Here is a 144,179-nt window from a genome sequence, read left to right as displayed (position 1 = left end):
CGAAAGGTTTGTCCAAACATTCAAGAAGGCTATCAAGGCAATGTGTAATGAAGATATACCCCTACAACACAAGGTGGACAACTTCTTGTTTGCCTACCGGAATGCGACACATGCGGTTACCAACCAAACTCTAGCCATGATGTTCTTCAATCGAAGACTATGATGTCGCTTGGATTTGGTTAAGCCAAACGTCCGAAGAGATGTGGAGAACAGGCAGTTTCAGAATATGAATGAAAGGCCGACCAGGAGTTTTAAGATAGGTCAACCAGTTTTGGCCCGGGACTACCGCACTGAGAAATGGCAGCCAGGAACGATTTGTACACGACAAGGACCTCTCATGTATACCGTGGACGTTGGGGAGAGCATTGTAAGACGCCATGCTGACCAGATTCTAGAGTCACTGGAAAACGTCAATTCCACACCACAATCTGATACACCTGGTAATGAAATCGACGTTCCAATTACAGCTACCGCAGAACCGGTAATATTGGAAGCAGATGAACCAAACAACGACATTGATCCCGACTCAACATTGCCAGAAGAACCTGATACCCCAAAGAGGCGTTATCCAGACAGAATCAGGAAGCCTCCTCAAAGACTGAACTTATAATTGCTTAAACTTAACCAATGTATCTTGCAACAGTAATTGTGATTGTAATTAGTTATCATTTAGTTGTTAAATGAATGTTATGTACTGTTTATCTAAAAGGGGAGGAATTGTTGTGTATGTACCTTTAAGAGAATAACTGGTCTCAGACTGCAGTACCGGCAGTGACCACCCCTGTATAAAAGGCGCTAGTGAGCCTCTGTTGTTTTAGTTTCACTATTGACTTCCACCAGTAAAGATGTGTTTTGTTTAACTCCTGCTGTCCGTGTCTCAATCATTCACGGACATAATAGTCACCTTGCAACCATGTCTCTGTAATGGCTATCAGATCATACCCATTTATTAATGTTGGTGGGATCAATTCATCTGTCTTGTTACGAATGTTGCGGGCATTCAGATAAAGAGTCTTCACTTTTGTCTTTTTAACATTTTTCCCCACTCTGGCTCTATTTGCTGGTACATTCTTATGTTTATACGTTCTGTCCCTTCCTGTCACACTCTGGTTATCATTACCCCTATCACTACCCTGCACTATTGCCTTGTCCTTTCTCTTTAACTTTCTAAATTTCCCCTCACCTGAACCCACCCCCCACTATTTAGTTTAATGCCCTATCTACAGCCCTAGTTATTCAATTTGCCAGGACACTGGTCCCAGTATGGTTCAAGTGAAGCCCGTCCCAATGGAACAGCTCCCTCTTTCCCCAGTACTGGTGCCAGTGCCCCATGAATTGAAACCCATTTCTACCCACACCAATCTTCGAGCTACGCATTCAACTCTCTGATCTTATTGACCCTATGCCAATTTGCTCATGGCTCAGGTAGTAATCCAAAGATTATTATTACCTTTGTGGTTCTGCTTTTTAATTTAGCCGCTAGCTGCTCATACTCCCTCAGCAGAACCTCTTTCTTAGTCTTACTTATGTCGTTGGTGCCTACATGGGCTACGACAACTGGATCCTCCCCTTCCCACTCCAAGTTTCTCTCCAGCCCGGAGGAGATGCACTGGGCAGGCAACACAGCCTTCCGGACTTATGCTTTTGGCTGCAGTGAACAGTATCTATCCCTCTAACTATACTGTCCCCTATCACTACTACATTCCTTTTTACTTCCCCAACTTGAATGGCCCCCTGTACCACGGTGCCGTGGTCAGTTTGCTCATCCTCCCTGCAGTCCCTGCTCTCATCCACACAGGCTGCAAGAACCTCATACCTGTTGGACAAGTGCAAGGGCTGAGGCTCCTCCAATGCTACCTTCTGGATCCCCATACCTGCCTCACTCGTAGTCACACCCTGCTGTCCCTGACCACAGCCCAAATTTGAAGTATTTAACCTAAGGGGTGTGACTGTCTCCTGGATCAAAGTGTCCAGGTAACTCTCCCCCTCCCTGATGCATCGCAGTGTCAGAAGCTCGGACTCCAGCTCATCAACTCTGAGCCGAAGTTCCTCGAGCTGCAGACACTCACTGCAAATGTGGTCGCTGTGGATCACACTGGGATCTGTAACGTCCGTGTGTAATTGAGACACGGACTGCAGAAGTAGGTTATAACAGGTGTTTACTGAATGGAGACAAAACTGGAACTACTATACAAAGTTACTCCACGGGCTTATATACAGGGGTGGTCACTACTGGTACTGCAGTATACAGGGGCTGCAGAATATAGTTCCTTCTTCAAGGTACATACACTACAATTCCTCCCCTTTTAGCTAAACAGTACATAACATTCGATTAATAATTAAATAACATATTTACAATTACAGTTGCTATATACATTAGCTGAAGTTAATCAATTATAAATTCAGTCTTTGAGGAGGCTTCCTGATTCTGTCCGGATAACGCCTCTTTGGGGTATCAGGTTCTTCTGGCAAAGTTGATTCGGGATCAACGTCGTTGTTTGGTTCGTCTGCTTCCAATATCACCGATTCTGAGGTAGATGCAATTGGTACTTCGGTTTCATCACCAGGTGTATAGGATCGTGGTGTAGATTTGACGTTTTCCAGTGACTCTAGAATCTGGTCAGCATGGCGTCTTACAATGCTCTCTCCAACGTCCACGGTATACATTAGAGGTCCTTGCCGTGTGCAGATCGTTCCTGGCTGCCATTTCTCTGTGCGGTAGTCCCGGGCCAAAACTGGTTGACCTATCTTCAAACTCCTGGTTGGCCTTTCATTCATTTTCTGAAACTGCCTGTTCTCCACATCTCTTCTGATGTTTGGCTTAACCAAATCCAAGCGGCATCTTAGTCTTCGATTGAAGAACATCATGGCTGGAGTTTGGTTGGTAACCACATGTGTCGCATTCCGGTAGGCAAACAAGAAGTTATCCATCTTGTGTTGTAGGGGTATGTCTTCATTACACATTGCCTTGATAGCCTTCTTGAATATTTGAACGAACCTCTCAGCCAATCCATTGGTGGCTAGATGATATGGGGCGGATGTGTAATGCTTAACACCATTGTTCTTTAAGAACCTCCGGAACTCTTCAGACACAAACTGTGGTCCATTGTCGGAGCAAATCTGTTCAGGCAGCCCATTTCTGGCGAATATGGTTCGTAAGACTGTGATAGTTTTTTCTGTGGTGGTTGAGGACATTTTTATTACCTCTGGCCACTTTGAATGTGCATCCACCGCAATTAAAAACATTGAGTCCATAAATGGACCAGCAAAATCAATGTGTACCCTTTGCCATGGAGATGAGGGCCACTCCCATGGATGTAGAGGGGCTTGTGGTGGGGCGTTTTGGACCTTCTGGCATCCTGTACAGCTCTTGGTCATCTCTTCGATTTCTCTATCGATTCCTGGCCACCACACAAACGCTCTGGCTAAGTTCTTCATTTTTACCCCTCCCAGATGACCCTCATGAAGCTCATTGAGCACTCTATCCTTCAATTTGGGTGGAATTACTACTCTGGATCCACACATCAAGGTTCCTCGGCACACTGACAGCTGTTCTCTTCTCGGCGAGAATGCTGGCAACAGTGGTTCGCCATGTGCTGGCCATCCCTTCACCGTTAAATCATAGACCCTGGAGAGTGTCGGGTCATTTCGTGTTTCCTTTTCTATGTTTGCATTCGTCACAGGTAGACATTCGACTATGGTCAAGTGGAATATCTCCACAGGATCCACTGCAGGTGCTTCTTCCACCGTCGGCAACGGTAGGCGTGACAATCCATCAGCATTCCCATGCTGTTTAGTTCCTTTGTACTCGATGTCATATTGGTGTGCCCCTAGGAAAAGGGACCACCTCTGTAGCCGTTGTGCTGTCATTATCGGGACGCCCTTCTTAGGGTTGAAAATGGAGACAAGAGGTTGATGATCAGTTAGTAGAGTAAATTTCTGTCCGTGCAGGTAGTGATTGAACTTCTTCACCCCCCACACTAGGCTGAGGGCCTCTCTGTCAATCTGGGCGTAGTTACGCTCGGCTGCAGTTAACGAGCGTGACGCAAAAGCTATCGGCCGCTCTGAACCATCAAGGGATTTATGTGACAGTACCGCTCCAACCCCGTAGGGAGACGCATCACACGCCAGTCTTATCGGTAGTGATGGGTTGTAGTGAGCCAATACTTCTCTTGAAGTGATCAGGCCTTTACACTTATGAAAGACCCGCTTACATTCAACGCTCCATTTCCATGCTACTCCAGTTTGTAGCAGGGCATTCAGTGGGTGCAGAATTGTGGACAAATTCGTCAAAAACTTATGGAAGTAATTCACCAATCCGAGGAATGACCTCAGTTGCGACACATTTTCAGGCACTGGAGCCTTAACTACCGCTTCAATTTTGTCAGGGGACTTATGTAATCCCTCTTCATCAATCACGTGGCCACAATACGATATTTGTTTCTTAAAAAACTCGCACTTGGGGCGATTGGCTCGTAGCCCATGTTCTCTTAGTCTAGTGAGCACCTGCTCTAGGTTGGCAAGGTGTTCACTGTCATTTTCACCCGTCACTATGATGTCGTCCAAGTAACACTGAGTCCCCGGAATCCCTTGCAGGATTTGTTCCATCGCTCTTTGCCATATAGCCGGAGCTGATGCAACTCCGAATACCAGTCGATTATACTGGTAAAGACCTTTGTGAGTGTTTATCGTGAGTTATTTCCTAGAGGATTCCTCAACCTCCATCTGCAAATATGCTTGCGCTAGTTCAATTTTTGTAAAACGTTTCCCTCCAGATAGTGAGGCGAAAATATCTTCTATCCTCGGAAGAGGATACTGTACTGTGTGAAGGACTGGGTTCACAGTCACCTTGAAGTCCCCACAGATGCGAACCTTCCTTGGCTCCTCAGACTTATTGTTTAACGTTTTCTTCATGACAGGAATGATGGGTGTCGCCTACTCGCTCCAGTCTACCTTAGTTAACACGCCTGCATTCTCCAGATTCTCCAGCTCTGCCTCGACGGCTGGGCGAATTGCATACGGTATCGGTCTTGCTTTGAAAAACTTGGGAATTGCATTCTCTTCTATTTTTATCGAGGCGGTTGCGCCTTTTAGAGTTCCCAGTTCTTGTTGAAATATCTCTTTAGCGTTAGCCAAAATTTTTGACAATCGTCCAGGTGTGACGTCGTCATCCTTTTTACCAGCCACCGTCAGTGCCTGAATGGAGTGCCAGTCTAAACTTATCTTTCTGACCCATTCACGTCTCAATAACGGTGGTCGACCATCTTGCAGTATGTACAGATACAATTTCTGTATTTCCTTGCCATTGTATTTTCCCTCTGGGGTATACTTTCTACCCCGTATATGTCTTCAAGACAATGGAGGTGTCTTTCAAGGGTATGTGTAAGAATAGCTGCTCGTAGTCTCGTCGATTCATGACGGTCAGGGCTGATCCTGTATCCAATTCCATTTTGACTTGGGACCCTGCTATCGTGAGGGTGACCCAAATGGTTCAGTGATCCTCTTTTGTGATTACGTTGTGTAGTTTGAGACAGCTTAGTCTCTTGTTCCCAGATTCACTATCGCTCTTCTGGTCTTCGGAACTACTGTCCGTCATCTTTTGTACTTTCCTGTACTTTTCCTTTGTAGTCTTTTTGGTGTCTTTAGTCTTCTTCCCAGACCTGCAAACTCGTGCAATGTGTCCCATCTTTCCGCATTGCCTGCATGTTTTGTCCTTGGACCAGCAGTCCTTCTGGTCATGGGTTGTTCTGCCGCAGCAATAACATTTTTCAAATCCCCGTGTCATTTCATGGGTGCCGTATTCCTGTGGCTTTTGCTGTATTTCCACAGCTCCCCTTGCTGCTGCTTCGTACGATACTGCCACGCTGAAAGCCTTATCTAGCGTCAGCTCTTTCTCTGAGAGTAACCTCTTCTGGGTTCCTTCACTCAGGAGTCCACAGACAAATTTGTCCCGTAGGGTATCTGCCAGTCCTGCTCCGAACTGGCAGTGCTTTGATAGCTTGCGTAGTTCCGTAAGGTAATCAGCATTGCTCTCATCTTTATGCTGATTTCTCTTGTGGAATTTAAATCTTTCTGCTATCAGCAGCGGTGTAGGATTTAGGTGTTCCTGAAGGATATCAACAATTTCGTTAAAACTCTTCGCCATCGGTTTGACTGGAGTGACCAGGTTCCGCAATAGGCCGTACGTTCTTGCGCCCATTAGGTTTAGTAGTACCGATGCCTTTTTCTCATCGGCTACTTCATTTGCCTTGCAATATACCTCGACTCTTTCCACATACGTGGTCCAGCTTTCTATTGCATTATCGAAGGCAGTGATATTGCCAGTCTTCGGCATCTTGGAGATCTAAGATGGCACCTCCCGCGCTTTGCCTTCTTCCCCGCTGGATTAAGATGGTGCCTCCTGCGCTTTCTCTCTTTTCCGCTGTTGCTAGCGCTGTTGCTGGCGTTTTTAAGCCTTGATGGCGACGCCCTAAGGTCTTCGCGCACTTCCCCCCCCGCGCTGCTGCCAACGCCGCTCTCCGTGGTCCCCGTGGCAAACTGCAGCTCCTCGCGGCTTTCTGCGCTTCTAATTTCTTTTATTTTAATTACTGTTCCCATCGTCAGAGCAGACCCTATGGGACACTTTCCTCCCTCTTCTCGGGTCTGTACGCTGCCCGGCTTCGTAGCACCGGCCGCGCCCTGTGTGCTCCACCCTCTCTCTCCCTCTCCTCTTCCTGACAACGCTGCTCGGCCCCGTTGAAAAGCCACCCGATCAAGCTCTAGCCCGCCGCAGCCCAGGAAGGATCAGTGTACTACCTGCCAATAGCCCGATTAGCTGGAACACCATAGACTGGATAACCAAGCCCAGCTCTCGACAGCCTCTCCTGCAAATCTTCGAATTCGATGAATCAGAGGCGGTTGCCCACGGTCGACGCCCATTTCTTCTGTTTGGCTTTTTTTTTCTTTTTGGATTTCTTCCTTCTGGCCTCGACCTCTAACAACTTCGCTGCAGGGATGGATCCCCGTGAGGTGGTGCAGAACTGTAGGTAAGTTCGGATCTGTTCGTCGCCAGTGTAACGTCCGTGTGTAATTGAGACACGGACTGCAGAAGTTGGTTATAACAGGTGTTTACTGAATGGAGACAAAACTGGAACTACTATACAAAGTTACTACACAGGCTTATATACAGGGGTGGTCACTACTGGTACTGCAGTATACAGGGGCTGCAGAATATAGTTCCTTCTTCAAGGTACATACACTACAGGATCCACCAGCTCCCACATGCTACAGCTGTAACACATCACCTGCCCTGCCATCTCTCTGGTATTTTATTTAGCTAATTACGTTTTTTAAGTTTTGAAATATCACTCAATTATCTACGTATAGCTTTTAATCTATAATCACGGCTCTTAATTTAAACCAATGCCTTAGTTTAGAGACAGAGAAAACAAGAGAAAAAGAGAAATACTCACCAACCAATCCCTTACCTGCTTTCCTGTGATGTCACACTTTGATTCCCCCCCCCCCCCCGGCCCTCTACAGGTCCGTTCGCTCCCGCTCCCAGCTAGCCGCTCTTATGTCCGCCACTCCTCCCCTGGTCCCGCCCTTGCCGCTGGGCAGTAATTAACACTTAGCACGCCATTAAAAGGGTACTTAGACTGAAATGGACAAGCCCTAACTTTCGGTGGCGAGTTTCATTCGTATCTACTGTTCATGTACAGGAGGTTCATGCCGTTCAATACATTTGAATGGTGAGTCAGACAGCGAGATGCCATTTTCTGTTTTTAATTCAGCATTCAAGCATCCGCAGTATTTTGCTTCTGTAATAACTAACTGAAACTGAATTCAGCAGGGTCATATTATACATAGGGTCAGGTGAAACCTTCTAATGCCACGTTTGCTCCTATTTTGGTGCTTTTATTGATGTTTACCAGATATTTTCACACTACTGTTATAGGTTGGTGGTCTTTCCATCTGGGTAAAATGTACTACAAAATAACTACACATCATGATCACCAGCCAGTTTTATTTTCACATGTCAGACCGTCCCAACCATTCCCAATACAAGATTGCTGTGTGAGGTGATGACGTGCGTGTGGTGTGTGTGACTGACTCACAATTTAAAACCTTTCTAATGTGTAAAATTTGCCCAATGTTGACAGCTCTGTTAAAAATAGAGAAGGAGATGTGTGCGTGTATGTGCATGGGGGTGGGGGGGCGGGGAGTTGTGTATGGGTGGTTGTGTGAGGATGTGCATGTATGTGCATGGGGATGTGTGTGGGGATGTGTGTGGGGATGTGGGTGAGAGAGAGCATCTAGAAGAGGAGGAGTAAAATGGGAGATAGTAAAGTCTATACATGCTATTTTTTATATAAAGAAACTAAGATAAAGAGCCAAGGCCCATGGCTGAAAAGAAAAGGAAAGAAGATGCAATTATCCAGATAAATGAAGAATTAGTAGCTGTGACTCTAAATTTGGGTTTTAAAATTCTATGGATCAGCTGTTTTCAATATATAAAATTCCCAAAGTTTGGCATGATAACAAATACTAATTCATAGTGAAACTATAGAAACAAAGTAACATTCCTTCTCACCTTGTAGTTTAATGGCATTAATATTCAGGTGGCGCTTATTATTTGAGGCTAATGAAAAGAGAGATTGAAAAAGAAAGGGAGGAAATATAAAGAATAAATAAAATGAAAGAGAAGAAAACAAAGCAAATCTGGAAGGGCAGATGAAAAAATAGTACAACAGTAAAAGAATCAAACTGAGATTGTCAAACTTCCAGGAGCAGTAATTGATATGTTGTTTAAAACACACATCTGTGGTGTTCCTGCTGCAGTGATCAAAGTGGTTAGTTGAATTCCCATATCATGGACAAAATTGAATAAGCATTTTGAATACTAACAAATGTAAACTTTGATAGGGTTTGTATAGGAATGAAGATGCAATTTGTAATGAATGGTGTGTTGCATGCTAACCATCCAACATCACCAACAGATATTACATGAATTTATTAAAACTCAAAATATTTAATGTTTTCCCAACAGAGAATATTGTCAATTTTTCAAAAGATAGAAGTTTGGATATTACTGTGAGTGCTGTTATTGTATGAATGCACTCGTAACAAATTCCTTTCTCTGCTATTTTAACAGAGCCACTAACCTATTCATTTTAAATTGATTGATGCCTCTGTTAAAATAACAGATAGAGGAATTTGATATGAGTGTGTCAGGCGTTCATATGATAACATTGCTTACAGTAATCTCTAGCCTATGCAGTGTACATAAAGTTTATTAAACCTTTATACATCACCCTTAAAAGTGGATGTACAACAAATGCATTTATCAAGATCTCATATAAAAGAGCTAGTTAAATGGGAATGTGGGTGTGCGATCAATAATGTAGTTTGTGTCAAATCATTTCCAACAACTCTTGTAAAACATTACTTTCATTGGATGCCAAAATATGATGTAGTTTCCTATAAAGATAAGCCTTTACATCCTATATTTTGGGCTAAGATTACTATTAAAACTAAAAAAGGAATACTTTGTGCAGTTAAAAAGATCACTGTTTCTGGTGCATTGTGATTGGCTGCGAGTTTTTGTTCCCTTTCAGTTGGGAATGTTGCATGTCATTGGAAGATTAAAGGAATGGAAAGTGGAGAAGATAATAAATGCTTTAACAGTGATAAATTGCAACATTACAACAGTGACTACACTCCAAAAAAAGTACTTAATTGGCTGTAAAGCGCTTTGAGACGTCCGGTGGTCATGAAAGGCGCTATATAAATGTAAGTCTTTCTTTCTTCTTCTATCTTTAAATTGAAGAAACAAATCTACATGGTTCTATCTTTACATCGAACTGGAATGCTGAAATGTCACCTTAGTTCCATGATTCAGTGTTTCAAAATGTTGGCACAGAATTTCTGCAGCACACTCCCAGTATAATAGCAGTGTATTAAGAGGACGCAGTAAATCAGACAGGACTCTGAAACCTCGGCCCTAGCCTATGCCATGAGTTTTGTTGAGGTGGAACCTTTATCCACTCCAAATACGGCCCATGCTATTGGAGGGGGAGAGGTCCGCGGGAGGGGATTCCCACAGCTACAGCCTCCCTGCTACCGAGCAACCTGAACACGTGGAGGAACCTTGCATTTAGATCAACTCGGGGTGGAAGTGCGTTCATCGGAGTTTCATAGCCAGAGTCCTGGCCTTCAAGATCCCAGAAATTGTCCCTTGGGCTTTTCCAGATCAGCTCCCTTTTTACATAGTTATATAGTATTACATAGTATTTACAGCACAGAAACAGACCATTCGGCCCAAGAGGTCCATGCCAGTGTTTATGCTCCACACGAGCCTCCTCCCACCCATCTTCATCTAACCCCATCAAGCATAACCTTTTATTCCTTTCTCCCTCATGTGTTTATCTAGCTTCCCCTTAAATGTATTTATGCTAGTCGCTTCAGCTACTCTTTATGGTTACGGGTTCCACATTCTTACCACTCACCAGTTAAGAAGTTTCTCCTGACTTCCTTATTGGATTTATTAGTGACTATCTTACATTTAAGACCCATAGTTCTGGTATCGCCAGCAAATGGAAACATCTTCTCTATGTAATATAATAATAATAATAATAATAATCAACTTTATTGTCATTGTTAGTGCACAAGTGCAGTACAACGAAATGTAGGCTTGCGGCTCCCGAGAGTGTACATTTAGATTAAGACATTTAAACATTCAACATTCATTTGGCTTGTAATACATTAACATATAAACATAACCATAATAAAGTGCATTGGCAGATGTGCAGGCTTTAGAGTTTATTTGTGGAGTTCAGTAGGATTACAGCCCTGGGAAAGAAGCTGTTCCTAAATCTGGTCGCTCGGGTGCGAATGCATCTGTAGCGTCTCCCAGATGGCAGGAGGGCGAACAGACTGTGGCTGGGGTGGGTACGGTCTTTGATGATGGTCCATGACCTCCGTGAACAGCGTTTCTGGTATATGTGCTCTATGGTCAGTAGCCGGGTGCCGGTAATGCGTTGGGCAGTTTTGACTACCCGCTGCAGGGCTTTCCGGTCATAGTAGCTACAGCTGCCATACCATACTGTGATACAGTTCGTCAGGATGCTCTCTATTGTGCAGCGGTAAAAGTTAGAGAGGATCAGGGGTGACAGGTTACATCCCTTCAGCCTCCTTAGGAAATATAGGCGCTGCTGGGCCTTCTTCACCAGAGAGGAGGTATTGAGGGACCAGGAGAGGTCTTCTGTAATGTGGACTCCGAGGAACTTAAAGCTGTCCACCCTTTCTACCACAGCCCCATTGATGTGGATGGGGGTGTGACTTCCGCCTTTAGACTTCCTGAAGTCCACAATGATTTCTTTGGTTTTCTTGATGCTAAGGGCCAGGTTGTTATCGGCGCACCACTTCACGAGATGCTGGACCTCCTCCCTACCTTATCAAACCCTTTCATAATCTTAAAGACCTCTATCAGGTCACCCCTCAGTCTTCTCTTTTCTAGAGAAAAGAGCCCCAGCCATTTCAATCTTTCCTGATAGCTATAACCTCCCAGTACTGGTATAAGAACATAAGAACATAAGAAATAGGAGCAGGAGTAGGCCAATCGGCCCCTCGAACCTGCTCCGCCATTCAATAAGATCATGGCTGATCTGATCTTAACCGCCAATCCACTATCACAGAACCATCTCCTGAATCTAACAGAATTAGACACCCGAAATAGGAGCAGGATCAGGCTACACGGCCCCTGGGCCCGCTCCGCTACCCACAGGGCCATGACCGATCTGAACCTAGGCTCATGTCCAAATTCCTGCCCGCTCCCCATAACCCTTAATTCCCTTTACTTCTAGGAAACTGTCTATTTCTGTTTTAAATTTATGTAATGATGTAGCTTCTACAGCTTTTTGGGGCAGCATATTCCATGGACCTACCACCCTCTGAGTGAAGTAGTTCCTCCTCATCTCAGTTTTGAAAGAGCAGCCCCTTATTCTAAGACTATGCCCCCTAGTTCTAGTTTCACCCATCATCGGGAACATCCTCCCCGCATCCACCCGATCCAACCCCTTCACAATCTTATATGTTTCAATAAGATCGCCTCTCATTCTTCTGAACTCCAATGAGTAGAGTCCCAATCTACTCAACCTCTCCTCATATGTCCATCCCCTCATCCCCGGGATTAACCGAGTGAACCTTCTTTGTACTGACTCGAGAGCAAGTATGTCCTTTCTTAAGTATGGACACCAAAACTGTACGCAGTATTCCAGGTGTGGTCTCACCAATACCTTGTACAACTGAAGCAATACCTCCCTATTTTTATATTCTATCCCCCTAGCAATGAAAGCCAACATTCCATTGGCCTTCTTAATCACTTGCTGCACCTGCATACTAACCTTTTGAGTTTCGTGCACCAGGACCCCCAGATCCCTTTGTGCTTCAGTACTTTCCAGTTTCTTGCCATTAAGATAATAACTTGCTCTACGATTTTTCCTGCCAAAGTGCATAACCTCACACTTTGCAGTATTGTATTCCATCTGCCAAATCTCTGCCCACTTACTTAGCCTGTCTATGTCCCCTTGCAGGTTTTTTATGTCCTCCTCACTCACTACTTTCCCTCCCATCTTAGTGTCATCTGCAAACTTTGATATGTTACACTCGGTCCCCTCCTCCAAATCGTTAATATAGATTGTAAAGAGTTGGGGACCCAGCACTGACCCCTGCGGAACACCACTAGTTACTGATTGCCAGTCTGAGAATGAACCATTTATCCCAACTCTCTGCCTTCTGTTAGATAGCCAATCCTCTATCCATGCCAGAATATTACCCCCAATCCCGTGATTTTTTATCTTAAGCAATAATCTTTTGTGTGGCACCTTGTCAAATGCCTTTTGGAAGTCTAAATACACTACGTCCACTGGTTCCCCTTTATCCACCCTATATGTTACTTCCTCAAAGAACTCCAGCAAATTTGTCAAACATGACTTCCCCTTCATAAAACCATGCTGACTTTGTCCTATTAAATTATGATTATCCAAATGTCCTGTTACTGTCTCCTTAATAATGGACTCCAAAATTTTACCTACCACAGATGTTAGGCTAATCGGTCTATAGTTTCCAGCCTTCTGTCTACTGCCCTTTTTAAATAAGGGTGTTACATTAGCAGTTTTCCAGTCTGCCGGGACCTTTGCCGAGTCCAGGGAGTTTGGGAAAATTATTACCAATGCATCCACAATCCCTACCGCCACTTCCCCCAAGACCCTAGGATGTAAGCCATCAGGTCCAGGTGATTTATCCGCCTTGAGTCCCATTATTTTACCGAGTACCACTTCCTTAGTGATTTTGATCATGTTTAGCCCCTCCCCCCCTATAGCCCCCTGTTTGTCCAGTGTTGGGATATTCTTAGTGTCCTCTACTGTAAAGACTGATACAAAATATTCATTCAGTGTTTTTGCCATCTCCATATTTCCCATCATTAATTTCCCAGTCTCATCCTCTAAGGGACCAACATTTACTTTAGCCACCCTTTTTCTTTTTATATAACTATAAAAACTCTTACTATCTGTTTTTATATTTTTTGCTAATTTACTTTCATAATCTATCTTCCCTTTCTTAATCAATCTTTTTGTTACTTTTTGCTGTCTTTTAAAGTTTTCCCAATCCTCTATCCTCCCACTAGATTTGGCTACCTTATATGCCCTTGTTTTTAGTCGAATACTATCCTTAATTTCTTTACTTAGCCACGGATGGCTGTCTTTTCTTTTACACCCTTTTCTTCTCAGTGGAATATATATTTTTTGGAAGTTGTAAAATAACTCCTTAAATGTACACCACTGATCATGTATCGTCTTACCCTTTAATCTATTTTCCCAATCCACTCTACTCAATTCCGCTCTCATACCTTCATAGTCTCCTTTATTCAAGCTTAGCACGCTTGTTTGAGATCCAACCTTCTCACCCTCTAATTGAATATGGAATTCAACCATGTTATGGTCACTCATTCCAAGGGGATCCTTTACTAGGATATCATCCTAGTACAGTAAACTCTTTCTTATCCGGCACCTGTGGGACCAGGCCGGTGCCGGTTGATGAAAAATTCTGGATAACAGAGAGGTATACCTACCATGGTGCTGCTTTTCCACTCACAATCACCACTGACTAACTCAGCAACCGCAGGAGACTCAGACTCGGCAAAACGAGTGCTGGATGGATTCGGCAAGATATCGGTTATTGAGGTGTTGTTTTGTATTGAGATCTATCCATTTTGCCAGTTATTAAATTATTCTGGATGATAAAGTGCCATTTAAACAAGAGTTTACTGTAAATCATTTTTGCACCTTCTCCAGTGCCTCTATTTCTTTTTTATATCATAGAATGATACAACACAGAAGAAGGTAAATTGGCCCATCATGTCTGTGCTGGCTCTTTGCTAAACCTATCCAATTAATCCCACTCCCCTGCTCTTTCCCCAGTGCCCTGTAATTTTTTTCCCTTCAAGTATTTATCCTATTCTCTCTTGAATCTGCTTCCACCACCCTTTCCGGCAGTGCATTCTGTAACGTCCATGTGTAATTGAGACACGGACTGCAGGAGTTGGTTATAACAGGTGTTTACTGAATGGAGGCAAAACTGGAACTACTATGCAAGGTTACTACACAGGCTTATATACAGGGGTGGTCACTACTGGTACTGCAGTATACAGGGGCTGCAGGATATAGTTCCTTCTTCAGGTTACATACACTACAATTCCTCCCCTTTTAGCTAAACAGTACATAACATTCAATTAATAATTAAGTAACATATTTACAATTACAGTTGCTATATACATTAGCTGAAGTTAAGCAAATATAAATTCAGTCTTTGAGGAGGCTTCCTGATTCTGTCCGGATAACGCCTCTTTGGGGTATCAGGTTCTTCTGGCAAAGTTGATTCGGAATCAACGTCGTTGTTTGGTTCGTCTGCTTCCAATATCACCGATTCTGAGGTAGATGCAATTGGTACTTCGGTTTCATCACCAGGTGTATCGGATCGTGGTGTGGAGTTGACGTTTTCCAGTTGTAGTGTATGTACCCGTCTACCTTTAAGAGAACTATTTTAGGTGTGGTACTACTTTGTTTGGCTTCTGTATACGGTAATACCGATGGTGACCACACCAGTATATAAGTGTTGTGCCAGGAGTTATTGGGCAGATTCGCCCTGACCTTCGAATAGTAAAGTCCTGTTTTAAGTTACTCTTGGAGTCTGTGTATTAATTAACTAAACAACCCACAGACTTTACAGTGGCGACGAGTCCGATCGTACCCTGCGGCAACAATAATTCCGAAGCAGTTAACGAGCGTCGAGAAGAGGCAACCGCCCTCGTCATTCTGCTGGGAGAAAACTCGAGTCTGCAGAGCTGGAAAGGAGGAAGAATTCAGAAACAAAGACTTCCATCAGCAACAGGCACTGACTGTCCCTTCTGCCACGGTGAGGAGTGAGCCGATCAGCACGAGAAGCAAGGCGGCCACGGTGACTGTGAGTAAGGGAAAAGTAAAAAGAATAACCGGAGGATAAGGGCGGTGCACTCGACCACGGTCGAGGGGGAAAGGAGCCGGACAGAAGTCGGGCCCAGAGGCGCTGAGACTGGGGCAGCGTGGAGCAAGGAAGCCGCGGTACAGACAGGCTGGGGGACGCAACGGCATCGTGAGACAGCTAGACCGCGACCGGTGAAAAAGGCCGGGCAGCGACCAAAGCCACGAAGCGCTGCGACCGGGAGCGTAGGCGCGGGAAGATATAAAAACTCAGCCGCAGCCGGGGAGGGAAGCACCGGACTGCGAGACGGCTGGGAGAGGCGTTTGGGAGCCGAGCGAGCGGGAGAGGCAGAGCCGACCAAGGGAGACTGCGCGAGAGCCAGTCCAGCGGCTGAAACTGTTCTCCGTCAACGGGGTGTACCCAGCGCCGGTAGAGCCGAGTGAGCGGGAGAGGCAGAGCCGACCAAGGGAGACTGTGCGAGAGCCAGTCCAGCGGCTGAAACTGTTCTCCGTCAACGGGGTGTACCCAGCGCCGGTAGAGCCGAGAGAGCGGGAGAGAGACCGAGCCCGAGCAAGGGGAACTGAGCGAGAGCCAGCCCAGCGGCTGAACCTGTTCGCCGTCAACGGGGTGTACCCAGCGCCGGTTGCCTTGCCGAGAAAAGGGAAAGCACTGAAGCTGACGCGCAGGCTGTGAATCTGAAAGCCAGCGGCCGTCGCCTGTGGGGGAAAGTGTACCCCTCCCACTAGGGAAGAAACGCGGGAAGCCGCCATTAGGCGGGGAAGAAGACAGAAGCGGGAAACCGCCATTGAAGTGGGCGGGGAGAGAAGATAAGCGCGGGAAACCACCATTTCCGCGGGAAAACCGCCATCTTAGAAAAAAAAAATAAGTTAAAGAAATAATTCGGGGTGTTATCAGAAAGAGAGGAAGATGCCTAAGCGTGGTAACATCAACAATTTTAATGCCAAGGTAGAAGACTGGGCCACGTACGTGGAACGCATCGAGATCTATTGTGAGGCCAATAAAATAGAAGAAGATGACAAAGCTATAACCTTGCTAAACTCGATGGGCGCGAAGGCATACGGGCTCTTGAAGCATCTACTATCACCAGCTAAACCGGCGGATCAGACTTTCGATGATATTGTGGCTGTTCTGAAGGATCACTTGAACCCCACACCGTTGATGTTGGCGGAACGATTCAAATTCTATGCGAGAACGCAACGGAAAGACGAAAGCAACACAGAATACTTGGTCGAACTGCGTAGACTAGCGAAATACTGCCAGTTTGGAGGGAATCTGACAGAGGCATTGCGAGACAAGTTCGTGTGCGGGTTGGCAAAGGAAGGAACGCAAAAGCGACTACTCGAAGAGAACGACCTTACACTTGACAGGGCTGTCCTTATTGCAGCATCGCACGAAGCCGCAGCGAAGGGAACTGCGGAAATGCAGCTAAAGACAGCAGCACTAAGTGTGGATCAAATTACCTCGACAACAACAAAATGCTATCGTTGTGGGAAGACAACACACGACCAGAACCAATGCTGGTTTAAGAACCAGGAATGTAGGAAATGTGGCAAACTGGGTCACATAGCTAAGGTATGCCGGTCAGGGAAGAAGACCAACAACCAAAGGACCAACAATCAAAGGAAGCCATCACAGGAAAAGTACAACAAGGTACACAAGGTGGCTGAGAAGAGTTCAGACGAACAGAATTCAGACTCAGACCCAAACGGCCAGGAGCTGGGTAGTCTGAGAATTCACAATGTGAGTAAGGAAGCTGACCTACAAACTATCTGGGTCATGCTAAAAATAGCTGGAATCCAAGTGAAAATGGAGTTGGACACTGGATCAGCTCTATCAGTCATAAATCGAAGGGATTACCACCGGCTATTCTCACATATACCCTTAAGAGATACCAAGTGCGTATTGCAGACATACACGGGGCATAAAGTATACCCCATGGGAAAGATAAGAGTCAAAGTGAGAGATAGGGGTAAAGAACACCCAAGAATGAACTTATACGTACTACATGAGGGAGGACCACCACTTCTAGGACGGGAGTGGATCAAGAAAATAGACATGGAATGGCACTACCTAAAAGCCATAACGAGTGAGGACTCGGTGCAGACAATCAGCTCAGATTCTGAAACGGATGACGATAAGACCAACCCAAATATGAAAGACAAGGTTGAAATGGACTTGCCGACGAAGGTTGGAAAAACGAAGGCATGCATAAAGGCTTATGCTCCAGAGAAGAACAAAGTTTCAGAGCAGAACTCCACCGAACAACGACAACCTAGTTTGACAGAAAATTCTGAGCCTGTTCAAGTTACGGACATATCCATGACGGAAGAACACCGAGCTCGGACTCAAACTTATTTCAAATTACGACAACAATTAGAACAATTGAGTTACCGTCTCGTACAAGAGATGAAAACAATGAAAAAGTTCTATGACACCGAATGGGAGAATCTGGAAAGACAACAGGAGCAGCTAGCTCAAGCAGAGAGCGACCATAGAGCCATCGTGACCAATTACCGATCACATCAAGAGGAATCTTCAGGAAGCCAGGATTTTATTCCAGTTCTTCTCTACGACTCCTTACAAGCAGAGTGTGAGAAGTTGAAAGAACAGTATGAACAGGCCCAGGCTACAATTCTGGAAGGGGTTAACTCGGCAACCTCCGAAAAGCTAGTTTCAGTGGAAGCATATGAGCAACTGAAGGTTGAACATGAGCAAGAAGTCCAAAGGCTGCAGGAAATTCTTGATGAGCTCAAGGCCAAGACAGACTCATCGGTAGAAGTTCCATCCATAGATGAGAAATTAGAGGTGAAAGACATGGCAGAACATGAAAGACAAGATGTACAAGAACTCATAAAAATATTAAAGGAAACCCAAGACAAATATGGGGCGGCAATGACCGAGATTCAACAACTTGAAGAACAGATTCAACTGGGAATCCGTTCAGTGGAAGAAAAGGGAACTGTAAGAAACACAGAGACTGTAAGAATGGCCTCTGAACATGAGCTAGAGAGCATCAAGGCGCAACTTCTCCGAGCGCTGGAAGCCAAAGTACAAGAGGAAAAGAAGGTGAAAGCATTGGAGGAAAAGGTGGATGAAATGGAGAAGACTCTGACCCACAGTGTTCCTGTGGAAGAGTTAATGGTCAGCCAACTCCTTCATATGCTGAAGGACAAGACTCTACAATGGGAACAATCTGAACACGAGCTTCAATCTTCAAAGGGAAGGAGTTCGGAGCTCTCAAAAGTTATGGAAATAGCTGAGGTTGCAACACAGATTTTACAGGGATGCCAAAAGTACGCTGAATCACGTCAATGTGAACAGCAGAATGTTGAAACAGCTGCTCCAGTAGAAGGATTGAATAGCCTGATCAATCAATCCCCGAGGGAAGGGGAAGTATTGAAATCACAAACGAGGTCATTAGTGAAGGATTTGCAGGAAACCCAGGAAGAGCGGGATGAATATGAACGCATGAAGAAGTCTCTTCAGGAAAGATGTCTAGGGAGGGAACAACAGTCGGCTAACGTCCAGTTGGGTACGGAAGAAGTAGCAGGCCCTCTCGCTAGACAAGCTCAGGACGACACCGAATATTACCATGACCTGTTGAGTGACACGGAATATTACGATGACTTGGTCTGCCCAGCTTGTGATGAAAACTCCCAAAGTGCAGAAATCAGGATGAAGCACTTAAAGTCTAAGGAACATAGGGAGATGGTGGCGCTACAGCTGGCAGTGGATAAGGGAGCCCCGAGAGTCTCCAAGAAGCAGAAAAGAAAAAGACGAAGCAGAAGACGATAACCATCTAAATCATTATCACTTCTATCAGATCATGCACATGGGCCCCACGAAGGGGGCCAAATCAGTTGGAAAGTAGGAAAAATTACCAAGGCAGTCCAGCTGTTTGTAAAAGTCAGCACTGCTGGTTCAGCAGGACGGAAGTTCAAGCTGTTAAGCCAAGGGAAAGACTATTGGATGAGTCACGCTAGAAATGTGAACCGGCTACACCACAGAGATGTTGTTCGGACCGAGTCAAGACCAGAGACTGAATCTGTGAACTGTTCCCGCAGAGACTGAATCTGTGAACTGTTTCCCGCAGAGACTATATCTGTGAATTGTTTTACATGAAATTGATTATATGTTATGTTTAATGGGGAATAAGTATGTTGTAAGCTAAAAAGGGAGGATTGTAGTGTATGTACCCGTCTACCTTTAAGAGAACTATTGTATGTAACCGTTCACCTTTAAGAGAACTATTTTAGGTGTGGCACTACTTTGTTTGGCTTCTGTATACGGTAATACCGACGGTGACCACACCAGTATATAAGTGTTGTGCCAGGAGTTATTGGGCAGATTCGCCCTGACCTTCGAATAGTAAAGTCCTGTTTTAAGTTACTCTTGGAGTCTGTGTATTAATTAACCAAACAACCCACAGACTTTACACCAGTGACTCTAGAATCTGGTCAGCATGGTGTCTTACAATGCTCTCTCCAACGTCCACGGTATACATTAGAGGTCTTTGCCGTGTGCAGATCGTTCCTGGCTGCCATTTCTCTGTGCGGTAGTCCCGGGCCAAAACTGGTTGACCTATCTTCAAACTCCTGGTTGGCCTTTCATTCATATTCTGAAACTGCCTGTTCTCCACATCTCTTCTGATGTTTGGCTTAACCAAATCCAAGCGGCATCTTAGTCTTCGATTGAAGAACATCATGGCTGGAGTTTGGTTGGTACCGCATGTGTCGCATTCCGGTAGGCAAACAAAAAGTTATCCACCTTGTGTCTTCATTACACATTGCCTTGATAGCGTTCTTGAATGTTTGAACGAACCTCTCAGCCAATCCATTGGTGGCTGGATGATATGGGGCGGATGTGTAATGCATAACACCATTGTTCTTTAAGAACCTCCGGAACTCTTCAGACACAAACTGTGGTCCATTGTCGGAGCAAATCTGTTCAGGCAGCCCATTTCTGGCGAATATGGTTCGTAAGACTGTGATAGTTTTTTCTGTGGTGGTTGAGGACATTTTTATTACCTCTGGCCACTTTGAATGTGAATCCACCGCAATTAAAAACATCGAGTCCACAAATGGACCAGCAAAATCAATGTGCACCCTTTGCCATGGAGATGAGGGCCACTCCCATGGATGTAGAGGGGCTTATGGTGGGGCGTTTTGGACCTTCTGGCATCCTGTACAGCTCTTGGTCATCTCTTCGATTTCTCTATCAATTCCCGGCCACCACACAAACGCTCTGGCTAAGTTCTTCATTTTTACCCCTCCCAGGTGACCCTCATGAAGCTCATTGAGCACTCTATCCTTCAATTTGGGTGGAATTACTACTCTGGATCCACACATCAAGGTTCCTCGGCACACTGACAGCTGTTCTCTTCTTGGCGAGAATGCTGGCAACAGTGGTTCGCCATGTGCTGGCCATCCCTTCACTGTTAAATCATAGACCCTGGAGAGTGTCGGGTCATTTCGTGTTTCCTTTTCTATGTTTGCATTCGTCACAGGTAGACATTCGACTATGGTCGAGTGGAATATCTCCACAGGATCCACTGCAGGTGCTTCTTCCACCATCGGCAACGGTAGGCGCGACAATCCATCAGCATTCCCATGCTGTTTAGTTCCTTTGTACTCAATGTCATATTGGTGTGCCCCTAGGAAAAGGGACCACCTCTGTAGCCGTTGTGCTGTCATTATCGGGACGCCCTTCTGAGGGTTGAAAATGGAGACAAGAGGTTGATGATCAGTTAGTAGAGTAAATTTCTGTCCGTGCAGGTAGTGATTGAACTTCTTCACCCCCCACACCAGGCTGAGGGCCTTTCTGTCAATCTGGGCGTAGTTACGCTCGGCTGAAGTTAACGAGCGTGACACAAAAGCTATCGGCCTCTCTGAACCATCAAGGGATTTATGTGACAGTACCGCTCCAATGCCGTAGGGAGATGCATCACACACCAGTCTTATCGGTAGTGATGGGTTGTAGTGAGCCAATACTTCTCTTGAAGTGATCAGGCCTTTACACTTCTGAAAGGCCCGCTTACATTCATCGCTCCATTTCCATGCTACTCCAGTTTGTAGTAGGGCGTTCAGTGGGTGCAGAATTGTGGACAAATTCGGCAAAAACTTATGGTAGTAATTCACCAATCCGAGGAATGACCTCAGTTGCGACACATTTTCAGGCGCTGGAGCCTTAACTACCGCTTCAATTTTGTCAGGGGACTTATGTAACCCCTCTTCATCAATCACGTGGCCACAATACGATATCTGTTTCTTAAAAAACTCGCACTTGGGGCGATTGGCTCGTAGCCCATGTTCTCTTAGTCTAGTGAGCACCTGCTCTAGGTTGGCAAGGTGTTCACTGTCATTTTAACCTGTCACTAGGATGTCGTCCAAGTAACACTGAGTCCCCAGAATCCCTTGCAGGACTTGTTCCATCGCTCTTTGCCATATCGCCGGAGCTGATGTTACTCCGAATACCAATCGATTATACTGGTAAAGAACTTTGTGAGTGTTTACCGTGAGATATTTCCTAGCGGATTCTTCAACCTCCATCTGCAAATATGCTTGTGCTAGGTCAATTTTTGTAAAACGCTTCCCTCCAGATAGTGAGGCGAAAATATCTTCTATCCTCGGAAGAGGATACTGTACTGTGTGAAGGACTGGGTTCACAGTCACCTTGAAGTCCCCACGGATGCGAACCTTCCTTGGCTCCTCAGACTCATTGTTTAACGTTTTCTTCATGACAGGAACGATGGGTGTCACCCACTCGCTCCAGTCTACCTTAGATAACATGCCTGCATTCTCCAGATTCTCCAGCTCTGCCTCAACGGCTGGGCGAATTGCATACGGTACCGGTCTTGCTTTGAAAAACTTGGGAATTGCATTCTCTTCTATTTTTATCAAGGCGGTTACGCCTTTAAGAGTTCCCAGTCCCTGTTGAAATACCTCTTTAGCGTTAGCTAAGATTTTTGACAATCGTCCAGGTGTGACGTCGTCATCCTTTTTACCAGCCACAGTCAGTGCCTGAATGGAGTGCCAGTCTAAACTTATCTTTCTGATCCATTCACATCCCAATAATGGTGGTCCACCATCATGCAGTATGTACAGATACAATTTCTGTATTTCCTTGCCGTTGTATTCGACAGGTACCCTTATTTTCCCTCTGGGGTATACTTTCTGCCCCGTATATGTCTTCAAGACAATGGATGTGTCTTTCAAGGGTATGTGTGAGAATAGCCGCTCGTAGTCTCATCGATTCATGACGGTCAGGGCTGATCCTGTATCCAATTCCATTTTGACTTGGGACCCTGCTATCGTGAGGGTGACCCAAATGGTTCGGTGATCCTCTTTTGCGATTACGTTGTGTAGTTTGAGACAGCTTAGTCTCTTGTTCCCGGATTCACTATCATTCTTCTGGTCTTCGGAACTACTGTCCGTCATCTTTTGTACTTTCCTGTACTGTTCCTTAGTAGCCTTTTTGTTGTCGTTAGTCTTCTTCCCGGACCTGCAAACTCGTGCAATGTGTCCCATCTTTCCGCATTGCCTGCATGTTTTGTCCTTGGACCAGCAGTCCTTCTGGTCATGGGTTGTTCTGCCGCAGCGATAACATTTTTCAAATCCCCGTGTCATTTCATGGGTGCCGTATTCCTGTGGCTTTTGCTGTATTTCCGCAGCTCCCCTTGCTGCTGCTTCATACGATACTGCCACGCTGAAAGCCTTATCTAGCGTCAGCTCTTTCTCTGAGAGTAACCTCTTCTGGGTTCCTTCACTCAGGAGTCCACAGACAAATTTGTCCCGTAGGGTATCTGCCAGTCCTGCTCCGAACTGGCAGTGCTTCGATAGCCCGCGTAGTTCCATAAGGTAATCAGCATTGCTCTCATCTTTATGCTGATTTCTCTTGTGGAATTTAAATCTTTCTGCTATCAGCAGCGGTGTAGGATTTAGGTGTTCCTGTAGGATATCAACAATTTTGTTAAAACTCTTCGCCATCGGTTTGACTGGAGTGATCAGGTTCCGCAATAGGCCGTACGTTCTTGCGCCCATTAAGTTTAGTAGTACCGATGCCTTTTTCTCATCGGCTACTTCATTTGCCTTGCAATATACTTCGACTCTTTCCACATACGTGGTCCAGTCTTCTATTGCCTTATCGAAGGCAGTGATATTGCCAGTCTTCGGCATCTTGGAGATCTAAGATGGTGCCTCCCGCGCTTTGCCTTCTTCCCCGATTGAACAAAATGATGCCTCCCGCACTTTGCCTTCTTCCCCGCTGGATTAAGATGGCGCCTCCCGCGCTTTCTGTCTTTTCCGCTGCTGCTAGTGCTGTTGCTGGTGTTTTTATGCCTTGATGGCGACACCCTATGGTCTTCGCGCACTTTCCCCCCGCGCTGCTGCCAACGCCCCTCTCCGCGGTCCCCGTGGCAAACTGCAGCTCCTCGCGGCTTTCTGCGCTTCTAATTTCTTTTATTTTAATTACTGTTCCCGTCGTCAGAGCAGACCCTATGGGACACTTTCCTCCCTCTTCTCGGGTCTGTATGCTGCCCGGCTTCGTAGCACCGGCCGCGCCCTGTGTGCTCCACCCTCTCTCTCTCTCTCCTCTTCCCGACAACGCTGCTCGGCCCCGTTGAAAAGCCACCCGATCGAGCTCTAGCCCGCCGCAGCCCAGGAAGGATCAGTGTACTACCTGCCACCAGCCCGATTAGCTGGAACACCATAGACTGGATAACCAAGCCCAGCTCTCGACAGCCTCCCCTGCAAATCTTCGAATTCGATGAATCAGAGGGCGGTTGCCCACGGTCGACGCCCGTTTCTTCTGTTTGTTTGTTTTTCTTTTTGGATTTCTTCCTTCTGGCCTCGACCTTTAACAACTTCGCTGCAGGGATGGATCCCCGTGAGGTGGTGCAGAACTGTAGGTAAGTTCGGATCTGTTCGTCGCCAGTGTAACGTCCGTGTGTAATTGAGACACGGACTGCAGGAGTTGGTTATAACAGGTGTTTACTGAATGGAGGCAAAACTGGAACTACTATGCAAGGTTACTACACAGGCTTATATACAGGGGTGGTCACTACTGGTACTGCAGTATACAGGGGCTGTAGGATATAGATCCTTCTTCAGGTTACATACACTACACATTCCAGATCACGACAACTCGCTGTTTAAAAAAGTGTTTCCTCATGTCGCCCCTGGTTCTTTTGCCAATCTGTGTCCTCTGGTTACTGACCCTTCTGCCACTGTAAACAGTTTTTCTTATTTACTCTATCAAAACCATTCATGATTTTGAATACCTCTATCAAATCTCCTCTTAACCTTCTCTGCCCTAAGGAGAACAACCCCAGCTTCTCCAGTCTCTCCACATAACTGAAGTTTCTCTTCCTAGTACCAGTCTACTAAATCTCTTCTGCACTCTCTCCAATGCATTGACATCCTTCCTAAAGTGTGGTGCCCAGAACTGAACACAATACTCCAGATGAAGGCCAATCGGTGTTTTATAAAGGTTTAGCATAACCAACTAGCTTTTGTACTCCATTCCTCTATTATTAAAGCCAAGGATCCCATATGCTTTTTAACAGTCTTCATCTTGACCTGCCACCTTCAAAGATTTGTATACATACTCCACCAGGTGTTTCTGCACCCGCTTTAATATTGTACCATTTAGTTTATATTGCCTCTCCTCATTCTTCCTACAAAAATGTATCACTGCATTAAATTTCATCTGCCATTTGTCTGCCCATTTCACCAATCTGCCTATATCCTCCTGTCTATATGGAGGCCAGCAGGACAGACCCACCAGAGGTGACGGCACAGTGGTATACAGTCGGGAGGGAGTGGCCCTGGGAGTCCTCTACATTGACTCCAGACCCCATGAAGTCTCATGGCTTCAGGTCAAGCATGGGTAAGGAAAACTCCTGCTGATTACCATCTACTGCCCTCCCTCAGCTGATAAATCAGTACTCCTCCATGTTGAACAACACTTGGGAGAAGCACTGAGAGTAGCAAGGGCACAGAATGTACACTGGTTGGGGGACTTCAATGTCCATCACCAAGAGTGGCTCGGTAGCACCATTACTAACGGAGTCCTAAAGGGCATAGCTGCCAGACTGGGCCTGCGGCAGTGGTGAGAGAACCAACATGAGAGGAAAAACTTACTTGACCTCGTCCTCACCAATCTACCTGTTGCAGATGCATCTGTCCATGATAGCATTGGTAGCAGTGACCACCGCACAGTCCTTGTGGAGACAAAGTCCTGTCTTCACACTGAGGACACCCTCCATCATGTTGTGTGGCACTACCATCGTGCTAAATGGGATAGATTCAGAACAGATCTAGCAGCTCAAAACTGGGCATCCATGAGATGCTGTGGGCCATCAGCAGCAGCAGAATTGTATTCCACCACAATCTGTAACCCCATAGCCCGGCATATCCCTCACTCTACCATTACCATCAAGCCAGCGGACCAACCCTGGTTCAATGAGGAGTGTAGAAGAGCATGCCAGGAGCAGCGCCAGGCAGACCTAAAAATGAGGTGCCAACCTGGGGAAGCTGCAACACAGGACTATATGCATGCTAAACAGCAGAAGCAGCATGCTATAGACAGAGGTTAGCGATCCCACAATCAACAGATCAGATCAAAGCCCTGCTGCCCTGCCACATCCAGTCGTGAATGGTGGTAGACAATTAAACAACTAACGGGAGGAGAAGGCTCCATAAATATCCCCATCCTCAATGATGGCGGAGCCCAAAACACGAGTGCAAAAGAAAAGGCTGAAGCATTTGCAACCATCTTCAGCCAGAAGTGCCAAGTGGATGATCCATATCAGCCTCCTCCTGAGGTCCCCATCATCACAAAAGCCAGTCTTCAGCCAATTCGATTCACTCCACATGATATCAAGAAATGACCGAGGGCACTGGATACAGCAAAGACTGTGGGCCCCGACAACATCCCGGCTGTCGTGCTGAAGACTTGTGCTCCAGAATTAGCCGCGCCTCTAGCCAAGCTGTTCTAGTACAACACTGGCATCTACCCGACAATGTGGAAAACTGCCCAGGTATATCCTGTTCACAAAAAGCAGGACACATCCAATCCGGCCAATTACCGCCCCATCAGTCTACTCTCAATCATCAGCAAAGTGATGGAAGGTGTCGTCGACAGTGCTATCAAGCGACACTTACTCACCAATAACCTGCTCACCGATGCTCAGTATGGGTTCCGCCAAGACCAGTCTGCTCCCGACCTCATTACAGCCTTGGTCCAAACATGGACAAAAGAGTTGAAGTCCAGAAGTAAGGTGAGAGTAACTGCCCTTGACATCAAGGCAGCATTTGACCAAGTGTGGCATTAAGGAGCCCAAGTAAAATTGAATGGGAATCGGGGGGAAAACTCTCCACTGGCTGGAGTCATACCTAGCACAAAGGAAGATGGTTGTGGTTGTTAGAAGTCAATCATCTCAGCCCAAGGACATCGCTGCAGGAGTTCCTCAGGGCAGTGTCCTAGGCCCAACCATCTTCAGCTGCTTCATCAATGACCTTCCCTCCAACATAAGGTCAGAAGTGGAGATGGTCGCTGATGATTGCACAGTGTTCAGTTCCATTCGCAACTCCTCAGATAATGAAGCAGTCCATGCCCGCATGTAGCAAAATTTGGATGACATTCAGGCTTGGGCTTATAAGTGGCAAGTAACATTCGCGCCACACAAGTGCCAAGCAATGACTGTCTTCAACAAGCAAGAGGCTAACCACCGCCGCTTGACATTTAACGGCATCACCATTGCCGAATCCCCCACCATCAACATTCTGTGGGTCACCGTTGACCAGAAACTTAAGTGGACCAGCCACATAAATACTGTGGCTACAAGAGCAGCTCAGAGGCTGGGTATTGTGCAGTGAGTGTCTCACCTCCTAACTCCCCAAAGTCTTTCCACCATCTACAAGGCACAAGTCAGGAATGTGATGGAATACTCTCCACTTGCCTGGATGAGTGCAGCTCCAACAACACTCAAGAAGCTCGACACCATCCAGGACAAAACAGCCCACTTGATTGGCACCCCATCCACCACCTTAAACATTCACTCCCTCCACCACCGGCGCATCATGGCTGCAGTGTGTACCATCTACAAGATGCACTGCAGCAACTCGCCAAGGCTTTTTCGGCAGCAGCTCCCAAACCTGCGACCTCTACCACCTAGAAGGACAAGGGCAGCAGGCACATGGGAACACCACCACCTGCAAGTTCCCCTTCAAGTTATACACCGTCCTGATTGGAAATTTATCGTCATTCCTTCATCATTGCTGGGTTAAAATCCTGGAACTCCCTCCCGAACAGCACTGTGGGAGTACTTTCACCACACAGACTGCAGCGGTTCAAGAAGGTGGCTCACCACCACCTTTTCGAGGGCAATTAGGGATGGGCAATAAATGCTGGCCTTGCCAGCGATGCCTATATCCCATAAATGAATTTTTACAAAGTGGTAAAAGCCCAATTCAAAGAACAACAGGGAGTTTTCTTGGTGTCCTGGCCAACATTAATCCCACAACCAACGAGACTAAGGAACAGATTAATATTTCATTCATCTCAGTTGCTGTTTGTGGGACCTTGCTTTGTACAAAATGGCTGTCACATTTGCCTAATTAAACAATGGTGACTTCAAAAGTAATTTGTTGGATGTGATGTGCTTTGAACCATCCTGAGGGTAGCATAAAGTGCTATATAAATCCAATTTCTTTCCTTCTTTCTCTTCTTACTTATCATGTACTCTACCCTATTATGGACTTTACCTATCAGCCAGCAGTTTAGTATGATTTATATTTCCATCCATGAAGCTAACCAAAGCTCGCTTGTAATTTCGTCACCCATGATGTATTGGCTCTGTCTCGCTTGTAGAAATATAAATCATATTACATGGCTGGCCACAAGATATCCCTTATGTTTACTGAAAGCACATTGAGATTTCCTGCACATGAAGAGTGCTATAAAATTGCAAGTTCTTATTGAAATGCATCAGTACGGGAGTGACTGCCTGAAACACCTTCAACTGCACATTTTAAACAATTCTCCAGTTTCAATGAATGTTGGAAGTTGGGTGTACAAGAACGAGTCTGGGTGAACAGTCTGGTCAGTACTTTAATCAAACGCTAGAGCTTTCATTCCACAACTGAATGTTGCCAACAGAAATATACTGAACATTGCAAGCAGCAGAATTCACTATAAATTATGGCAATCACTAATGCAAACCTCAGACTCTGTCCAACCCAATCCTGACCCACACTTCTGTTTGTGTTCTTTTACTATAAAACAATCATTAGTGTCAATTTGGCCGGCAATATCACCTAAAACAAGATTCCTTTCCTATTCTCTGTTCTGAACATATACATAATAGTGTTGCATTCTCTTGCAGAATGAGAGATTTTCTTTGATGCAGTGTGAAACTTTATTATTATATATATGTATATATGGCCCTGAATTACCGACAGGCTTCACAATCTGCGGTGGGCAGGAGTCAGAATATTGGATGCTGGACCTTGCACATGGCACCTCCTGGATGGTGTCAAGCTTCATGAGTGTTGTTGCAGCTGCACCCATCCAGGGAGGTGGAGGATATTCCATCACACTGCTGACTTGTAGGTGGTACAATGAAAAAAATTGCATATAATATAGTGCCTTTCATGACCTCAGGATGTCACAGCACTTTACAGCCAGCACTTTACAGCCAATGAAGGACTTTTAAAATGTAGTCACTGTTGTAATGTGGGAGGCACGGCAGCCAATTCGCACACAGCAAGCTCCCACAAACAGCAATGAGATAATGACCAGATAATCTATTGTAGTAATGTTGGTCGAGGGATTAATATTGGCTAGGACACCAGGGAGAGCTCCAGTGCTCTTCTTGAATAGTGCCATGGAATCTTTTACATCCACCTGAGAGGGCAGACAGGGCCTCAGTTTAACATCTCATCCGAAAGACAGCACCACCGACAATGCAGCACTCCCTCAGTACTGTACCGAAGGGCTGGATTTTCTCAATGGGGAGCTTTTGGAGGCGGGACTTCCACTAGTCGGGTTTTAGGCCCGCCTCCATCGACGTCCGGCCAACCCATGCTATTTTCCCTTGATTGACCTTGTTAAACCTGCCCAGCGGGCTTAGCAGGCCAATTAAGGGAAAGCCGGTTACAGGTGACATCAGCGAGTGACATTTCATCTGTCAAGAGCTTTTGACAGATGAAATGCCAACGTTTGACATCTCTGTGAAGCTGTCAAACACTGGCAATCTGTCATCTAAGTTGAGCCCTTCCACTCAGGCTCACTTGGTCTCTCCTGAGCAGAAAGCAGAAGGCTGCAGCTTTTGACAGTTCAGCAGACATTCTGCTTTCTGTGCCGGTGAGATTTCTGACTCCCGAGACCTGAAGGGAGGAAGCCTGCAGGAAGAAGTAAAGGTAAGTAAAACTTATTAAAACACTTTACACTCACCTCACACACTTACCTCTCCACACTTGCACCTATCACTCACCTGCACACTGGACCTCTCGGCCCCTCTGGCCCCCGCAGACCGACAGCCTGCCTCGCTGACCCTGGCGTGGTTCGGACCCATTAGGAAGCCCACACTTCAGGGCTCAAAATAGGGATTAGGCTAAAATTTGCCTGTTAACTACCTGTTAACAGGCAGTTAATTGGCACTAATCCCCTTCCCGCCTCGGGGAGGCGGCTCCCAGCGCAGGTCGGGTACCCGCTGCCTGGGCAGATGGCACGGGGGCGGGATGGGTACCTGCCCCCAAATTCTGCCATTTTTCAGGCAGTCCCGCCTCCTTACCCGCCTCCCCAAGGCTGGCAAAATTGCCCCCCATGTATCAGCTTAGAGTTTGCGCTCAAGTCTCTGGAATTGGACTTGAACCCACACCCTTCTGACTCAGAGAGGAGAGTGCTACCGCTGAGCCAAGACTGACACATTTAAAGGCTTTGAGGAGTCAGGAGGTAGCCACTCATCACCTTATTCCACACCTTGAGCAAAACCAATACAAAATATGTAATTACGTCTATGAAGGGTAAACTCAAAGTTCTGTTTTTATATGATGGGTGACAAAATTTGATCCATTGTTGGTGTGTTTTTTGCAATGTTGCCTGATTACTCTTTGAGGGATAATTCAAACCTCGAGAGATTGTACTTTGGGCAGGATATAGCATCGTTTACATTTCTTTTATATGGTGCAACAGATTTAAAAGGTATAAAATAAGGGCACTGCACCTCCTCTATAAAAACACCCCCAAATCACAGAAATAATGTATTTGCAAGTAGTCTAACAGGGAAGTTAGCATCAATCTATTACTTGCTTTTAACATGGGGCCCTGTGTTATTATGTGTCACTGATTCATGTCCACTATTTACTGGATGGAGGGTATCCAGATTAATTGCTTTTGTAGTCAACATAGATAAGACTTTCATCCCAAAAGTCTGAATGTAATTCAAACCTAACCAACTTCAATGCCCAGACCAGTATCTAGTCTAGAATAAAAAATACAAAAATGCCATGAAGTACCAACTCTGGTATGTGTACCATCACATTTCTATCACACACATATCAAATGGAAGTTGTACACCATTGAACAGGAGACATTAATTACATAGAATTACATAGAATCTACAGCACAGAAACAGGCCATTTGGCCCAACTAATCTGTGCTGGTGTTTATACTCTGCAGGACACTCCTCCCATTCCATCTACCTCATCTCAGCCTTTCAGCATATCTTTCTATTCCCTTTTCTCTCATGTACTTGTCTAGTTTCCTTCTGAAAGCATCTAAGCTATTTGCCACAACCACATCCTGTGGTCGTTGTAGTGTATGTGCCTTTAAGTCAGAACTACTTTTATAGCTCCTGTATACAGTAGTACCAGCAGTGACCACACCTGTATATAGGCTTTGCGCATGCCTCTGTACCCCCAGTCTTGAGACTACCCTCCTCCAGTAAAGACCTGTTTATTGTTAATGTACAGCATCCGTGTGATTATTTAATAACAGCATATCCACTGAACCACGGATCCAACAGTGGCGACGAGTGTCGATTCGAATCTACCTGCAACATAAAAAAAAAAATAGTCAAGGCCAGGAACACGGGTGTCGACCACGAGCAACCGCCCAGCAGTCAGGCAGAGATTGAACTTCGCAGGGGAGGCTGTGGAGAGACGGGCTTGGTTCCCCAGCCACGACAAGCAGCAAGAGACCGACGACAGGTCCAGCACAGACCCTTCCCGAGCAGCGGCGGCTGGAGCCGACCGACGGCGGAGAGAAAGCCGAGCAGCGTCGACGGGGTAAGACAGAGGGTGAAGAGCGCAGGGCGCAGCCGGGGGTTGAACACCGAGCAGCATCGAGAAAAAGAAAACAAACCGGAGAGAGAGAGGGTAGAGAAACAGCCGGGTTCTAGACTGAGCGGCGTCGAAAAATATAAAAAGAAGAACGCGCAGAGCACAGCCAGGGCTCACGGGCTGAACAGGTTCCGCGGGGCGAAGAAAGGGGAGCACGGGAGATGCCATTGAACCGCGGAGAAGAAGAAAGAGCGCGGGAGACGCCATTTTTAGAAGCCGCAGCAGAGAAGAAGGGCGAGCGCGGGAAGGAAGGAAAGCGTGGGAGACGCCATTTTGTGCCAGCGGAGAAGAAGGGGAAGCGCAGGAGGCGCCATTTTTGACAGTTAACTCACACCCAAGGATGCCGAAGAGTGGCAGTATCTCTATGTTCGACAATGAAGTCGAAGATTGGGCAACATATGTGGAACGTATTGAGGTGTACTGCAGGGCGAATGAAGTGCCAGATGCTAATAAAGCACTGGTTCTGTTAAATTCCATGGGTGCAAAAACTTATGGGTTACTGCGAAATCTAATAACCCCAGAGAAGCCGGTAAACAAGAATTTTGAAAGCATAGTAGAAATCCTACAGGACCACTTAAACCCCACACCGCTGCTGATAGCAGAACGATTTAAGTTCCATAAAAGGAACCAACACAAAGACGAAAGCAATGCTGAGTACCTAACGGAACTGCGCAAGCTATCAAAACACTGCCAGTTTGGAGCGGGACTAGCAGATACGTTAAGGGACAAGTTTGTGTGTGGGCTACAAAGTGAAGGAACCCAGAAACGGCTGATATCAGAAAAGGACCTTACGCTGGACAAAGCTTTTAGTATGGCAGTATCACACGAAGCAGCCGCAAGGGGCGCTGCAGAGATACAACGGAGACCGCAAGAATATGGCACCAATGAAATGTCCTATGGAACAGGGAAGTGCTATTGCTGCGGCAGAAAGATTGTTGGTTCAAGGACCAAGTGTGCAGACAGTGTGGGAAAGCAGGACACATAGCAAGAGTCTTCAGGTCTGGGAAGAAAACCAACAGTAAGAAATCTCCACAGGAGAAGTACAAAAAGGTACACCAGGTGATGGACAGTGGTTCAGATGAACAGAAAAGTGACACAGACTCCGGAATCAAGGAGCTGGGTTGTCTAAAACTACATAAGGTAACAGAAATGGAGGATCACCAGACTATCTGGGTTACACTCAAGATAGACAGAGTCCAAGTGAAAATGGAATTGGACACAGGGTCAGCGCTAACAGTCATAAATCAAAGAGACTACAAGCAGCTATTTTCACACATACCCTTGAAAGCTACAGAGATTGTCTTGAAGACGTATACGGGGCAAAAAGTCTACCCCAAAAGGGAAAATAAGGGTGAAAGTGACATATAAAGGCCAGGAAATACCTAAAATGGATATATATGTATTGCCAGATGGAGGACCACCACTACTAGGACGTGAATGGATCCAGAAGATACAATTAGATTGGCATTCCATACAGGCACTGAAGGTTGAGGCCAAAAAGGATGACGACGTCACACCTGGACGACTGTCAAAAATGCTAACTGATGCAAAGGAAGTGTCCCAGGAGGGACTAGGAACACTAAAAGGAATAACAGCAACGATGAAAAGAGAGGAAAATGCAAGCCCAAAGTTTCTGAAGGCCAGACCAGTGTCTTATGCGATCAGACCAGCTGTTGAAGCAGAGCTGGAAGGGTTGAAACGTTCAGGAGTACTGTCCAAAGTGGACTGGAGCGAGTGGGCTACACCCATCATTCCTGTAATGAAGAGGTCATTGAGTAATACGCCTGGGGAACCAAAGAAGGTCCGCATCTGTGGGGATTTTAAGGTGACAGTGAACCCAGTCCTTCACACGGTACAATATCCGCTTCCACGAATTGAGGATATTTTCGCCTCGCTATCTGGAGGTAAACGCTTCACCAAAATTGATCTAGCCCAGGCGTACTTGCAAATGGAGGTAGAAGAAGCTTCGAAACAATACCTTGCGATCAACACTCATAAAGGTCTCTATCAATACAACCGGCTGGTGTTTGGAGTAGCCTCGGCTCCAGCTATCTGGCAAAGGGCGATGGATCAGGTCCTGCAAGGGATTCCAGGGACCCAGTGTTATTTGGACGACATCTTGGTCACGGGCGAAAATGACGGTGATCACCTCGCCAACTTGGAGAAGGTGCTCACCAGATTAAAGGAGTATGGGCTACGAGCTAATCGCCACAAGTGCGAGTTTTTCCAGAAAGAGATCTCGTATTGTGGCCACGCCATCGATGAAGAGGGGTTACATAAGTCCCCTGACAAGATTGAGGCAGTAGTCAAGGCTCCAGCACCGGAAAATGTGTCACAACTGAGGTCGTTCCTCGGGCTGGCAAACTACTACCACAAGTTCTTACCAAATTTGTCTACGGTATTACACCCACTGAACACCCTACTGCAAACAGGGGTACCATGGAAGTGGGATGACGAACGTAGACGAGCTTTCCAGAAGTTTAAAGAATTGATCACATCAAAAGAGGTGTTGGCCCATTTCAACCCAGCACTACCAATTCGTTTGGCATGTGATGCATCACCCTATGGTATTGGAGCGGTGCTGTCGCACAAATTCCCTGACGGGTTGGAGAGGCCTGTAGCCTTTGCGTCTCAGTCACTAACCTCAGCCGAGCGCAACTACGCCCAGATTGACAGGGAGGCCCTCAGCCTAGTATGGGGAGTAAAAAAATTCAACCACTATCTGCATGGGCAGAAGTTCACCTTGCTGACTGACCACCAATCACTTGTCTCCATCTTTAATCCTAAGAAGGGCGTGCCAGTGATGACTGCACAGCGGTTACAAAGATGGTCCCTGTTTCTAGGGGCGAATCAATATGAAATAGAATATAAAGACACGAAACAGCATGGGAACGCTGATGGGCTATCGCGCCTGCCACTGCCTACTGTGGAGGAAGCACCAGCAGTGGACCCTATCGAGATATTTTATTCGTCAATAATTGAACGATTGCCAGTAACGAACGCGGATATAGAGAAGGAGACCCGCAATGATCCGACGCTGTCTCGGGTATATGAATTGACGGTGAGGGGATGGCCAACTCATGGCGACTCACTGTTGCCAGCATTCTCATCCAGAAGGGAACAGCTGTCAGTATGCCAGGGGACAGTGATGTGTGGATCCAGAGTGGTGATTCCACCCAAGTTAAGGGAGAGAGTGCTAAATGAGCTACATGAAGGTCATCTGGGGGTAGTGAAAATGAAAAGCCTTGCTAGGGCTTATGTGTGGTGGCCGGGAATTGATCAACAAATCGAAGACCTAACTAAGAGCTGCTTAGGATGCCAGAAGGTCCAAAATGCACCACCACATGCCCCTCTACACCCATGGGAGTGGCCCTCCTCTCCATGGCAACGGGTGCATATTGATTTCGCTGGTCCATTCATGGACTCAAGGTTCTTAATAGCAGTGGATGCTCATTCAAAGTGGCCTGAGGTGATAAAAATGTCTTCAACCACTACAGAGAAAACGATTGCAGTCCTACGGACCATATTTGCCAGAAATGGTTTGCCAGAGCAGATTTGCTCTGATAATGGACCACAGTTTGTGTCCGACGAGTTCCAAAAATTTATGAGAAGGAATGGGGTAAGGCATTACACATCCGCCCCGTATCATCCAGCCACAAATGCATTGGCTGAGAGGTTCGTACAAACCTTTAAGAAGGCGATAAAGGCCATGTGCGACGATGAAATTCCACGACAGCGTAAGATGGACAATTTCTTATTAGCCTACCGAAACGCGACACATGCAGTTACCAACCAGACCCCGGCCATGATGTTCTTTAACCGAAGGTTGAGATCTCGTCTGGACTTGCTCAGACCAAATGTGCGAAGAAATGTTGAGGACAAACAATTCCAGCACATCAATGAGAAGCCGACAAGGAGCTTCAATGTAGAGCAACTAGTCTTGGCCCGTGACTATCGAACAGAGAAATGGCAACCCGGAACGATATGTACAAGGCAGGGGCCATTAATGTACACAGTGGATGTCGGGGAGAACATTGTGAGACGCCACGTCGATCAGATCTTAGCGTCACAGGAACACGTCAACCCCATGTCTCGAGTACCTGGGGATGAACCCGACATACCGGTAGCATCTACCTCAGAACCAGTAGCAGTGGAACCCGATGAACTGCCCAATGAAAAGGGGTCAGAATCGCCTCTGCACCAAGAACAAGAACCTCAGGAAAGGCGCTATCCCGAAAGGGTCAGGAAGCCGCCCCAAAGACTGAATCTATAAATGGACCTTTGTTGTTTAATGTACATGTTGAAATGTTAATTGTTATTTGAATATTAGGGGTACTACTAATCTAAAAGGGGAGGAATTGTAGTGTATGTGCCTTTAAGTCAGAACTACTTTTACAGCTCCTGTATACTGTAGTACCGGCAGTGACCACACCTGTATATAAGCTTTGCGCATGCCTCTGTACCCCCAGTCTTGAGACTACCCTCCTCCAGTAATGACCTGTTTATTGTTAATGTACAGCATCCGTGTGATTATTTAATAACAGCATATCCACTGAACCATGGATCCAACAGTCGTGAGTTCCACATTCTAACCACCCTCTCAGTAAAGAAATTTCTCTATGTAACTATCTTGTATTTATGGCCCCTAGTTTTGGATTCTCCCATGAGTGGAAGCATTCTCTCCACATCTACCCTTTTCAGCCCATTCATAATTTTAAAGACCTCTATCAGGTCTCCTCTAAGTCTTCTATTTTCTAAAGAAAAAAACTCCAACCTGTTCAATCTTTCCCAATAGCTGTAATCTCCCAGTACTGGTACCATGCTTGTAAATCTTTTTTGTACTTTCTCCAGTGCTTCTATGTAATGGCATGGAGATCAGAACTGTGCACAGTACTCTAAGTGTAGCCTGACCAGGGTCCTATACAATTTCACTACTTTTGAATTCTATACCCTTAGAAATAAATCCCAGTGCTTTGTTAGCATTTTAGTTGCTTTTCTGGCCTGCAATGCTGCTTTTAATGATTTGTTCACCTGTATCCCTAGATCCTTATTTTCTCAGGTGTAGGTGATGTTTCTGTTTTACCTCCCAAAGTGCATCACCTCACATTTATCTATGTTAAAGTTCATTTGCCACTTAACTGCCCAGTCTGCAAGTTTTCTAATGGCCCAGAAATTCGGGTCTCCACGGGTGAGTACGCACGGGGTACTCACCCGTAAGCCCAATGGAAGTGCCGGTTTCCTGCATGCACTGCGCATGCGCGGGAAACCGGCACTTCCGATCCCCTGAACGAAGGGGTTCAGAGGTCGAACGCGTGCACGGGAGAGGCTGCGCGTACACATCGGACTTCGTATTTTTTTACAGGTTTTCCCAAGAGGGTATGTCTCCAGAAGTTAGACATGTAAAAACCAGTCGCAAGGCCTGCTTTTTACAAGGTAAGTGGTGAATTAATTAAAACTAAAACTTTTTTCCACAGGTTAATTGTTTTTAAATACTTTAAAGCAAGGTAAGTTTATTTTTAGCCCTGTTAGAAAATGTAATTATTTTTTTCAAAAATTTAAATTATTGTTTAAAATAGTTATTTTTTAGGAAATATCTAGTTCCTATCCAAAAGACTGAGGTCCACTCAGGCGATCAAATAAACGAGGTTTAATGAAAACTAACAGAGTTTAACGGATAACTACAGGAGAACTTCAAATATAGGTCTAGTCAGTTCAGAGGCTCCACGAGGACTGCTTGGGCGGTCCCGTGGCTGATGTCATGACGTCATCAAGTTTTTCCCGCCGGTGGGGGGATCACATGATGAATGGCGTGACGTCATCGCGTTTACCCGCGCTGTTAAAGTGATCGCGCTCTGTACATGTAAACAGTGAAAACAAAGATACAGACTCAGGCTGTAGCTAACATATTATTAAATGGAATTATATACAATTGATCGGAGTCCCTTAGTGGCTCCACCACATGCGCCCCCCCAGAATTGTCTTTAATAGCGAAAGTAAAACGGCGAGGAGGCCTGACAAGCCTGTCAGATCGACTTCTGTAGCCTTGAAGTGGAAGCTGATGGACGGCGGGCGAGCTGGCGGACGGTTGCGTTTGATCTGGCACAGCGACTGTGGGCGGTCGGCCACGTTTCGGCGGTTGTGCAATCTCGACTGGGCGGTCAAGGTCCAAGTGAGCCGGCTTCAACCGGTCAACCGAAATGTGGTCCGGTTTACCACCGATATCGACCGAAAAAGATTTGTCTCCCGGCCCTATCATGCGGAAAGGACCAGTGTAAGGGGGTTTGAGCGGATCCCGATGCGCATCGTGGCGGATAAACACATAGTCAGCGTTCTTCGCTCCAGTGCCTACGTCACATCACGGCTTGCAGAGCTCCCACGTCCCAGCTGAGCTGAAGAACGCCGACTATGTGTTTATCCGCCATGACGCACATCAGGATCCGCTCAAACCCCCTTACACTGGTCCTTTCCGCGTGATAGAGCCGGGAGACAAATCTTTTTCGGTCGATATCGGTGGTAAACCGGACCATATTTCGGTTGACCAGTTGAAGCCGGCTCACTTGGACCTTGACCGCCCAGTCGAGATCACACAACCGCCAAAACGTGGCCGACCGCCCACAGTCGCCATGCCAGATCAAACGCAAATTTATAGTTTATTTTAAAAATGTGATTTTTTTAAAAATGTATTTGAAGATTTAGTGCTGTTTTGGGACCGTAGTATTTATAAGTCTTGACAGCTCTTCCTGTCAATCTTATGAATGGAGCATTCCCTGCTCTGATTGGCTCCCCATGGCCCACGTGATCCCAGGGGATGCATCAAACTAACTGCGCCCCTGGGGTATGCAAGCACTGCGCGCCGACAGCTGGACCAGGCCCCGGATCGGAATTCCACGGGGGCCCACAGCTCAACAGCCGGCGCGCAAGATAAGTGCAGATCGGGGGCTTGCACCCGCGGGAAGCCCCCGACCCGAATTTCTGGGCCAATGTCTTACTAAGAACATAAGAACATAAGAAATAGCAGCAGGAGTAGGCCAATCGGCCCCTCGAGCCTGCTCCGCCATTCAATAAGATCATGGCTGATCTGATCCTAACCGCCAATCCACTATCACAGAACCATCTCCTGAATCTAACAGAATTAGGCACACAAAATAGGAGCAGGATCAGGCTACACGGCCCCTGGGCCCGCTCCACTACCCACAGGGCCATGACCGATCCGAACCTAGACTCATGTCCAAATTCCTGCCCGCTCCCCGTAACCCTTAATTCCCTTTACTTCTAGGAAACTGTCTATTTCTGTTTTAAATTTATGTAATGATGTAGCTTCTACAGCTTTTTGGGGCAGCATATTCCATGGACCTACCACCCTCTGAGTGAAGTAGTTCCTCCTCATCTCAGTTTTGAAAGAGCAGCCCCTTATTCTAAGACTATGCCCCCTAGTTCTAGTTTCACCCATCATCGGGAACATCCTCCCCGCATCCACCCGATCCAACCCCTTCACAATCTTATATGTTTCAATAAGATCGCCTCTCATTCTTCTGAACTCCAATGAGTAGAGTCCCAATCTACTCAACCTCTCCTCATATGTCCATCCCCTCATCCCCGGGATTAACCGAGTGAACCTTCTTTGTACTGACTCGAGAGCAAGTATGTCCTTTCTTAAGTATGGACACCAAAACTGTATGCAGTATTCCAGGTGCGGTCTCGCCAATACCTTGTACAACTGAAGCAATACCTCCCTATTTTTATATTCTATCCCCCTAGCAATGAAAGCCAACATTCCAATGGCCTTCTTAATCACTTGCTGCACCTGCATACTAACCTTTTGAGTTTCGTGCACCAGGACCCCCAGATCCCTTTGTACTTCAGTACTTTCCAGTTTCTTGCCATTAAGATAATAACTTGCTCTATGATTTTTCCTGCCAAAGTGCATAACCTCACACTTTGCAGTATTGTATTCCATCTGCCAAATCTCTGCCCACTTACTTAGCCTGTCTATGTCCCCTTGCAGGTTTTTTATGTCCTCCTCACTCACTACTTTCCCTCCCATCTTAGTATCATCTGCAAACTTTGATATGTTACACTCGGTCCCCTCCTCCAAATCGTTAATGTAGATTGTAAAGAGTTGGGGACCCAGCACTGACCCCTGCGGAACACCACTAGTTACTGATTGCCAGTCCGAGAATGAACCATTTATCCCAACTCTCTGCCTTCTGTTAGATAGCTTCTGTTAGTCTTCTTGTATTATGTTGCATTCTTCCTCAGTGTTAGCTATACCCCTCAGTTTGGTATCATCTGCAAATTTTATATGGAGTTACTAATTCCTAAATCCAAATGATTGATGTAAATTATGAATAACAGTGAATCCAGCACTGATCCTTATGGAACACTGCTTTCTACCTTCCTCCAGTCCAAATAACTACCCTTTACTCCTACTCTCTGCTATCTAAATTTTTAGCCAATTTTCTATCTATTCAGCTATTTGCCTCCTGACTCCACATGCGCTAGCCTTTGTCACAAGCCTACCGTGTGGTACCTTATCTATATTTCACAGCTGCTGACTGAATAGGAAATGCTAGGTGAGTTGCTATCACGGCAGCTTGTGTTCTCCTGGACATTACTTCTTGTGTTGTGGTGGGAATGCTGACTTTGCTTTCCAGGCACAGGTGTCATACTTTGGCAGGGGGTCGATGGAGCCTCTGAAGAAACGGCATTAAACTGCAATTTTAGCCATTGATGCCTATTCTCCAAGGGTTTTGCCAATCTCCTGCCAGAGAACTCCAGCCTCAATTGCAGGTGCCATTGTCTACTGTAGATATAGTACAACTAAGCCACTTTTAACAGGAAACCATTTGGTCATTGCACCATTCAGTGTGGAACTGAGTCATGCAGGCTGTGGCGGGCATCCCAGTTTTAGTCACTGATCTGTGCTGAGTTAGCTGATCTTTGTATAAATGCAAGTTGTTGTTGTTGTTGTTATTGAGCAAGGGAAATGATTGAACATTTTGGTGGGGGGAGTGGGGGCAAAATAGGCTGGAGTTCCAACTAGGGCCTTCTATTCAGCCAGGCCTACTACAAAGTACACATTAGGCGAGGACAGGATCAGGATCAGCAGTGTTGCTCGTCATGGGCACTTAGAGCCATCTACACCCACACATCAGGAACATCCACTTGTGGGGAGTGGGCAGTACACTAGAAATCTGTATTAAAGAATTGCCGTATCGTATCTCAAAAGCACTTCATATACATATAGCGAAATATTTTGAAGTACAGATACTTAGGCAAATGTGATAGCCATTTTACACACAGCTCAAGGTTCCACAATTAGACGAATGACCAATGCTGATTGAGGAAGGCGTGTCAATCAGATTGCTAGAAGAACGTCTTGTTCTACTTCAAGTAGTACCATGGGATCATCAAGATTCAGGAAAGGAGATGGGGACCTCATCCAAAAGCAAGCAACTTCAATAATGCATCATTTCCTGAATGCCTCACTGGAGTGTCAGCTTAGGTTATGTGCTCAAGTCCCAGAGTGGGGCTTGAACCTACAATCTTCTGATTAAGAATGAGAGTGCAAAATCAGAGATTTATTTTTTTAAAAGGGAGAAGTCTTAGCCAACTCTTTTATTGTTTGGGGACGGAGAAGAGCTATACATCATTTCATCAGGGCAACTGCACATGTTTCAATGCAAGTTACATCACTGTGTTGTATACTTGTAAAAGTTATTAAAACTTTGGCAAACACTGTTTTACAATAACAGCGGACTTTCAAACTGGTCCACAAACACATTTAGCCAAAGTGAAGTCACAGCAATGACAGCCTATTCCCAGTAAGAGCTTTCGAATAGACGCTTTGCGCCTCTGGCTGGGTTAAAGACTAGAAAGCAGCTGAAGTAATTCTTTCTGTCCTACTTTTCTCAGTCTCACACCTGTTTCCTGTATTGCGCCAGTTTTGTTGCATCAGCTAATAAAAAATTCTAGGATTCTCATCAAAATTCTGTATTAAGTGAAACCTTTTCCATTATACACAACTGTTTTTAATACTTGCAGTCAAGTGTGAACTTGCCAGTTATACCGCAGTCCATCAATCAGGTTTCGGACATGCTCAGTAGGTCCCAGAATCTGTCAGCATCAGTACTGCCAATCAAATAGACACCTATGTCAAAATTTAATTAGATTTTATTCAGATTTAATTTATTTCATGTTTACACAGTGGAGAAGCCAATAATAACCTAACCCAAAAGCAAAAGGGTGTAAGTTATCCTTAAAATCTCCATTTCCTGTCAGTTTCAGAAATACTCTTACAATGTGCTCCTCGTTTTTTGCATTAACGTACTATGTAAAATATGTGAAACAGATTTGATCTGTAAAGAAGCTTAACCTTGGAGTAACCTGACCAGAAAACCGAATGCTGTTGCAGGTGTTTATTTAGTTTCATGCTCCCTTATGTTTTCTTTGAAAAGGATTGCTGAGTTGGTAATTAAAAGTGATAAAAACGAAAAGAGAAAAAAAAGCATTTTGCTAGTGTATCACTGTGAAAATATGGAATAAAACAATGCTGTAATCGGTGCGTTCACGCTTAAGGCTGCAATAAAGGATGCAGAGCTCACTCCAGCGCAGTGCTGAGGGAGTGCTGCACTATCGGAGGCGCCGTCTTTCGGATGAGACGTTAAACTGAGGTCCCGGCTGCCCTCTCAAGTGGACATAAAAGATCCCACGGCACTATTCAAAGAAGAACAGGGGTGTTCTCATGGTGTCCTGGCCAATATTTATACCTTATCCAACATCTAAAACACATCCGAAATAACAACAGAAAATGCTGGAAAAACTCAGCATTTTCTGTTGTTATTTCGGATTTCCAACATCTGCAGTATTTTGCTATCTAAAACAAATCATCTGGTCATTTATTTAATTGCTGTTTGTGGGACCTTGCTGTGTGCAAATTAGCTGCCGTGTTCCCTACATTACAACAGTGATTACATTTCAAAAGTGCTGTAGAGTGCTTTGAGACATCCTGATGCTGTGAAAGGCGCTATATAAATGCAAGTTTTTCTTTTAAAGTACAGGCAACAGGGTGCACTTCAATCTGAAGTCCAAACTAACTCAAAATTAAAGAGTAATAAATGTTACAGCACAAACAGGTCATTTGGCCTATCAAGTCTGCACCAATATTTTTCTCCATAATCTCAATTTCCATAACCTGTAATATTCTTCCTTTTCAAGGAATTGTCTGATCCTTATGGAGTTTACTTCAGCAATGGTTTGTGGCAGAGAATTCCACATTTTAGATATTTTCTGTGTAAAGAAATGTTTCTCACCTTCCCTTTAATTCTTTTTGTGACTACCTTCAATTGGGGCCCTTTAATTACTAGCTTACAAAATCAAAAGAGAAACAATTTATCACAATTTACCTTATCTTTACCCTTCATAATCCTAAAGACCACTGTCAGGTCATCCCTCAGTCGTCTCAGCTCTAGTGAGAATAAAACCAGGAGCCCTGAAATTCCGCTGCTCTTTGAGTGTAGAAATCACACAAGCTGCATGGGGAATGGTCGGTTTCATATGGCAACCAGTCACAGAGTGATAATTGCCATTCGAAAACCGGCAATAAACACATTGCCAGCACTTTTTTTAAAGAATTGTCTCTTTGGTTGGAATGGTCAGCACTCCCAAAGGCACAGCAAGATGCCCCGGGTCTCTTGCTGTTGCTGTGGTCTTGCGTACTGCACAGCAAAGGTTTGTATTGTATTGCTCAGGTTTGCCCCTTTGGACAATGTCAGCACTGTCCAGCAACAGTGGTAGAATACGTGTTTCAGCACTGACTTTCCACACTTGTTTGACTATCGCCTAGCTGAAATAGTCACTCCTCAAAAGAGGTTCACTCTACTCCCCAGTACTGCACTGACTATGACCCCTTGCACCCTTCCCTTTAGCAGCAAGACACATAAGTTTGTCGTGTTGTGAACAAGGTATGTTTCATTATCTGCCAATTCCAGCTTACATGAACAATCTAAAACATGTTCCTGGGATGAAATGACTCTCTAAATAGTCCCTCAGTGAGGTGAATCTTTCCCAGTCCCACTTGGTTCATGTTACGCAGGGTGTCATGGAAAACTGGACACTGAGTGACAGTCAGCACATGACTTGCTGGTACTTCTCCCGTCTCCGCTGTATGTGGAGCTGAAACAGCAGACCTCTTGCCTGTAGGCAGGCTGACCTCCAACTCTGTCCAGCTGGGTAGGCCTCTGCCCCTCCAGCACACTGCCTGATTTAGCATAGAATGGGCTCCCTATTCCAACCCTAATGTCCTTCTGTTTAATTAAATTGGCCTTAACTCCCTCATCTTCCAAATTATCCCCTAGTAATTGAGGTGCAAATGATGAAACTACAAGAACTTACAGACCAGTGGAATATTCTATCTGAGATACCATCCCCATGAATGCAGGTAATCCTGTCCTTTATATATGGATCACTCCGTAGTAAATAGAGTTGTGCCTGTGTCAGATGACATTTCATACCACAGAGGCCTTTTGTTTGTCACATGTTCACCATGATTGGGCACAAAAATAGGAAGTTCATTTTATTTGGACGAAAAATCATGCAGGGTCCTTTGACCTCTGATCCTAAGTTCCTGACTCCAAGTACAATAGAAGGCTGTTGATTGGAGGCATCATTTGCCAAACATCACTCGCTGGGAGTGTTAATTCACAGCATCTATCACCTAATCTCTTCCCCAAAAGTCTTTGTGATTGTTTAACTGAACTGAACTGAACTCTCCACTCATAGATTCTTTGAAGCACTGTGCAATGTTAATAATAACTTATTTGAACAATAAATAAACAAGGCATGCTTTTAACAGAACTTGCAGCTATTTACTGAGTGAGCCGAATCCAACTGCCGCCATGATAAAAGCTCTATGGAATTCAATATTTCTGTTAGATCAGTAGGTCATTAGAAAATGATGTAAAAAATACTGATTGATGTTTAAAAATGGCACTTGGCTGCATTAGCAGCAGGAGCAATAAAAATTCCTATTGCATGTTTCAAGTGGGTCTACTGGGGATTTTACAGTACTGTGGGAGCCAGTTGTAGCAACTTTATGCTGTAGTTTCAATATCAATTTATTAGATTCTATTCGAAGAAGAGCAGGGGTGTTTTCCTATAATGGAAACAGAAAATGCTGGAAATACTCAGCAGGTCAGGCAGCATCTGTGGAGAGAGAAACAGAGTTAATGTTTCAGGTCGATGAATGTCTGACGAAAGGTCATCGACCTGAAACATTAACTCTGTATTTCCAGCATTTTCTGCTTTTATTTCACATTTCCAGCATCCACAGAATTTTGCTTTGGTGGAAGGGGTGTTCTCCTGTTGTACCTGACCAACATTTATCCCTCAATCAACACCTAAAATAGATGATCTGATCATTTATCACATTGCTGTTTGTGGGAGCTTGCTGTGCTCAAATTAGCTCCCGCGTTTCCTCCATTACAACAGTGACTACACTTCGAAAGTACTTCATTGGCTGTAAAGCACTCTGGGATGTTCTGAGGTTGTGAAAGGCACTATATAAATGCAAGTTCTTTCTTTCTTATTGCCCCCTATTCAGGTTAATTCTGTGGCAGATTACCTATCCTCTTCCTTTCTTGTTTTATTTATCAGTAATCATTTTACCTCAACCACAATCAAAATGCTACTGTCTTAAAAGTTGTATGTAATTGCATTAGTGTTGCAACTTTTTGGTAAACTGAGCAGGAGTTTTTGTTAAGCTGGGAGAGTAACTTTTAACATTACACTGATAACACAGTGATATTACTGAGTTAAAATGAGCATTTGATCTGTCACGTAATAATTGTAGACTGGATCCTGCAACTTTAAAACAAACTGAAGTTCATCCCATAGTGCCAGTGCGATGTTCCATTTAGAGCATTCCTTTGTTGGAACATCACAATTATGAGGACAAACGATGTATGCTACCCTACACTTATATACCACCATTAAAGGTATCTGTGGGTCTATTGACAGTAACACTACATCGAGGAGAGTTTTGTGTGTATTTGTTAATCCACAGGGAGCTTACTTTAATAACAATGCTGCTTTCTGGTCATAACTATTCCTTTTTCATTGAGAAACCGAGGTGAAAGGCCAATGCCATAATGTAGTAAAAGTAGGAGGAAGTCAAGGTAAATCAAAAAAGTAATGGTTAGATGATACCAGGCTTGGGGTTTAAAGGCCTGTAGATTATAGAAGGAAAGATTGAGGGAGGTAAAGAGTTTGACAGTTTTGAGGTCTTGCAGGAAAAAAATGAGTCAGTGCAGATTTGTGTTGATTAGAAGTTTGAGCTACAATGTAATGAGGCAGAACTCTTCACCAGCAAAGGAATGAATCACGATGGAAAACAAAGTTACAGCCACAAATTGTATGACTTAAAAAAGACTTTACATGAAAAAGAGTCGCTTTTCACTGTTGTCCTGCACTTAGAGCAATTTGGAGGTCATTCTTTCTAAAGGATGAGGTGGACTGTTAATGGAACAGAAAGTATTGTTTCCAGACTCGAGTGCACATTGTATCCCAGATGTATAGTTGTCCAAAGTGATCTAGGTCCAGTGTGGAAACTACAGCTGCCAACAATCAGTATGCGTGATCACACGTACAGATATTCAGAGAGTTAATATTCAGATACTTAGGGGTAATTTTGTGAGGCAAGGCTCCAAGCACGGAGCCTCAGTAGGCAGGCGCACAGGTCAGAGATAGGGCTATAACACTATAGAAAGAAAGAACTTGCCCTTGTATAGCACCTTCTGCATCCTCGGGACATCCCAAAGCATGTTAGAACCAATAAGTCACTTTTGAAATGAAATTGCTGTTATTATATAGGCAACCATGACAGCCATATTTATGCAGAGCAAGATCCCACAAACAGCAAATGAGCCAAATGACCAGATAATCGGTTTGTGGTGGTATAGGTTGAGGGAGTAATGTTGGTCAGTACACTAAGAGAACACTAAGAGAACTCACCAGGAAGATGCCAGGTTTGATCACTCATTTGTGCTAAGTTAGTTAATACCAGCTATAGCAGCAGTGGGGATTTTACAATTAGAATCATTATAAGAGAGTCAATGGACACTGGGGAAGTAGCAGTAGATTGGAAATAGGCTAATTCAATACATTGGAAAAACAGATATAGGTAACTACAGATTCTTTAGTATTACTTGCATTCCATGTAAAATAATGCCATCGATTTTTCAGGAGTAAACTTGAGGATTATCTGCAGAACAACCTAGTAAACAGCAGTCAACACACTGTTAAATGGGGAAGATCCTACCTGACTAGGTTTCTTCATTTCTTTGAGGAAGTGACAATCCAAACGACAACCCTACAATGTTGTGAACTTAGACTTCCAAAAGGCATTTGATAAAATTCCACATAAACAATTACACATACTAATTCAGCTCAAAGCTATGAGGGATTCAGGGCAAAACTTGGGTATTGATAGGAAATTGGCTGAAGGGTAGAAAACAATGGGTACTGGTTAGAGAGGTAATGTCAGAATGGGGGGCAATGCTGAGCATGATGCCCTAGGGCTAATAGGGACCATTACTGTTTCTAATTTACATCAATGACTTGGGCCGGAATTTTCCTGGCGCTGAGAGAACGGGATCGGAAGCGGGTCAGCTGTGAAATTTGAAATGATTGACAGCGGGTCGAGACCCTGCTGTCAACCCGCCTCCAAGTTAGTCTCCCAGGTGTCGGGTCTGTCAGCGTTGAACATACCCAATATCATGTGGCAGGGGAGGCAACTTAAATCGATTGCAAAATACTGCAGATGCTGGAAATCCGAAATAACAACAGAAAATGCTGGAAAAACTCAGCAGGCCAGGCAACATCCATGGAAAGAAAATAGAGTCAACATTTTGGGTCAAAACCATTTGTCAAGACAGAAAAAGCACAGGAAATGAAACAAATTAAAAGGCCAGTTTGGGGGCTGGGAAATGGGGATGAGAGAACAAAAGAGAAGTGAAGAGACAAGAGGTATTCAAAACGAGACGAGATAGTGAGAGGACTAGTGGAGACAAAAGACAGCTCTAGATTAGGTGTGAAATGCGTTGGCAGAATGGGAGACAGCTGCCATGTGGGAGAGAAAAAAAGGGGAGGGAGGGCCAAAACAAAGGTATGGATAAAAAATATAAGTAAAAATGTAATGGGGGCCGAGGTTATGATCGGAAATTGTTGAACTCGATATTGAGTCCGGAAGGCTGTAAAGTGCCTAATCGGAAGATGAGGTGCTGTTCCTTGAGCTTACGCTGAGCTTCCGTGGAACAATGCAAGAGCCCGAGTACAGTGAGGTCTGAGTGGGAATGGGGCGGTGAATTAAAATGACAGGCGACCGAAAGCTCGGGGTCATCCTTACGGACTGAACGGAGGTGTTCCACAAAGCAACTTAAATCATTAGCTGGATTGTTAAGAGGCAATTAAGAATTATTTTAAGCTCACCTTTAGATTTTTAGAGTTTGCCAATGGCTTCCCCGCTGCTCGGGGATCATGTCAGGTAAGCAGGTCGGGTGTTGTGTCAGCAAGGGATGATTTACTAACTTAATAGCTGCAAATGGACTATAAAAGCTCCCATTTCATAGCTCTTCACTTTCCAAGGTTAGAAGCTGTTGCTTACTGCAATTGGAAGACAGATTGAGCTTTATGCAGTGAGCAAGTGTTTGGAGCAAACTCTCTATCCGGTGTCACCTCATTGGAACAACCTCTCTCACCATTGACAGATCGGTTCTGTCATCTCAACCTCACCTGTCATCTATTCCATCAGCATCGTTGCCCTTGAAAAATCTCATCTTTGTCCTCAGAATCCGACCACAATCAGCCCCAACACCAGCAGCACCAGGCACACCAGCAGCACTAACAACAACACCAACGTTCTCCGCAATCAACTGATGCTACACAGGACAGAGGGCATCAGCACCCGACCACATTTGCTTCACTTGACGCTGCACACCCTGGCTGCCACATGATGCACCAGGTTGGCACCACTCCACACCAACACCATAAAGCATCCCTACAATGCCCAAGCCATTCCTTTCACGCTCATCACCATTGCAGTGGGGGGGGGGGGGGTGCCCTTATTTCTCACCATTCATTGCAACTCACTAAGCCACTTCCAAAGGTGGACACAAATCTGTCCAAGAACGCAAAGTGTTGAAAATAAAGATTTCAATGTTTGACAGCACATTACCAGAAACTTCACATGCACATTGGCTACAACACCCAAGTGCCTACCCTTGTATTTTGTTAATTGGTTTGTTTGCACTAGGATGAGGGTGAATGTGAGGGGTGGCTAGTGAGATGGCGAAGTGATAATGTAGATAGAGAGGGATTGGGTGGACGTGCAAGGTAAGTTGGTGTGAGTAAGGATGTGCAGGAGTAGGGTAGGGAAGGCAGAGTGATGAGTGGCACAGCAGGATGAGGTTCAGTTTGGCTTTGCACTAACGTTTCGTGATCTACTGAGATAATTGAAAGGTTCGCGCCTCTGCAGCCTGGTCCTCCTGATGACATCCCTGCTTGTGTCCTCCTGTGCAATGTGCAACCAGGCTGCACTAGTGTCCTGGGGAGGTGTCTTCCACCCATTGGAAGGGAAGAGAACCTCGCTCCATGCTGTGACTCCCTCCATAAGCATATGGAGGGAGTCATGGGAGAGCCTGGGTGCAGCCGTGCACCTTTGTGCAGCGCTTGTCAGTGTTTGCAGCACCTCAATGCTGTAGAACACTGACAGCAGAACTGTCAAAATCAATTTGGACATGGTCCCTTTAAGGAAACCGGCTGATGACGCATCATCAAACGGCGTCATCAGACCCACTTCCTTTTAATTGGCCGGGAACCTTGCAGGGCGGGCTTAACAAGCCCTATTAATGCAAAATCACTTCAACAGAGTGGGCTAGGACCATGCTACCGACCCCGGCCGCCCCGGACCCGCCTCGGTAGGTGAAATCGCGGCCTTGGATTTTGAAACTCAATGTAAATCAGTTAAATTTGTAGATGATAGCAAACTAGGCGAGCCAATGGAATCAAAGGAGGCAGCTCAGAGACCACAAAATATGCTAAATCATATAGTTGAGCGGGCCAAACAATGGCAGACAAAATTGAATGCAGATGTACAAAGTATTGCACATAGGAAGGAAAAATGGGCAACATGCATACTTCATGAATGGTGTTGAAGTAGCCATGGATGAAGTGGAAAGAGACCTAGGACTCTTAGTAGAATCAACGCTCAACATGTCCAGCTATTGCAGAGCAGGCATCAACAAAGCCAATAGGAATGTTGAACTACCTAGCCTAAACAGTAACCTACAAGTTCAAGGAAGTGTGGATCAAACTTTATAATGCTCTGATCAGAATGCAGGGAACAGCCCCGAGGGCGATCCCTACTGCAGGGTCTCAGTTATGAGGGAAGATTGGAGAGACTTGAGCTCTAATTTTAAACTAACCTACCCAGCAAGTACAGTGCGGGTTCAGGTCGGATGCTCAACTTACGCCCTGTCCAATTTTACCCTCCTTGAAGGCAAAATCAGGCATGGTGTAAATTGGATGTCTAACCCAAACCAACCATATTCCCGCTGGGTGGGTTAGGTTAAATTTAGAGCTCAGGTCCACATACACCCAATAAGGAGGAGGAATGAGACAGAGGGTAATGCACAGAGTGAATCACAGAACACCATTGAGCAGGAGAAGGTGGGAGGCCATCAGGAGCAAACACCTATTTTCCCCAGAAAGGCCAGAAAGTATTGCACATAGGAAGGAAAAATGGGCAACATGGGCTGAGGAGCCCAAGGGCCATAGAGTCATGGGAGGAAAAATTCAGTTGTTTGTGCCTCCCGCTAGCGCCTTAAGAGGGCGCTAATGGGGCGCAAAGCAACTAGCGCCCGGGCGCGGCGATGTTTGCGCCACTCGCGAAATTAACTAGACATTTTGCGGCGGCGCTAAACACTACCGCCACGATCTCTTGCGCCGGCAGATCGTGACGTCAGTCGAGTGCGCAACACCCCGGTAACGCCCCAGACCGGATATTGAGTGGCGCCCCCTGCCTTACCGCCTGCCGCTAGCAACGACAGGCTTAGGGGAGCGTTTTGCAGTCAGGAAGGGACTGGGGGAGCGCTATTTAAAGGCGACCGCTTCCTGCCTTTTTTTGTTGGTGACATTTGTTGGCACCACGCATTCTGAGAGAGTGAAAGAGAGACTTCTGGAGAGATTCAACACTGTGTGAAGGAGTTTTGCATACTGAGCAGCACTTTGCAGGTTCATTTTGATTTGCCCTTCCTTGTATTTATTTAGAAGAGACTGTGGGGGCTGCACTCTGAGCTCTTTCCCTGGGTCTCTCCATTGTTCTTTCCAGCAGATTTGATGTACAGGTCTCTCCAGGCCGAGATTCAAGGCTGCAATGAGCAGGATGTGGATGGAGAGCAAAATCAACCCTCCACTTTAAGATAAAAACAGAAAATGCTGGAGAAACTCAGCAGGTCAAGCAGCATCTGTGAAGAGAGAAACAGAGTTAACGTTTCAGGTCGATGACCTTTCATCAGAACTCCCCTTTAAGGACTGGCTGGAGCCAGTGGCCTAGAAATTCAGTGTCGCCACGTTTGGGGCACTGCAGCCGGGCGGTCGCTAAATTTACTGCCCGGCGCAACTTAGTGCCACCTTCGCCGAAATTGAGTTGCATTGCCCCAAGAGGCTGCTGCTGCGCTAAAGCAGGCGATGCATGACTATCATAAGGCGCTAAGCCGGTGAGCCGAGGCGCTACCACCGAGGGCGGGCGCAGCGCAGATGCGGCGAGTTATCGATTGCAAGCAGACACGCTGGCGCCGGTCAGCTCTTAAAGGGGGAGGGTCGATTTGGTTTGCTGCCACGCCCTGCACACTGCAGCCCTGAATCTAGGCCTGGACAGACCTGCTTCAGCAACGCAATGCCGAGGACCATGGAGAAGGCCAGGGAGCGAGCGCAGCGCTTCAGCGAGGGTGCCCTGAAGGTTCTGGTTGGCGCAGTGGAGTGCAGGCGACCTGTCCTGTTCCCTGACAGTGGCAGGAGGCCGCTGCCCAGCGAATACAGGAAAGCTTGGAGGGAGGTGGCAAACAGAGTGACCTCCAGCAGCATGGTCCCCAGGACACCCACGCAATGCAGAAAGAAGTTCAACGACCTCACTCGGGTTGTCAGGGTGAGTACCCTTTCCAGTTTCCTCTTCATCCCTGCATGTGCACTTGACTTTCTGGCCAAAGGGTCCTGAAAGCCCCAATGCCCAGCCCTCATCCAACACCTATGGGACTCTCATGAAAATCACATGCACATTCACCACTTTTCACACTGTCAGGGCTATTCGACCATGGGAGGCAGTGCAGGCAAGATCAGGACTTGACACTGTCAGGGCTATTCGACCATGGGAGGCAGTGCAGGCAAGATCAGGGCTTGACACTGTCAGGGCTATTCCATCATGTGAGGCAGTGCAGGCAAGATCAGGGCTTGAAACTGTCAGGGCTATTTGACCATGGCAGGCAGTGCAGGCAAGATCAGGGCTTGACACTGTCAGGGCTATTCAACCATGGGAGGCAGTGCAGGCAAGATCAGGGCTTGACACTGTCAGGGCTATTCTACCATGGGAGGCAGTGCAGGCAAGCTCAGGGCTTGACACTGTCAGGGCTATTCCACCATGGGAGGCAGTGCAGGCAAGATCAGGGCTTCATGCTGTACTCAGAGCCCGTCCTTTCTCTTGCAGGGCAAGCTGGCCCACAATCGGAGGCAGCAGCGACAGACCGGGGGAGACCATCCTGAACATAAAGACCTCACCGACCTGGAGCAGCGAGTGGAGCGGATTATGGGAGGCCGGCTGATTGGCCCCGTCACCACTGGAGATGCCAACCCCGTTGTGGACAGCAATGGTAAGGTCATGACCTTTTTGACCTCTCTCTTTCCACTTGTGCCTCACACCAGCATCCTTTGCCACTCTCGAACCAATGCAGTGCATTGCAGCACTCATGACTCCCTCGCTGCCGCCCTGTCCTCACTCTAAAGCAACTCTTGTGCCTCCCTGCTTTCAGATGCTGATTCACCAGGTGAGGAGGTGGGCCCTCAAGCTGGCACTGTGAGTGATTCAAAAGGCGAGGAGGAGGAAGAGGAAGCCGGACCATCAGTGCCACCCTCAGCCGAGGCAGCCCATGGCCATGATGGGGACACGTCTTCCCTGGAGGGGAGCAGGGGGGAAGGGTCTGATGACGGTGAAGCTCCAGGGCCCAGCGGGCTGCAGCAACACGGGAGAGGTAGGGAAGCTCGGCGGCCTTCTCCCCAGAGGGTGAGTGCGGCCTCCAGTCCTGCTACAGTGAGCGCAGAGGAGGTGCGCCTCCTTGGTGAAATGGGCACCCAGGCTGAGCGCAGGCACATTGAGCTCATGGCTGCAGTGGCAAGGATGCCTGACTCCATAGAGTCACTGGCAAGGAGTGTGCAGGAATTCGGGGCAGCACAGGCCAGGAGCCAGCAGGATGTCACTGCATCACATGCGGTTTCCAGCCAAGTGCTTAGTCGTGCCGTGCATTCACTGGCTGGTCTGATGCAGACACAGATCAGGGCCACACGGGCACTAACTGCTGCCACCCTCACTGGTTTGGCCAGGAATTGCTGGGGCCCTCGCCGCGCCACAGCAGCCCAGCAGTCTGTGCTTCAGCAGATTGCTCCGCATGCTTCAGTGCTGGCCCGTGCGAGTGCCAGTGTCTCGGCCGACCAGGGAGTGCCTGTGCTCTGTCAGGTTGGCAGCATTCCTGCTGCCAACACGGTCACTCCTCCACTGCATCTGCCACCACCCGTAGGACAGACTGCTGCCACCCAAGCAGAGTTGGAGCAGTCAGCAGCCGGGCCCTCCAGGCCCAGAGCTTGTCCAGGCCGTCCCCCAAGGGCATCTGCCGACTCACTATGTGACCCTCAGCAGCCTTCCCCCAGCCTTGCTGTAGCCACTGGGTTCCCATTGAGGAGGAGCTGCAGGGCGGGAAGGGGCCATTCGCGCAAGTGAGGTGGATCACCCTCACAGGCCAAAAAGTAGGAGTTGTGGCAAAATATTGAGTTTTTTATGAAGGCCGAGAATGTTGTGTGAGTTTTTTATGAAGGCCGAGTGTAATGATCAATAACGTCATTCTGGAGTGGTACACTAGATGGAGCCGTAGAGCTGTATAGAGCTGTATATTTAGTTGTATGTGTTTAAGACTACACTACCCATGATGCACTAGGCTACCCAGAAGGCAGTAGTCAAGATGGCTGCCTGCACACAGAAGTACATATGCTGGATCTCTACAGATGCTGTACCTAGAGAACGTGTACTGAATAAATGACTAGCTAGAAGCTAGCTGTGTTCATAATAAGAATGTCTAGTTATTAATGAACATAACATGGTACCAGGATTGGTGAAGATCTGCTGAAAATTGTGAAAAGCGACATGGAGAATTTGAGGCCACCGGAGTTTTTGAATCTCATGGGAAATGTCGACTACAATTGGCGGACTTTCAAACAACAATTCGAACTCTACATTGCTGCCATCAGATTCGGTACGAAGCCAGATGCAAGAAAAATAGCGTTGCTGCTCACGGTTGCAGGCCCACAGGCAATAGAGGTATTTAATACATTTGTATTTAATCCAGAGGAGAACAGAGAAAATTTAGACGATGTGCTAAAGAAATTTGATACACATTGTTCTCCCAAAAAGAATGAAACCTATGAAAGATACATGTTCCATTCGAGGACACAGCGGCAAAATGAAACTTTTGATAGCTTTGTGACCGATCTGAAACTGAAAGCACAGACATGTAATTTCTCTGAGCTGAAAGCATCCATGATTCGTGACCAGATTGTGTTTGGTATTCATGATAAAAATGTCAGGGAACGTCTGTTGAGAGAAACCGAACTAACATTGGAAAATGCTGTGAATATATGCCAAGCCAGTGAGCTAGCTCAACAGCACGCGAAGACTTTCAGTGAAATCAATAATGATGCGATTGTAGTAAGTGCTGCTGTCGGTGCTGTGTTCTACAAGGGGAAGCAACATGGGCAGAACAGAAATGAAAAGCAATCGGAGGAAGGAATTTTTAATTGTAAACGCTGTGGTTACAAACACCAGTTAAAACAATGCCCAGCGTTTGGAAAAATGTGCACAAAATGTCATGGAAAGAATCACTTTGCCAAACAATGCTTTTCAAAAGTAAAAACAAAGAAAGGGCAACAAGTCCGAGTTAATGTGATTGAGGACACTGATTTAAGTGAGACATTTTTTGTACGAATGGTGTCATGTGACAATGTCAAAAATGATACAGAAAATGTGCAGCCCTCAGATATGGACAATGCTGAACATAAAATTAATGCAGTAAAAGAGGACAAATGGATGATCCCACTGCAGATAAATGGAGCATTAGTTACATTGAAACTAGACACTGGGGCAAAAGCAAATTTAATCAGTATGAGTGACATTAAAAACATGAAAGAAAAGCCCAAAATACAGAAAAAGTCAGTACTACTGAAGGACTATAATGGACAGAAAATAGATAGCTTAGGTGTATGCAGACTTAAAGTGACAGTCAAAGACAAAGTGCATCATCTCATGTTTTCTGTTGTGGCTGAAGGACTTGATTCACTACTAGGTGACAAAGCTTGTGAGGACTTAGAACTGGTCAAGAGAGTCTACCGTATAAACTGTGCCATAAACAGACCAGATGACTCAGTGGATTCTGTAGCAAATAATTACCAGGATGTGTTCAAAGGATTTGGAGTTCTACCATTCACATACAAGATCCAGCTAAAGGAGGATGCTCAGCCAGTGGTACATGCTCCACGAAGAGTTCCAGCACCCCTGCGTCACCGGCTCAAGAATGAACTGGACAGAATGACCACACTAGGAGTCATCAGGAAAGTCGAAGAGCCAACAGACTGGGTTAACTCCATGGTATGTGTAAAGAAAAAGAACAATGATCTAAGAATATGCATGGATCCAAAGGACTTAAATGCAAACATAAAACGTGAACACTACCAGATTCCCAAGCGAGAAGAAATCACCAGTGAAATGTCAGGTGCCAGATATTTTACAAAGCTCGATGCCTCACAAGGATTTTGGCAACTAAAACTGGATGAAGAGAGCACCAAATACTGTACCTTCAACACACCATTTGGCAGGTATTGTTTCCTCAGAATGCCTTTCGGGATAATATCTGCATCTGAAATCTTTCATAGAGCGATGGAACACATAATTGAAGGTCTGGAAGGAGTTCGGGTCTATGTTGATGACATCATCATCTGGGGCTCCACACTGAAAGAACACAATGAGCGACTGACTAAAGTGCTACAGAGCATATGCCGGAATGGACTGAAGCTCAACAAAGCCAAGTGTCAGTTTGGCATCCAGGAAGTCACTTTCCTAGGAGATATTCTATCTGGTAAAGGAATAGAGCCAGATATGGAAAAAGTAAACACCGTACTCAAAATGCCCCGACCCACTGAAAAAAAAGGAGTACTATGCATCATGGGGATGATAAACTTCATTGGAAAGTTCATTCCTAACTTGTCAGCCAAGACAACCTGTCTGCGAGACCTGCTACATAAAACAAATGAGTTCGCATGGACAGAAAGACATGAACAAGAGTGGATGAAACTCAAAACAGTGCTGACAGCCACACCTGTACTCACTTTCTTTGACCCAACAAAGAGAATCAAAGTGTCAACGGATGCATCAAAAGATGGCCTAGGCGCGGTCTTGCTACAAGCAGAGGGTGAAGATTGGAAGCCTGTTGCCTATGCCTCCAGGTCTATGACTGATACTGAGTGTCGATACGCCCAGATTGAAAAGGAATGTCTAGGCTTGGTAGTTGGATTAGAAAAGTTCCATGGCTACATATATGGACTTCCCACCTTCACAGTTGAGACAGACCACAGCCCACTGGTTGCCACCATAAAAAAAAATCTGAATGAGATGTCTCCAAGGATTCAACGACTCATGATGAAGCTGCAAAGATATGACTTTGAACTGATCTACACACCAGGCAAATACATAGTGTTAGCGGATGCACTATCCCGAGCACCCACAATGAGTCAAGTGAGCTCCACTGAAGAATACATGGATGTTCATGTGAGTATGGTCACTGCTGCGCTGCCCATGTCAGACACAAAATCAAAGCAAATAGCAGAAGAAACAGTAAAAGATACAGTATTACAAACAGTAATAGAGAACATTCATCATGGTTGGCCAAAAGGTTCCTGTCCAAAATACTTTCACATAAGGTCAGAATTGAGTGTCGCAAGTGGACTATTACTAAAACAGAACAGAATAGTCATTCCACAGGCTTTACGTCAAGACATGCTCAAAAGAATTCATGAGGGACACCTCGGAATTGAAAAATGCAAAAGGAGAGCAAGAGACACTGTTTATTGGCCTGGCATAAATAAAGACATTGAGAACATGATAGGCAAATGTGAGACATGTCAGAAACACCAAAACAAACAAACAAAGGAACCAATGATAGTAGCTGACTTACCAACAGCACCATGGCAGAAGGTTGGTATGGACCTCTTTCATTTGAATGGTAAAGAATATCTAATAGTGATTGACTACTATTCTAACTATCCTGAGATGGCGCTGCTCTCAAGCACCACAGCAAGCAGTGTCATAATGCATGTGAAATCCATCTTCACCAGACATGGAATTCCCAGGATTGCCATTAGCGACAATGGTCCGTGCTTCAACAGTAAGGAGTGGCAACAGTTTGCAGCACAGTATGACTTTCAGCACATCACATCCAGTCCTTTGTATGCTCAGTCAAATGGTAAGGCAGAGAAAGGTGTTCAAGTTCTCAAGCAGCTACTGAAGAAAGTGACAGAAAGCAAGTCTGATCCTTATCTCGCCCTGCTGAGCTACCGAGCCTCACCTTTAGACTGTGGTTCTTCACCTGCTGAACTACTAATGGGTCGCAAGTTGCACACCACGCTACCCTGCTGTGCAAAAGAACAGCAAAGTGAGGAACTGAGACGGAGACTTCAACTGTTAAAGCTGAAACAGAAATCATACTATGACAAGTCATCCAAAACTCTAAAACCATTGACAAGGGATAATGTTGTCAGGATTGAGGATCCAGATGCATGGAACAGGAAAGCTACAGTTCTTGAGGAAGTAGGACCAAGGTCATACACTGTTAGAACTGAGGAAGGACAGATTCTCAGGAGGAACCGCCGTTCCCTCCTGAAAACACAAGAAACTATCCAAGAGCAGATTGATGACAATGCCGCAACTGAATCTTGTCATTCACCACCAGAACAATCTCATGAAAACACATCAGACTTACCCGTGCTGAGAAGACCCACACATGTAGTAAAAAAGCCTGATAGACTTAATCTTTGAGTACAAAGAAAACTATATTGAAAATGTATTGACTGTTGTGAAAATGTTTATGTTTATAGAGCGCCAACAAAAGTGTTACTGATATCATCTTTATTGTTTTTCTTGAAAGTTGATTGATATTGATTTTGTTAACCTCAAAGAAAGGGGGATGTAATGATCAATAACATGTCATTCTGGACTGGTACACTAGATGGAGCCGTAGAGCTGTATAGAGCTGTATATTTAGTTGTATGTGTTTAAGACTACACTACCCACGATGCACTAGGCTACCCAGAAGGCAGTAGTCAAGATGGCTGCCTGCACACAGAAGTACATATGCTGGATCTCTACAGATGCTGTACCTAGAGAACGTGTACTGAATAAATGACTAGCTAGAAGCTAGCTGTGTTCATAATAAGAATGTCTAGTTATTAATGAACATAACACCGAGGATCATGGTCATTTTTGTTTAACTGCTTTTTGCATTTTCTGAAGGTTGTGAGAGCCAGTTATGTCTCTCACTGTTTTTTGGGTGGTTTCTCTGTTTTGGTTTGTCATGCGGGAAGGGCACAGAGTTTGTAAAATAAAAAAATTTCTTTATTCAGATTGTCCATGTTTGCACTTTGAACTATTTGTTGCCTTGACCGCCTCAGGGTTTGCGGAGCGGCTCCATTCATGTTCTTTCAATGGCACAAGCCATTCCCTGAGAGGGGGCCTAGAACCGACTTGCAATAAGCCGCCGACAGACGGCCCTTGCACTTTGTGCCTCCCTCCCGTCTGGGTGCTCCTCCTCCTCCTCCTCCTCCTCCTCTGGTGGTCCTCCAATGTCTGCTGGCAGTGGCTGAGTCCTGAGGATAGCCAGGTTGTGCAGCATGCAGCACACTACAATGAAATGGGAGACTCGCTCAGGCGAGTACTGTAGGGCTCCCCCAGAATGGTCCAGACAGCGGAACCATTGCTTCAGCACGCCGATTGTGTGCTCAGTGATGTTCCTGGTCGCTTGATGGCTGTCATTGTATCGTTCTTCAGCAGGGGTGCTGGGCACACGGAGCGGGGTCATCAGCCAGGTGCACAAAGGATAGCCCTTGTCCCCGAGAAGCCAGCCTCCTGGGTGAGCCGGGGCTTCGAAAATGTCTGCCACAGAAGTCTGGCGCAGGATGAAGGCATCGTGGCTGCTGCCTGGAAAGCGGGCATTGACAGCTAGTATGAGCTGCCTGTGATCACACACCAACTGGACGTTGAGCGAATGGTAGCCCTTCCAGTTGTGGTAATCCTTGGCATTCTGAAGAGGCACCCGCAAAGCCACATGTGTGCAGTCAATAGCGCCCTGGACCATGGGGAAGCCCGCTATTCTCGCAAATCCCATTGCGCGCTCTTGCTGCTTGTCCAGGGTCATGGGGAAGGAAATGTACTGATGTCTCCTTCTGAAGAGGGCATTCGTCACCTGGTGAATGCAGCAATGTACCGCGAACTGGGAGATATTGGCAATGTCCCCAGTAGCGGATTGGAAGGAGCCGGTGGCATAGAAGTTCAGAGCCACAGTCACCTTCACTGCCACCGACAGAGACGTCCTGCTCCTCAGGTGTGGCTGCAGATCTCTCTGAAGCAGGTGGCAGATCTCAGTGACCACCTCCCTTCTGAATCGCAGCCTCCGAATGCACTACTCCTCAGACATGTTGAGGTATGAGAACTGCTGGCGGTATACTCTGGGTGGGTAAGGCCTCCTGTTCCTATGCCTGTTGGCCCTTCTCCGTCTGGCCATGATTGGCACTCTCTCTCGGCGTCTCTGAGCCCTTTGAATGCAATGGAGAAACCCAACGTTTCCACCCACTGCAGCCCCCATTATATGTGGCGACTCAAGGCTATGGCACTGAAAGTTAAATCCAACTGCAAAGCTCTGGCCTGAAGCCAGAAGTACCTGTGCGAGCACTGAGTCAAAGCAGAAAGCTCTCTGCCTTTGTCTCTCTCCAAATCTCTCTCTCTCACACAGAAGGCGTGGAACAAAATGGCTGCCACAAAGAATGCAGGAAGAGTCCCCTTTAAATAGCGCCCCCCACGCCCCCCAGCGACTGGGAACTGTTCCACTCAACCAGTCGCTGGGGCGCCAGGCGCACAGAACGGCAGCGCCACTGAAGTACCGGTTCGGGGCGCACCAAGGGATTTGCACCATCAAATGACGTCAGGATCTGTGCGCGCAGCTGAGAGAGCGCTGCGGTTTTGCGCCGCCGCTAATTCTTGACTGAAGTTCGCGAGAGGCGCAGATCGTGCTGCGCCCGGGCGCTAGCCGCCTCGCACCCCGCTTCTTGGCCTCCTAAGTCGCTAGCGGCTGGCGCTATCAACTGAATTTCTAGGCCAGTGTGTCTGTGTTCCATTGCTGACTGGCATCACATGAGCTTCACCAGCGCTCTGAGGTAGCGCCTCGCTCCTCGGCCTTTGCACCTTAAGACAGTGTTATATCCAAGTGGTAGGTCCAATAACTGATATAAGTGAGACTTCAGGAATCCAAAACTTAACTTTTTAATTACACAGTTTAGGAGAGAACAGAGCTCTTACAGCTACAGGCATGCACTCTGTATTTCTTACTGCACGAGCAAACCAACATGGAGGATCTTATGATGTCATACCCACAAGTCCACATTACCTAAATACTTGTGTAGCAGGCCTTACCTTAAAACACTGGTAAATGACCCCTTAGCATTTGTCTCCATCTAGTGGATAACTTAAGCATTACATCCGAGATTACTATATCCCCCCCCTCTTAAGTTACAACAATTCTTAACAACATTCTTAAAAAGTCCATAAGGATACTCCTTTAACGATAGTCCATCCTGAACGAATCTAACAGGTCGTGATCAATCTCCTTGGTGGCTTGTGAGAACTTGTTGAACGTCTTACAGTCAAGTCCCTGCTTGGCTGTGGTAGAGCCACCTGCTGCTCCTGAGCAATACTCAGAGTATCTGACTCTGCTACGATGGTTTCCTCTTGATTAAGGGATCCAGGTATAACTGTCTCTGTTCATGGTGGTGGGACCACCAATGCATTTGGATAACTGGGGATCAACTTGTTCTCCAACCTTTCCTCTGGAACCTCCAGTTCGATCTCCCGTTGTCTGGTCAGTATCTGATCCACATGTTTGCGTACTACCTGACCAGTTCCCAACATCAAAACTCTGTCCTTTGGAGCTGCACGGATAGCTGTACCTGGTAGTGGAAGACGGCTCAAGGCATCTGCATTCCCATGGTATTTGCCCGCTTTGTAAACGATGACATACTCATACGCTCTCAACGTCACTGCCCATCTCTGGATTCGGGGTGACACCATCTGTGGTACTGCTTTCATCTCATTAAAAAGAGATAGAAGAGGTTTATGATCGGTGCATATGGTGGATTTCCAGCCATATATGTACTTATGAAACCTCTGTAATCCAAACATTACTGCTAATCCCTCTTTATCTAACTAGGAATAGTTTTTTTCCGCTGGGGTCAGAGTTCGAGACATAAACCCTATCGGTCTTTCTGTTCCATCTTCCATACAGTGTGAAAGAACTGCCCCCACCCCGTAAGGTGAAGCATCACAAGAGAGAATGATGTCTTCCTCTGCCTTGTAGTGAACCAGCCCATCCGAGGACAGCATCAGTTTCTTGGACTGTTCAAATGAAACCCTCTGTTCCTCTTCCCACTGCCACTGTGTCTCCTTGCGCAGTAGTTTGTGAAGAGGTACTAACACTGTTGACAAGTTTGACAAAAACCTGTTATGATAGTTTAGCAGTCCCAGGTAAGCTTTTAACTCAGTCACATTTGTAGGATCTGGGGCCGCCTGCAGTGCTTATACCTTCTCCTTGATTGGATGGAGCCCAGTGGCATCCACTCTGTGTCCCAGGAACACGGCCTCATTCCCCATGAAAGTACACTTACTCCTCTTGAGCCGTAACCCAGCCTTATCCAATCTTAGTAGTACCTCTCTCAGAGTGCTCAGATGCTCCTGGTCGGTTCTTCCCATCACCAGAATGTCATCCAGATAGATTGAAACATGTGGAATCCCTTGCAGTACACCCTCGATAGTTCTCTGGAAGATAGCTGGACTAGATGAGACACCAAATGGTAAGCGGTTATAGGTAAACAAACCCTTGTGTGTATTTATGGTTACATACTTCTTGGATTCCTCATCTAGTGTAATCTGCAAGTAAGCATGACTCATATCCAGCTTTGTGAATTTCTTCCCTCCAGCCAGGTTTGCAAAAAGATCCTCAGTTTTAGGAATAGGATACTGTTCTAGTTTAGACATCCTATTTACAGTCAATTTATAATCTCCACAGATTCTTACCGAATTGTCCGGTTTTAAAACAGGTACAATTAGAGCTGCCCATTCTGAACATTTCACGGGTTCCAGAATGTTCTCCCTCAAAAGATGATCAAGCTCAGCCTCTACCTTCGGTTTCATGGCATAAGGCACAGGTCGTTGTTTAAAAAATCTTGACAGTGCCCCCTTGTCGACATAAATCTTAGCTGGGGGGCCATTAAATGTTCCAAGTTCTTCCTTGAACACGCTCTCATGTTCAATCAAGACTTCTTGCAAAGACAACTGTTTGCCTCCTTCCAATTGATTTATTGCTCCCCAATCTAATTTAATTCTTTTATCCAGCCCCGACCTAACAAATTTGGTCCAGAACCCGATACTACAACTACAGGTAGCTGTTCCATGGTTTCACAGTTACAATAGCTGTACCCAATGTTGCCACTCATTCACCGGTATAGGTTTTAAGCTTCATAGAGCAAGACTTTAACTCTGGAACTTTTGCACGGTTCCACAATTTTGAGTACTCCTCCCTGTTCATTATGGTAACACCACATCCAGTATCCACCTCAAAGTTGACCTTAGAGTCATTTACTAACAGTTGCAAAGTGATAGGATCCACTTTTGGAATGTCCTCTACCATACTATGCAATATGAACATGTCGTCTTCTTTCTCAGCTTCTCCGCTGATGTGATGTGCTCCCTGATTTTTCCCTTCTCTTACCAGGTTTTGCTTTTCTCCCCCTTTAGGTTTGTATACCTCCAGGGTAGCTTTTGCCCTGCATGCACGTTTTATATGTCCTTTTTTCCCACACTTGTGGCACTTTTCCTCCAGAAACCTGCATTCCCTTGCCAGGTGATCTCCATTGCATCTATAACATGCCTTTAAATGTGCACGTTGTGGTGTATGACTCATATTAAACTTGTGCACCAGCGTCTGACCTGCAACTTGCTTCGTAGTAGACCAGTCGCAACCTTGTATTTCTTTTACATCTCGGTTCGCTGTCTCTATTAATTGAGCAAGTTCCAATGCTTTTTCATACGTAAGCCCAGTCTCGGACAATAATCTCCTCTGCATTCGAGCATCCATTATCCCGCAAACCAGCCTATCTCTCAGCATGTCTTTCAAGTTGTTCCCGTAATTGCAATCATGTGCCAGTTTTCTCAACACCGCTACATAATCCAACACAGTTTCTCCCGGTATCCTGTTCCGTGAATTAAATTTGAAATGCTGTACAATCTCACTCGGTCTGGGATTGAAATGTTCCTTTAGCAAGTCCACTAATTCAGTAAATGATTTATCTCCAGGCTTTGCAGGACTGCATAAGTTTCTCAATAAACTATACGTCAGATTTCCCACCGAAGTTAGCAAAATAGCTCCCCTTTTTCCAACATCGACAATATCATTTGCTACAAAGAAATGCTCCAATAACTCACAGTACTCTTCCCAAGTTTGATTTTGAACATCAAAAGCAGAAATCTCTCCAACTCGAGTAGTCATGATTCAGATGCAGTGTTCTTGTATTTTCCCTTCTTCAAGTTGAAACAGTTAATCCTCGTCGCCAAATGTTATATCCGAGTGGTAGGTCCAATAACTGATATAAGTGAGACTTCAGGAATCCAAAACTTAACTTTTTAATTACACAGTTTAGGAGAGAACAGAGCTCTTACAGCTACAGGCATGTACTCTGTATTTCTTACTGCATGAGCAAACCAACATGGAGGATCTTATGATGTCATACCCACAAGTCCACATTACCTAAATACTTGTGTAGCAGGCCTTACCTTAAAACACTGGTAAATGACCCCTTAGCATTTGTCTCCATCTAGTGGATAACTTAAGCATTACATCCGAGATTACTATTGACAGGTGTGAGGCACCTGATTTAGCGCTCCAATTGCCTCCAGGGGTGATAAAAGTCAAGTTTGCCGTCGGAGGCGATAATTAGCGCCAGGCGCTAAACTTTGCGCACGGCCAATAATGGCACCCCAAACGGGGCAATACTGAATTTTTCCCCCATAGACTCTAATTCAGATGCTGCTTGACCTGCTGAGTTTCTCCAGCATTTTCTGTTTTTATATTAAAGGGTAGGGTTAATTTTGCTCTCCATCCACATCCTGCTCATTGCAGCCTTGAATCTCGGCCTGGAGAGGCCTGTACATCAAATCTGCTGGAAAGAACAATGGAGAGACCCAGGGAAAGAGCTCAGAGTGCAGCTTCCACAGTCTCTTCTAAATAAATACAAGGAAGGGCAAATCAAAATGAACCTGCAAAGTGCTGCTCAGTATGCAAAACTCCTTCACACAGTGTTGAATCTCTCCAGAAATCTCTCTCTCACTCTCTCAGAATGTGTGCTGCCAACAAATGTCACCAACAAAAAAAGGCAGGAAGCGGTCGCCTTTTAAATAGTGCTCCCGCAGTCCCTTCCTGACTGCAAAACGCTCCCCTAAACCTGTCGTTGCTAGCGGCAGGCAGTAAGGAAGGGGGCGCCACTCAATATCCGGTCCGGGGCGCTACCGAGGCGTTACGCACTTGACTGATGTCACGATCTGCCAGCGCAAGAGATCGTGGTGGTAGTGTTTAGCACTGCCGCAAAATGTCTAGTTATTTTCACGAGTGGCGCAAACATCGCCGCGCCCGAGCGCTAGTTGCTTTGTGCCCCATTAGCGCCCTCTCAAGGTGCTAACAGGAGGCGCAAACAACTGAATTTTTCCCCCATAGAGTTATACAGCACAGAAAGAGGCCTTTCAGCCCATCATGTCCGTGCCTGCCATCAAGCCCAGTCTATTCTAATCCCATTTTCCAGCACTTGCTCCGTAGCCTTGTATGCTATGGCATTTCAAGTGCTCATCTAAATGCTTCTTGAATCTTGTGAGGGTTCCTGCCTGTACCAATGTTTCAGGCAGTGAGTTCCAGATTCCAACCACCCTCTGGGTGAAAAAGTTTTTCCTCGAATCCCTTCTGAACTTCCTGCCCCTTACCTTGAAACTATGGCCCCTGGTTATTGACCCCTCTACTAAGGGGAAAAGTTCCTTTCTATCTACAATATCTATGCCCCTCATAATTTTGTACACCTCAATCAGGTCCCCCCTCAGCCTTCTCTGCTCTAAGGAAAACAACCCCAGCCTATTCAGTCTCTCTTCATAGCTGAAGCGCTCCAGCCCAGGTAACACCCTGGTGGATCTCCTCTGCACCCTCTCCATTGCAATCACATCCTTCCTATAGTGTGGCGACCAGAACTGCACACAGTATTCCAGCTGTGGCCTAACTAGCGTTTTGTACAGCTCCATCATAACCTCCCTGCGCTTATATTCTATGCCTAAGCTAATGAAGGCAAGTATCCCATATGCCTTTTTAACCACCTTATCTACCTGTCCTGCTGCCTTCAGGGATCTATGTACATGCACACCAAGGTCCCTCTGATCCTCTGTCCTTCCTAGGGTCCTACCATTCATTGTGTATTCCCTTGCCTTGTTAGTCCTCCCAAAATGCATCACCTCACACTTTTCAGGGTTAAATTCAATTTGCCACTGTTCTGCCCATCTAACCAACCCATCTATATCGTCCTGCAGCCTGAGGCTTCCCTCCTCGCTATTTACCACTCCACCCATTTTCGTGTTGTCTGCGAACTTACTGATCATACCTTTTACATTCATATCTAAATAATTAATGTACACTACAAGCAGCAAAGGACCCAGCACTGATCCCTGTGGTACACCACTGGACACAGGCTTCCAGTTACAAAAACAACCTTCGACCATCACCCTCTGCCTCCTGTCACTAAGCCAATTTTGGATCCAATGTGCCAAATTGCCCTGGATCCCATGGGCTCTTACCTTCTTGACCAGTCTCCCATGTGGGACTTTGTCAAAAGCCTTACTGAAGTCCATGTAGACTACATCAACTGCACTACCCACATCCACACACCGAGTCACCCCCTCGAAAAATTCAATCAAATTGGTTAGACATGATCTCCCCCTGACAAAGCCATGCTGGCTAGCCTTGATTAATCCTTGCCTCTCCAAGTGGAGACTAATTCTGTCTCTCAGAATTTTTTCCAATAATTTCCCTACCACTGATGGTAGGCTCACTGGCCTATAATTCCCTGGTTTATCCCTACTACCCTTCTTGAATAATGGTACTACATTAGCTGTTCTCCAGTCCTCTGGCACCTCTCCTGTGGCCAGAAAGATTCTGAAAATTTGTGTCAGAGCCCCTGCAGTCTCCTCCCTTGCCTCACACAGCAGCCTGGGATACATCTCGTCTGGGCCTGGGGATTTATCCACTTTTAAGTCCGCTAAAACTGTTAGTACCTCCTCCCTCTCAATACTAATTTGTTCAAGTATATCACAATCCCCCTGCCTGATTTCTATGCCTACATCGTCCTTCTCCATAGTGAACACAGATGCAAAATATTCATTTAAAACCTCACCTACATCTTCCGGCTCTACACACAGATTGCCACTTTGGTCCCTAATGGGCCCTACTCTTTCTCTGGTTATCCTCTTGCCCTTAATATATTTATAAAACACCTTGGGATTTTCCTTTATTTTGCTCGCCAGTGTTTTTTCATGCCCCCTCTTCGCTCTCTAAATTTCTTTTTTAAGTACCCCCCTGCACTTTCTATACTCCTCTAGGGCTTCCACTGTTTTTAGTCCTTTGTATCTACCAAAAGCCTCCCTTTTTTTCCTAATCCATTCTCATATATCCCTTGACATCCAGGGTTCCCTGGGCTTGTTGGTCCCACCCTTGACCTTTACAGGAACATATTGGTGTCTCTATTTCCTTTCTAAAAGACTCCCACTGCTCTGATGTGGATTTTCCTACAAGTAGCTGATCCCAGTCCACTTTGGCCAGATCCTGCCTTATCATATTAAAATCAGCCTTCCCCCAATTTAGAATCTTTATTTCCGGTCCATCTTCCCCCAATTTAGAACCTTTATTTCCGGTCCATCTTCCCCCAATTTAGAACCTTTATTTCTGGTCCAACCAAGATCTCAGAGGCTCAGTTTTTAAAAGATAAAGGGGGAAAAATTGGGTTGCGCCCCCCTTTGGGGCACTAACATCGCCAGCGCGCTACATTTAGCACCCCGAAAAAGTTAGCGCCCCCCCCCGTGCCCCAAGTTCACTGGTAGCACCCCTAGAGGGAGGAGGGGTGCTGCTGGAAGCACATAGGCCCCCCTGACCCTGTTGGACATAGCGTCCGATGGTAAGTCAGGGGGTGCTCCCGAAGACCGCGGCCAGGGCGTGAGTGGGACGCTGCGCACGGCCATGACCTCATCGCCAGAGGCGCAGCACCGCGGTGCGCTAACGGTTGCCGCCACTGCTAACCTCCCGCTGAATTTCACGGGAGGCATTAGCGGCGCCACGCCCGGGCTCGAGTTGCTTTACACCCCTCTTAGGGTACTAACGGGAGGCGCAAATCAACCGAACTTTTCTCCCAAAAGATTTTTTAACATAGATCTCATGTGCAGGCAGTGGAAACAAGCTCTACTCATGTGCTGCAGATGGGGCATGAGTTGGAGGAGTACACAAACCACATTTGGAACATCCTGTCAGAAGTATGACAGGACGTGAAGAACATTGCCTTCCAGGCCAGTGGCTTTGCCCTTTCAATATTGATGGGTTGCGCTTCTGAACTGTAGATATCAATTCACCCACGTGCCATCTACAATGAGCTGTGGGCTGTCATTGGTGAATCAGGGTTTACATCTTCTGTACTCTCCTTCAATTTCGCTCAAACATTGAGCACTCCACAGCTGGGTTGGCTGACAAAGGGCTACTTATAGAATCATAGAATTTTACAGCATAGAAGGAGGCCATTCGGCCCATCGAGTCTGCGCCGGCTTGTTCGAACAGCAATGCAGTTAGTCCCACTCCCACCGCTCTTCCCTGCAATTTTTTTCTCTTTCAAGTATTTATCCAATTCCCTTTTGAAGGCTGCTGAATAACTTTATACTGCTGAGTAACTATTAAACTGGGTGAGCGGCATATCCTCGCACCTGCTTTCAGACTGTCTGCTCAGTTAGCACACCCGAGCTTCCAGAAAGTGCCGAGTAAAACAAAGTTAGACAAAAAAAGTCCATTTCATGGCTGTGTGCTAAGGAAATGCACCCTGTGCAATATTTTGCTGACGTCCATGGCTAAATTTGGGTTCACATTATACAACGGTTTAGTAATGTCCCAGCCTTAGCTGGCTGTTTTCCCCCTAGATGCTGATCTTTTAAATAAAACATAAACTGTGGTAGCATAATGTAAAATTGTAATTCTTTAGTGCCAGTGTTTAATTACAGCCTGTGTAAGCCAACATAAAGAATAATATACTAATTTTAACGAAATCAATAGCACAGGCCAAGTATTTCTGTCTGCATACCTAATGTCGAAGCAATCACTGGCACAATCCGCTGATTCTTTTAACAGCAACGCAATGACTATAAAAATCTGGAATTAATATGCTACAGTGCTGGCCAATTAATCACTGATACTTTACATGATACTCTCTACAATGAGATGGTATTGTCCTAAGTAATTTTCTTCAATATCAAATAATTGTGCAATTATCTTTCATTTCATAATATTTACATTTTTAAATATTGTAGCTGACTGGCCAGATACAGCCAAACCTGTTTAGTAATGCAAACATTGCATTGGGATCTTTTCACTCAAGACTATACAGTTGGTTTAGAAAAACGGTCTCTGTGTTTGCTTGTGCTCTTTCAAGACACATTTTCCTCATGCCATTATGAAAAAGGATCGGTTTGTAAACTCGTGAGAAGGAACAGTTCATAAACTCATGAAGAAATTTGTGCACCTTCGTAAACTTCTTTAAAACAGCATTATTATCACCTAATCACGATTTTCCTCTCATTGGTAAGGTTCTCCTAAATAAATAAAGTGGAGAGTAAAGGAAAATATTAAGGCTTGTTAACTGCTTATTATTGTCAAGAATGAGCTTGTTGAACCTTTTGTATGGAAGCAGTTGATGTTTTCCTCAACTTTTATATATGATTGCATGGAGTGCAGTGTAATGAAGTAATGATAAACCTGTGTAAAGATTGGCTAGTCTACAGTTAAAGTGCTATGTGCAGTTTTCGGCACCCCAGTATACTAAAGGACATTAAAGCCATAAAGAGTGTACAACAAGAAATTGCCAGGATGATGCCAGGGATAGGAAACTATAATTATGAAGCAAGATGAGATACAGGGATTACATCCACTGGGACAGAGAAGGCTAAGAGGATATTTAATTGAGTTTTTCAAAATTAGAAATATTTTTGATAGAGTGAAGGATTATTTCCTTTGTTTGGGAAGTCAGTGATGAGGGATAATCAATTTAAAATTGCCAGAAAGAGAGTGAGGGAAGAAGTTAGGAAACGTTTCTTTACAGAGGAAGCTTTGCCACAGGAATTGGTTGAGGCAGAGACCATTGCATTTTAAGGGAAAATTGGATAAATATCTGAAGCAAAGAGAAGATAAAGAACCATGGGGAGGGAAGGGGACAGTGGGATTACTTTTCTATTGCTCTGTCAAAGAACTGGCACAGACATAATGAGCCGAATGGCCTCCTAACAGGCTGTAAACATCTATAGTTCTAATTTAGGAAAAATTTGAGCAGGGAGGTCCAGTCAAATCTATTATTAAATTTAAACGGTACACCGGTCAAAGGAATATAGATTCCCCTGCGTGTAAAATTAAAGGAAAATACATTTACTAACTGCCTTCATAAATCAATGACAGTTTAGTTCAACAAGTTCTCCTTAATAATACACACAAAGGAAAATATATTCCTCAGCAGGCCATAGGTGGCTGGCTCTGGAGCAATGCAGGTGAGCACCCGTTGACATTTCCCACCTGGTCCCCTTATTCACACATAACACCACAGTCAGTCATGGGGCTGGATCTTCTTTTTCATGCCCCTACAGGGTGGGAGTGAGACTTACGCTCTCTACCCTGATCCTGCCATGACGTCCAGGGTTGGAGGGCTCATTAAGCATTCATGGGAAGCTCCCGGTCGGATTCTCGGGAGCAGGTAGAAGCCCGCTAGTGACTCTGAGTGAACTGCTAGCACCATAAAAGGTGGAAGTTGTGTTAAAGAGGCAGAATAGCCTGAATAATTGAACACGTCTCCCACTGAAGGCCCAGCCTAGACCCAGACCATCAGAAGATAAGCACTGGATGGTGAAGAGGCTGCTACAATGCCCCTTCCCATAACGGAGACATGGTTGCAAAGTGGCCAAGGTTGGGAACTAAATATTCCAGGATACATAACTTTTAGAAGGGATAGGCAAAATGGAAAAGGAGGAGGGGTAACTCTGATAATAAAGGATGGGATAAAGACAGTAGAAAGAAAGGATCTTAGTTCCAAAAATCAAGAAGTAGAATCAGTTTGGGTGGAGCTAAGAAACAGCAAGGGGCAGAAAACATTGGTGGGAGTTGTTTATAGGCCCCCAAACAGTAGTTGTAATGTAGGGCAGAGTATAAATCAGGAAATTAGATGTGCATGCAACAAGGGTAATAAAGTGATCATGGGGGACTTTAATCTACATATAGACTGGGCAAACCAAATTTGTAGTAATAGTTGTGGAGGACGAATTCATGGAATGTATGCAAGATAGTTTTCTAGATCAGTATGTTGATCAAGTATTGTGCAATGAGAAAGGATTAATTAATAATCTTGTAGTAAAGGGGCCTTTAGGGAAAAGTGACCATAATATGATAGAATTTTATATTGAGTTTGAAAGTGATTTAGTTAAATCCGAAACTAGGGTGTTGAATCTAAATAAAGCAAACTACGTAGGTATTAGGTAGACTGGGAAATTACATTAAAAGGTATGATGGTAGACAAGCAATGGCTAGCATTTAAAGAATTAATACATAATTTACAACAAATATACGTTCCTTTAAGGCACAAGAACCCCACAGGAAAAGTGGGCCAACCATGGCGAACAAGAGAAGTTAAAGATAGTATTAGATCAAAGGAAGAGGCTTATAATATTGCCAAAAAGAGTAGTAAGCCTGAGGATTGGGAGGATTTTAGAATTCAGCAAAGGAGGACCAAGAAATTGATAAAGAAAGGGAAAATAGAATATGAGAGTAAACTAGCGAGAGACATAAAAACAGACTGTAAAAGCTTCTATATGTATGTAAAAAGGAAAAGATTAGCGAAAGTAAATGTGGGTCCCTTACAGGTGGAGACAGGAGAAATTATAATGGGGAATAAGGAAATGGCAGAGAAATTAAACAAATACACTGGGCTGGATTTTACTCACCGAGACGCGTTGGGGGCGGAACTGCTGCCTTCCGGGTTCTAGCCAACCCCAAGTGACGCCTGATGAACAAATGCTATTTTGCCCTGATTGGCCTTGGTAAGCCCCCAATTAAGGGAAAGCCGGTGCCAAATGATGTCAGTTCATGACGCTTCATCTGTCAGTTTTCTTAAAGGCATATGCACCACACTTGTTTGACAGATGATTTGATAGTGTTTGACAGCATTGAGGTGCTGTCAAACACTGACAATCACTGTCCAAAGGTGAACCCTTGCATGCAGGCTCTCCAATTACTCTCTCCTTAGGATAAAACAGATGGCAGCTGCAGCTGTGATTGTAGAAGCCAGCTGTCACTTCTCCCGATGAGATGAGGCTACACAAACACTTCACAGCTTGTCACCTGCAGAAACATCTAATCACATTAAAAATTACTTTCACAACATGCCCTTACCTCTGAAACTAACCAGTGTCCCATTGCATTCTTCACACCACTTCTGCAGCTGTCATCCAAACACCAACATAACAACAGATCCACAGCACGGCGGGGTACCCCGACGTCGGGAAGCCCGCAACAGCAGTCGAAAATTGGAAAAAGCCTCTTAACTGCCTGTTAACTATCTGTTAACAGGCAGTTAAATGGCTATAATCCTCTTTCCACAGATAGGAGTCAGGTCCCTGTGCAAATCGGGGACCCGACTCCCGGGAAGATTGGTTGAAGGCGGGATGGGGGCAGGTTTGGGACACGCTCCCATTTTGGGGGATTTTCCCAGCAGTCCCGCCTCCAAACCCGCCTCCTCAGGGTTGGTAACATCCAGCCCTTTATGTCTGTCTTCACGGAAGAAGACGCAAAAAACTTCCCGGAAATAGTGGACAACCAAGGATCTAGCGAGAATGAGGAACTGAAAGATATTACTATTAGTAAAAAAAGAAGAACTGGAGAAATTAATGGGACTGAAAGCCAATAAATCCCCTGGACCTGATGGCCTACATCCTAGGGTTTTGAAAGAGTTGGCTATAGAGATAGTGGATGCATTGGTTGTCATTTTGCAAAATTCCATAGATTCTAAAACGGTTCCCATGGATTGGAAGGTAGCAAATGTAACCCCACTATTTAAGAAAGGAGGGAGAGAGAAAATGAGGAACTAAAGACCAGTTAGCCTGACATCAGTAGTAGGGAAAATGCTAGAATCTATTATTAAGGACATGGTAACAGGGCACTTAGAAAATAATAAAAGGATTGGGCAGAGTCAACACGGATTTCTGAAAGGGAAATCATGTTTGACAAATCTATTAGAGCTTTTGGAGGTTGTAACTAGCAGAATAGATAAGGGGGAACCAATGGATGTGGTGTATTTGGATTTTCAGAAGGCATTCGATAAGGTGCCACTCAAGAGGTTATTAAACAAAATTAGGGCTCATGGGATTGGGGGTAATATACTAGCATGGATTGAGGATTGGTTAATAGACCGAAAAGAGAGAGTAGGAATAAACCGGTCATTTTCTGGTTGGCAGGCTGTAGCAAGTGTGTTACCGCAAGGATCAGTGCTTGGGCCTCAGCTATTCACAATCTATATCAATGATTTGGATGAGGGGACCAAAAGTAATATATCCAAGTTTGCTGATGATAGAAAGCTGGGTGGGAATATAAATTGTGAGGACGATGCAAAGAGACTTCAAGGGGATATAGACAAGCTAAGTGAGTGGGCAAGAACATGGCAAATGGAATATAATGTGGAGAAATGTGAAGTTTTGGTAGGAAAAATAGAAAAGCCGGGTATTTTTGAAATGGTGAGAGATTGGGAAATGTTGGTGTTCAGAGGGATCTGGGTGTCCTTGTAAACAAATCACTGAAAGTTAACATGCAGGTAGAGCAAGCAATTAGGAAAGCAAATGGTATGTTGGCCTTTATTACAAGAGGATTTGAGTATAAGAGTAAAGACGTCTTACTGCAATTATATAGGGCCCTGGTGAGACCACACCTGGAGTATTGTGTACAGTTTTGGTCTCCTTACCTAAGGAAGGATATACTTTCCATAGAGGGAGTGCAACCAAGGTTCATCAGACTGGTTCTTGGGATGGGGGGATTGTCCTATGAGGAGAGATTGAGTAGACTAGGCCTATATTCTCTAGAGTTTAGAAGACTGAGAGTTGATCTCATTGAAACATACACAATTCTTATAGGGCTTGACAGGGTAGATGCAGGGAGGATGTTTCCCCTGGCTGGGGAGTCTAGGACCAGGGGTCACAGTCTTAGAATAAGGGCTTAGCCATTTAGGACTGAGATGAGGAGAAATTTCTTCACTCAGAGGGTGGTGAATCTTTGGAATTCTCTACCCCAGAGGGCTGTGGAGGCTCAGTCGTTGAGTATATTCAAGACAGAGATCAATAGATTTTTAAATATTATGGGAATCAAGGGATATGGGGATAGTTCAGGAAAGTGGAGATGAGGTAGAAGATCAGCCATGATCTTATTGAATGGCGGAGCAGGATCGAAGGGCCAAATGGCCTACTCCTGCTCCTATTTCTTATGTTCTTATGTTCCCATCCATCTGGGAAATGGGGCCTTACCACTGTTACCCCAGGAATTACCACAAGGCTTCACCTGGCAATGCCAGGGTGTGGTGGGATCAAGGGCAGACAGGAGGGAAATGAGCTGGGAACCTGGGCTTTACCCCTCCCCCAACAGCATTTGTGTGCAGCGGGTGGGAAGTGGAGTTCTCGCCCTAATCCTTTCCACCTCTTCACTTCTCTCTCCCCTTTTAGAAGCTTTATTAAAACCTACCTTTCCAACCAAGCTTTTGACCACCCCTCCTAATCTGTCTCCTTTGAGGGAGTGCTGCACTGTCAGAGGTGCTGCCTTTCGGATGAGATGCTAAACCAATGAGGCATCTGCTCGCTCAGGTGGACATAAAAGATCCCATGGCACAAGTTCGAAGAAGAGCAGGGGAGTTATCCAAAATTTATCCAATATTTATCTCTCAATCAATATCACTAAAACTGACTATCTGGTCATTATCACATTGCTGTTTGTGGGAGCTTGCAGTGTGCAAATTTGCTGCCACGTTTCCTACATTGCAACTGTGACTGCACTTCAGAAGTACTTTATTGGCTGTAAAGTGCTTTGGGACATCCTGAGGTTGTGAAAGGCGCTTTATAAATGCAAGTCTTTCTTTTCATATCTCAGCTCTGCACTCAACAACAGGTTTGATAGGCAGCTGCTGCTTCCAGCAATGCTGCTTGGCTCCTTCAGTCACGACATACAGTATTATAGATTCCCAGGAACCCTCCAGCAGATATTTCTAAAGGTTGGCTTTTCAGAGGTGCACCTTTCTCATGGATTGTTATCTGTTGCTCTATAATGAGGAGCAGAAGGAAGATAGCCTATCTTGGAGGAAGTGATTAATACGGGCTGAGCCTGAGCTTACTAATATTCCTGCCCCTTACATTGACTGTCAACCAAGAGACTTTTGGACCCTGCGCTCAGCATTGGGTAATATCACTGGTAGCCCACTGAGTCCCAGAAACAGAGGCACCTCTAACTTCTCCACCCACCTGAATCCTGATGTTGCTGCCTCTTACCGTCCATAGTTACAGAGACAATTGGGCTGGATTTTCTCTGCGGAGGCAGGGTGGTGGCGGGAGAGCTGGTTGCCGGGTTCTGCTCCTGCTCCTGACTACAGCCGCTCTGTCAAAGGGATTTTCCCTTGATTGTCCTCGTTAAGCCCGCCCCGTGGGCTTCCCGGCCAATTAACAGGAAGCGGGTTTGATGACGTCATTTGATGACGCGTCATCAGCCGATTTCTTTAAAGGGACCATGGCCACATTGAGTTTGACAGTTGTTCTGTCAGTGTTTTACAGCATTGAGGTGCTACAAACACTGACAACTACTGCACAAAGGTGCACGGCTGCACCCAGGCGCTCCCATGACTCCCTCCATATGCTTATGGAGGGAGTCACAGCACTCAGGGAGGTTCTCTTCCCTTCCAAGGGCAGAAAAGGCCTCCCCAGGGTATCAATGCAGCCTGGTTTCACATTGCACAGGAGGGCAAAAGCAGGGATGTCGTCAGGAGTCCCTGACTGCAGTGGCGCAAACCTTTCAATGATCTCAGTGGATCACGAAACGTTACTGCAAAGCCACACTCAACCTCACCCTGCTGTGCCACGCAACACATCCCCATCACTCTGCCTTCCCGACCCTACTCCTGCACATCCTTACTCACACCAAATTACCTTGGACCTCCACCCATCCCTCACTTTCCCATCTCACTAGCCACCCCTCACACTCACCCTCATCCGAATGCAAGCATACCAGCTAACAACACATAAGGGTAGGCACTTGAGAGGTTTAGCCAATGTCCATGTGAAGTTTCTGGTAATGTGTTGTCACACAGTGAAATCTATACTTTCAACACTTCACCTTATTGGACAGATCTGTGCGCACCTTGAGAAGTGTCTTAGTGAGCTGCAGTGAATGTTGAGCCATAACTCCCTTCGCCCCCCCCCCCCCCACCCCCCACCCCAACCCCGCTATAGTGATGAGTGTGCTTGGAATGGCTTGGACATTTAAAGGGATGCTTTACGGTGCTGGTGTGGGATGGTGTCAGCCTGGCGCATCATGTGGCAGCCAGGGTTTACAGCATCAAGTGAAGTAAATATGGCCATGGTGATGCCATTGCTGGCCTCCCGGGCAGCAATGTTGTCAGGGGCTGATGCCCTGTGTCCTGTGCAGCATCAGGTGATGGTAGCGAAGCTTGGTCTGCTGGTCATCTTCCAGAACTCGATAGACTCTGGAACAGTACCCATGGATTGGAGGGTAGCTAATGTTACCCCACTATTCAAAAAAGGTGGTAGAGAAAAAGCGGGGAATTATAGACCGGTAAGCCTGACATCGGTAGTGGGGAAAATGCTAGAATCTATTATAAAAGATGTAATAGCAGAGCACTTGGTAAGCAGTGACAGGATCAGACAAAGTCAACATGGATTTACAAAAGGTAAATCATGCTTGACTAATCTACTGGAATTTTTTGAGGGTGTAACTGGTAAAATAGATAAGGGAGAATCAGTGGATGTGGTGTATTTGGACTTTCAGAAGGCTTTCGATAAGGTCCCACATAAGAGATTAGCGTGCAAAATTAAGGCACATGGGATTGGGGGCAAGGTATTGACTTGGATAGAGAACTGGTTGGCGGACAGAAAGCAAAGAGTTGGAATAAACGGGTCGTTTTCAGAGTGGCAGGCAGTGACTAGTGGGGTACCGCAAGAATCTGTCCTAGGACCCCAGCTGTTCACAATATATATTAATGATCTGGACGAGGGAATTGGATGTAATATCTCCAAATTTGCAGACGACACAAAGCTGGGTGGGAGGGTAAGTTGTGAGGCGGATGTCGTGAAACTCCAGTATGATTTGGACAGATTGGGTGATTGGGCAGAAACATGGCAAATGCACTATAATGTGGATAAATGTGAGGTTATCCACTTTGGTGGCAAAAACAGGAAGGCAGATTATTATTTGAATGACAATAGATTGGGAGAAGGGGAAATGCAAAGAGACCTGGGTGTTCTTGTGCACCAGTCGCTGAAGGTAAGCATGCAGGTGCAGCAGGCGGTTAAGAAGGCAAATGGTATGTGTAGTGTATGTACCTTTAAGAGAGAACTACTTTTACAGCTCCTGTATACTGTGGTACCGGCAGTGACCACACCTGTATATAAGCCTTGAGCATGCCTCTGTACCCCCAGTCTTGAGACTGCCCTTCTCCAGTAAGCACTTGTTGATTGTTAAGTTACAGCATCCGTGTAGTTATTGGAAAACATCATACTCTCAGAATCACGGATCTAACAGTGGCGACGAGTGTCGATTCGAATCTACCTGCAACTCTGCATTTCCCTTCAAGGATTCGCTCCGGGAGGGCAGTGGAAGAAAGTTGAGGCCAGAAGCACGGGCGTCGACCACGAGCAACCGCCCAGTCGTCCGGCAGAGAGTGAACATCGCAGGGGAGGCTGTTGAGAGCCGGGCTTGGTTCCCCAGCCATGACGATCAGCAACAGACTGACAACAGGTACAGCACAGACCCTTCCCGGACAGTGGCGGCTGGAGCCGACCGACGGCAGAGAAAAAGCCGAGCAGCGTCGACGGGGTAAGAGAGAGGGTGAAGCGCACAGGGCGCAGCCGGGGTTTGAAAACCGAGCGGCGTCGAGGAAAAACAAAATAGAGAGAGAGAGGGTAAAGCAGCAGCCGGGTTCAGGACCGAGCGGCGGAAACGGGAAAGGCGCACAGAAAAAAAAGTGCAGAGCACAGCCAGGGCTCAAGGGCTGAACAGTGTCCGCGGGGAGAAGAAGGGAGAGCACGGGAGACGCCATTGAGACGCGGAGAAGGAAGAGCGCGGGAGACTCCATTTTTAGAAGCCGCAGCGGAGAAGAAGGGCGAGCGCGGGAAGAAAGGAAAGCGCAGGAGACGCCATTTTGTGCCAGCAGAGAAGAAGGGAGAGCATGGGAGACGCCATTTTTGACAGTTAAATCACACCCAGGGATGCCGAAGAGTGGCAGTATCTCTACGTTCGACAATGAAGTCGAAGATTGGGCGACATATGTGGAACGTATTGAGGTGTACTGCAGGGCGAATGAAGTGCCAGATGCTAGGAAATCACTGGTTTTGCTAAATTCCATGGGTGCAAAAACTTATGGCTTACTGCGAAACTTAATAACCCCAGAGAAGCCCGTGAATAAGAATTTCGAAAGCATAGTAGAAATCCTACAGGACCACTTGAACTCCACACCGCTGCTGATAGCAGAAAGATTTAAGTTCCACAAAAGGAACCAGCATAAAGACGAAAGTAATGCTGAGTACTTAACGGAACTGCACAAGCTATCGAAACACTGCCAGTTTGGAGTGGGACTAGCAGAGACGTTAAGGGACAAGTTTGTGTGTGGGCTTCAAAGTGAAGGAACCCAGAAACAGCTTCTATCAGAAAAGGATCTTACGCTGGACAAGGCTTTCAGCATGGCAGTATCACATGAAGCAGCCACAAGGGGCGCTGCAGAGATACAACGGAGACCGCAAGAATATGGCACCAATGAAATGTCATATGGAACAGGGAAGTGTTATCGCTGCAGCAGAACAACACACGACCAGAAGGACTGTTGGTTCAAGGACCAAGTGTGCAGACAGTGTGGAAAAGCAGGACACATAGCAAGAGTCTGCAGGTCTGGGAAGAAAACCAACAGCAAGAAATCTCCACAGGAGAAGTACAAAAAGGTACATAAGGTGATGGACAGTAGTTCAGACGAACAGAAAAGTGATACAGACTCTGGAAGCAAGGAGCTGGGTTGTCTGAAACTACATAAGGTAACCAAAATGGAGGATCACCAGACTATCTGGGTTACACTCAAGATAGACGGAGTCCAAGTGAAAATGGAATTGGACACAGGATCAGCCCTAACAGTCATAAACCAAAGGGACTACAAGCGGCTATTTTCACATATACCCTTGAAAGCTACAGAGATTGTCTTGAAGAAGTACACGGGGCAAAAAGTCTACCCCAAAGGAAAAATAAGGGTGAAAGTGATATACAAAGGCCAGGAAATACCTAAAATGGACTATATGTATTGCCAGATGGAGGACCACCACTACTAGGATGTGAATGGATCCGGAAGATACAATTAGATTGGCATTCCATACAGGCACTGAAGGTTGAGGCCAAAAAGGATGACGACGTCACACCTGGACGACTGTCAAAAATGCTAACTGACGCAAAAGAAGTGTTCCAGGAGGGACTCGGAACACTAAAAGGCATAACAGCAACGATTAAAATAGAGGAAAATGCAAGCCCAAAGTTTCTTAAGGCCAGACCAGTGCCTTATGCGATCCGACCAGCCGTCGAAGCAGAGCTGGAAGGGTTGGAACGTTCAGGAGTACTGTCCAAAGTAGACTGGAGTGAGTGGGCTACACCCATCGTTCCTGTAATGAAGAGGTCGTTGAGTAATACGCCTGGGGAACCAAAGAAGGTCCGCATCTGTGGGGATTTTAAGGTGACAGTGAACCCAGTCCTTCACACGGCAGAATATCCGCTTCCACGAATTGAGGATATTTTCACCTCGCTATCTGGAGGTAAACGCTTCACCAAAATTGATCTAGCCCAGGCGTACTTGCAAATGGAGGTAGAAGAAGCCTCAAAACAATACCTCACGATCAACACTCATAAAGGTCTCTACCAATACAACCGGCTGGTCTTTGGGGTAGCATCAGCTCTGGCTATTTGGCAAAGGGCGATGGATCAAGTCCTGCAAGGGATTCCAGGGACCCAGTGTTATTTGGACGACATCCTGGTCACGGGCGAAACTGACAGTGATCACCTCGCCAACTTGGAGAAGGTGCTGACTGGATTAAAGGAATATGGGCTACGAGCTAATCGCCACAAGTGCGAGTTTTTCCAGAAGCAGATTTCGTATTGTGGCCACGTTATCGATGAAGAGGAGTTACATAAGCCCCCTGAAAAGATTGAGGCAGTAGTCAAGGCTCCAGCACCGGAAAATGTGTCACAACTGAGGTCGTTCCTCGGGCTGGTGAACTACTACCATAAGTTCTTACCAAATTTGTCTACAGTATTACACCCACTGAACACCCTACTGCAAACAAGGGTACCATGGAAGTGGAATGACGAACGTAAATGAGCTTTCCAGAAGTGCAAAGAATTGATCACATCAAAAGAGGTGTTGGCCCATTTCAACCCAGCACTACCAATTCGTTTGGCATGTGATGCATCACCCTATGTTATTGGAGCGGTGCTGTCGCACAAATTCCCAGACGGGTTGGAGAGTCCAGTAGCCTTTGCGTCTCGGTCACTAAGCTCAGCCGAACGCAACTACGCCCAGATTGACAGGGAGGCCCTCAGCCTAGTATGGGGGGTAAACAAATTCAACCACTACCTGCATGGGCAGAAGTTCACCTTGCTGACTGATCACCAACCACTTGTCTCCATCTTTAATCCAAAGAAGGGCGTTCCGGTGATGACTGCACAACGGTTACAAAGATGGTCCCTTTTTCTAGGGGCGAACCAATATGAAATAGAATATAAAGGCACGAAACAGCATGGAAACTGTTAAGTCTGTGTGTTATATTGAGAATTACTACACAGACCACAAGAGTAAACTTTAACAGGTCTTTACTAGTTGAAGGTCAGGGCGGAACTGCCCAATAAATCATTACACAGCACTTATATACCGGTGTGGTCACCACCGGTATTACAGTATACAGCAGCCAAGATAAAGTAGTGCCACTCTTAAAATAGTTCTCTTAAAGGTGGAATGGTTACATACACCACAATCCTCCCTTTTTAGCTTAACAGTACATATATTCCTCATTAACATAACATCATAACGTATATACACAACTGTAAAGTCTGTGGGTTATATGGTGAATTAATACACAGACTACAAGAGTAACTTTAACAGGACTTTACTATTCGAAGGTCAGGGCGAATCTGCCCAATCAATCATTACACAGCACTTATATACCGGTGTGGTCACCACCGGTATTACAGTATACAGTAGCCAAGACAAAGTAGTGCAACCCTTAAAATAGTTCTCTTAAAGGTGGAACGTTACATACACTACAATCCTCCCTTTTTAGGTTAACAATATATACATATTCCCATTAATATAACATCTTAACATATATACAACTTTATGTGAAACAGTTCACAGATTCAGTCTCTCTGGAGGCTTCCGGACTCTGTCCGGGTAACGCCTCGGTGGTGTAGTCATTTTCGGTGGTGTAGTAGGTTCTTCTGGCAAGGTCGATTAGGCTTGAAGGACCGTTTCAGGTTCATCGGATTCCAGTATTACCGGATCGGAGGTAGATGCTCTGGGTATCTCTGCTTCAACATTAGACGTATAGAGTTGTGGAGTAGGTTGGGCCTTTGTGGATGATTCTATGACCTGGTCAACATGGCGCCTTATTATGCTTTCACCAATGTCCACGGTATACATCAACGGTCCTAGCCTTTTTCCAATAGTTCCAGGCTGCCATTTCTCGGTACGGTAGTCCCGGGCCAAAACTTGTTGACCTATCTGAAAGGATCTAGTTGGCCTTTCATTCATGCCTTGAAATTGCCGGTTCTCTACGTCCCTTCTGATGTTTGGCTTAATCAAATCCAGCCGGCATCTTATTCTTCTATTGAAAAACATCATGGCGGGAGTTTGGTTTGTGACCGCATGTGTTGCATTCCTGTACGCCAACAAGAAGTTATCTACCTTATGTTGTAGATTTATGTCTTCATTACCCATGGCCTTTATGGCCTTCTTGAAGGTCTGGACAAACCTTTCAGCTAATCCATTGGTGGCGGGATGGTATGGGGCGGACGTATAGTGCTTAACCCCATTGCTTTTTAAGAACTTCCTGAATTCTTCGGACACAAATTGCGGTCCATTATCAGAACAGATCTGTTCCGGCAGCCCATTCCTGGCAAATATGGTCCTTAATACTGTGATGGTTTTTTCCGTGGTGGTGGAGGACATTTTTATTACCTCCGGCCACTTGGAGTGTGCATCCACCGCGATTAAAAACATTGAGTCCATAAATGGACCAGCAAAGTCGATATGTACCCTTTGCCATGGAGATGAGGGCCACTCCCATGGATGCAGAGGAGCTTGTGGTGGCGCGTTTTGGACCTTCTGGCATCCTAGACAGCTCTTGGTTATTTCTTCGATGTCTCCATCAATACCTGGCCACCACACAAACGCTCTGCCTAGGTTCTTCATTTTCACTCCACCCAGATGCCCCTCGTGAAGCTCCTTTAGTACTTTCTGCTGGAGTTTGGGTGGAATCACCACTCTAGATCCACACATCAAGGTTCCTCGGCACACTGACAGCTGTTCTCTTCTGTGCGAAAATGCTGGCAGCATTGGTTCGCCATGTACTGGCCATCCCTCCACCGTTAAATCGTAGACTCGTGAGAGAGTCGGGTCATTTCTTGTTTCCTTTTCGATCATGGAATTTGTTACTGGTAGGCATTCAATTATGGTTGAGTGGAACATCTCCACTGGGTCCACTGTAGTCGCCTCTTCTTCCACTGGCAACGGTAGGCGCGATAACCCATCAGCATTTCCATGCTGTTTGGACCTTTTGTATTCGATGTCATATTGGTGTGCCCCTAGTAGAACGGACCACCTCTGTAGCCTTTGTGCTGTCATAGTGGAAACGGCCTTGTTAGGGTTGAATATGGACACCAACGGCTGGTGGTCTGTCAGCAATGTAAACTTCTTGCCCTGCAGGTAATGATTGAATTTCTTTACTCCCCACACAAGGCTGAGAGCCTCCCTATCTATCTGAGCGTAATTTCGCTCAGCGGAGGTCAATGATCGGGACGCAAATGCGACTGGCCTTTCCGAGCCATTTGGTAACTTGTGTGAGAGTACAGCTCCAATACCATAAGGGGAAGCATCACAAGCTAGACGAAGAGGTAGCGTTGGGTTGAAGTGAGCCAACACTTCCTCAGAGGTAATCAACGCCTTGCTTCTGCGAAAGGCCTTCTTACAGTCCTCGCTCCACTTCCATGGTACTTCTTTCCGCAACAGAGCATTCAGCGGATGCAGCACCGTGGATAGATTTGGCAGAAACTTATGGTAATAATTAATCAACCCCAGAAACGACCTCAACTGTGATACATTTTCCGGAGCGGGGGCCTTCACGACCGCTTCGATCTTGTCAGGTGACTTGTGCAGCCCCTCTTGGTCAATGACATGACCGCAGTACGAGATCCGTTTCTTGAAGAACTCACATTTCTGGCGATTAACTCGAAGGCCATATTCCTTCAACCTGGTGAGCACCAGTTTCAAATTTGTGAGGTGTTCCTCCTCGTCTTCTCCCGTAATCAGGATATCGTCCAAGTAACACTGAGTGCTTGGAATACCCTGTAAGACCTGCTCCATGGCCCTCTGCCAAATTGCTGGAGCCGAAGCTACTCCAAAAACCAGTCTATTATATCGATACAAGCCTCTGTGCGTGTTGATTGTGAGATACTGGCGTGACTCTTCCTCGACCTCCATCTGTAAATATGCTTGTGCCAGGTCTATCTTGGTGAAGTGTTTCCCGCCAGACAATGAAGCAAAGATATCCTCAATCCGCGGAAGCGGGTATTGTACCGTGTGAAGCACCGGATTAACTGTGATCTTGAAGTCTCCGCAGATGCGGACCTTCCCTGGTCCCCCTGGCTTGTTACTTGATGACGACTACATGACGGGAACAATGGGCGTGGCCCACTCACTCCAGTCCACCTTCGACAGTACCCCTGCACGTTCAAGCTCCTCCAGTTCTGCCTCCACAGCAGGTCGTATCGCGTAAGGTACCGATCTGGCTTTGAAAAATTTTGGGCTTGCATGTTCTGCAATCTTGATTTTTGCCTTAATTCCTCTCAGTGTTCCCAGTCCCTGCTGGAATACCTCTTTAGCCTCATCCAATATTCTGGACAACCGTTCAGGTTTGACATCTTTCTTTCCGAAATCTACCGTCATTGTGTTTAGTGAGTGCCAGTCTATCTTTATTTTCCTGATCCACTCCCGTCCCAGAAGTGGTGGACCTCCCTCGGGTAGTACATATAAGTCCATTCCTTGGTGATCTTTGCCCTTGTGTCTCACCTTGACTATTATCTTTCCGATGTGGTATACTTTATGCCCCGTGTATGTCTGCAATACTATCTCCGTATCCCGTAGGGGAATATGTTTGAATAACTTTTTGTAATCTTGTTTATTCATGACCGTCAACACCGATCCGGTGTCCACTTCCATCTTCACTTGGACTTTTGCAATCTGCAGTGTGACCCAGATAGTTTGTCGGTCAGCTTCTTTACTCACATTGTGAATCCTCAGACTACCCAGTTCCTTGCTGTTGGGGTCTGAATCCGAATTCAGTTCATCTGGACTCTTCACAGTCACCTTATGTACCTTTCTGTACTTCTTCTGCGGTGGCTTATTGTTGCTGGTCTTCTTTCCTGACCGGCATACTTTAGCTATGTGACCAAGTTTGCCACATTTTCTACATTCCTGGTTTTTAAACCAGCATTGGTTCTGGTCGTGTGTTGTCTTCCCACAACGGTAACATTTCGTTGTACCCGAAGTCATTTGATCCACACTGAGTACCGCTGTCTTCAGCTGCATTTCCGCTGTGCCTCTCGCTGCGGCTTCATGCGATGCTGCAATAAGGACAGCCTTATCAAGTGTAAGATCATTCTCTTCGAGCAGTCGCTTTTGTGTTCCTTCCTTCGACATCCCGCACACAAACTTGTCTCTCAGTGCCTCTGTCAGATTTACCCCAAACTGACAGTATTTTGCTAGCCTACGCAGTTCAACCAGGTACTCCGCGTTGCTTTCCTCCTTTAGTTGCGTTCTCCCATAAAATTTAGCTCGTTCCGCTAACATCAGCGGTGTGGGGTTCACATGATCCTTCAGGACAGCAACAATATTAGCGAAAGACTGATCCGCCGGTTTAGCTGGTGATAGAAGATGCTTCAATAACCCGTATGTCTTCGCACCCATTGAGTTTAGTAAGGTTAGAGCTTTATCATAATTTGCTATCTTATTGACCTTACAATATATCTCGATGCGTTCTACATACGTGGTCCAATCTCCCACATCAGAATCGAATTCGTTGATGTTGCCACGCTTAGGCATCTTCACAATCTTCCTGAGAAACAACAACGAAATTTTTCTTTAACTTTTTTTTTCAAAAATGGCGGTTTCCCGCGCTTGTCTTCTTCCCCGCCCACTTTCAAAATGGCGGTTTCCCGCTCCTGTCTTCTTCTCCGCCTACTGGCGGGAGGGGTAAGCTTTTCCCTCGGGCGACGACCGCTGGCTTTCGGGGTTCGCAGCCTGCGCGCCGGCTTCAGTGCGTTCTTTGTTCCCTTTTCTCGGCAGGGCAACCGGCGCTGGGGACAACCCGTTGACGGCGAACAGTTCCAGCCGCTGGCTGAATCTCCTCGGTCTCCCTGGCTCGGCTCTGTCTCTCCCGCTCGCTAGGGCTCTGTCTCTCCCTCAGCGGCTTCCAATCGCGCCTCCCAGCCCTCTCGCAGTCCGGTCCTTTCCTCCCCCGGCTGCGGCTGAGTTCTCCGCGGTTTCTTATTTTTATTTCTTCCCGCGCCTTACGATCCCGGTCGCAGCGCCTCGCGGCCTCGGTAGCTGCCCGGCCTTTCGCCGGTCGCGGTCGAGCTGTCTCACGACGCTGTTGCGTCTCCCAGCCCGCTTGTAGCCCGGTCTCTCACACCGGCTGCGTTCCCGCTGGTAGCCCGGTCTCTCACACCGGCTGCGTTCCCGCTTGCACCGCGGCTTCCGTGCCCCACGCTGCCCCAGTCTCAGCGCCTCTGGGCCCGACTTCTGTCTGGCTCCTTTCCCCCCGACCGTGGTCGAGTTCACCGCCCTTCCTCCGTTCTTTTTTTTTATTTTCCCCCTACTCACAGTCAACGTGGCCGACTTGCTTCTCGTGGCTGATCGGCTCACTCACCACCGTGGCAGAAGGGACGATCACTGCCTGTTGCTGATGGAAGGCTTCGTGTCTGAATTCTTCCTTCTTCCTTGCTCTGCAGACTCGAGTCTTCTCTCAGCAGAATGACGAGGGCGGGTGCCTCCTCTCGACACTCGTTAACTGCTTCGGATGTATCGCTGCCGCAGGGTAAGATCGAACTCTTCGCCACTGTAAAGTCTGTGGGTTATATGGTGAATTAATACACAGACTACAAGAGTAACTTTAACAGGACTTTACTATTCAAAGGTCAGGGCGAATCTGCCCAATCAATCCTTACACAGCACTTATATACCGGTGTGGTCACCACCGGTATTACAGTATACAGTAGCCAAGACAAAGTAGTGCAACCCTTAAAATAGTTCTCTTAAAGGTGGAACGTTACATACACTACAACAACTTCATGTACAACAGTTCACAGATTCAGTCTCTCTGGAGGCTTCCTGACTCGGTCCGGATAACGCCTCGGTGGTGTAGTAGTTTCCGGTGGTGTAGTAGGTTCTGTTGGCAAGGTCGATTCGGCTTGAATGCCAGTGTCGGGTTCATCTGATTCCAGTATCACCGGATCGGAGGTAGATCCTATGGGTATCTCTGCTTCATCATTAGGCGTATAGAGTTGTGGAGTAGGTTGTCCCTTTTCGGATGACTCTATGATCTGGTCAACATGGCGCATTATTATGCTTTCACCAATGTCCACGGTATACATCAGCGGTCCTAGTCGTGTGCAAATAGTTCCAGGCTGCCATTTCTCGGTACGGTAGTCCCGGGCCAAAACTTGTTGACCTGTCTGGAAGGTTCTAGTTGGCCTTTCATTCATGCCTTGAAATTGCTGGTTCTCTACATCCCTTCTGATGTTTGGCTTGATCAAATCCAGCCGGCATCTTAGTCTTCTATTGAAAAACATCATGGCGGGAGTTTGGTTTGTAACCGCATGTGTTGCATTCCTGTACGCCAACAAGAAGTTATCTACCTTATGTTGTAGATTTATGTCTTCCTTACCTATGGCCTTTATGGCCTTCTTGAAGGTCTGGACAAACCTTTCAGCTAATCCATTGGTGGCGGGATGGTATGGGGCGGACATGTAGTGCTTAACCCCATTGTTTTTTAAGAACTTCCTGAATTCTTCGGACACAAATTGCGGTCCATTATCAGAACAGATCTGTTCCGGCAGCCCATTCCTGGCAAATATGGTCCTTAATACTGTGATGGTTTTTTCCGTGGTGGTGGAGGACATCTTTATTACCTCCGGCCACTTGGAGTGTGCATCCACCGCGATTAAGAACATTGAGTCCATAAATGGACCAGCAAAGTCGATATGTACCCTTTGCCATGGAGATGAGAGCCACTCCCATGGATGTAGAGGAGCTTGTGGTGGGGCGTTTTGGACCTTCTGGCATCCTAGACAGCTCTTGGTCATCTCTTCGATGTCTCCATCGATACCTGGCCACCACACAAACGCTCTGGCTAGGTTCTTCATTTTCACTCCACCCAGATGCCCCTCGTGAAGCTCCTTTAGCACTTTATGCTGGAGTTTGGGTGGAATCACCACTCTGGATCCACACATCAAAGTTCCTCGGCACACTGACAGCTGTTCTCTTCTTTGCGAGAATGCTGGCAACAGTGGTTCGCCATGTGCTGGCCATCCCTTCACCGTTAAATCGTAGGCTCGTGAGAGAGTCGGGTCATTTCTTGTTTCCTTTTCGATCGTAGAATTTGTTACTGGTAGACATTCCACTATGGTTGAGTGGAACATCTCCACTGGGTCCACTGTAGGCGCCTCTTCTACCGTTGGCAACGGTAGGCGCGATAACCCGTCAGCATTCCCATGCTGTTTTGATCCTTTGTATTCTATGTCATATTGGTGTGCCCCTAGGAAAAGGGACCACCTCTGTAGCCTTTGCGCTGTCATAATGGAAACGCCCTTTTTAGGGTTGAATATGGATACCAACGGCTGGTGGTCTGTCAGCAGTGTAAACTTCTGGCCCTGCAGGTAATGATTAAACTTCTTTACTCCCCACACCAGGCTGAGAGCCTCCCTATCTATCTGAGCATAGTTGCACTCAGCGGAGGTCAATGATCTGGATGCAAATGCGACTGGCCTTTCCGAGCCATTTGGCCACTTGTGTGAGAGTACTGCTCCAATACCATAAGGAGAAGCATCACAAGCTAAACGAATAGGTAGTGTTGGGTTGAAGTGAGCCAACACTTCCTCTGAGGTGATCAATGCCTTGCTTTTGCGAAAGGCCTTCTTACAGTCCTCGCTCCACTTCCATGGTACTTCTTTCTGCAAAAGAGCATTCAGCGGGTGCAGCACCGTGGATAGATTTGGCAGAAACTTATGGTAATAGTTAATCAACCCTAGGAACGACCTCAACTGGGATACATTTTCCGGAGCGGGAGCCTTCACAACAGCTTCGATCTTGTCAGGTGACTTGTGCAGCCCCTCCTGGTCAATGACATGACCACAGTACGAGATCCGTTTCTGAAAGAACTCACATTTCTGGCGATTAACTCGAAGGCCATATTCCTTCAACCTGGTGAGCACCAGTTTCAAATTTGCAAGGTGTTCCTCATCGTCATCTCCTGTAATCAGGATATCGTCCAAGTAACATTGAGTGCTTGGAATTCCCTGTAATACCTGCTCCATGGCCCTCTGCCAAATTGCTGGAGCCGAAGCCACTCCAAAAACCAGTCTATTATATCGATACAAGCCTCTGTGCGTGTTGATTGTGAGATACTGGCGCGACTCTTCCTCAACTTCCATCTGTAAGTACGCTTGCGCCAGGTCTATCTTGGTGAAGCGTTTCCCGCCAGACAGTGAAGCAAAGATATCCTCAATCCGCGGAAGCGGATATTGCACCGTGTGAAGCACCGGATTAACTGTGATCTAGAAGTCTCCACAGATGCGGACCTTCCCCGGTTCCCCTGGCTTGTTACTCGATGAATGCTTCATGACGGGAACAATGGGCGTGGCCCACTCACTCCAGTCCACCTTAGACAGTACTCCTGAACGTTCTAGCCCTTCCAGCTCAGCTTCCACAGCCGGTCGTATCGCATAAGGTACCGGTCTGGCTTTGAAAAATTTTGGGTTTGCATGTTCTGCAATCTTGATTTTTGCCTTAATTCCTCTCAGTGTTCCCAGTCCCTGTTGGAACACCTCTTTAGCCTCATCCAATATTCTGGACAATCGTTCAGGTTTGACATCTTTTTTTCCGGAATCTACCGTTATTGCGTTTAGGGAGTGCCAGTCCATATTTATTTTCCTGATCCACTCCCGTCCCAGAAGTGGTGGACCTCCCTCAGGTAGTACATATAAGTCCATTCCTTGGTGTTCTTTGCCCTTGTGTACCACCTTGACTTTTATCTTTCCGATGGGGTATACTCTTTGCCCCGTGTATGTCTGCAATACTATCTTCGTAACCCGTAGGGGAATATGTTTGAATAACCTTTTGTAATCTTGCTTATTCATGACCGTCAACGCCGATCCGGTGTCCAATTCCATCTTCATTTGGACTCCTGCTATCTGCAGTGTGACCCAGATAGTTTGTCGGTCAGCTTCCTTACTCACATTGTGAATTCTCAGACTACCCAGTTCCTTGCTGTTGGAGTCTGAATCCGAATTCTGTTCATCCAAACTCTTCTCAGCCACCTTATGTACCTTTCTGCACTTTTCCTGCGGTGACTTTTTGTTGCTGGTCTTCTTTCCTGACCGGCATACTTTAGCTATGTGACCAAGCTTGCCACATTCTCTACATTCCTGGTTTTTAAACCAGCATTGGTTCTGATCGTGTGTTGTCTTCCCACAACGATAACATTTCGTTGTACCCGAAGCCATTTGATCTACGCTGAGTACCGCTGCCTTCAGCTGCATTTCCGCAGTGCCTCTCGCTGCGGCTTCATGCGATGCTGCAATAGAGACAGTCTTATCAAGTGTAAGATCATTCTCTTCAAGCAGCCGCTTTTGTGTTCCTTCTTTCGACAATCCACACACGAATTTGTCTCTCAGTGCCTCTGTCAGGCTTTCCCCAAACTGGCAGTATTTCGCTAGCTTACGCAGTTCAATTAAATACTCCGCGTTGCTTTCCTCTTTCAGTTGCGTTCTCGCATAAAATTTAAATCGTTCCGCTAACATCAGCGGTGTGGGGTTCAAATGATTTTTCAGGACAGCCACAATTTTAGCGAAAGTCTGATCCGCCGGTTTAGCTGGTGATAGAAGATGCTTCAATAGCCCATATGTCTTCGCACCCATTGAGTTTAGTAAGGTTAGTGCTTTATCTTCATCTGATATTTTATTTGCCTTACAATATATCTCTATGCGTTCTACATACGTGCCCCAATCTTCAACATCGGGATCGAAATCGTTGATGTTACCACGCTTAGGCATCTTCGCAACCTTCTTGAGAAACACAAAGAAATTTTTCTTTTATATTTTTTTCAAAATGGCGGTTTCCCGCGCTTGTCTTCTTCCCCCGCCTACGAAAATGGCGGCTTCCCGCATTTTGCCTTTCTCCCCCGCTGGCTGTAATGGCGATTGCCGAATTGCTGCGTTCGCCCTCCCCAGCGGTTTTCAAATCGTGCCTCCCAGCCCCTCTTGCAGTCCGGTCCTTTCCCCCGGCTGCGGCTGAGTTCTCCGCGGTTTTTTTTTATCTTCTCCCACGCCTTACGCTGACCCGGTCGCTGTGCCTCGCGGCCTCGGTAGCTGCCCGGCCTTTTTCACCGGTCGCAGTCGAGCTCTCTCTCGACGCTGTTGCGTCTCCCAGCCCGCTTGCAGCCCGGTCTTTCGCACCGGCTGCGTTTACATTCACCGCGGCTCCCGTGCCTTACGCTGCCCCAGTCTCAGCGCCTCCGACCCCGACTTCTGTCCGACTCTTTTCCCCGGCCGTGGTCGAGTTCTCCGCCCTTATATTCTCCGTTTTTCCCTCCCCTACTTCACAGTCAACGTTGCCGACTGGCTGCTCGTCGCTGATCGGCTTACCCACCACCGTGATAGAAGGGATGATCACTGCCTGTTGCTGATGGAAGGCTTCGTGTCAAAATTCTTCCTTTGCTCTGCAGACCCGAGTCTTCTCTCAGCAGAATGATGAGGGCGGATGCCTCCTCTCGACGCCCGTTAAACTGCCTTGGATGTATCTCTGCCGCAGGGTAAGATCGTACTCGTCGCCACTGTTAAGTCTGTGTGTTATATTGAGAATTACTACACAGACCACAAGAGTAAACTTTAACAGGTCTTTACTAGTTGAAGGTCAGGGCGGAACTGCCCAATAAATCATTACACAGCACTTATATACCGGTGTGGTCACCACCGGTATTACAGTATACAGCAGCCAAGATAAAGTAGTGCCACTCTTAAAATAGTTCTCTTAAAGGTGGAACGGTTACATACACCACAGAAACGCTGATGGGCTATCACGCTTGCCACTACCTATGGTGGAGGAAGCACCAGCAGTGGACCCTATCGAGATATTTTATTCGTCAATAATTGAACGATTGCCAGTAACTAACACGGATATAGAGAAGGAGACCCGCAATGATCCGACACTGTCTCGGGTATATGATTTGACGGTGAGGGGATGGCCAACACATGGCAACTCACTGTTGCCAGCATTCTCATCCAGAAGAGAACAGCTGTCAGTGTGCCGGGGACAGTGATGTGTGGATCCAGAGTGGTGATTCCACCCAAGTTAAGGGAGAGAGTGCTAAATGAGCTTCATGAGGTCATCTGGGAGGGGTGAAAATGAAAAGCCTTGCTAGGGCTTATGTGTGGTGGCCGGGGATCGATCAACAAATCGAGGACCTAACCAAGAGCTGCTCAGGATGCCAGAAGGTCCAAAATGCACCACCACATGCCCCTCTACACCCATGGGAGTGGCCCTCCTCTCCATGGCAATGGGTGCATATTGATTTTGCTGGTCCATTCATGGACTCAATGTTCTTAATACCAGTGGATGCTCACTCGAAATGGCCTGAGGTGATAAAAATGTCCTCAACCACTACAGAGAAAACGATTGCAGTCGTACGGACCATATTTGCCAGGAACGGCTTGCCAGAGCAGAATTGCTCTGATAATGGACCACAGTTTGTGTCCGAAGAGTTTCGGAAATTCATGAGTAGGAATGGGGTAAGGCATTACACATCCGCCCCGTATCATCCAGCCACAAATGGATTGGCTGAGAGGTTCGTACAAACCTTTAAAAAGGCGATAAAGGCCATGTGCGACGATGAAATTCCACTACAGCATAAGGTGGACAATTTCCTATTAGCCTACAGAAATGCGACACATGCAGTTACCAACCAGACCCCGGCCATGATGTTCTTTAACCGAAGGTTGAGATCTCGTCTGGATTTGCTCAGACCAAATGTGCGAAGAAATGTTGAGGATAAACAATTCCAGCACATCAATGAGAAGCCGACAAGGAGCTTCAATGTAGGACAACCAGTCTTGGCCCGTGACTACCAAACAGAGAAATGGCAACCCGGAACGATATGCACAAGGCAGGGGCCATTAATGTACACAGTGGATGTCGGGGAGAACATTGTGAGACGCCACGTCGATCAGATCTTAGCGTCACAGGAACGAGTCAACCCCATGTCTCGCGTACCTGGGGATGAACCCGACATACCGGTAGCATCTACCTCAGAACCCGTAGCAGTGGAAACTGATGAACTAACCGACGAAAAGGGGCCAGAATCGCCTCCGCACCAAGAACCTCAGGAAAGGCGCGATCCCGAAAGGATCAGGAAGCCGCCCCAAAGACTGAATCTATAAATGGACTATTGTTGTTTAATGTGCATGTTAAAGTGTTAATTGTTATTTGAATATTATGGGTACTGCTAATCTAAAAGGGGAGGAATTGTAGTGTATGTACCTTTAAGAGAGAACTACTTTTACAGCTCCTGTGTACTGTAGTACCGGCAGTGACCACACCTGTATATAAGCCTTGAGCATGCCTCTGTACCCCCAGTCTTGAGACTACCCTACTCCAGTAAACACCTGTTGATTGTTAAGTTACAGCAACCGTGTAGTTATTGGAAAACATCATACTCTCAGAATCACGGATCTAACAGTATGTTGGCCTTCGTAGCAAGAGGGTTCGAGTACAGGAACAGTTGTACAGGGCCTTGGTGAGACCGCACCTTGAGTATTGTGTGCAGTTTTGGTCGCCTTACCTGAGGAAGGACCTTCTTGCCATGGAAGGAGTGCAGCGAAGATTCACCAGGCTGATACCTGGGATGGCAGGAATGACGTATGAGGAGAGATTGTGTCGATTGGGCTTATACTCGCTGGAGTTTAGAAGATTGAGAGGGGATCTCATCAAAACCTATAAAATTCTGTCAGGCCTGGACAGACTAGATGCAGGAAGGATGTTTATGATGGCTGGGGAGTCCAGAACCAGGGGTCATAGTCTAAGCATAAGGGGTAAGCCATTTAGGACTGAAATGAGGAGGAATTTCTTCACCCAGAGAGTGGTGAACCTGTGGAATTCTCTGCCACAGAGGGTGGTGGAGGCCAGTTCATTAAATATATTCAAAAAAGAGTTGGATATATTTCTTAAGGCTAAAGGGATCAAGGGATATGGGGAGAAGGCAGGGACAGGGTATTGAATTTGGATGATCAGCCATGATCTCATTGAATGGCGGAGCAGGCTCGAAGGGCCGAATGGCCTACTCCTGCTCCTATCTTCTATGTTTCTATGTTTCTATGTCTTGTTGTTGGTGCTGCTGGTGTGCCTGGTGATGTTAGTGCTGGGGCTGTTCATGGAGGGGCAAGGTGAGATAGTTTCAAGGGCACCGATGTTGCTGCAATAAATGGCAGCTGCAAGTGAGATGACAGAAGCGATCTGTCAATGCTGAGAGAGGTTGTTCCAATGAGGTGGCACTGGACAAACAGTTGACTCTAAATACTTGCAAGCTAAAGAAATCTCTATGGCCTAGAAATTCAGTATCGCCACGTTTGGGGCGTTATAGTCGAGCGGGCGCGAAATTTAGCGCCCGGCGCAAATTATCGCCACCTTCAGCGAAATTGACCTGCTTCGCCCCAAGAAGTGCTTGAAACACTAAAGCAGGCGCTGCACGACTGTCCTAAGGTGCTAAGCCGGAGAAGCGAGGCGCTGCCACCGAGGGCGGGTGCAGCGCAGGTGCGGCCAGTTAGCGATTGCAGGCAGACACGCTGGCGCCGGTCAGCTCTCAAAGGTGGAGGGTCGATTTGGATTGCAGTCACGCCCTGCACATTGGAGCCATGATTCTCGGCCTGGACAGACCTGCTGCCACATTCTAATGCCTAGGACCATGGAGAGGAACAGGGAGCGAGCGCAGCGGTTCAGTGAGGGGGCCCTGCAGGTTCTGGTTGGCGCAGTGGAGCGCAGGCGGTCTATCCTGTTTCCAGACAGTGGCAGTAGGCCGCTGCCCACCGACTACCGCAAAGCTTGGAGGGAGGTGGCTCACAGAGTGACCTCCAGCAGCATGGTACCTAGGACCCCTGTGCAATGCAGGAAGAAGTTCAACGACCTCACTCGGGTTGTCAGGGTGAGTACCCTTTTCAGTATCCTCTTCATCCCTGCATGTGCACCTCACTTTATGGCCAAAGGGTCCTGAAAGCCCCAATGGCCAGCCCTCATCCAACACCTGTGGGGCTTTCATGAAACTCACATGCACATTCACCACTTTACACACTGTAAGGGCTATTCGACCACGGGAGGCAGTGCAGCCAAGATCAGGGCTTCACACTGTAAGGGCTATTCCACCATGGGAGGCAGTGCAGCCAAGATCAGGGCTTGACACTGTAAGGGCTATTCGACCATGGGAGGCAGTGCAGCCAAGATCAGGGCTTCACACTGTAAGGGCTATTCCGCCATGGGAGGCAGTGCAGCCAAGATCAGTGCTTCACACTGTAAGGGCTATTCGACCATGGGAGGCAGTGCAGCCAAGATCAGGGCTTCACACTGTACTCAGAGCCCGTCCTTTCTCTTGCAGGGCAAGCTGGCCACAATAGGAGGCAGCAGCAATGGACCGGGGGGAGGCCGGCCTCACCTTAAAGACCTCAGCGATCTGAAGCAGCGAGTCCAGCGCATTATGGCAGGCCGGCTGATTGGCCCCGTCGCCACTGGAAATGCTGACCCCGTTCTGGACAGCAATGGTAAGGTCATCACCTTTTCACCTCTCTCCTTCCACTTGTGCCTCACACCAACATCCTTTGCCACTATCGAACCAATACAGTGCATTGCAGCACTCATGTCTCCCTCGCTGCCGCCCTGTCCTCACACTAAAGCAACTCTTGTACCTCCCTGCTTTCAGATGGTGAATCGCCAGGCGAGGAGGCGGGCCCTCAAGCTGCCACTGTGAGTGTGTATGGCCACCAGCTCATGGCCATAATGGGGACATGTCTTCCCTGGAGGGGAGCAGGGGGGTAGGGTCTGAGGAGGGTGAAGCTCCAGGGCCCAGCGGGCTGCAGCAACGCGGGGGGGTTAGGGAAGCTCGGTGGCCTTCTCCCCGGAGGGAGAGTCTGGCCTCCAGTCCTGCTACAGTGAGCGCAGAAGAGGTGCGGCTCCTCGCTGAAATGGGCGCCCAGGCGGAGCAGAGGCACACTGAGCTCATGGCTGCAGTGGCAAGGATGCCCGACTCCATTGAGTCACTGGCGAGCAGTGTCCAGGACTTCGGTGCAGCACTGGCAAGGAGTCTGCAGTACTTCGGTGCAGCACAGGCGGCTTCCACGCAAGTGCTTAGTGGTGCCATGCAGTCAGTGGCTGGTCTGATGCAGACACAGATTGAGGCCACACGAGCACTGACTGCTGCCACCCTCGCTGCATCGGGCACGAATCGCCGGGGCCCTCGCCGTGCCGCAGAAGGCCAGCAGTCTGTGCTTCAGCAGATTGCTCCGCATGCTGCAGTGCTGCCCCGTGGGAGTGCCAGTGTGTCATCCGACCAGGGAGTGCCTGTCCTCAGTCAGGATGGCAGCATTCCTGCTGCCAACACTGTCACTCCTCCACTGCAGCTGCCACCACCCATAGGACAGACTGCTGCCGCCCATGCAGAGTTGGAGCAGTCAGCAGCCGGGCCCTCCAGGCCCAGAGCTGGTCCAGGCCGTCCCCCAAGGGCATCTGTCGACTCAGTTTCTGACACTCAGCAGCCTTCCCCCAGCCTTGCTGCAGCCACTGGGGTCCCATTGCGGAGGAGCTGCAGGGTGGGAAGGGGCCAATCTCGCAAGCAAAGCAGATCACCCTCGAAGGCCAAAAAGTAGGAGGTGTGGCAAAATGCTGTAAATTTTTTTACTGAAGGCCGAGGATCGTTGTCATTTTTTGTTAACTCTTTTGTTCATTGTCTCCAGGTTGTGAGAGCCAGTTATGTGTCTGACTGCTTTTTTGGGGGTTTCTCATGCGGGAAGGGCACACAGTTTGTTAAATAAATAATTGTCTTTATTAAGATTGTGCATGATTGCTCTTTGAACTATTTGTTGCCCTGACTGGCTCAGGGTTTGCGGAACCATTACATTCATGTTCTTTCAATGGCACAAGCCATTCCCTCAGAGGGGGCCTAGAACCGACTTGCAATAAGCTGCTGACGGACGACCCTTGCACTTTGTGCCTCCCTCCCGTCTTGGTGTTCCTCCTCCTCCTCCTCCTCCTCCTCCTCTGCTGGTGCTCCAATGTCTGCTGGCAGTGGCTGAGTCCTGAGCATAGCCAGGTTATGCAGCATGCAGCAAACTACAACGAAATGGGAGACTCACTCAGGCGAGTACTGAAGGGCTCCCCCGGAATGGTCCAGACAGTGGAACCATTGCTTTAGCACGCCGATTGTGTGCTCAATGATGTTCCTGGTCGCTTGATGGCTGTCATTGTATCGTTCTTCAGCAGGGGTGCTGGGCGCACAGAGCAGGGTCATCAGCCAGGTGCACAGAGGATAGCCCTAGTCCCCGAGAAGCCAGCCTCCTGGGTGAACCGGGGCTTCGAAAAGGTCTGCCACAGAAGTCTGGCGCAAGATGAAGGCGTCGTGGCTGCTGCCTGGAAAGTGGGCATTGACAGCTAGTATCAGCTGTCTGTGGTCACACACCAACTGCATGTTCAACGAATGGAACCCCTTCCGGTTGCGGTAATCCTCGGCATTCTCTTGAGGCTCCCGCAAAGCCACATGCGTGCAGTCAATGGCACCCTGGACCATGGGGAAGTCCGCTATTCTTGCAAATCCCATTGCGCGCTCTTGCTGCTTGTCCAGGGTCGTGGGAAGGAAATGTACTGACGTCTCCTTTTGAAGAGGGCGTTCGTGACTTGGCGGATGCAGCAATGCACCGCAAACTGGGAGACATTGGCAATGTCCCCAGTAGCGGATTGGAAGGAGCCAGTGACATAGAAGCTGAGAGCCACTGTCACCTTCACTGCCACCGACAGAGACGTCCTGCTCCTCAGCTGAGGCTGCAGATCTGTCTGAAGCAGGTGGCAGAGCTCAGTGACCACCTCCCTGCTGAATCGAAGCCTCCGAATACACTGCTCCTCAGACATGTTGAGGTAGGAGAACTGCTGGCGGAATACTCTGGGAGGGTAAGGTCTCCTGTGCCGACACCTGTTGGCCCTCCTCCGTCTGGCCATGATTGGCACTCTCTCTCGGCGTCTCTGAGCCCTCTCAATGCAATGGAGAAACCCAATGTTTCCACCCATTGCAGCCCCCATAATATGTGGCCACTCAAGGCTATGGCACTGAAAAATCAATCCAACTGCAAAGTTCTGGGCTGAAGCCAGAAGTACATGTGCGAGCATTGACTCAATGCAGAAAGCTCTCTCCCTTTGTCTCTCTGCAAATCTCTCTCTCTCTCACAGAAGGAGTGGTCCAAAATGGCTACTACTAAGAAGCCAGGAAGAGCCCCCTTTAAATAGCGCCCCCCCCACCCCACAGCGACTGGGAACCGTTCCAGTCAACCAGTCGCTGGGAGCGCCAGGCGGAAAGAAGGGGGGCACCACTGATGTTCCGGTTCGTGGCGCCCCAAGGGCGTTGCACCATGAAATGACGTCAGGATCTGCGCGCGCAGCTGAACGGGCGTTGCGGTTTTGCGCAGCCGCTAAATGTCCGCTCAATTTCGCGAGAGGTGCAGGTCTCACCGCGCCCGGGCGCTAGCCTCTTCACGCCCCACTTATCGCCCTCTGAAGGCGCTAACGGCTGGTGCTAACAACTGAATTTCTCCCCCTGTATGTCTTACAAATGCAGTAACAAACAGTTTCTGAGCTCTGAAACTGACCATCTGCAACATGGCATCCTTTACACTACTTCTGCAGCTGTCAGCTTATCAGATACAACAAAGCAGACTCAACTCACACCAGGGTGAGCTGGCGTGTTCCCCGAGCAGCGGATAACCCGGGGGGGGGGAGCATGTAAAATTGGAAGATAGGCTCAAAGTAGCATTAAATTGGCTGTTAACAAGCCATTTAATGATCTCAATTGTCTTCCCCGCCGCTTGGTGTCGGGTCAGTTCTCCGCAGACAGACCCGAAAGCTGGGAGACTCACTATTTCTTTGCTATTTTGACCCGCCTCTAAACCCGCCCTCTGAGCGCCGGCAAAATCCAGCCCAAAATGAGAGAGAGAGGGGTTAAAACTGAACAGTAAGAACAGAAAAGAAAAAGAGAGTTGGAGAGAGAAATAAATTAATTCAGAGAGAGAAGTGACAGAAGTGAAGGCAGAGAGACACAGATGTGAAGGAGAGAACCTGACATAAAGTAGAAGAGATGGAATGAGGTGAAGCAGGAGAGACTGAGGTAAAGGAGGAGAAGGAGTGAGATTGAAATGGATGAGCAGAGAGCATATTTACAGTACAACTTTAGCATTGGGATAAAGCAGTTTCTGTTTTGCAACCACACAAAAGAGTAAATTCTGTGATTGCACCTTTAATCAGATGCAGCCCATTCACTAGTTGCATCACAAGGATCTGGCCCACTGCTCCAAAAATGTGAACACCACTTCTCTCAGGGATGGTATTGGAAATGTAGAGAAAGATTATGGTGACCACAAAACACAGTGATGTAGCAAAAGTGAGAACAACAGCTAAGAGAGCTGAGGAGCAGTGCATTGAAAGGAAGGAACGGTGTGAGGGGCTGGGGCAGTATAATGAAACACATTCTCGTAGGATGTGGTTGACAGGATGTTGTGGTCAGTCTGTTTTTGCTAAAGGAGGTTCCCTATCCGGACAACTTATAATTGTTTCTGTCAGATTCTATTTCTGCGTTTATCCATCAATATAATTTGTTGCAGTGCACTCTGTGTGTTGATGGGATTACATGCTGAAGAATGTTGCTCAGATGTGTAAAATAATGGTGTTGCATAAGGGCTAGCAGTATCTGAGAGGGAAGAGAAGAGACTCAATGTGTAATGGAAGCGAAAGGTATCTGAGAGACAGAACTTGAGACAAAACATGCACTTATTTAGCACCTTTCACAACCTCAGGACATCCCAAAGACCTTCTCAGCCAACTAAATAATTTAGAAGTGTACTTACTATTGTAATGTGGGGAAAGCCAGAAGCCAATTTGCGCACAGCAAGGTCACACAAACAGCAGTGAGTTAAATAACCAGATACTCTGGCCCTGATTTTAACTTCGGGTGGGATGACGGGAGTAAAAAATTGCAGTGGGTGGGATCTGAGCGGCTTTCCGGGGGTAAGTAACTTGTGGCATTTTAACTGCCTCCCGCCCGGTTTCCGGCATGAAGTTAAAATCATCCCCTTTTTTTTTAATGATGCTGGTTGAGAGAGAAATTTTGGCCAGGAAAGTGGGGAAACTCTACTGCTCTTCGAAAGTGCCTCAGAACTGCACTGAAGTAGAATAGTGTGCAAACATTTCCACCTCCACGGGACACAGTCAGCTCCCTTCTTCTGCCACTGCTCCCAACCCACCCTTTACACCGACGGCCTAATAAGGGGCAGGCATTGGTTCTGCCCCCACAAGGCCATCCAGGTTCTTCGGTGCAAAGCCAAGACCTGGTGTTCCAGCAGACTACTGCAGGAGTGTGCCTGAACGCCTGTAGATTTTGGAGGCCATAAATTAGATGAGGCCTGCACATGGGGCCTCTATACCCAAATTTGCACGTAGCAAAATGTGGCATGCAGAAAAGCTTGTACCCCCAATTTTACATCCTGTGTCGCTGCCAATGATGCCCGCACCACCAACAGGCCCTCTCCAAATTGGTCCTTGTATCCCAGTGAACGATGGTTTGACTAGTTGGAGATGCAGAACTTCAGCGGCAACTGCTTCCCTCTCTATTTATTCATAGTAGACACCGATTCTATTTTTTTACGCAGTGAGTTGTTATGATATGGAATGCACTGCCGGAAAGGTGGTGGAAACAGATTCAATAGTAACTTTCAAAAGGGAATTAGATAAATACCTAACAAGAAAAAATGCAGGGCTATGGGGAAAGACCAGGGGAGTGGGAATGATTGGATAGCTCTTTCAAAGAGCCGGCACTGGCATGATGGGCTGAATGGCCTCCGTCAGTGCTGTATGATCCTATGATTTTATGAACCCTGGATATATGAGCACATGCTATTATACCTATTGTCTTTCTGTAGAGGTTTAGTTTTCAACTAGCTATGTGATAAACGTCGGGAATTTCCCTGGGGCTCCTCCCGCTCCAGCGCCGTCACTTTGGCAGAAATCCCACTTCCAAGCGCAACCGGCATCTCCGCCAAAGTTACAGTGCCAGAACGGGACGAGCCCCGAGGAAATTCACCCCAAAGTGTTTTTCTAATTATCTTAAAGGTTAACATGGATGATTACAATTGACGTAGCTATCCTGTCCCCCCGCCCCCTCCCACCCCCTCAGTTTATGATTATGCTGGCGTACTGTGCTGGACCAGATAGTTATTCTGTAGAATACTGTGGAAAATCCCAGACTGGGTTTAGTGGCTGTCACATGGAGTTTGAGCTGTCTCTTGGAAGTGCAGGTGGTCTTGGTGTGGACACCATTGGTGGGTTCCTTGTTGTCAGTAGAAGAGATTTAGTACAGACATGGTATCTGTTATTGCTCATTTATTCTACTCCGTGAGCTAACACTCTGCACATACTTGTGGCCAATAGTTTGTAGGATGTGGGTTGGCGGGATATTGTGGTCAATTAGTATTTGCCGAAAATGTTTCCTAATAGAATGGTTAGTGACTAGTTTCTAAATTCTTACATTGTGCAGCATTGCTTTTAGAATTTGAACACAAGAAAGTATAAACAAGAAAAGACTATTCCAAGCCATTGAACCCACTGCTTCCAACAAATCATGTACAATCTTTACTATCATGGACTCTACCCAATTTACTTAATCTCCCAAGGGAAGTGAATAATCACAAGTAAAACTTCTAACATAAAATGCTGGGAAATCTTTCATTGATTCCATGAGGCAATCAAATGAAACTGCCAGGATATCAGCCTACTGTCAATCTAAAGATGCTTTTATGTCACCGATTTTTATCTAATTTTGGGCAGTACACTAATCCCCCCTGTTAACATTGCTCACCCTGCACTGCCTTTCACAGACAGCTTTTTCTGTGCATATGCACAGCATAATCATGCCCTTTATGGACCTTAATTTCAACGGGGCAGGTTTTAATGCTATGATGCTATTGGCATAATGGTGCCAGATGCATTAAATTGCCTTCCACATTTAAAACCCCTGAAGTGAGGTCAGTGACACCCGCTCACAAAACCCATTTATTGGTTGGTTCCTCCTGCTACTAGAACAATATGGTCAGCTCCTTCATATTTCCAAGGTGGTTAGGGATACCCTCCAGTCATTTGTGGCAGATCCTGCATTTCATTCCTAAACACTCACCTTATCACAGCTCTCTTACCTTCATTCGTCTCTGCAAAAGCTGTCGCTTGTAGCACATCTTTGGTCATCTCCTGTATTCTCCCAATTTCTGCTCAGTGTCTAATCGTCACTCTGTGAAGCATCTTGGGATGCTTTGCGGTTTTAAAGATGCTATATAAGTGCAAGTGACCGTCAATGAGCACAGTATGTTCTTACCATACAGCTTGAAGAACATGAAATCAGAAGGGTTTTTTTAGGCAATTGCATTTATTTAAAACATTTTACTTAACAACATGAGTTGTTTCTCCTTAGACTTGAAAGTTATTACGCAATGTCAACTTCCTATTCAGAGGTGGTGAGGATAACTTAGATCCCAGAAGTACCTTAAAAAGGGTGATTTTTGGATTAATTTTCCAACTTTGCATTTTCAATGAGCTAGGCTCCCCACCTGGCTGTGCAAACTACCTCTTTTGCACTAATGACAATTTTGTTTTCCACTGTGTAAGGATACTGTTCAGACATTGCAACATTGGCATTTTTGGAGTTACAGCCACCTGTAGTGCGGACACATCCATGCTGACAATCGGAAGGCTGGCCTTGCCAAAAATTGCAAAGCCGCGCCTACTAATTTTAATAGGCACCTACTGCCTGGAAAATGGGTGTTGGGAGCTAAGTCCAGCAATCAACAATACTGTAGGAAAGGCTGGTTAAAAAAAAACTGAGGAAAATATTTAAGCACACTGGCCGACACATCAAAATAACCAAATACAGAGAGTAAAATGTAACCAAGTATGTATTATTCCATCAAAACAAACAAAACTTTTCAATGAACTTTCAGAAAAGAAAGGTAGCTTTAAGAATTTAACTAACTGCAATGGGCCAGGCCATTGGTTTACTAATTTTATGTGGTATTTTATTTGATCCTTCATCGTCGCTGGGTCAAAATCCTGGAACTCTCTACCTTGTGGGAGTACCTTCAGCACAAGTACTGCAGTGGTTCAAGAAGAAGGTCCACCACCACCTTCTCAAGGGGAACTAGGGATAGGCAATAAATTCCAGCTTTGCCAGCGATGCCCTTATCCCAAGAAAGAAATAAGAAATATGGGCACAGGGTGCACTAAGACTGGAGCTCATCCACCAACTCTAACTTTGACGTAACTCCTCCTTCACTGGGTGACAGCAAAGCCTCATTTTATTTCCCACCACAAATTGTGATGTATCACAATGCTCAGACAATCATGCAGCATGCGTCTGAGTTTCTGATATTCAGCTTCTGCAGGCAAGGCTCCATATCAGGGGGCTGGCAATGAAAAATAGTCGCTGGTATCTATATTTTAGGCTGGTCTGTCATAACATTGCATTATACTTTTATTTTTCGCTGTGATGTTTTCTGTTCCTATTAAAATAAAATCAATGTTTTCTTCATTAATTTCTCCAAACCTTTTATTGGGAGCTTTTTTATGGGGAATGTTGGGTGCTGTTAGGGAATCTTGGCCTAGAAATTCACTAGCCTTAGCGCCGCTTTTGAGGCGCTAGAGGGACTAGCGCCAGAGTTATGGCCAGTTGAAAAATTCCCTGGGGCCCTAAAGCGGCGTTGCACCAGTAGTGCTGCGCCGGCACCGATGACGTCATCGGTGTGCGCAGCGTCCCGGTTGCCATGCCGACGGGCCCCAGCGCCGAAATTCAGTTGCGGCCGCCTCGCCCGTGGCAGCCGCAACTAAGACTCTGGCAACAGAGTCCAACATGTGTTTGCGCCGGCGCATTAAAGGCCCCGCGGCGGCCGGCCGCTTTCCCGCCGGCCGCCTGCCCGCAGCTCCCTCCCCGGACTTCTCCCCCCCCCCCCCCCGGAACAGATGCAAGCCCGGCACTTGTCCGAGGTGCCGGGCTCATTTTTAAACAGATTTGCGCGGGTCGCGGCCGGGTGCAGGCAGCTCCTCCTTAACGGAAGGAGGAGGCCTGCACTTCCCCAGCCTGCCGCACCGCATCGGGTGCCGCAGCGCCGGAATTGCGGCGCTAAACGGCAGTTAGCGCCCTTTTCCAGGCGCTAAGACCCTTCAGTAGCGCCGGCAGCCGTTTGGGCGCGGCGCTACTGAATTTTTGGCGCGCGCAGGGGGACTTAGCGCCGGCACTAACTTCCGGCGCTAAAGCCCTGGCTAAGCCAAAACCCAATTTCTAGGCCCTTGGTCTTTGGTTAATTTGGTTGAGGTACCGTTTTTTTGTTATGGGTCACTTAATTCCATTTAGAAAATGCATTAAGGATGTCAGGGTTGATTTGATGGTCAAAGGTGCGGGCGAACTTTGCCTTTTTAATTATTTTGTCACATTTGTTTTGTAGGTTCTGCACAGCAACACGTTACTGCTAAAAGCATGTGATTAAAGAAGGTGGACAAGATGTCATTCTGTCAGGAAGCTTGCGCTGCAGGTGACAGATGCCTGTTTCCCTGCCAGAAGTGCAAGCACTGCATGCCCTGTTACTGGACGTACACGTTATTCTGTGAGAAAATCATGGAGGTATGTTGATGACGCAGTAATTGTGGAAATGTGATGAGTTCTGTTTGCACAATTGCCAAACCGCATGAATGCTTGAATGTTTTGCATCCATTAAATAAAGTTAATGGCCATATTCAAAAGATGCTCCAATAACCATTACTAAACTCTTTAAAAAATTTGCCAGCGTAATTTCCTGAAGTCTCCAAAATGGGACATTATGGTTTTAGTTTAAAAAAAAGCCTCAAAATTGCTCACTGTTTCCTGTAGTTAGGATTTTCATTTCAAGCAGTAATTTAAAGCAACCACAGAACATGGGAAACCACTGGGCTAATTCACCTCCTGACCTCTCACCCGCAACCCCCACTCCCCCCGCCCCCAACACATTCTACCATTTAACTTTCTTCCTTCTGCCCATCTGTTTTAATCATTTGCGAAACCTCATCCTACTGAGCGTCAGCAAGTAAGATAGCTGTCATCAGAACAAATTTAAACCTTTGAGTTCCACTTTCCACTGAATCAGCTGCCTGCCCCCAAGCTTTTAATCATCAACAGGGAAGAGCACCAGCCGGGCTTCCATTAGCCTGGGGTTTGTGTCTCACCACAATGTGATTGGTGGTCTGAGGGGGAAAGTTTGGACCATTTTCAGTCTTGTAATAATTACTGCTGTCTTGGATAACTGAACTGTATCAAGAAAAGAAAACAACTAGCTGCTATCAATCCTAATGTGTAGATGGAAAATAAGGAATAAAGTGCACCCTGACTTCATCATAATACTCTCGGTTACAGTACGGTCTCTGTTATAAGGCAACTGAATAGTAACTCCTGACTTTTTCATGTTGCCTTTCATGTTATGCCTGTGGAACATTCATTACACACCTAACATTCAAAGGGGTTGTGTTTCGATAATGAAGCTGGGAAGCTTGAAATCAGATTCCTTATCCATAGATTAACACATATATCACTCTCAACAAATCCACAGATGGCGACAGCTATGTTTGTTTTTCTTCCCCCCCCGCCCTAAAAAATATTATAAAGCAATAAATATGATGAACAAGCTTGTTCAAGGAAAATAATTGTACCTGACTGTTAAAATAAAGCCAGATATAAAGGGGAAGTCTGCATGATGTTGCACCTGCTGAGATGGAAGGCGCCTGACTCGCTGAATATTTTGGGGTCCGATTTCGGGTAGGATCACAGAGGAAAATACTGCCCTACTATATAGATTAATTAACACATAAAGGATGGCCACTGGGGAGGGGTACTGGACAGCTGCCAATGCCTCTGGAACTATATCGCAACATGAGTCAGCACCTGAAGAGGAGGAGAGAAACAAAGAGAAATTTTGCAAAATACATTTAAAGCTGCCTTTGTGATGTACTCCTTGGTATACCCTTTGTATGGTTTCTGAAGACAGCATTTGAAAGAGTCTGCTATGTTTTACCCAATTGTTGTAAATGACCAAACTTTCTGCTAACATGCAATAATTTCAAGATCTGGAATTATCCATTCAGTTCCGCATGTTGTTCAAACAATTATGCACAGCAGTTTTTTTTAACCATTTGTACCAGGCTTTTTATTACCAGTTAAACATATTAACTAACTGCAAATATTTTAACACAATGGAATCTTTGAGATTATCAAAAATAACACTTTCCTTTTTCGATCAAATATTTTTTGGGGTAAAAAGTATTTGACCTATTGATTGTCTGGATGTGTTGTGTATTATTTTACACACACGGTTATGCCCCGTTTGGGTACAGTAACCAAATTAGCGGCAGCCATTTAGCACCCAGCGTGGGAGTACCACCCCGGTCGCTAAATTGGGCTTACCGCCCGGCAAGAAAGCAGGGCACTATCTCGGGCGCTCCACTTCCTCTCGGGGCAGTGTCTGGGGCGCAAAGCGCGGTAGCGCCGGAGCACTACGCGGTTGCTCCGCATACATCGCCCCTCTCCTTCCCTTAAAGGGGAGCTGCACTGCACACTCTGCAGGCTGTTTGGCAGACTCCACTAACCCACCAGGGCGATGTGGTACCGTGGCCACAGCCGGGCACTGAGACGCGGTGCCGTCTGGGGGATGACGGCCACGCCAAGGGCCGCCACGAGGGGCGCAGCCGGGCTTCCCCTTTAATTACCGCCTCGTGAGCAGAGGTCGGCCTGGTTTGCGACCCGCGAGGCTGTCGCTGACATCGCCCATGGCAGCTTCGTGGGGCACAGCCGAATTTCTGCCACGGGGTGGTAAGGGGCAGCAGCGGGGTGCTAAGGGGTCGCATTGCTCGCGGATGACGTCATCACTGGAGGCACAGCGCCGCTGCATTTCGCGGGTGGCGTTAGTGGCCCGGGCACTAGGCGGGGGCGCTAACAAGAGGCACAAACCAACCCAATCTTTCCCTCATAGTCTTTTTTTTAATTAACTTTGTAATTTGAACTGAATTAATAAGAAGCTGCAGGCTACATGGCAACATCTTGGAGTTTATCCAGAATGCATACTCCAGCACCAAGATCAGTATGAGGGTAGATGAAAGACCGACTGAACCTTTCTGTTTTGAAAGAGGAGTGAGGCAAGATTGTCCACTGTCACCCATTCTATGTAATATAGGAAAACGGTAATGAAAAAACAATAGTGTAGAAACTAGTATGAAAAGTCAAACAATTAACTGAATTGCAATACAATACAAATCTGTCAGTCACAGCTTTGAGAGTCCAAGTTCACGAGCAAGCAGCATGCAGGTCCAGAAATCCCTGTTTTATGTGGGTGAACAGAGCAACAGGAGTGAAGAGGCCAGAAGGCCGTGAACTTCATTGAGCGACCATATTTAAATGCAAGTGAATAAAATTAGAGGGTATAATGAGATTTGCACCCCCACCTCCAAATGATAAAACAGTACTCTTCCATGTTGAATCATATTCAGAGAAAGGACTGGAGTTGGGGGACAGGATTTTCATTGGGCTGTGGAGTTGGGATTGGAGGTGTGTGGGGGGTTAAAATCCCAAAATCAGGGGTCCCAACCCCAGCCCACACCCAACCCACCTCCATGCCAGTTTCAAAGGAGATGGGTACCCGCCCCGCACTGGGACCCACCTACCCGAGGTTGGAAGGGATTAGTGCCAATTAACTGCCTGTTAACAGGTAGTTAACAGGCAGTTTTTAGCCTAATCCCTATTTTTAATGCTGAAGTGTGGAATTCCCGATGGCTCCAAACCACGACAAGTTTGCGAGGCGGGCCGTCGGGTTGAAGGACCTGGAGGGGTCGCGATGTCGGTGTTCAGGTGAGTGATGTGTGCATGAATGCAAAGGTAAGTGTGTTTGGTGTGTTTAAAGTGATTAAAGAAGTTTAAATTACCTTTTCTTACCTTTTCAGCCTTCTTTCCTTTAGGTCTCGGGAGTCCCTCATCTCACCGGCACAGAAAGCAGAATGGCTGCGAACTGTCAAAAGTGACAGCCTTCAGCTTTCTGTGCAGGAGAGATTTCTAACTGAGTCTGTGGAGAAGGACTCAGGTTAGAAGTAAGACTGTCAGTGTTTGACAGCTTCAAACAGCTGTGAAACGCTGATATTTCATCTGTCAAAACCTCTTGACAGATGAAATTTCAGTCTGTGACATCACCTGTTGCCGGGTGGCCCTTAATTGGCCTGCTGAGCCCACTGGGCAGGCTCAACAAGGTCAATCAAGTTAAAATCGCGTGGGTTGGCCACATCTCGATGTGTCCCGCCTCCTACCCGACTCCTGAATGAAAATCCAGCCCAGGGTGCTCACCACCGAGTGGCTCAGTAATAGCACTGACTAAGCTGGCCGAGTCTTGAAGAACATAGGTGCCAGCCTAGACCTGCGCCAGGTGGTGAGAGAGCCAATATAGGCAGAATAACATCCTTGACCATGTCCTCACTAATTTACCTATCACAGACAAGTCTTTCCATGGCACTTTAGGTAGGAGACATCATCTCAGTCCTTGTGAAGACAAAGAGGTAGATTTTAATTTTCATTGCCAGGCAGGAAACTGGATCAGCCACCCATGATTGTCCTTTCCAATAACCACCTTCAACAAGAAAAGGCCCAAGCACCTCCACTTAAGCTTCATCGGCCACCATCACCGAGCCCTCCACCATCAACTTCTTGGAGGTCACCATTGACCAGAAACTTACCTGGACCAGCCACATCAACACCATCGATACAAGAGCAAGACAGAGGCTATGTGAACTGTAAAAGTGCAGAGATCCCTCAAAGCCTCTCCACAATCTACAAGTCTCAAATCAGGAGTAGTATAGAATACTCACCACTCACTTGGATGGGTGCAGCCACAACAGCACTCAAGAAGATCGATAGCTTCTAGCACAGAGCAGTTCACATGATTGGCACCACTGCCATTGGACTCAATATCCACCCTCTCTATTACTGGGGCACTGTGGCTGCAGTATGTATAATCTACAGGATGCACTGAAGCTACTTGTCAAACTTACATGTTTGGCACCCCAGTTTTTCCACTTGGTGTCAGTGTGTGATTGTTCTACTATCTAATCTAGTGCTTCTGTGCCCAGAGTATATAAGGTTGTTGTGTATCCATGAGAGGCAATAATGGGATCCTTAAAGCCCATATCAATGGCTCTCTCCATGTGAACCCCAAGGCAGAGAATGCCTTTTGCATGTTGGAGCCCAAAACCACTAAGTCTGAGCAGTCTGAGCATTCCCAAGAGATGTCAACTGATCTTAAAGCTCCTGCAACAGGAAACTCTACTAGAGGTGTCTCTGCAGTTGCCACATGCTTCATGGTGAACTGCAATGCTTCAATTCCATGCATTCACACAGCACAGATATGTATGGTGGGCTACTGCAGACCAGTCATCATCTGTTAAAGATTGCATGTCACTGTCCAATAACTGCAACATTCTTTGCCGCTCTTCAATCATCCTTTTAAAAACAGGTTCCTTAAGATCTGGAGCCATGTTCTCATTAGCTGGGGTGGACACGAGCTGGCCTCCGGATTCCTGCTTTTCCTCTGCCACTACCACCTGCTTCTGCTCATATGCTCCATGCACTCTCCTCCTTCTGCGTGTCAAAATCCAGTGGGATGGAAATACTTGAGCTGGTGCTTTGGCAGGTTACTGATGCATGCTGCACCCAATCAGAGGCTGGCTTCCTCCATTTGCCTGGCCCCCAATAGAGTGGCAGACTTAAAGAAAAGGAAAAAGAACATATAATACAATGATATATTGGTCAGAGCTCTTCAGATGAAGCTTTCAGCAAAACGAGTGGCGTGGAACTGTGTTTTGGTGTATGCATTATTGCTAGTGTGTGAATAGTATGAGGAAAAAAGGGCAGGGCAGGTTTAGTATAAACCCTAAACTGAGACTTCTTACTTCCCCATAAATCTGCTGGCTCAATTCCCTCTGCTAAAGTTTTCTTGGGCCACCTGGGGTGTAGGGGGTGGTGGGTGGCGTGTGCGCCCAGTCAGTTATGCCCCTGACTGCCTGTGAGCGGTTCGAATCGCTCCCATGCCCCTGGGTTCTAGACACCGGACTTAGGTACAGGCGGCGATACAGAAAAAGCGAGTAGACAAGTGGTTTGGTGTAAGAAAAACCAAGATTTTATTAAAACAGAAATAAAACACAGTCTTATGAGAAATTACTGGTAAACAATTACAGGCATAAACAAGTAACTCTACTTATACAGGGAATGGGGAACACACGGCACATTGAGGGAACAACAACTACATTAACAATCCCCTTATCCTTATCCCACCCCCTATACCGAACTAGATTAAGCTATGAGGGGCCAGGAATTCATGCTCACCAATCCAAAGCTTGTTGCTTTAACAGTTGCGAGTTTTGAGGTTTAGTCTTCTGTCCTTTGGGGTACTCCGTTGCCACGTGGTCTCAGGGCGCGGTGCTGGAGCTGTTTCTGCAGCACACCTTTCCTCTCCTCAGCTACCGTCGTTGTCTTGTCGCGATGTGTTATCTTCTTCTTCTCCCTCGGGCGGTCGTCGGCGGTAACGTTGCGGTTGGCAGTCTTCACTGCTTAGATTTTTCTACCTAAGCATTAAAACGCCAGCATATTCGTATAAATTCTTCCCCAAACGCCAGCTTATAACGAGGCATTTGGCTTTTATCAATGCGTCTTTTGCTGCCCTTCTCTGCTCTTGTCGGGTCTCTACCTTGTTCTTTGTCTCATTTCGTTTCACCTCGTTTCGTCTGCCCTCTTTCGTGGCTCATGTGTCCTGGGTGACTTTGGACTCGGGTCTCGTTCCCCTCTCTGTGCTTGGTATGGATGTCCTTGGTTGTTAAAACAAAGCGGAGAGCGAGAAGAGAACCCGCCACGAGGCCAGGGCACGAGTGCGGGCGGCAGCAGCCCAAGACCAGACAAGAGGTCAGAGTCAAGAGAAGAGAGCAAGAGAGGGCGATTGCTACTAAGGGCCTACAATTATACTCCTTCTGAAGGCCCTAATCTGCGCGCCAAATCAGGTCAGTCCATTGTTTAACTTTTGGCGGGCTGTTTTAAATGATTATACCAATCTAAACTAACTGGCTTTAGATGGCCATTTATCGCACCTGATGGCCTGATGTCTGAGTTGTATTGTCATTAATGCATTTTAATCGGCCTGTCCAGCCTTGGTGGCTTCCTTAAGCTGTTTCCGATTATTTATGTGGACAAACTAATGGCCTCATGCTTAGGCCTAACTGGGTTGATCTGTTCCAATCTGACGAAATGCATATTCAGTGTTTGCCTGTCTGTCTGGCTTTTCAAACACAAAGGCCTAGAAATTCAGTATAGCCACGTTTGGGGCGCTACAGCCAGGCGGCCGCTAAAGTTTGCGCCCGGCGCAACTTCGCGCCACCTTCGCCGATATTCAGTGGCATCGCCCCAAGAGGTTGCTGCTGCGCTAAAACAGGTGATGCACGACTATCATTAGGCGCTAAGCCGGCGGCCCGGGGCAATACCCCCAAGGGCGGGCGCAGTGCAGGTGCGGCGAGTTGCTGATTGACGGCAGACACTCTGGCGCCGGTGAGCTCTTAAAGGGGGAGGGTGGATTTGTTTCCCTGCCACGCCCTGCACACTGCAGCCCTGAAGCAAGGCCTGACCACTGCTGCTTGATCTGTACAATGCCCAGGACTATGGAGAAAGCCAACGTTTGCACCCATTGCAGCCCCCATTATATGTTTCCAATCAATGCTATGGCTCTGAAGTTAAAGACAAGTGCAAAGCTGTGGCCTGAAGTCACAAGTACCTGTGCGAGTGTTGAGCCAAACCAGAAAGCTCGCTACCTTTGTCTCTCTGCAAAGATCCGTCTCTCACAAAGAAGGAGTGTTGCAAAATGGCTGCCTTTTCTACTGCAGGAGGAGTGCCCTTTAATTTGCGCCCCCCGCGCCCTGCAACAACTGGGAACCGTTCCCCTCTACCAGTCGCTAGGGGCGCCAGGCGCACAATAGGCCGGCGCCACTGAATTTCCGGTTTGGGGCGCACAAAGGGCGTTGCACGATGAAATGACGTCAGGATCTGCGCGCGCAGCTGAGTGCGCGCAAAGGCTTTGCGCCACCGCTAAATCTTTACTGAAGTGGGGGAGAGGCGCAGATCGCGCTGCGGCCGGCCGCTAGCCGCCTAGCGCCCCACATCTCCTCCTCCTAAGGCGCTAGCGGCTGGCGCAAACAACTGAATTTCTAGGCCAAAGTCCTTTTCACAGAAATGCATTTTAAGTTTTGGTTTCCCAAACTGCCTGCTCTGTGCTGCAGAGTTCAAGCTTTTAAAAATCTTACAGGCTTTTGGTCACGAGGTGCGGACGCCATCTTTTGGGTACCCTTTCTAAATTGTCCATGCAGGGTCCCTTTTATTAATAACCTTGGGGAATGTGGGAATTTTGCAAATCTTACACTCCCCCCTGTGATACTAAAACTTGCTTGAAGTATCATCCTTATAAAGTGAGCAAAATTTCTGACCCGCCATAGTCGACCTTCCCCTGCAATTACCTATCTAATATACCCACGACACATGCACTTCCCATTCCGCGAAAATGTAGTGTACATAAGTATACATAGAATAACTACAGTCGTTTACACACATCCAAACATGGAGGGGTCCAACACCCCTGCACCACTTGGTACAACGTGGCGCAAAATCTTTATTAAAAACAACAAACACATAAAAAAAACACAATCTTTAATCAAAAATACAAAAAAATTCCAACAGGCATATCTCCCTCCACCTTCACATAATGTTCCTTCCAAATACTCTGGTTTTGGAATTCTAGCATCTGGCCTTTTCCCTTGCACTGAATGCAGACTAGATACAACACTATCCGTAACTGGCAAACCACGAGAATAAGGGAAGCCAGTCTGATCCATGAAGGGACCTCTGTATTATTGAAAATATCCCACCAGGGTGGAATCACAATATCCAATATCTTAGCCCCTATCTCTACTGTTTTCTGCTCTAGAGTGTAAAAATGTTTCTGCGAAACTATAACGGCTTTGAGTATTTTGGTAAGGTGTTCAGGGAGAGGGGGAATTTCATAGCCGAAATGCGCTACGTACTTTTGCAAATTGGTAAAATTCTCCTTCACAGTGAGGTGAACAGTGGAGGGTTCAGGAATGGGGACAATTCGCTCCTGGGCCACTTGAACTTCTGCCTCGGGTTTAAAACAGAAACTGCTATCACTAACCGGACACCAGCTATGATGTCCATGCTGGTAGTGGGACGCGCCGTGGTGACACAATATGTCCCACCTCCTATATATGCTACCTGCGGGGGAACATGGCCTTGTGCCATTGCCTCCATGGTACAATTTATAGGCTTCGCGCCAGCAGCTCTGAACCCACACTGCGGTTTTGAATAGGCATTCAAGTGCTGGGGACACAGGATTATGTGTGCTCCCCGGCTCCGGCACCCTGAGAGGTCAGTACCTGTTATAGCGTGCTCCCACTTTATGATGTAAGGTGGGACCGCTGTGAAACGAATGTGCGCACCCCCTTGAATGACTCCAAAGTTCTCCACTCTGTATACCGGTGCGGGTCGGGCTGTCCTACCCATGACTGGCATCCTAACTACTACTCCCATGATGGTGTGGTTGGACCATCCACAATCCACTGGGACTGGGTAGGCCTCGGAAGCTAGCCAGAGTTGGCACGGGCTTAATGCATTCTCAAATGGATGGAGGGATGCGAGGTGTTTGTTGCTGATCCAGGAGGGGACTAAACCCTGTTTTAAATCCTCCAGATTACTGCGGCCCTCGCCCAGCAACCACGCCCCATACAGCACGCAAACCTCGTTCTGCGCAGCCTGGTCAGAAGCATTTCTGTCCTCCCTTATGAGGGCATTTACCGTCTTTGCGTGCTTCTCCAACTCCGCTATAATCTCCTTTAAATGGACCATCATGGCCTGGTCCTCATGCAACTCCGAGCCCACTACTTTGTTCTCATCCATTAATATCTTCCTTAACTGTATTTTTAAACCGTTTATCTGGGTCTTAAGCTCTATGTCATCTAAACTGTTGATGACAGGGGACCCAGTGTTAAACACAGTAAAAACATCATTCCATACTCCCCTTCTTTGTCTCCCTGCATTACCCAAAAACTCGCGGTGTGTGGTGTACAGTTCGGTTTTGTCAACATTGGCGAAATCGAACTCATAAAACTTCTTGAACATGTCCTTTAATAGGGCCTGGTATAGCTGCTCTGTTTCTTTGGGACACCACTCCGGTAAATGTACCTCGGAGAGGTTTAAAATCACGGAGGCTACCGCGTAGTGTACCCCCTGGTACAGCATCTGATCGGTAGGCACTAGTACCAACCCATTCCCTGGTCCCTTGGTGGTGGTGGGGCACCCTTCCCTGGGTAATCTTGCCGCCTGCGCCGTGGGCGGGGCACAAGCTCAGTGGCATTGACTGGGATCGGGGTGTATGGGACCGCACACACCTTCAGGCTAGTATCCCACTTCATCCCCTCCCCGGTGTCTTGCCACTGCCAGTGGAAAACAATGGATATGCCTGAGGGGCAGACCCTCTCTGACCCCCACATACAGATGTAAATCCCTTGATCCGGCTCCCACCACTTGTCCCAACACACGCTTAATCCCCCATGAGTCCCTGTAATCGTCCGGTGGGTATTGTTCCCCAACCGTTCCCACTCGATTGCGGGGTTCCTCATACCTTTGCTCAGCTTTCTGAGCTACCACCACCTATCCAGAGGAATGTGTCCCTTGCATGTTAAACATACACGCTTCCCTACGGTGACGCTGACCCTTGTGGTAATGACCTGTACCCTGGGGCACAGGAGGGAGGCCTCCCCGTATGTGAACCTGGTGTGACTGGAGTACTGAGACGAATTGCACCCCAGCCACCCTGGCCACCTTCCCTCGTGGACGTAGACGGCGGTCTCCTCCGCATCCCGTTCACCGCTTCCGTCGGTTGCTACTGGCGCTCTATCTCTGGAGCAACCATAGATGTGGGAGTCCTCTACATCGCCCCTCTTTCCCAGGCTCAGTCCCATCAGGACGAGTAGGATTACGATCCCCTTCATCCTGAAAGCCTTTCTGCAACAGATACAAAAACATGCAGCCAGGTCCCCAAGAGATTCTCTGGCTTGGGTGAAGCATAGTCGAGTCTCGCGACCTCAACTCAAATACACACACTCTTAGCAGATTACTACTTAATTAAAACTACCCATCACCTTACTTAACTTAAGCTAAAACACCCAAACTAAAGCTAAATACCTAAACTTAAAATTAGCAACATACATTACCTAAACTATATACATCCGCCGCCCGTCTCCGGGCGGCCAGGCTAATTCCTGGTTGGACTGCGGCACACCGCTTCCTCCGGCGTGGCCGCACCGTCCTGCACTGTTGGTCCCTCGCCGCCCGTGGCTGCTGGCTGGGGACCTCTGTCCTCGGATCTCCCCCTGACTCGGGAGGCTGTCCCTTTAAACTGGGGAGCTGGTGACCATGGCTTCCTTGGCTGGGGCGTCCGTTGGGACCTTCTAGGGACTTTGGCGGGTGGGGTTTTCTTGGCTGGTGGGCCTTTAACCCGAACCGCTGCTCCCTCAGGCTTGGCCTCTCCCGAACCTGGGCTAGGGGCAGGTAACTCTTCGCAGCCTGTTGCTGCAAACTGAGAGTCTCCGCCCCCAGGTCCCATGGCTGGGTCCGGGGCGGGGTTTTCGACCTCAGGTCCCTACTCCTCTACACCTGGGTTAGGGGCGGGATTTTCGCCCTCGGGTCCCCCCTCATCTGGATCCCAGAAGACCGGGGGAGTGTCCCAATTGGTGGGCGGGGTGGCCCCTCCCTTTAAGTAAGCCACAGCGCCTGCCTGTGCAGTCTGTGAACTCGCTCCTGCTGCAGACTGAGGATTTTTATCCTCAGACCCTACCCCAACTGGCTGTTTTCCCCTTTCAGGGTTAAACAGTTTGCACTGATTAATATGAAACCGGGGCATCTTAACGGCGTATACCATGGGGCTGGCTTTATCTACAATGCTGTAGGGCCCCATGTATAATGGTTCCATACTCCCTACTCGGGCATAGTTTCTCACCATGACCTGATCTCCTACATCCCACTCGTGGTGCTTACGGGGTTCGAGCAGCAATCGGTTACTCCGATGCTGCTTTCCCATGTTCCCAGCCGCCTGGTCGTGGACCTGCTTAAGGTGCTCAAAAAGGTTTCGGCCGAACCTGTCCCGGTTTACCTCCCTGAGCTGACCCTCCATGAGCACCGGGGCTCGTACATGGGTGGGGGTTCGCATAACCCTGCCAGTCATCAGCTCGTGCAGGAAGTGTTGTGTATGTACCTTTAAGAGAGAACTGACTTTATACTGTAGTACCGGCAGTGACCACACCTGTATATAAAACCATAGCAGGCTTCTGTACTTTCAGTTTTAAGCTTACCCTCTGTTCAGTAAATACCTGTTATTATTGTTCTCCTGCAGTCCGTGTATTATTGATACGCGGACACTACACTGGCGACGAGCAGGTTAGAACTCACCTGCAGTACTGCATCACCTCACGGGGATCTTTCCCTGAAAAGAAGCTTCTTAGAGGTCGAAGTCAGAGCAACGGGCGTCGACCGCGGGCAACCGCCCAGGGATCCATCGGAGTTCGGAGAATTGCAGGGGAGGCTGTGGAGAGCTGGGCTTGGCTCCCCAGTCAAGTTGTTCCAACAAATCGTGCTGGTAGCAGATAGTGCGCTGACCCTTCCGGACTGCGGTGGGCTCGAGCTCGATCGAGCGGCTCTGCAAAGGGGCCGTGCAGCGTCGTCGGGAGGAAAAGAGAGAGAGAGAGGGTGGAGGGCACAGGGCGCGGTCGGTGCTCAAGAACCGGGCAGCGTAGAGAAAATAAAATGAGGGGAAGGAAAAGTGAGACGCGCCAAAGCCGCGGGTCGCCGCCATTACCCTGTAGAACGCTAGGAGCAGCGTGGCAGCAAGGGGAAGAAGGAAAAGCGCGGGAGGCGCCATTTTATTCCATTGGGGAAGAAGGAAAAGCGCGGGAGGCGCCATTTTAATCCATTGGGGAAGAAGAAAAAGTGCGGGAGGCGCCATTTTAAACCACCCAAGATGCCGAAGAGTGGCAGTATCACTGCTTTCGACAACGAGGTAGAAGACTGGACCACGTATGTGGAAAGAATTGAAGTGTACTGCAAGGCAAATGAGGTGGCCGATGGAAAGAAGGCGTCGGTATTATTAAATTTGATGGGCGCGAGAACGTACGGCCTATTGCGGAATTTAATTACCCCAGCTAAACCAATGGAGAAAAGTTTTGAAGAAATTGTTAATATCTTACAGGAACACCTAAACCCTACACCGCTGCTGATAGCAGAAAGATTCAAGTTCCATAAAAGAAACCAGCACAAAGATGAGAGCAATGCTGACTATCTTACGGAACTACGCAAGTTATCGAAGCACTGCCAGTTCGGAGCAGGACTGGCAGACACCTTAAGGGATAAGTTTGTCTGTGGGCTCCAGAGTGAAGGAACCCAGAAACGACTACTTTCGGAAAAGGACCTGACGCTAGAACAGGCTTTCAGCGTGGCAGTATCCTACGAAGCAGCAGCACGGGGCGCTGCGGAAATACAACAGAAACCACAAGAATACAGCGCTAACGAAATGGCGTATGGAGCAGAAAAGTGCTATCGCTGCGGCAGAACAACCCATGATCAGAAGGACTGCTGATTTAAGGACAAAGTATGCAGGCAATGTGGGAAAATGGGACACATAGCAAGAGTCTGCAGGTCGGGAAAGAAAACCAACACTAAAAGAACTACTAAGGAAAAGTACAAGAAAGTAAAAAAAATGACAGACGGTAGTTCAGAAGGTCAGGAGAGTGCTAATGACTCCGGGAGCAGGAGACTAAGTTGTCTAAAGTTACACAACGTGATCGCAAAGGAGGATCACCGAACCATTTGGGTCACCCTCATGATAGCAGGGTCCCAAGTAAAGATGGAATTGGACACAGGATCAGCCCTAACTGTCATGAATCGGCGAGACTATGAGCGGCTATTCTCACACATACCCTTGAAGGACACGTCCATTGTATTGAAGACATACACGGGGCAAAAAGTCTACCCCAGAGGAAAAATAAGGGTGCCAGTTAAATACAACGGCAAGGAAACACAGAAACTGTATCTATATATACTACAAGATGGAGGACCACCATTATTGGGACGTGAATGGATCCAAAAAATACAATTGGATTGGCATTCCATTCAGGCGCTAACTGTGACTGACAAAAAGGATGACGACGTCACACCTGGATGACTGTCAAAAATTCTAACTGACGCGAAAGAGGTGTTCCAACAAGGACTTGGGACTCTAAAAGGAGTAACGGCAATGATAAAAATCGAAGATAACGCAAACCCAAAATTTTTTAAGGCCAGACCGGTACCGTTGAAGCAGAGCTGGAGAGTCTGGAGCATTCGGGTGTGCTGTCCAAGGTGGACTGGAGCGAGTGGGCCGAAGAAGGTTCGCATCTGTGGGGACTTCAAGGTAACTGTAAACCCAGTCCTGCACACAGTACAATATCCACTTCCACGGATAGAAGATATTTTCGCCTCACTATCTGGAGGGAAATGCTTTACGAAGATTGATCTGGCCCAAGCGTATCTACAAATGGAGGTGGAAGAAGCATCTAGGAAATACCTCACGACAAACACTCACAAAGGTCTTTACCAGTACAATCAACTGGTATTCGGGGTAGCATCAGCCCCGGCTATTTGGCAGAGGGCGATGGAACAAGTCCTGCAAGGGATCCCGGGGACCCACTGTTATTTGGACGACATCCTGGTTACGGGCAAAAATGACAGTGAACACCTTGCCAACATGGAGCAGGTGCTCACTAGATTACAAGAATATGGGCTACGAGCCAACCGCCCCAAATGCGAGTTCTTCAGGAGAAAAATCTCGTATTGTGGCCACATGATTGATGAGGAAGGGTTGCATAAGTCCCCAGACAAGATTGAGGCAGTAGTCAAGGCTCCAGCACCGGAAAATGTGTCGCAACTGAGGTCGTTCCTCGGGTTGGTGAACTACTACCATAAGTTCTTGCTGAATTTATCTACAATTCTGCACCCACTGAACACCTGCTGCAAACTGGAGTAACATGGAAATGGAGTGATGAGTGTAAGCGTGCCTTTCAGAAATGTAAATGCCTAATCATTTCAAAAGAAGTATTGGCCCACTACAATCCAACACTACCGATTCGGTTGGCATGTGATGCGTCTCCCTACGGCATTGGAGCGGTGCTGTCACACAAATTCCTTGACGGTTCAGAGAGGCCAATAGCCTTTGTGTCACGCTCGTTAACCTCAGCCGAGCGTAACTACGCCCAGATTGATAGGGAGGCCCTCAGCCTGGTGTGGGGGGTGAAGAAGTTCAATCACTATCTGCACGGGCAGAAATTCACCCTACTGACTGATCATCAGCCTCTGGTCTCCATTTTTAACCCAAAGAAGGGCGTTCCGGTGATGACGGCACAACGGCTGCAAAGATGGTCACTTTTTCTAGGGGCACATCAGTACAACATAGAGTACAAGGGTACGAAACAGCATGGAAACGCTGATGGGCTGTCGCGCCTACCGTTGCCTACGGTGGAGGAAGCACCTGCAGTGGACCCTGTTGAGATATTCCATTCGACCATAGTAGAATGTCTACCTGTTACAAACTCAAGTATAGAGAAGGAAACCCGAAATGACCCGACACTCTCTCGGGTCTATGATTTGACGGTGAAAGGATGGCCAGCACATGGCAACTCACTGTTGCCAGCATTCTCGCCAAGGAGAGAACAGCTGTCAGTGTGCCAGGGGACCTTGATGTGTGGATCCCGAGTGGTAATTCCACCCAAGTTGAGAGATAGAGTGCTCAATGAGCTTCATGAGGGTCATCTGGGAGGGGTAAAAATTAAGAGCCTAGCCAGGGCGTTTGTGTGGTGGCCGGGAATCGATAAAGAAATCGAGGATATGACCAAGAGATGCACAGGATGCCAGAAGGTCCAAAACGCTCCACCACAGGCCCCGCTACATCCATGGGAGTGGCCCTCATCTCCATGGCAACGGGTACACATTGATTTTGCTGGTCCATTTATGGACTCAATGTTCCTAATCGCTGTGGACGCCCATTCGAAATGGCCAGAAGTCATCAAAATGTCCTCCACCACCACGGAGAAAACTATTGCAGTCCTACGGACCATCTTCGCCAGGAATGGCTTGCCAGAACAGATTTGCTCCGACAATGGGCCACAGTTTGTGTCCGAGGATTTCCGGAGGTTTCTGAGGAATAATGGGGTGAAACATTACACATCTGCCCCATATCATCCAGCCACAAATGGATTGGCTGAGAGGTTTGTTCAGACCTTTAAAAAGGCAATAAAGGCAATGTATAATGACGACATACCACTACAACACAAGGTGGATAATTTCTTGTTTGCGACACATGCAGTCACCAACCAAGCTCCAGCCATAATGTTCTTCAACCGAAGGCTAAGATGTCGCCTGGATTTGCTCAAACCAAACATAAGATGAGATGTTGAGGATAAGCAATTCCAGCACATCAATGAGAAGCCAACCAGGAGCTTCAAGATAGGGCAACCAGTCTTGGCCCGTGACTACCGAACAGAAAAATGGCAGCCAGGAACGATATGCACACAGCAGGGACCACTAATGTACACAGTGGACGTTGGAGAGAGCATCGTGAGACTCCATGCTGACCAGATTCTAGAGTCACAGGAACAAGCCAAACCCATACCACGAGCATGTGCACCTAGTAATGAACCCGAAGTACAGATTGCGTCTACCTCAGAATCAGTGGTATTGGAAGCTGACGAACCAACCAATGACAATGAGCCAGAATCGACTCCGTCGCAAGAACAGGATACTCGAGAAAGGCGCTATCCAGTCAGGATCAGGAAGCCTCCTCAAAGACTGAACTTAGAAATGATTATTTCAGTTGATGAATATAGTACAGAGAAAATTGTAATTGTAATTAGTTATTATTTAATTGTTAAATGAATGTTATGTACTGTTTATCTAAAAGGGGAGGAATTGTTGCGTATGTACCTTTAAGAGAGAACTGACTTTATACTGTAGTACCGGCAGTGATCACACCTGTATATAAAGCCATAGCAGGCTTCTGTACTTTCAGTTTTAAGCTTACCCTCTGTTCAGTAAATACCTGTTATTATTGTTCTCCTGCAGTCCATGTATTATTGATACGCGGACACTACAGGAAGTACCCCATGCTTTTAGACTGGCTGGCCCGGATCCTCATTAGAACCAACAGTAGGACCTCGGCCCATTTACGGGGCGATTCCACCGTTTCCTTCCTCAACCTTTCTTTTAGGGTCCTATTCATTCTCTCCACAATCCCTGATGACTGCGGGTTGTGGGCCACGTGCCATTTCCCCTCGATGCCTAGCAGCATAAGGGTGTTCTGCATCACCTGTCCGGTGAAATGACTCCCTTGGTCGGACTCCACACACTGTGGTAGTCCCCACCGCGAGAACACTTCCCGGACCAGGATCCTGGCAGTACCCAGAGCTGTGGCTGTTCTGCAGGGGAAGGCCTCTACCCATTTGGTGAACACGTCCACCAGGACTAGGCAGTATTATAGCCTCCCTGGGCGGTGGACAGGGGCGCGATGTAGTCGACTTGTATCAACTGCCATGGTCCCCCTACCCGCCTGACGTGTCCCATAGGTACCTTCCTTTTGTGGGGGTCAGGGTTATTAGCAGCGCACACAAGACAGCCTGCATAGAACTCGCGGACATCTTCCCTGAATCCCGGCCACCATCCCGCCTGTTCCACCTGCTGCCAGGTGGTCTCAGGCCCGGGGTGTCCCGCTCCTGGACCCTCATGGGCCAGTTCAAGGAATTCCCTCCGGTGCTGCTGCGGCACAACCCACTGTTCCCCCCGGAACAGCATGCCCTCTTTTATGGAGAGGGTTGCTGTGCCGTAAGGACCCTCTACTCTTTTTCCCTCAGTCACTGCACTGAGGACTGCTTTGAGGACGGGGTCTTGGGCTTGGACCGTCTTAAGGTCCGGGGCTAATGCTACCCCTACACTCCCTTGGGTCCCGTCCCTATCTCTGACCGCCGCCATAGGTCTGGACCCAAATGGGTCCCAGAAAGTGCCTGTGCGGGCACCCTCCTTGGCGAGCAAGTCAGCACGCTGGTTGCCTTGGCCGCGGGGTTCTGTGGAGGAATGGGCCTTCACCTTGTGGATGAAAACCTCCCCTTCCTCCCCCACTGCTGCCAGGATCTTTTCCAGCAGGGGTTTTACTGTGAGGGGTCTTCCGTCGGCGGAGGTGTATCCACGGCGGGACAAGATGACCAGGTACTCCGTACATGAATTGCACATAAACATGCTGTCCAAGCAAATTGTGTAGGGGGTGGGGAAGATTTTGGGGTGTGTAACGACGTACACTACCACGGACAGTTCAGCCTGCTGGGCGCTCATGGTGCTGGGGAGCTTAATCACCAGGGCAATGTTTGCCGCTGGGTCGTAAACTCCACACCCCGTGAGACGCTCGTCAGCAGATACTGTGCTGGAACCATCTACATAGATCTCGCGGCCTGTGGGATGTATCCCGGCCCGTAAACCTATGTCCACTTCCCAAACCCCTTCTATGGAACACCGGTGGGCTGTTCCAGGATATACCAGGTTGGCTGCGAGCTTTGGCTCACAGAAACCCTTCACCTTAAGATCCATCTGCGAGAGGAGCAAGATCCAGCGGGCAATGCGGGCACTGCTCACTGTTCCATCCTTGATCCTCCCGTCCAGAAGCATCTGGGTGGGTGTGTGATGGGTGATGGGAGAGGTGCCTGTGAAGATCAATGATCTTTTCACAGCCCAATGTGTGGCCAAGAGGTGCTGCTCACAGTTGGAGTAGCTCCTCTCCACCTCCGTGAGTGTCCTGGAGGAGCAGACCACCGGCTCAGCCTGCCGTGCTGCTCTTGGAGCAGCACGGCACTCAGGCTGTCCCCGCTGGCTGCTACCTCCAGGAAAAACTCTTTCCCCCCATCTATAGCCCCTAGAGCTGGTGCGGTCTGCAAGTCCTTTTTGAGCCTGACAAATGCTGCCTGGCAACCCTCATCCCAAAGCCACTCCACTCCCTTGTGTAGGAGTCGGAGCAGAGGGGCCGCTGTGGCTGCATAGTCCTCAATAAAGTCTCTGCAGTACCCGGTTAGCCCTAGAAACGACCTCACACCCGTCACTGTGCTGGGGACTGGTAGCTCTTGTACCACTTCCCTCCTAGCCTTATCTATGGCCCTTTCTCCAGCGCGCACGGTCAGGCCTAGGAATTTCACCTCCTGCTGGCCGATCTGCGCTTTCTTGGGGTTTACCTTAAAACCCTTCTGCCCAAGCAGCTCCAGCAGTTCAGCCAATAGTGGGCCATGCTCCTCTCTCAAATCAGTGAACAGGAGCAGGTCATCCACATATTGGACCAACTGTCTGGGCTGGCTGAAATCCTTTAAATGGTCACCTTACCTGAGGAAGGACGTTCTTGCCATGGAAGGAGTGCAGCGAAGATTCACCAGGCTGATACCTGGGATGGCAGGAATGACGTATGAGGAGAGATTGTGTCGATTGGGCTTATACTCACTGGAGTTTAGAAGATTGAGAGGGGATCTCATTGAAACCTATAAAATTCTGTCAGGCCTGGACAGACTAGATGCAGGAAGGATGTTTATGATGGCCGGGGAGTCCAGAACCAGGGGTCATAGTCTAAGGATAAAGGGTAAGCCATTTAGGACTGAAATGAGGAGGAATTTCTTCACCCAGAGAGTGGTGAACCTGTGGAATTCTCTGCCACAGAGGGCGGTGGAGGCCAGTTCATTAAATATATTCAAAAAAGAGTTGGATATATTTCTTAAGACTAAAGGGATCAAGGGATATGGGGAGAAGGCAGAGACAGGGTACTGAATTTGGATGATCAGCCATGATCTCATTGAATGGCGGAGCAGGCTCGAAGGGCCGAATGGCCTACTCCAGCTCCTATCTTCTATGTTTCTATGTTTCTATGTTTGCCATGCACTGATGGAAAATGCTGGGGCTGTTGTGGAAGCCCTGAGACAAGCAGTTCCACGTGCACTGTTGCCCTTTGAACGTAAAGGCAAACTTGTACTGATCCTCCCTTCTTAAAGGGATGGACCAAAACCCGTTGGAAATACCCAGCACCGTGAAAGTGGTCGCGGATGCTGGAATACTTCCTATCAGGTCGGCAACTGCTGCTACCGTGGGTGCACAAGCTGGGACGTTACTAGTAAGCACCCGATAGTCCACCGTGGCCCTCCAGGAATTGTCCGGCTTTCTAACCGGCCACAATGGAGAATTCACGTGGGTGGCTATCAGTCTCAGAACTCCCTGCTGTACTAACGAGGACATGGCTGCTTCCATGTCTGGCTCTGCTTCCCTGGGGAAGTTATACTGTTTCTGTGGTCGGGCCATGGGGTCCCCGTCTACGCTGACCTCAAACCCGTTGACCCTCCCGCAGTCGTGCTTGTGAGTGGCAAATGTGGCCAGGTGGGCCTGCACAAATGCCTGGAACTCCTGTGGGGTGTTACTGACCATAAGCTCGAGGTTATAACCCCCCTTGGGCTTCATGGTGCACAGGGTTCCCTTCCCTTCCTTTCCTGGGATAACTACTATCTCACCATTCTTTCCTTTGCCTGCCCCCCATAGGCAATGATTTCTCAAATCTACTAGGATCCCGTGGCCTACAATAAAGTCGGCTCCCAGGACCCCTCTTCCACCCTCCACGTCCCATTTCATCAGGACACAGGTCCACTTGGAGCGGAGCGGTCCTAACCGAATGGCGAGCGGGATGGAAAATGAGCCGGCCTGTTCTTTGCCTGTGAACCCTGACAGACTGTATGGGACCCCGTTAGATAGAGACGAGGTGGTGGGGTTAGCTGAGTAGACCCCGGTGCATGATGCCCCCGTGTCTAACAGATAGGTCCCCGTCACCTTTTCGACCTCCATCTCCAAGAGGGGTCTTTTCCATTCATCATACCGGAGAGGACACAGGTAAACAGGCTGCGCTGGCTCTAGTCAGGGCTGCGGGTTGGATGAGGCTGACGGGGTGAGAGCACCGGTAGTTGCTGCTACTCTCCCCTGGCCAGTCAATAAGGACCTCATGGTGTCCAAAAGTGACTCGACCGCTGCGGGAGTGATTACTGCCTCCACCTTTTGGGCTGGGGCTGTGGAATTCTTTCCCTTGTTATCTTTCCAAGGGTTCTTGCACTCCTTCCGCCAGTGAGCATCCTTCCCGCACCCGTAACAATTCGTCTTTGTGTTGGGGGGGGGGTTATTCCCTTCCTGGTGCCACTCTTTCCTACCCGGTCCGGGTTTTACTTCATGCACCTTCCCCTTAGGTGGGTGTGCATCGGTTCCCCTACCGTTTTTATAGGCTAGAGTCAACTGCCTGATCACCGTAAGTTCGGTGATCTGGGGGTTCTTGGGGTCGAACCAGACTTCTGCCTTGGCCCGGACCTGTGGCAAGCTGTTCGCCACCAGGCAACGGAGCCAATGGGCCAGGGGATCCCCGTTCAGGAACATTCGGTTCGGCGTCCCCGGGCAGGCCCTCTGGTACACCAGCCACAGCCAGTCCGCGAAAGCCTGCGGGGTTTCCTTTGCGAGCTGGACCGTCTTCTCCACACGGGAGAATGGACTTCCCTCATTCATCCCCATGGCCTCCAGGACCGCATCTCTAAGCTTCTCGTACCCGCTCTGCCCCATCTTACACTCGTCAGAGAGGGATTGGAGGAGACTACTCTCCAGGGAGAATAGCAGCATCTTGGCCTGCTCAGCGCCATCGCAGTCTTTGACTCTAGCTGCCTGCTCTATGTCCCTGAAGTGGATCGAGGGGCCTCCCTTTTCGGAGAGCATTGGGATATGGTTCACCATAGCCCTAAGCTGTTGGGTTCTATATGGTAATACGAACTGGTTTTGGAGGGGTCACTCATCGTCGCCATTGACGGGTGGGCCGAACCTCCGATGCCGTGCTGGGCACATCGGTCCCAGCTCCGACCTCTCTGGCGGGGGTTGCTCCACCTCCGCCCCCACCTCTGGCTCCACACCCCCTTGCTGCCAGGCCTCGCTGAAGCTTGGTGCTACGGGTGGTTGTCGTGAGACCTCCTGTCCCTCAACCGGGTCGTCCCTGGGCACTACCGGTGACGTTGGAACTGTCCTCCCCTCGTTCCCCATAAAATCCGCCTGACCTGCCTTTGGGCTTATAAGGCACACCATGCCTTTTGCCTTCCTGAGGGCCAGGCTCAGATTTTCTATCCGCTCTTTACAGGGGCCGTGGTCTGCCTCCTCAAACCCCTGTTCGCTCGCTAGCTTGTAAGCTGCCTTTACCTCCTGTACGTTCTCTTCTTGTTCCCTAACTTGCCTTGCCAAGCGGGCGTTCTTTTCTGGCAACCTGAACTCATTTCCCTTAGCTTCGGTGACTTGGCACTGTAGGTATTCCAACTGGGCCTTGTGTTCTCCCATTAAATACACTCTCTCCTGATTCAGGGCCTGCAATGCTACCAATAACTTCTCCCCTGCTAGAGCCTTATCCTGGATCTCCAGGGCTGACTCCTTTAACTCGGCTGCCTGTGCTGCAACGAACCTGTCCAAAAGCTGGACCTGCTTTTTGATAAACATCAGCCAGACTGCCTTCTCCAAAGGCTTCTTCTGTTGCTTTCCCTCTGTCCTCTTAGCTGCTGCATCTACCGGACGCCCAGCCCTTAACAGAGTGGTGATCCATTTCTTTGTGATATTCACCTTGCTAAACACATAATCAGAAATCCTTTCCTCCATCATGGTTTGCTCATCCAAAACATTGTCTACTGTATCGCAACCCTGCTGCCGGAGTCCTGCCGCGGTTGCCATTTTCTGTAGGGGGTTGGCGGGTGGCGCGTGCGCCCAGTCAGTTATGCCCCTGACTGCCTGTGAGCGGTTGGAATCGTTCCCACGCCCCTGGGTTCTAGACACCAGGCTTAGGTGCAGGCGGCGATACAGAAAAAGCGAGTAGACAAGTGGTTTGGTGTAAGAAAAACCAAGATTTTATTAAAACAGAAATAAAACACAGTCTTATGAGAAATTACTGGTAAACAATTACAGGCATAAACAAATAACTCTACTTATACAGGGAATGGGGAACACACGGCACATCGAGGGAAAAACAATTACATTAACAATCCCCTTATCCTTATCCCGCCCCCTATACCTAACTAGATTAAGCTATGAGGGGCCAGGAATTCATGCTTACCAATCCAAAGCTTGTTGCTTTAACAGTTGCGAGTTTTGAGGTTTAGTCTTCTGTCCTTTGGGGTACTCCATCGCCACGTGATCTCAGGGCGCGGTGCTGGAGCTATTGCTGCGGCACACCTTTCCTCTCCTCAGCTACCGTCGTCGTCTTGTCACGATGGGTTCTCTTCTTCTTCTCCCTCGGGCGGTCGTCGGCGGTAACGTTGCGGTTGGCAGTCTTCACTGCTTAGATTTTTCTACCCAAGCGTTAAAACGCCAGCATATTCGTATAAATTCTTCCCCAAACGCCAGCTTATAACTAGGCGTTTGGCTTTTATCAATGCGTCTTTTGCTGCCCTTCTCTGCTCTTGTCGGGTCTCTACCTTGTTCTTCGTCTCATTTCATTTCGCCTCATTTCGTCTGCCCTCTTTCGTGGCTCTGGTGTCCTGGGTGACTTTGGACTCGGGTCTCGTTCCCCTCTCCGCGCTTGGTATGGATGTCCTTGGTTGTTAAAACAAAGCGGAGAGCGAGAAGAGAACCCACCATGAGGCCAGGGCACAAGTGCGGGCGGCAGCAGCCCAAGACCAGACAAGAGGTCAGAGTCAAGAGAAGAGAGCAAGGGAGGGCGATTGCTACTAAGGGCCTACAATTATACTCCTTCCGAAGGCCCTAATCTGCGCGCCAAATCAGGTCAATCCATTGTTCAACTTTTGGCGGGCTGTTTTAAATGATGATACCAATCTAAACTAACTGGCTTTAGATGGTCGTTTATCGCACCAGATGGCCTGATGTCCGAGTTGTATTGTCATTAATGCATTTTAATCGGCCTGTCCAGCCTTGGTGGCTTCCTTAAGCTGTTTCCGATTATTTATGCGGACAAACTAATGGCCTCATGCTTAGGCCTAACTGGGTTGATCTGTTCCAATCTGACGAAATGCATATTCAGTGTTTGCCTGGCTGTCTGGCCTTTCAAACACAAAGTCCTTTTCACAGAAATGCATTTTTTAAGTTTCGGTTTCCCAAACTGCCTGCTCTGTGCTGCAGAGTCCAAGCTTTTAAAAATCTTACAGGCTTTTGGTCACGAGGTGCGGACGCCATCTTTTGGGTACCCTTTCTAAATTGTCCATGCAGGGTCCCTTTTATAAATAACCTTGGGAGAATGTGGGAATTTTGCGAATCTTACAGGGGTAAGAGGTTGGAGATGGGGGGAGCCTCCTCCTGTATGGGTTATCTCCTTGTTAAATGCTGTTTCCTCCTGCAAACTGAGTAGGAGAGCTGAGAATCTGAATTTGCAAAGATTATATACAGGAATGTAAGCATGCAGCCGGAAGTGATTAGGTGAACACGCAGCTACATGAGATGGAAGGATTTTTCAGAGGAAAATGCACACCATAGTGGCTCTATACAGATACAGTTCTTTTAACATCACTTGCTGTGTGGAAGTTATCGTACAAAAAAATCAGTTACCTCACAGGTTTCCACCTTTTCCATTGGTAGACTTGGAAGCAACAAGTAGAACCTGTCTCATTGGTAATTACTGAATTAATTGAACTAATTTTGATTTGTTCAAATTAATAAACTGGTTATTTGATTGTACTTTAAATCCACATTTCAGCCACAAATCTGACAATTCAGACGGACACTAAAGATGCCATTACACTTCAGAAAGAGCGGGGCATTTTTCTAGTATCCTGGACAGCATACCTTTCTTATCCAATGCCAGCAAAAACAGCTTTATGGTAATTCACTTCATTGCTGATTGTGGGATCTTAATGTGTGCAAAATAGATGCTATACTCGCCTGCATAATAACAGTAATTATACTGCATGTGAAGCATGTAAAGATGTTTCTGAAAGAGATAAGACATTATATAAATGCAAGTTTTTCAAGTCACTCAGTTCTGAGTGCAGCATTTAGTTTTGTGATTGTGCAAAAAGTGTTAAAACCTACAGATATTTTTACTTAGCCTTAAAATATAATAGAGGCTTGGAAAATAGGTGTTGAAATCAAAAATGCAACCTCTGCCCTTTATCATTTCAGATTATATAACTTGGGATCCAGTTTCTCTACATTTCAAATACCTCAATGTCATGTGCTAACAGATATGGATCACATAGAATGCCAGCTCCAGTAGTCACATGGCAGCTTCTTGTCACGCTCTGTCTCTGATGGTGTGTGGCAAGCTCCAGATCTTCGCCTGTCTCTGGAGAGAAGGGCTCAGACCACTGAAGAAACAAAGCAGACTTTTCAAAGAGGTGCCCACAAAACAAAGTACTGACCTGTTAAAATCTTTAGGCACCCTTTACTTCAATGGTGTTTAGATACTGTTCTAAGGTGGTCTTTGAACTGCCAGAATTAAACCACTTCCAGCAATCCTCGAAGAACAAATATCCGTATTTAAGGATTAGGTTTATCCACCTAGGATTCTGAATTTACCCATTACTTAAATGTCTGAGAAATATCAGATTGTGACAAAAGTCACTAATGCAGTTGAACATGTTTTTCTTTTATAAAATTGTACCATTTTTAATGACATTTTAGTACACATAGTAACATTATAGTGGCAACGACAAATTATTTTTCCTTTTCTATTTTAAATAGCAGAGATAAACTTTAAGCACAGAGGCACAGCTCACACCTGAGTTCCATCTATCCAATCAATAATCCTGTATAAGTGATCTTAAGAATTATTTTATTGAAGGACTTCATTTTTTGGGCCCCATTCTCAAAGCTTTCAAGGATCTCCAGGCAGCAGTTTTCCTTAGTCTTTCTTCAGATTGTCATTTACTGACACTATTCGTGCAAACTGTATACAAAGCCATTCCCAGTTATGGGATTCTAGTTGAGCATCACTTTTAGCATGCTGTCATAAACATTCAATCCAAAATATGGTGTCGCACAAACTGGCACTCAAATTTAGCCCTGCCTTAGGAACAGGAATGGGCCATTCAGCCTCTCGAGTCTGTTCCGCCATTCAGTTAGATCATGGCTGATCTGTATATTAACTCCATCTACCTGCCTTGGTTCCATAACCCTTAATACCCTTGCATAACAAAAATTTACCAATCTCAGTTTTGAAATTTTCAATTGATCTAGACTCAACAGCTTTTTGGGGGTAGTTCCAGACTTCCACTAGCCTTTGTGTGAAGAAGGGCTTCCTGACATCACCCCTGAACAGCCTAGCTCTAATTTTAAGATTATGCCCTCTTGTTGTGGACTTTCCCACCAGAGGAAATAGTTTCTCTCTATCTACCCTATCAAATCCTTTAATTATCTTAAACCCCTCAATTAGATTACCCCTTAATCATCAATATTCAAGGAATTACAAACCTAGTCTATGCAACCTGTCCTTATAATATAACTTTAATTTAGCCTTTTAGCGTTCATCACCTTGGAGCTCAACTTCTCTGATGCAATCTTCATCAGCATGCCCACCTCCACAAACTTCCATTTATTCAGAGCTCTATGGCCTGCATCTCTCCTACACAAAGCCCAGCACTTCCATTGACATCCTTGGCAAGCCTCACACTTCTGTGCTCCAGAAAACTGATTTCCAGTGACTTGTCTTTGATGTCAACAACAACAACATTGCATTTATATAGCGTCTTTAATGTAGTAAAACATCCCAAGGCACTTCACAGGAGTGTTAGCAGACAAAATTGAGTCCGAGCCACATAAGGAGATATTAGGACAGATGACCAAAAGCTTGGTCAAAGAGGTAGGCTTTAAGGAGCATCTTAAAGGAGGAAAGAGAGGTAGAGGGGCAGAGAGATTTGGGGAGGGAATTCCGGGATTTAGGGCCTAGGAAGCTGAAAGCACAGCCGCCAATGGTGGAGCGATTGAAATAGGGGATGCGCAAGAGGCCAGAATTGGAGGAGCGCAGAGATTGCAGAGGGTTGTAGGGCTGGAGGAGGTTACGGAGATAGGGAGGGGCAAGACCAGGGAGGGATTTGAAAACAAGGATGAGAATTTTTTAATTGAGGCATTGCCGGACCGGGAGCCAGTGTAGGTCAGCGAGCACAGGGGTGATGGGTGAACGGGACTAGGTGCGAGTTAGGATATCGGCAGAAGAGTTTTGGATGAGCTCAGGTTTATGGAGGGTGGGAGATGGGAGGCCAGCCAAGAGAGCAATGGAATAGTCAAGCCTGGAATTCTCTCACAAAATCTCTTCAGTTTATTAGTTCCCTGCACTCAAAAAACCTTCCTTTCAACCCCTCTCCAAATTCTTCTTTTGCTCTATTCACTTTCCATTTTCTTTTCCACCTTCCCTGACATTTTCTTTACATGAGGAGTGCTACACTGAGTTATTGTTGACGTCGCAGCGATGTGAGGTCAGTTTCTTTATGCGGCTTCAGCTTCAAGGTCTACTTCAGGGATTCACAAAGTTGCCCATCGATTACACAAGTCACCAGGGAAGTCAGCTGCCTTCACCCTAATGCTGGATACAGGGCTCTCCTTTTCCTCCACACCCGTCACACCACGCATCCTGCCTGTATTGTCAAGGAAACATTCATCCATAACCATCACAACTTGATTGCTCGACTAAACATTCAGGAATCTAAAGACCCTCAATGGAGTATCAGATAATCATAGAATTATAGAATGATGCAGCACAGAAGGAGACCATTTGGCCCATCGTGTCTGTGCCAGTTCTTTGAAAGAATTTATCCAATTCCCTTTTGAATATTACTATTGTATCGGCTTCCGCCACCCTTTCAGGCCGTGCATTCCAGATCATAACAACTCGTTGCATAAAAAGATTTCTCCTCATCTCGCGTCTGGTTCTTTTCTTAATTACCTGAAATTTGTGTCCTCTGGTTACTGACCATTCTGCCACTGGAAACAGTTTCTCTTTATTTTCTCTATCAAATCCTTTCATGATTTTGAACACCTACATTAAATCAACCCTTGACCCTGTCTGCTCTGAGGTGAACAACCCCAGCCTCCCTAGTATCGCCACGTAGCTGAAGTCCCGCATCCCTGGTAGCATTCCAGTAAATATCTTCTGCACCCCCTCTGAGGCCTTGACATCTTTCCTAAAGTGTGGTGCCCAGAATTGATCACAATACTCCAGCTGGAGCATAACCAGTGATTTATAAAGGTTTAGCATAACTTCCTTGCTTTTGTGCTCTCGGCCTCTATTTATAAAGCCAAGGATCCTGTATGCCTTTAATAGACTTCTCAACTCGTCCTGCCACTTTCAAAGATTTGTGTACGTACACCCACCAGGTCTCTCTGTTCCTGCACCCCCTTCAAAATTGTGCCATTTATTTATATTGCCTCTCCTCATTCTTCCTACCAAAATGCATCAGCACACACCTCTGCATTAATTTGCATCTGCCATATCTCTGCCCATTTCAACAGTCTGGCTATGTCCTCTTGAAGTCTGTTACTATCCTGCTCACTGTTTACTACATTTCCGAGTTTCGTGTCATCTGCAAAATAAAAATTAGTTTTTTATTAAATTAAACATCTATATAATTAAACATTTTATGTATAGCGCGCATCATCCCAAGTCTCTATGTCACATTCTGAATATGTGTAGCGCAAAAATTCATCCATCACACTTTTCTGATTGGCCCATTTTCCTCTGCTTTCCCAGGTGCAAAGCAGGAGAAAAAGGGGTGAAGATCCATTACCAACATACAAACATTATATCCCTTTGCACGTCACAGGGGTTTACTGGAATATCGCCAAGCAGGGGTGGAGCGTTTCTGCCTGCAACAAGCAGAAGCCTTCAACTGAAATGCTAATGAGCTGAGAATTATGTCAAAATGCCTCTCATCTTATTTTCCTGAGTTTCCAAATAGTGGACGTCCAGAAAGAAAGAAAGAACATGCACTTTTGTAGCGTCTTTCATGATCTCAGGATGTCTCAAAGCTTCACAGCCAATGAAGTACTTTTTCGAACTGTAGTCACTGCTGCAATGTAGCGAAACATGGCAGACAATTTGCACACAGCAAGGTCCCATGAATAGCAATGAGATTAATGAGCAGATACTCTGTTTTTGGTGATGTTGATTGAGGGATAAATATTGGCCAAGGGAAACTCCCTTTGGTCTTCTTCCAAAAGTGCCATGGGCTCTTTTACCTCCACCTGAGAGAGCCAATGGGGCCTCAGTTTAACGTCCCATCCAGAAGACAGCACCTCCAACAGTGCAGCACTCCTTCAGTTCAGTGACGTATCAGCCTGGATTTTTTGTTCAAGTCCTGCAGTGGGAGTGCTACCACTGAGCCAAGGATGACAAAAAGCCAGTTAACCTATTGAAAGCCGGCTACCGAGTTTGGGCTCAGCTTCCACAGATTGAGGGCAAGCTCCTCCCACCTCCAAACAGGTACGTTTTACTTTGAATAGCCAAAAGGCCCAAAAGCTGACATCCACTACGGCTGTTGCAGGGCTTTTAGGCTCTTTAGGCGCATGTGCATTTCCACGGGATATTTTCACATTGGAGGCACTTTAGGTTTTTTACATATTTGTTTTCAGAACATGCATGATGCTGGGGAATCTGTATTTTCTTGCCCATCCCTAGTTGCCTTGAGAAGGTGGGGTTGGTTCTATTCCTTGAACTGCTGTAATCATTGTGCTCATGGTGCCCAACAATGATGTTCGGTAAGGAATTCCTGGATTTTGTCCCAGAAAAATGAAGGAATGGTAATATGTGTCCATCGGGATGGTACAGTATATGGCTTGAAGGGGAACTTGGAGGTGATTGTCTTCCTGTGACATTGATCTGGAATGCACTGACTGAACTGGCGGTGGAAGCAGATTCAATAGTAACTTTCAAAAGGGAGTTGGATACATACTTGAAAAGGAAAAATTAGCAGGGCTATGGGGAAAGAAAAGGGGAGTGGGACTAATTGGATAGCTCTTTCAAAGAGCCAGAATAAATACAATGGGCTAAATGGCCTCCTTCTGTGCTTGGAGGGGCTGAGGATGATTGATTCCATTATCTCTTCAGTTGATCGTGCCAATCTTCTCAACTATTTGACAAGTGGGAAGACTCATCACTGCCAATCATGACACAACAACCACAGTCTCAACTCCATCTCTCTTTTCAACATGCCTGCTGCACAATTGGCCCAGTCATCAGTCGCCAGGTCTGGCTTGACTGTGTCAAGCACTATCATGCTTTGGTCTCCTCATCCAAAATTACTGATGGCTCCAGGATCATCTTGAATGACAAGGACACCCCAGCTCCTTTTTCCTATACCCAACAGCCTCCGTAAATCTTTCTTCTCAACCCCTCTACCTTCACCTCAAACACCAAAAGTGAGGAGCTCATAGACTTCTTTGTCTCCAAGATCGAGACCACCCATGCAGCTGCCTCTGCTGATCGTCCCCTCCCCTCTGCCCACCACCTCCTACCTCCCCACAGTGTCCCACTTATTCTAGCCCAGAATGCACAACGCTGAACTTTTTCACCCATCTCCCCCTATACTCCCAAAGCTCATCTTTTCCAAGATACCGCTTCCTGATGCCTCAATCCCCTCCCCACTCAACACAACCAATCAACTCCTCTTCCTGGCCTCCATACAAGCCAATGGTTCCCTTTCCTCAAGTATTATTCCTGTCCCCTTCAAAATTGCTGACATCACCTCCAACTCAAAAAAGCCTATCCATGTCCCAACAATCTTCTCCAACTACCGTTCCATTTCTCAACCTTTCTTTCCTCTCTAAGGTCCTCAGAAATATTGATGCCTCCCAGCTCCATACCCATCTCTCCCAAAATTCCCTGTTTGAATCCCCCTAGTCCGCTTCCCCCCTTCTCACAGCACCAAAAGAGCCCTAGTAACAAATGATATCCTCTGTGACTATAGTGCTTTATCCCTCCTCATCCTCCTCGACCTTTCCACAGCATTAAATACAGTCGACCATGCCATCCTCCTTCAGCACCATGGCGCTGCCCTTGCATGCTTCATATCCTACCAATCTGAACCCAAACTACCAACCCAGTGTATCTCCAGCAATTGCTTCTCTTCTTTTCCCTGGGTCATCACATTTATCCATGGTTCCCTCCTCTTCCTTATCTACATTTTACCCCTTGGTGATAGCATAGGGGTCAGCCTTCCCATGTATGCTTAAGGTACCCAGCTCTACCTCTCTATCACTTCTCTCAATCTCTCAATTGCCCCATGATGTTAGAGTGCTTTTCCAAAGTCTTGGATAAGTCACAACTTCCTCAGATTAACATCGGGGAATCCAAAGCCATCATCTTTAGCCTCCATCATAATCTCCACTTCTTTATCAATGATTTCCATCCCAATCCCCAGACACTCTTTCAGGTCCAACCAGACCATCCATAATCTCAGCAACCTGCTTGACCCAGAGTTGAGCTATAAATCCCATATCCTACTATCACCGAGACTTACTTTCATGACTGCAACATTGCCTACCTCCACCTGTAGCTCAGTTACTCTGCCAGTGAATGCCTCATACATGCCTTCGTTACCTCTAGACTTGATTATTTAGCACTTAGCCTGTTGGCCTACTATCCTCAACCCTCCATAAACTCCAAATTTGCTGAAAATTCTGCTGCACATATCCTCTACCACGCCAAGTCTTACACGTATATCACCCTCAGTGACCTACACTGGTTCCCAGTCCCCCAATATAATGCATTTAAAATCCTTGTCCTTGTCAATATTTCCTCCACGGCCTTGCCCCATCCTATCTTTGCAATTTCCTCAATCCCCCTACCCCTCCCAAATACTGCAATCCTCTGACACCAGCATTCTGTGCATCCCCTTGCCCTTCACTCCAATCATTTGTGGTAGAGCTTTCAGCCTCCTCAGTCCTACACTTTAGAACTCCCTCCCTAAATGTCTGTGTTCTGCCACCTCTCTTTCCACCTTTAAAACTCTTCTTAAGCTTTGGTCACTCTTCTTAATATTTCACTTCCTGGCTCAACATCTGTTGCCCTTATGCCTATTTATGAAGCACCTTGAGACGTTTCTTGAGCGTGCTAAGCTTGAATAAAGGAGACTATGAAGGTATGAGAGCGGAATTGAGTAGAGTGGATTGGGGAAATAGATTAAAGGGTAAGACGATACATGATCAGTGGTGTACATTTAAGGAGTTATTTTACAACTTCCAAAAAATATATATTCCACTGAGAAGAAAAGGGTGTAAAAGAAAAGACAGCCATCCGTGGCTAAGTAAAGAAATTAAGGATAGTATTCAACTAAAAACAAGGGCATATAAGGTAGCCAAATCTAGTGGGAGGATAGAGGATTGGGAAAACTTTAAAAGACAGCAAAAAATAACAAAAAGATTGATTAAGAAAGGGAAGCTAGATTATGAAAGTAAATTAGCAAAAAATATAAAAACAGATAGTAAGAGTTTTTATAGTTATACAAAAAGAAAAAGGGTGGCTAAAGTAAATGTTGGTCCCTTAGAGGATGAGACCGGGAAATTAATGGTGGGAAATATGGAGATGGCAAAAACACTGAATGAATATTTTATATCAGTCATTACAGTAGAAGACACTAAGAATATCCCAACACTGGACAAACAGGGGGGCTATAGGGGGGGAGGAGCTTAACACGATCAAAATCACTAAGGAAGTGGTACTCGGTAAAATAATGAGACCCAAGGCGGATAAATCACCTGGACCTGATGGCTTACATCCTAGGGTCTTGAGGGAAGTGACGGTAGGGATTGTGGATGCATTGGTAATAATTTTCCAAAACTCCCTGGACTCATCAAAGGTCCCGGCAGACTGGAAAACTGCTAATGTAACACCCTTATTTAAAAAGGGCAGTAGACAGAAGGCTGGAAACTATAGACCGGTTAGCCTAACATCTGTGGTAGGTAAAATTTTGGAGTCCATTATTAAGGAGATAGTAACAGGACATTTGGATAATCATAATTTAATAGGACAAAGTCAGCATGGTTTTATGAAGGGGAAGTCATGTTTGACAAATTTGCTGGAATTCTTTGAGGAAGTAACATATAGGGTGGATAAAGGGGAACCAGTGGACGTAGTGTATTTAGACTTCCAAAAGGCATTTGACAAGGTGCCACACAAAAGATTATTGCTTAAGATAAAAAATCACGGGATTGGGGGTAATATTCTGGCATGGATAATGGATTGGCTATCTAACAGAAGGCAGAGAGTTGGGATAAATGGTTCATTCTCAGACTGGCAACCAGTAACAAGTGGTGTTCCGCAGGGGTCAGTGCTGGGTCCCCAACTCTTTACAATCTATATTAACGATTTGGAGGAGGGGACCGAGTGTAACATATCAAAGTTTGCAGATGATACTAAGATGGGAGGGAAAGTAGTGAGTGAGGAGGACATAAAAAACCTGCAAGGGGACATAGACAGGCTAAGTAAGTGGGCAGAGATTTGGCAGATGGAATACAATACTGGAAAGTGTGAGGTTATGCACTTTGGCAGGAAAAATCGTAGAGCAAGTTATTATCTTAATGGCAAGAAACTGGAAAGTACTGAAGTACAAAGGGATCTGGGGGTCCTGGTGCACGAAACTCAAAAGGTTAGTATGCAGGTGCAGCAAGTGATTAAGAAGGCCAATGGAATGTTGGCTTTCATTGCTAGGGGGATAGAATATAAAAATAGGGAGGTATTGCTTCAGTTGTACAAGGTATTGGTGAGACCGCACCTGGAATACTGCGTACAGTTTTGGTGTCCATACTTAAGAAAGGACATACTTGCTCTCGAGTCAGTACAAAGAAGGTTCACTTGGTTAATCCCGGGGATGAGGGGATGGACATATGAGGAGAGGTTGAGTAGATTGGGACTCTACTCATTGGAGTTCAGAAGAATGAGAGGCGATCTTATTGAAACATATAAGATTGTGAAGGGGTTGGATCGGGTGGATGCGGGGAGGATGTTCCCGATGATGTGTGAAACTAGAACTAGGGGGCATAGTCTTAGAATAAGGGGCTGCTCTTTCAAAACTGAGATGAGGAGGAACTACTTCACTCAGAGGGTGGTAGGTCCATGGAATATGCTGCCCCAAAAAGCTGTAGAAGCTACATCATTACATAAATTTAAAACAGAAATAGACAGTTTCCTAGAAGTAAAGGGAATTAAGGGTTACGGGGAGCGGGCAGGAATTTGGACATGAGTCTAGGTTCGGACCGGTCATGGCCCTGTGGGTAGCGGAGCGGGCCCAGGGGCCGTGTAGCCTGATCCTGCTCCTATTTCGTGTGTCTAATTCTGTTAGATTCAGGAGATGGTTCTGTGATAGTGGATTGGCGGTTGGGATCAGATCAGCCATGATCTTATTGAATGGCGGAGCAGGCTCGAGGGGCCGATTGGCCTACTCCTGCTCCTATTTCTTATGTTCTTATGTTCTTACATAAATGCAATTTGTTTTTGTTTTTGTGGTGGTGGTGGTGGTGGCAAATTGATCTGGTCCATCCTTCCAATAAAGTAAACATTCTTTTGGCTGAGCACTGAATGGCTCTGAGGCTGTAGAAATGGAAATACCAATCTCCTCAATGTCAAGAGGAAATCAAAAGATGATAGTTATGGATAGACAAAAGAGGGGTCATTTTACGAGAGGGAGAGGGAAGAGGAAGTCAATTCAAAAGTAATTTTCTACTTAGGTAATGAAATACCAGTCTGATGAACTATGTTGGCTGCTTCTTGACACTGTTATCTCTGGACTGCTATGGAAGGAAAGTTTGATCGGCACGGCATCATTTGACAACACTCTTACAAAGTAACAAAATGTAGCTGATGTACAGATAAATGAAGACATAATTTTTTTATCTCTGTGGTATATGACAGATTTATAGTAGTTCAAAGTGATTAACAGGTCATAGTCTATAATCACCATGAACTCGAGGCATTTTTCTTCAATTTACTGTTTATCCCTTAGCTGCTATAAAATCCTCTCCTTTAAATGCTCTATCCATCTCATCTGACTCCAAATCCTTTCACTAAATCCAAGCTATCCAGGGAACAGGAGCCAGACTGCACCAGCCAAACCATCTGGATGATTAAATAACCCAAGGTATTAGGAAAGTACAACTGCTCTGATTTGTAGCCTTTTGAAGGCAGATCAGATTGAGGGTGTCACTAAAGAGGGAGATCACAAGTAGCCCATAATGTAAATACTGGCCACTGTGGCCTTTGTTGCCACTTAGCTCACAGCACATCCGGTATTAAAGCCTCAGCTCATGTCTAGTCTAAAATGAAAACAACGGAACTGCATTTTAAAACAAGGGGTTTTGCCTGCGAAAAATATTTCTGTGGAAACATAATAATGATAATTTGCCTAATTTGCCTTGGAACTAAATATACAACATACACGTGCTATTGAAGTTGCAGAATGCTTGGACCACCCCCTCACAGGAAAGTAGTGAGCTGGTCTCTTTATCCGAAGTGATGACTTTAGATCCCACGGCTGCGAATGCGGGGAGTCAGTTTCGACAGGTTAGAATCCAGCTGGTTAGAACCTATGATAGCAGTGATCCTTTGCCCAGAGCATCCCATCTTCCCTGCTGAAGAAGCTACATGGAGTCTAGTGGTTAAAGTGCCTCAGAAGAATATGAGATGCTTTTCCTCAAGCTTGTGCTGAGCTTTGAGCATCACTGGAACACCATAGAAGGCCAAAGACAGAGAGACAGTGTAGGAGAGGGCTGGAAAATTAATGTTGCAAGCAACAAGGAAATTTGGGGTCGCACTTGCATGCAGAATGATGGGCCGGAATTTTCCCAGTCCCAAGCATGCGGGTTTAGGGGTGGATCAGCAGCAAAAATTGCCGAAATTGCTAGCACGTCCGGAACCCGCTGTCACCCCACCGACTTCCGCTATTAACTCGGGAGCGTTTCTCAGCATGCCACGGACCCAATCGGGAGAGGCTGGCGACCTCATTGAAGTATTAAATGCTTGTTGAGAGACCCTTAAGTGGCTTTATAACAGCAGCTTTTGACTTTAACGCCTTGAGCACAGGATTCATGCACTTTGGGAACCTCGTCTGTGATGGGGAGGCGGAAGCTCAGTGGCCATTGTACGAGTCCATTAATTGACAGCTGGGAAAAACACATAATTGCTGCCACATTACACCTGCTTACTGTGCAGCGATTTAGCTAGCTGTCAGCAGTTTGCAGGTCATTTCTGCAACCTCGGAGGCCACTCTCACCACATTGCTACTCACTATCACTGTAATGTATGTACCTTTAAGGGGGGGAACTATGTTTTACAGCTCATGTATACTGCAGTACCGGCAGTGACCACACCTGTATATAACACTGAGTAGTAACCTGTACAGATCAGTTGCAGTCTGAGCCACGTTGAGTAAACACCGTTGTACCGTTCTCCGCAGTCTGTGTCTGATTATTACACGGACGTAACAATCACAACATTGAGGGATTGGGCCTCCGATCTCTATTTTACCTGCCATCTATTACATCAGCATTGGATCAAGATGAGCCCCACACCAACAACACCAGCCACACCAGCAGCAGCAGCAACCACAACAGCAGCAATGTGGTTGACTCTTAACTGCCCTCTGAAATGGCCTAGCAAGCCACTCAGTTGTAACAAACTGCTACAAGAAACAATAATAAGAATAAAACCGGATGGACCACCTGACATCGACCTCGGCACCGGCTACGGGCATGACAACGGCACACCCATCCCAGTCGACCCTGCAAAGTCCTCCTCACCAACATCTGGGGACTTGTGCCAAAATTGGGAGAGCTGTCCCACAGACTAGTCAAGCAACAGCCTGACATAGTCATACTCACAGAATCATACCTTTCAGCCAATGTCCCAAACTCCTCCATCACCATCCCTGGGTATGTGCGGTCCCAGCAGGAAGGACAGACCCATCAGAGGTGGTGGCACAGTGGTATACAGTCAGGAAGGAGTGGCCCTGGGAGTCCTCAACATTGACTCCGGACACCATGAGGTCTCATGGCTCCAGGTCAAGCATGGGCAAGAAAACCTCTTGCTGATTCCACCTACCTCCCTCCCTCAGCTGATGAATCAGTACGCCTACATGTTGAACAACACTTGGAAGAAGCACTGAGTGTAGCAAGGGCACAGAATGTACTCTGGGTGGGGGACTTCAATGTCCACCACCAAGAGTGGCTCGGTAGCACCACTACTGACCGAGCTGGCCGCGTCCTGAAGGACATAGCTGCCAGTCTGAGCCTGCGACAGGTGGTGAGAGAACCAACACAAGGGAAAAACCTACTTTACCTCGTCCTCATCAATCTAGCTGTCGCAGATGCATCTGTCCATGACAGCATTGGTAGCAGTGACCACCGCACAGTCCTTGTGGAGACGAAGTCCTGTCTTCACACTGAGGACACCCTTCATCGTGTTTGTTGTGTATGTACCTTTAAGGGAATAACTGGTCTCAGACTGCAGTACCGGCAGTGACCACCCCTGTATAAAAGGCGCTAGCAACCTTCTGTAGTTTCAGTTCCCGATTGTCTCCATTCAGTAAAGACTTGTTATAATCAACTCCTGCTGTCCGTGTCTCAATTATACACGGACATAATATTGGCGACGAGCAGATATGAACTTACCTACAGTCTGCACCACCTCATGGGATCCATTCCTGAAGCGAAGTGAGCAGAGGTCGAGGCCAGAAGGAAGAAAGAAGCAGTAGAAACGGGCGTCGACCGTGGGCATCCGCCCCTGAGTCAGCGGAGTTGAAGATTTGCAGGAGAGGCTGTCGAGAGCGGGGCTTGGTTCCTGTCGACGGTGCTTCAGCTAATCGGGCTGGTGGCAGGTAGTACACTGATCCTTCCTGGGCTGCGGCGGTCTAGAACTCGAGCGGGTGGCTTGCAACGGGGCCGAGCAGCGTTGTCGGGAAGAGGAGAGAGAGAGAGGGTGGAGCACACAGGACGCGGCCGGTGCTACGAAGCCGGGCAACGTACAGACCCGAGAAGAGGGAGGCAAGAGTCCCACAGGGTTGTTCCACGACGGGAAAATAATAAAAAATATATATATATTAAAGGCGCAGAAAGCCGCGAGGAGCTGCAGGTTGCCACGGAAGCCGCAGAAAGCAGCGCTAACAACAGCGGGGAAGAAGGCAAAGCGCGGGAGGCACCATCTTAATCCAGCGGGGAAGCAGGCAAAGCGCAGGAGGTGCCATTTTGTTAAATCGGGGAAGAAGGCAAAGCGCGGGAGGCGCCATTTTAGATTTCCAAGATGCCGAAGACTGGCTATATCACTGCCTTTGATAATGCAATAGAAGACTGGACCACGTATGTGGAAAGAGTCGAGGTATATTGCGAGGCAAACGAAATAGCCGATGAGAAAAAGGCATCGGTACTGCTAAACTTAATGGGCGCAAGAACGTATGGCCTATTGCGGAACCTGATTACTCCAGCCAAACCGAAGGCGAAGAGTTTTAACGAAATAGTTGCTATCCTACAGGAACACCTAAACCCTGCACCACTGCTGATAGCAGAAAGATTTAAATTCCACAGGAGAACTCAGCATAAAGATGAGAGCAATGCTGATTACCTTACGGAACTACGCAAGCTATCAAAGCACTGCCAGTTCGGAGCAGGACTGGCAGATACCCTACGGGACAAATTTGTCTGTGGACTCCTGAGTGAAGGAACCCAGAAGAAGTTACTCTCAGAGAAAGAGCTGACGCTAGATAAGGCTTTCAGCATGGCAGTATCGTACGAAGCAGCAGCCAGGGGAGCTGCGGAAATACAACAAAAGCCACAGGAATACGGCACCCACAAAATGACACGGGGATTTGCAAAATGTTATCGCTGCGGCAGAACAACCCATGACCAGAAGGACTGCTGGTCCAAGGACAAAATATGCAGGCAATGCAGAAAGATGGGACACATTGCACGAGTTTGCAGGTCTGGGAAGAAGACCAATGACAACAAAAAGGCTACTAAGGAACCGTACAAGAAAGTACAAAAGATGACGGACAGTAGTTCCGAAGACCAGATGAGCGATAGTGAATCCGGGAACAAGAGACTAAGCTGTCTCAAACTTCACAATGTAATCGCAAAAGAGGATCACTGAACCATTTGGGTTACCCTCACGATAGCAGGGTCCCAAGTTAAAATGGAATTGGATACAGGATCAGCGCTAACCGTCATGAATCAACGAGACTACGAGCGGCTATTCTCACACATACCCTTGAGAGAGACATCCATCATCTTGACGACGTATACGGGGCAAAAAGTATACCCCAGAGGAAAAATAAGGGTGCCTATCGAATACAACGGCAAGAAAATACGGAAATTGTACCTCTACATACTGCAAGATGGTGGACCACCATTATTGGGACGTGAATGGATCAGAAAGATAAGCTTAGACTGGCACTCCATTCAGGCAATGACGGTGGCTGGTAAAAAAGGTGACGACGTCACTCCTGGACGATTGTCAACAATCTTAGCTAACGCCAAAGAGGTATTTCAACAAGAACTGGGCACTATTAAAGGCGTAACCGCCTCGATAAAAATAGAAGAGAATGCAATTCCCAAGTTTTTCAAAGCAAGACTGGTACCATATGTAATTCACCCAGCCGTCGAGGCAGAGCTGGAGAATCTGGAGAATGCAGGCGTGTTGTCTAAGGTAGACTTGAGAGAGTGGGCAACACCCATCGTTCCTGTCATGAAGAAAACGTTGAACAATAAGTCTGAGGAGCCAAGGAAGGTTCGCATCTGTGGGGACTTCAAGGTGACGGTGAACCCAATCCTTCACACAGTACAATATCCTTTTCCAAGGATAGAAGACATCTTCGCCTCACTATCTGGAGGGAAGCGTTTTACAAAAATTGATCTAGCACAAGCGTATTTGCAGATGGAGGTTGAAGAATCCTCCAGGAAGTATCTCACGATAAACACTCACAAAGGTCTTTACCAGTATCATCGATTGGTATTCGGAGTAGCATCAGCTCCGGCGATATGGCAAAGAGCGATGGAACAAGACCTGCAAGGGATTCCGGGGACTCAGT

Source organism: Somniosus microcephalus, chromosome 9 (genome assembly GCF_052327205.1).
Source record: "Somniosus microcephalus isolate GS21.2 chromosome 9, FLI_Smic_1.0, whole genome shotgun sequence".
Lineage (NCBI taxonomy): Eukaryota > Metazoa > Chordata > Chondrichthyes > Squaliformes > Somniosidae > Somniosus > Somniosus microcephalus.
Note: the sequence above shows the minus strand (reverse complement) of the source record.